This window comes from Rutidosis leptorrhynchoides, chromosome 8 (assembly GCF_046630445.1).
Source record: "Rutidosis leptorrhynchoides isolate AG116_Rl617_1_P2 chromosome 8, CSIRO_AGI_Rlap_v1, whole genome shotgun sequence".
NCBI lineage: Eukaryota > Viridiplantae > Streptophyta > Magnoliopsida > Asterales > Asteraceae > Rutidosis > Rutidosis leptorrhynchoides.
The window spans coordinates 23,113,929-23,258,107 of record NC_092340.1 but is presented as its reverse complement, the minus strand read 5'-3'; the positions used below and the strand labels follow the sequence as shown (position 1 = coordinate 23,258,107).

Here is a 144,179-nt window from a genome sequence, read left to right as displayed (position 1 = left end):
TTGTAAGTATTATTGGATACTTGTTGATTGCTAGGACCTTGTTGGTTGTTGTATGGAATATTTCGGTTATAATTCTGGTTTTGATTGTAAATCGATCTTGGCGGTTGATAATTATTCTGATAATTATTTCCAGGCCTTTGGTTTATGTATGAAATATTCTCTCTTTGTTCCATTGTTAATTCAATACTGAGACAATCTTTTGTCAAATGTGGTCCTCCACACTGCTCACAACTAATTCGTATTGAGTGAATATCTTTAGTCATCTTTTCCATTCGTCTCTCCACAGCATCTATCTTTGCGGAAATGGAATCTAAGTCATGGCTAGAATCGGCTCTAGCTGCTTTAGATGATCTAATGATATCTTTTTCTTGGTGCCACTCATGTGAGTGGGAAGCAGTGTTATCAATAATTTTGTAAGCATCAGTTTCGGTTTTCTTCATAATAGAACCACCAGCTGCTATATCTATGTCTTTCCTTGTAGTGATGTCGCATCCTTGGTAGAATATTTGTACTATTTGACAGGTGTCTAAACCATGTTGCGGACATCCTCTTAACAACTTTCTATATCTTGTCCATGCCTCATATAGAGTTTCATTTGGTTTCTGTGTAAACGTAACAATTTCTGCTTGAAGTCTTACGGCTTTAGATGCAGGAAAGAATTGTTTAAGAAATTTTTCAACTAAAACATCCCATGTATCGATCGCCCCTTCAGGTAACGATTCCAACCAATCTTTGGCTTCTCCCTTTAAAGTCCAGGGAAATAACATGAGATATATCTGTTCATCCTCCACTTCTCGGATTTTAAATAGTGTACAGATCCTATTAAAGGTACGTAGATGTTCATTTGGATCTTCCTTCGGCGCACCACTAAATTGGCATTGATTAGTCACCATGTGTAGAATTTGTCCTTTGATTTCATAATCTGCATTAATGTCTGGATGAGTAATTGCGTGACCTTGCCCAGTGCGTTTAGCTCTCATTCGGTCTTCCATACTTAAAGGTTCCAGATTCTCCATAATTGAATTTGTTATTTCGGAATCACTAGAGGATTCTGATTTAATGGTTCGTTCCTCAACAATCTCTGTTTGAATGATTGGTGGTTCCGGAGGAAAGTTTAATGGTTCAGGATCTACGAACCGTTCATGAATATTCTCCGGATTCTCAATTGTGAGGTCGGGTTCAAAAAATGGATTATCGGAAATTTGAACTGAAGTACTTGGTCGACTGGATGACGATTCTAAAGAAAAATCAACGGCGGTTATATTTGCTAAATGTCTTGATCTAGTTACAGGTGGTGAACGTACAAAAGGTGATGATCGTCTTGCTCGGTGCATTCACTGAATATCCTATTAGTTTTTAAAAGGAAAGAAAAATTATAATAAGTTATCCAACCTATAGACTTTTCTGATTTTGCCCACGTTTTGAATAGCCAAAAGATGCAGCAGAGGGGCAGGATTCGTTTGGTCTCAATATAATTGAGGACTGTTTGGCTCCAATAACCCGGTCCACGTACAAATCCAACTATTACTACGAACCAGAAAATTTTGATGTTTATCAATTTAACCACTTAAAATAAATTTTTGTAATTTTAAGAAATTTAGATAAGAAGTAGAATAAAAATCTATGTCCTAAAAACTAGAATAGCGAGAAATAAGAAAGAAAAAGAGTTCGTCGAAAAAGATCGAAAAAGAAAAATGGTTGAAAAATAAAAGGTGAAGGAAAAATAAAAGAAACTTATAAAACTTAAAAATACTTGACTAACCTAACCTTATTACTACAACTAACTTAAAATTATAATCGCAAATTGAAATTACTAATTGGAATGATAATTGATACATAGGTAAAAGTCGTCTAAAAATATTAAAGCTTACAAGTAAAACTATATCCCAAATGGAAATAACTTAAAAAGAAACTAAAACTTAAAAAGGTGTCGCAAAATTCTAAAGCACCTAAATCTTAGTCTAAATAAAAAGCACTTAAGGGATTTTACGGCAAAGCCTAAAAATCTAGAAGTAAAAATAACTATGGCAAAAACTAAGTTTAAAACTAAATATGAGCTAAAAATACAAATATTACGCTAAAACGATTAAAAAGGGACAAAATATAAAAATATACAAAAAGTTGTAAAAAGTACAATTTTTATAATAATATTATTTTTATATTATTTATTTATTAAAACTACTAATTTTACAAATTAATTAAACTAATTAAACAAAATATTAATAAAAACTAAAATACATATTTAATTAAAACCTAATTAGGGTTTTATATTAATAATTATAATAATAATAATAATTCGTAATTAATGCCTGATTAGGGTTCTGTCGGCGTGTCAGGTTATCTCCACGACTTGCGGTATTCAAAGCATCAAACCCCGCGACTCGCGAGGTTTCAAAATTCAACTGACAGGTTTAAAAATTCGACGCGTTTTTATTATTATTTTTTTTTCTGTTTTTATATTTTTCTGTTTATATATAAAAAAAAATATGTGTATAGTAAAAACTTATATTTAAAACAAAACTAGAATAAAAAAAAAATAGACTACTTTATAATTTTATAAATAAAAATCTTAAAGCTAGATATATATATATATATATTTTTTTCGGTTTTTTTTTAAATATATTTATAAAATAAATTAAATAAAACTTATATTTTTACAAACTAAAGAAACTTTATAAAACTTAAATATTTATCAAAATCTTAAAAATACCCATATTTTTGTTTTTCTTTTTATATTTTCGAATATTTAAAACGTATTTTTATAAAAATGAATTTTAATAAAAGTAAACTAAATTTTTTTTTTATATATTAGCGTTGTGCTTCTGGCTTTTAAGAGTAGTTCCCCGGCAGCGGTGCTAAAAATACTTGATCTGGTAGCGGAGTGGTATAAAATACTATTAAATTTTAGCAGAAAATACTATTAAATACGATACAATTTTACACAAGATATTTATTTATTTATAGAATGGATATACTTAAACCTTGCTACAACACTTATAGGCAGTGTACCTAATCGTATAGTAGTGTAGTTTTTAGTAAGTCCGGTTCGTTCCACAGGGAATCTTTTTAAACAAAGCTTAACGCTATATTAGTTTACTTTTATAAAAATACAAATATAAGTAATATTATTATTATAAAGGGGGGTTTTTACCGTTTAATGACCGGTTTGTCAATTTTTAAACTTTAGTCGCAGTTAAAACCAAATGTAAAATATTAAAAATAAATACAAGACTTAAATTAAAGCATAAAGTAAATAACGATAATGAAATTGCGAATAATAAAAGTGCGATAAAATAAACTTGCGATAATTAAAAAGTACGATAATTAAAAGTGCAATTAAATACAATAACAATAAATAAAAATGCGATAATTAGAAGTGTAATTAAATATAAAATAAAGGAAATTAAATATGAAATAAAAGAATTATGCTTATTTAAACTTCCGTAATCATGATGTTTGACGTGTTGATTTTAGTTTTATGCCCATGGGTTAATTGTCCTTTGTCCTGGATTATTTAATATGTCCGTCTGGTTTTTGTCCATAACAGTCCATCAGTCATAAATATAAAGTGCGAGTGTCCTCGTCAAATTATCCTTATACCCGAAGTTAAATATTCCAACTAATTGGGGACTTAAACTGTAACAAGATTTTAATACTTTGTTTAATAATTACACCAGGATGTCGACTGAGTGTAACCCAAGGTTTTAATATTTTGTTATCAATTATACCAAGTGTCCTTGTACATAATTTCACCCCTGTTTTAATTATTCTAGTGACTATTAATCCATTCCCGTGTCCGGTTGAATGAACGATTATTCGTACATATAAATACCCCGCCCATCGTGTCCGATCGAGTGTATATGGTAATTTATAGGGACGCCCAATTGTAAATCTTTATATTAACATTAACAAACTATCATTTAGTTAAACAAATATAAAGCCCATTAATAGCTCATAGTCTAATTTCCACAAGTGTCGTTCTTTTGTCCAAACCCCAATTATGGTACAAAGCCCAATTACCCAATTTTAGTAATTAGCCCAACATCATGATTACTTCGTTTTAAATAAGCATAATAATAACTTAGCTACGAGACATTAATGTAAAAAGGTTGAACATAACTTACAATGATTAAAAATAGCGTAGCGTTACACGGACAGAATTTCGACTTACACCCTTACAACATTCGCTAACATACCCTTATTATTAGAATTATAATTAAAATTAAAATATAAATTATAAATATATATATATATATATATATATATATATATATATATATATATATATATATATATATTTTACGTATGAATGAGGAGAAGAAAAAGATGATGATTACGATCAGAATGCGCGAGCTTTATAGGGATTTTCTGAAATTGGGGCTCCGCGACTCGCGGCCTTTTTGGCCTTCAAACTCCGCGAGTCGCGGAGTTTACTTTTACAGCTCACCCATGTTTGGAGTCTTTCTTGCCGACGATTTATTTTATATATATAATATATATATAATTAATATAATTAATTATATATTATATTATATTTATATACATAGTTAACTTGTAATTTTTAGTCCGTTGCGTCGAGCGTTAAGAGTTGACTCTGGTCCCGGTTCCGGATTTTCGAACGTCCTTGCGTACAATTTAATATCTTGTACTTTGCGTTTTGAATCTTGTACTCTTGTAATTTCGAGACGTTTCTTATCAATAATTGGAACCTCTTTGATTGTATTTTGTACTTTTGAGCTTTTTGATCGTTTGCGTCTTCAATTCGTCGAATCTGTCTTTTGTCTTCACCTTTTATTATTTAAACGAATATCACTTGTAAATAGAACAATTGCAACTAAAAGCTTGTCTTTCTTGAGGAATAATGCTATGAAATATATGTTCGTTTTTAGCATTATCACTAGATAATTAAGGTTTTCATCAAGTTTTCATAAATTTTCAACATCTACATCAAGGATTGGAGATTAGCTCAAGATCTAGGGCTTGTTCCTCATTATCTTCATCTTCTTCATCTAGCTCAATTTGTAATTTTATAGTTTGGTACAATCTTATCTTTATTATTACATAATGATGTTTGAATCTACTTCTATTACTTGTATTGTGATTGCTCTAGCCATGCTTGGCTAGATTTTATTATGTACACTTGATTATGATGCTTGTAAGTTAAGGATTGTTCTTATTTATGTTTATGATTATGTTTGGATGAATCTATGAGTTGATGATTGTAATTTGTTGTTAGAATTAGCTAAGAAATCCCTTGCTATCTTTGTTTTGAGCTTTACTTTGATTATATGAGTTGTGTAGCTTTTCTTAGGGATTTGATTAGTGAAGCAACTTGTACTTCAACACTTAGGTGATCTAGACAATCAGATTAGAGATTTCAAGGGATTGGGTTCTTGGTTTGGATTGGTTTACAATTAGTCCTTAGTCAAAATAGTGGAGTTTGGTTTTCTTAAGGGATTTTGATTACCAAAGGGTTTTAGGAAACTTTAACCTAAGTTAAGTACTAATGACACTCTCATGATTCAACTTGATCAATTGATATAAGTTTATGGGAATTTGCAAGTGTTTATTTGATCATTTGAACATCTAGTAGGGATACTAGAACATATAAATTCGAACACGATTAGATCTTAAGTAGAACAAAAGAACAATCCGAATGCTTCAAGTGGAATAGTCAAGTGTGCATGCTTTTATTATTGATAATTACTTAATCATTTCTAGTTATTAGTTAATTTTACAATTGTTTTCTTAAAACGTTTCAAAATACAACCCCCCCCCCCCCCACACCAAAAACAAACCTTAGGATGATTATAAGTTTTCATCGATTCAACTAGCAATTACCTCCCTCTTGGGACGAATCTTAAACAGAAAACTTACTAATTACAACTACCGAGTGATTGTTTCTCGAGAGTTTGTTACATAGTCAAGTCCAAGTTTAATTCAATTATAAGTCTAAAATAAAGCAAGTAAGCATGTTTGTGCAAGCTCATCACTCACCTTAACGCCTTGATGAATGCAATTTGCCAAGTCCGCATTCCGTCAATAGAATGTACCTATTCCATTTATCACATAAACAAAAAACACAATTAGGGTGGATTACCAGCAACCCAAATTAACACTTAGTGCAATTATGACCCAATTACACTTTCAAGCACAACCCATGCCAAAACTCACCAATAATCACTAACACTAGTGAAAATGGTTCTAAAATACCCTTCTAAGCCAAATTTCAAGCACCAAGTACTTGTCTTCCCCAAAACTCATACAAACCCTAATTTGACCCATTTCAAAATTAGGCTTCCAAACACCCCCACACGAGTTTCAACACCAACCTAATCACTAATCCTAGTGATTATACCCAACTTACAAGCCCTAACATGGCCAAAACGTTTTCCAACCCAAAACCCACCAACAAAGGGTCAACAACACCAACAACTAGCTTCAATCACCCATTTGTGAGCTAGATGGGTTCTCTCAAGAACATACAAGCTTAAACCCTAACATCAAATTATATGAAATTTGGAGTTAGGACTTACCAGCACTATCAAATCGTAGCTAAGAATGATATGAACGACTTTAATACTTGGACTTTATTGAGAATCGACCTCCTTCCTCAAGTTTACAAGCTTTCTCTCTCTAAACTCTTCTCCTCTCTCTCTCTCTCTAAGTGATGGAGTGTGATATATGTTTTGAATAACTTGGAGAATTTTCCCACACTTGGCTTTTATTTTCCTTTTTATTGTCCTCTATTCCATTTTAAATGAATTTTAACATTTTGGTTTGTTTCTCAATTTATGTCCTTTCCGAGGTAACAATAATTTCGGTGTTAAAACCTAGTTTTATCGTTCATAAATATGTATAAACATGATTTTGAGTTCATTTAATTGAAAATTTTGAAAAATTTTACTAGAATTGGGTAGTCAGTATATAAGACTAGGGCTGTTCTTTATTATCAGAGAGCACTAGATTCTAATACAACTACTGCTTTACTAGTATTTTTAATGGTAACCAAGTGTATAAAGTAAAAAATTTTAAAATCCGAAAGAATTTAACCCCTTCCCACACTTAAGATCTTGCAATGCCCTCATTTGCAAGAAATCAGTAATAATTTAAATTATTGAGGGTGATTTGTGTGAAAATGATTAAATTTTTACCAAAGTTTCCAAATATATTGGCGTTTGTTTGCTGAATGATAAATGGTGCACATCATTTGTTCATTCCGTCTTGTTGTTATTTCACATATATTTTGCATCTTGTCGTCAAAATTAGTTGCTTTTGCTGAACTTAATGCCAGTCTTTGAAAATTCGTTGTTTTACCCTGTTGTGTACATAAGATAAACTGCAAACATATATATATATTTTTGAAGTTTGGTATATTACCCCACATTCAAAAATTATTAAAATCTAAGAATAAAAGTTAGACAATTATAAAACTATTACAATATTAACAAAAGTATTAAACGTATCAATCATTACAAATTACAAAATAAATAAAACTAAGTATACTAGGGATGATACTGGTACCAATAGGGGTTCCAGGCATAACCATAGGTGCTATAGAATGCTTCGGCAGGGTTATATGTAGGATACGGTGGTTGCATCTCTATAGACCAGGGAGGGAAGATGGGTTTCGGTGTAGGAATATAGTTTCTACCTATATGTTGGCAATGAGCTATGATTTGGTTCTGATGAACTTGCCAATCTTCAAATGCTCTTTGTCTAGCATTTTCGTACTCCTGTGAAGCTATAAACCTTTGCATTTCTTGCATCTCATTTCCCCCTCCTACATTACCTTGCTGTTGGTTTCTCTCAACCTGTGGATGTCTACCATGGTATGGTACTGCGGCGTTATTTCGCCTTTTCAAAACTTTCGCACCATGGTATACATTTAAACCTATAGTATCGCGGGGTTCTGGTTCTTCTACTAATAATCCCCCCCGACTTATATCCACACCGAGATATTCACCAATCAAAGTAATAAAAATACCACCTCCTATTATGCTATGCGGTCTCATCCCCCGAACCATAGCTGATAAATAATAACCCACACAATACGGTATACTTACAGCGCTTTGTGGGTCTCGAATACACATATGGTAAAACAAATCCTGTTCATTTACCTTTTCCTTGTTCTTACCCCTTTGTGTAATCGAATTAGCTAAAAACCTATGAATCACTCTTAATTTGGCTCTATCTATATCCAAATAAGAGTAATTTCCCCCTTTGAAACGGTGGTGGCTTGTCATTTGACTCCACACACCGTGTGTATCAAAATTTTCATCTATCTTTCTACCGTTTAGTATCAACCCTCTACAATCGGCAGATGCTAACTCTTCAGGCGTATATATACGTAAAGCCTGAGCCATGTCCAGTAAAGACATGTGGCACATCGAACCGCCTAACAAAAATCTAATAAAAGAACGATCGGTTAAACTAGCTACCCGATCATTCAACTCTATACTACACAACAATTCTTCACACCATACTTTATATACAGGTCTACGCATGGTGAATAAACGTACCCAGTCATTAAAAGTAGAATTACCATACCTCTGTACAAGTAATTCCCTAATTGGCCCGGCCAATTCTACAGCTTCTAAGGGTCCCCATTCTATGACCCTCGGTACCTCAACAACCTTAGAATGAAGAGTATGCAAACCCCTTTGATATTTTGGATAATCTATCCAAAGTCTGTCAAATCTCAGGTTCGGGTGCAACTCTTCTAAGTGCATATCAGAAAATGTCATGACCGGATGAGGTATATCCTGCTTGTAGTAGTTATCCACCTCCTGTTGTTCCGCATTCTCAGCAGGAGCATTGCGAGCTTGGGATGAAGATTCACCCCTTTCAGTCTGCAAAACACATCAAACACAATTTTTGTGCATCCAAATATGCATTAGTGTCAGCAAAATTATCAATCAAAATAATTACAATGACATGATCAATTTATATCAAACTTAAGCTCATTTTCACATTTTTATCAAATCTACACTTTTTCAAATAAGCATATACGAAAATGTTCGCCAAGTTCATAAGCATTCAACTCAAATAACATGTCAAAATAATCATTACTAGCAATTAAACAAGTTTCAAATGGCATTATCTTTCAAAAATCAAGTTCATGAATTTTAGACTTGAAAAAGTCCACTTTAATTCTCAAAATCATGTTTAGGTTCAAAGTTTGGATCATTTAACTACCTAAACATGTTACACTACTTAATTTAGCAACAATTCATGACAAAAATCGGCCATAACCTGTTTATATCAAAAAGCTCCAAATTTGCTCAAGAACACAAACCCTAGATTACTCAAAATTTGAAGTTTAAGGCTTCTAATCATGTTAAATAGCATCAATCTAGGTTATACAAGCATAATACATAAACAATTTAAGCATAATTACATTAAAAATCATCAAAATTAAATTGGGGAAAAATTGCTCAAGAACACAAATTTCGGATTAAATGGTGTTTAGGTGTAGAAATTTACCGTTTTTCTTGAGTAATTCCTAGATAGCATCCTTCTCAACATGATTTTAGTAAAAGATTTGGTGATTAACGGTTAAAAATTGTGATTTTGGGGGTGTTTTTGGTGTATTTTCGCGCAGTATTTCGGGTTTATTTTGCAGGTTTGGTTTTGTGGTGTGTGGACTGATTAATTCGATCAGTTTATATTTTTTTTCTGGATTTCGGTCATCCCGCGACTCGCGGTGAATAACCCTTCAAACTCCGCGAGTCGCGGAGTTTGATATTTTTTTTATATAATCATTAACTTATAAAACAATTAAGTACTTAATTTTAAAATTTTGTTTCCCTTGTTATTTAGGACGAGGTCGTTTCGGATCGATGTCCTAGTCTGTCCCTCGACAAAATTTTAAAATTTGTCTTTTTGTATCGATTGTTTTAAAAGCTAAGATTTTTGGTTTTTTTTTTAATGTTTTTGGCATACTTTAATTCAATAAGATTAAAAAAATAATGATAATAAAAGTTCTCGTCCCTCCCTTGGGTAAAGCAATTTCGGTTCAAAGACCTAGTCTTCAACTTACGACGAATTTTAAAAATCATATTTTTAACTTAATGAGATAAAGTAAATTTTTGTTTTTAAATTCACACAATTTAATTATAAAATTCAAAATTAATATTAAAAATTCACACCAAACTTACAATTTAAAATGCATAAAATTAAAAATTCATATTTTAAAAATTAAAAATTCATATTAAAAATTCACACCAAACTTATTTTAATTTTTCAAATATTTACAATTTTAAAAATATTGATTTTACAAAGTTTACAATATTAATTTAAGATTCAAATATTAATTTTAAAAACATGGTAAAAATAAAATTAAAAATCTTTTTGGCTTTTTATCCCACTTTAATCAATCAAATATTATCAAAAATATGCGCCCCTCTTTTCGGTAAAGTAATTTCGGTTCCAAGACCTAATTTAACTCATGACGAATTTTTGAAATATTTTGGGTTGATTGATTAAAGATATTTATACCTTAAGAATAAACGTTAAATTTCGCAGTGATGTAATAAATTTTTGAATGATATCAATAATTTCGGTCGCCAAAACTAATTTTATTCAATACCAATTTAATACTTTTTAGCGAACAAATTAGCGTTTATTATCAAAAGGTTAAAAATAAAAATAAAAATAAAAACTGTACAGACATACCTGTGAAATAGATTTCTTAGTTATATGATCTATCCCATTCATAAGATAGTCGGTTTAATTGGTTTTCCATAGCTACATAGGCGTAACCTCGAGCATTCAGTGTCTTTTCTTCTAAACATATGAACGGTCCGTCTCTGCATAAAGTAACAAATTCGGTATTTGAATAGGTTTGATTATTTGAACATTTACCTCCATGTGACCATTTTCCGCATTTGTGACATCTTTCTAGGTGTCGTGCTCTTCTTTTCGCTGCGGATTTTGATTTTCCTTTACCAAATTGTAATTTATTATCTTCGCATCTGGATTCTTTTCTAACTCCGTCCATTCTTTCTCTGATTACTGATACTAATTCACTCGGTAGTATGTCATTATTACGTTTAGTGATCAAAGCGTGTAGCATTAGACCATGGTTTAGTTCACAGGCAGTCTTCATTTCGTAAAAACCTAAAAAAATTAAAAATTCAGAATGGGGGGAGAAGACTAGTTCTTTAGGGTCTGCTAGGGAAAGACCATTCGGGTTCCATTTTCGATAACTACACGAAAACAGACAATCTAACTCTAACAGAAATACATATTATCCTTTAAAGACTTGATTCTCCCCACACTTAGTTAGCTGTGGTGTCGAAATTGTGATTAACTTCGTTGTCGACTTCCATCAGACCATGTATGTAATGTTTAACTCTGTGACCATTAACTTTAAATTCAATCCCATTTGAATTTATTAATTCTATCGTTCCGTATGAGAAAACTCTTTTGACTATGAATGGTCCAGACCATCTTGATTTCAATTTTCCAGGAAATAGCTTGAATCGTGAATTGAAAAGAAGAACTCTGTCTCCTTCTTTAAATTCTTTTGAACTTCTGATTCTTTTATCATGCCATTTCTTCATTCTTTCTTTATAGATTAACGAATTATCGTATGCTTCATGTCTTAATTCTTCTAATTCGTTTAGTAGACTTAATCGTAGACGTCCAGCTTCATGTAAATCAAGATTACATGTTTTCAAAGCCCAAAATGCTTTGTGTTCAATTTCTACTGGAAGATGACATGCTTTTCCATAAACAAGTCTAAAAGGTGTGGTTCCAATTGGAGTTTTGTAGGCTGTTATAAAAGCCCAGAGTGCATCCTCCAATTTAATGGACCATTCCTTCGGATTTGATCCTACGATTTTCTCTAGAATACGTTTTAAAGCTCGGTTGGTATTTTCAACTTGTCCACTTGTTTGTGGATGATATGCGGTGGAGATTTTATGAGTTACTCCATATCTTTTAAGAACTTTCTCAAGTTGATTATTACAGAAATGAGTACCCCGATCACTTATCAAAGCTTTCGATGTTCCAAACCTTGCAAAAAGACGTTTTAAAAAGTTGACTACAACTCGTGCATCGTTAGTTGGGAGAGCTTGTGCTTCCGCCCATTTAGATACATAATCAATGGCTACGAGTATATATAGATTATTATGAGATTTTGGAAATGGACCCATAAAGTCAATACCCCAAATGTCAAATACTTCACATACTTGGATGACATTTTGTGGCATTTCATCACGTTGACTTATTTTTCCGGCCCTTTGACATGCATCACAGGATTTGCAAAGAAGGTGTGCGTCTTTGTAAATTGTAGGCCAATAGAATCCAGCATCATAAACTTTTCTTGCTGTTAGTTGAGGCCCATAATGCCCTCCTGTTGGTCCTGTGTGACAATGGTTTAAAATTTTACTAGCTTCATCTCCAAATACACATCGGCGTATTATTCCATCGGGACAACTTTTAAACAGATGTGGATCTTCCCAAAAATAGTGTTTTATATCACTGAAGAATTTCTTTCGTCTTTGGTACGATAATCCTTTTTCAAGGAATCCACATACTAAATAGTTTGCATAGTCTGCAAACCATGGTATTTTTTTATAATCTATCTTCAATAGATATTCGTCAGGAAAGTTGTCTTGTATGGCCGATTCATTTAGAACTACTAATTCGGGATTTTCAAGACGAGAAAGATGATCAGCGGCGAGATTTTCTGCTCCTCTTTTATCTCGGATTTCAATATCAAACTCTTGTAAGAGTAAGATCCAACGGATTAATCTTGGTTTAGCATCTTGTTTTGAAAATAGGTATCTAAGAGCAGAATGGTCGGTATAGACCACCGTTTTTGCTAGAACGAGATATGATCGAAATTTGTCAAAAGCAAAGACAATAGCAAGGAGTTCTTTTTCAGTAGTTGTATAGTTCGTTTGTGCTCCTTGTAACGTCTTACTAGCATAATATATAGGTTGAAATCGTTTTTCAATCCTTTGTCCTAAAACGGCTCCCATTGCAAAATTACTTGCATCGCACATTAGTTCAAATGGTAGATTCCAATTTGGTGTTATCATGATCGGTGCATTAGTGAGTTTCTCTTTAAGAATATTAAAAGATTTGATACACTCATCTGAAAAGATGAAGGGAGCATCCTTTTCTAGGAGTTTATTCATAGGAGTGGCAATTTTAGAAAAATCTTTTATGAAACGTCGGTAAAAACCGGCATGCCCTAGAAAACTCCTAACTCCTCTAACATTGGTGGGATGTGGTAGTTTAGCAATTACATCTACTTTAGCTCTATCCACTTCAATTCCTTCTTTTGAAATTTTATGTCCAAGAACGATGCCTTCTTTAACCATGAAATGGCATTTCTCCCAATTAAGTACTAGATTTGATTGTTCGCATCTAAGTAGCATTCGTTCCAGATTAACTAGACATGATTTAAATGTATCACCGAAGACTGAAAAGTCATCCATGAATACTTGCATGCATTCTTCTATCATGTCATGAAAAATCGCCATCATACACCTTTGAAAGGTTGCAGGGGCGTTGCAAAGTCCAAATGGCATGCGTTTGTAAGCAAAAGTACCATAAGGGCACGTGAATGTGGTTTTCTCTTGGTCCTCGGGTGCTATTGGAATTTGAAAATATCCGGAAAATCCATCTAGAAAACAATAGTAACTATTTCCGGCTAATCTTTCCAACATTTGATCTATGAAAGGTAAGGGAAAGTGATCTTTTCTGGTGGCGTCATTTAATTTTCTATAATCAATACATACACGCCATCCTGTTACAGTCCTAGTAGGAATAAGCTCATTTTTCTCATTTGTAATGACAGTCATGCCACCCTTCTTAGGTACGCATTGAACTGGGCTTACCCATGGACTATCAGAGATTAGATAAATTAGACCTGCATCTAGCAGTTTAATAATCTCTTTCTTAATTACATCTTGCATATTAGGATTTAGTCTTCGTTGGCGTTGCACATACATTTTATGACCTTCTTCCATAAGGATTTTATGTGTGCAATACGAAGGACTTATTCCTTTAATATCATGAATCTTCCATGCAATGGCTGGTTTATGAGCTTTCAACACAGAAATGAGTTGTGATTTCTCATTTTCAGTAAGAGAAGACGATATTATTACAGGTAATTCAGATTCACCATGTAAATAAGCGTATTCCAAATGGTTTGGAAGTGGCTTTAATTCTAATTTCGGAGGTTCTTCTATCGATGATTTATATCGATATCTGTCTTCTTCTTTTAGCATTTGAATTTCTTCTGTTGTTGGTTCATATCCATTAGCTATAAGTGTAGCTAACATTTCAGCTTCATCAATTGGTTCATTACCTTCTCCTAAAGAACATTCTCCTGTTCCTTGTAATTCTGGAAATTCTTCTAATAATTCTGCATGTGCATCTAATGTTTGAATATAATAACATGTATCATCTGCAGATTGTGGTTGTTGCATTGCTCTATCAACTGAAAAGGTAACACTCTCATCCTCTATACTTAGGGTCAATTTCTTACCGAACACGTCTATCATTGCTTTAGCCGTGTTTAAGAATGGTCTTCCTAATATGAGAGGAACTTGAGAATCTCCTTCCATGTCCAGAACAACAAAATCTACTGGAAATACTAAAGTACCAACTTTAACTAGCATGTTCTCCATTATCCCTCTAGGATATTTTATTGATCTATCGGCTAGTTGTATGCTTATTCTAGTTGGTTTCAATTCTCCAAGGCCTAGTTTAGTGTATAGTGAATATGGCATTAGATTTATACTAGCACCTAAATCTGCCAATGCTTCTATTGAACTAAGACTACCCAGATAACATGGAATTGTGAAACTTCCTGGATCAGATAGTTTTTCTGGTATCTTATTCAACAGCACTGCTGAACAATTAGCATTCATAGTAACAGCCGAGAGTTCTTCCATTTTCTTTCTATTTGAGATTAGATCTTTCAAGAATTTAGCATATCTAGGCATTCCTGAAATCACATCAATGAAAGGAAGATTTACATTTATCTGTTTAAACATATCCAAGAATTTAGATTGCTCGGCTTCAAGTTTCTCTTTCTTTATTTTACTCGGGTAAGGAAGTGGTGGTTGGTATGGTTTAACATAAGGTTTAGCCTTAACTGTGTTATCTTCATTAACCTTTTCAACTACCGGTTCTTTTTCCTTATCTTGATCAGGTTGTGGTTCTTGTGGAGTAGGAATAGTTTCATCAGAAGTTACAGGTATTTCAGGTGGTTTAAGTGTTGTACCACTTCTTGTGGTAATGGCTTTAGCTGTTTCATTCTGGGGGTTAGCATTTGTATCACTAGGTAGACTTCCCGGTTTTCTTTCACCTATTAACCTTGCTAGGTTACTTACTTCTTGTTTCAGATTTTGAATAGAAGCTTGTTGATTTCTAAATGCTTGAGCATTTTGTTCATTGGTTTGTTTCTGAGATGTGAAAAACTGCGTTTGAGTTTCAACTAGCTTTGTCATCATATCTTCTAAATTCGGCTTTTTGTCATCGGTTTGTTGTGGTGGTTTGTTTTGAAAATTAGGTCTTTGCTGATTGTAAGTATTATTGGATACTTGTTGATTGCTAGGACCTTGTTGGTTGTTGTATGGAATATTTCGGTTATAATTCTGGTTTTGATTGTAAATCGGTCTTGGCGGTTGATAATTATTCTGATAATTATTTCCAGGCCTTTGGTTTATGTATGAAATATTCTCTCTTTGTTCCATTGTTAATTCAATACTGAGACAATCTTTTGTCAAATGTGGTCCTCCACACTGCTCACAACTAATTCGTATTGAGTGAATATCTTTAGTCATCTTTTCCATTCGTCTCTCCACAGCATCTATCTTTGCGGAAATGGAATCTAAGTCATGGCTAGAATCGGCTCTAGCTGCTTTAGATGATCTAATGATATCTTTTTCTTGGTGCCACTCATGTGAGTGGGAAGCAGTGTTATCAATAATTTTGTAAGCATCAGTTTCGGTTTTCTTCATAATAGAACCACCAGCTGCTATATCTATGTCTTTCCTTGTAGTGATGTCGCATCCTTGGTAGAATATTTGTACTATTTGACAGGTGTCTAAACCATGTTGCGGACATCCTCTTAACAACTTTCCATATCTTGTCCATGCCTCATATAGAGTTTCATTTGGTTTCTGTGTAAACGTAACAATTTCTGCTTGAAGTCTTACGGCTTTAGATGCAGGAAAGAATTGTTTAAGAAATTTTTCAACTAAAACATCCCATGTATCGATCGCCCCTTCAGGTAACGATTCCAACCAATCTTTGACTTCTCCCTTTAAAGTCCAGGGAAATAACATGAGATATATCTGTTCATCCTCCACTTCTCGGATTTTAAATAGTGTGCAGATCCTATTAAAGGTACGTAGATGTTCATTTGGATCTTCCTTCGGCGCACCACTAAATTGGCATTGATTAGTCACCATGTGTAGAATTTGTCCTTTGATTTCATAATCTGGCGCATTAATGTCTGGATGAGTAATTGCGTGACCTTGGCCAGTACGTTTAGCTCTCATTCGGTCTTCCATACTTAAAGGTTCCAGATTCTCCATAATTGAATTTGTTGAATTAGAATCACTAGAGGATTCTGATTTAATGGTTCGTTCCTCAACAATCTCTGTTTGAATGATTGGTGGTTCCGGAGGAAAGTTTAATGGTTCAGGATCTACGAACCGTTCATGAATATTCTCCGGATTCTCAATTGTGAGGTCGGGTTCAAAAAATGGATTATCGGAAATTTGAACTGAAGTACTTGGTCGACTGGATGACGATTCTAAAGAAAAATCAACGGCGGTTATATTTGCTAAATGTCTTGATCTAGTTACAGGTGGTGAACGTACAAAAGGTGATGATCGTCTTGCTCGGTGCATTCACTGAATATCCTATTAGTTTTTAAAAGGAAAGAAAAATTATAATAAGTTATCCAACCAATAGACTTTTCTGATTTTGCCCACGTTTCGAATAGCCAAAAGATGCAGCAGAGGGGCAGGATTCGTTTGGTCTCAATATAATTGAGGACTGTTTGGCTCCAATAACCCGGTCTACGTACAAATCCAACTATTACTACGAACCAGAAAATTTTGATGTTTATCAATTTATCCACTTAAAATAAATTTTCGTAATTTTAAGAAATTTAGATAAGAAGTAGAATAAAAATCTATGTCCTAAAAACTAGAATAGCGAGAAATAAAAAAGAAAAAGAGTTCGTCGAAAAAGATCGAAAAAGAAAAATGGTTGAAAAATAAAAGGTGAAGGAAAAATAAAAGAAACTTATAAAACTTAAAAATACTTGACTAACCTAACCTTATTACTACAACTAACTTAAAATTATAATCGCAAATTGAAATTACTAATTGGAATGATAATTGATATATAGGTAAAAGTCGTCTAAAAATATTAAAGCTTACAAGTAAAACTATATCCCAAATGGAAATAACTTAAAAAGAAACTAAAACTTAAAAAGGTGTCGCAAAATTCTAAAGCACCTAAATCTTTGTCTAAATAAAAAGCACTTAAGGGATTTTACGGCAAAGCCTAAAAATCTAGAAGTAAAAATAACTATGACAAAAACTAAGTTTAAAACTAAATATGAGCTAAAAATACAAATATTACGCTAAAACGATTAAAAAGGGACAAAATATAAAAATATACAAAAAGTTGTAAAAAGTACAATTTTTATAAAAATATTATTTTTATATTATTTATTTATTAAAACTACTAATTTTACAAATTAATTAAACTAATTAAACAAAATATTAATAAAAACTAGAATACATATTTAATTAAAACCTAATTAGGGTTTTATATTAATAATTATAATAATAATTCGTAATTAATGCCTGATTAGGGTTCTGTCGGCGTGTCAGGTTATCTCCGCGACTTGCGGTATTCAAAGCATCAAACCCCGCGACTCGCGGGGTTTCAAAATTCAACTGACAGGTTTAAAAATTCGACGCGTTTTTATTATTATTTTTTTTTTCTGTTTTTATATTTTTCTGTTTATATATAAAAAAAATATGTGTATAGTAAAAACTTATATTTAAAACAAAACTAGAATAAAAAAAATAGACTACTTTATAATTTTATAAATAAAAATCTTAAAGCTAGATATATATATATATATATATATATATTTTCGGTTTTTTTTTTAAATATATTTATAAAATAAATTAAATAAAACTTATATTTTTACAAACTAAAGAAACTTTATAAAACTTAAATATTTATCAAAATCTTAAAAATACACATATTTTTGTTTTTCTTTTTATATTTTCGAATATTTAAAACGTATTTTTATAAAAATGAATTTTAATAAAAGTAAACTAATTTTTTTTTTTATATTAGCGTTGCGCTTCCGGCTTTTAAGAGTAGTTCCCCGGCAGCGGCGCCAAAAATACTTGATCTGGTAGTGGAGTGGTATAAAATACTATTAAATTTTAGCAGAAAATACTATTAAATACGATACAATTTTACACAAGATATTTATTTATTTATAGAATGGATATACTTAAACCTTGCTACAACACTTATAGGCAGTGTACATAATCGTACAGTAGTGTAGTTTTTAGTAAGTCCGGTTCGTTCCACAGGGAATCTTTTTAAACAAAGCTTAACGCTATATTAGTTTACTTTTATAAAAATACAAATATAAGTAATATTATTATTATAAAGGGGGGTTTTTACCGTTTAATGACCGGTTTGTCGATTTTAAAACTTTAGTCGCAGTTAAAACCAAATGTAAAATATTAAAAATAAATACAAGACTTAAATTAAAGCATAAAGTAAATAACGATAATGAAATTGCGAATAATAAAAGTGCGATAAAATAAACTTGCGATAATTAAAAAGTACGATAATTAAAAGTGAAATTAAATACAATAACAATAAATAAAAATGCGATAATTAGAAGTGCAATTAAATATAAAATAAAGGAAATTAAATATGAAATAAAAGAATTATGCTTATTTAAACTTCCGTAATCATGATGTTTGACGTGTTGATTTTAGTTTTATGCCCATGGGTTAATTGTTCTTTGTCCTGGATTATTTAATATGTCCGTCTGGTTTTTGTCCATAACAGTCCATCAGTCATAAATATAAAGTGCGAGTGTCCTCGTCAAATTATCCTTATACCCGAAGTTAAATATTCCAACTAATTGGGGACTTAAACTGTAACAAGATTTTAATACTTTGTTTAATAATTACACCAGGATGTCGACTGAGTGTAACCCAAGGTTTTAATGTTTTGTTATCAATTATACCAAGTGTCCTTGTACATAATTTCACCCCTGTTTTAATTATTCTAGTGACTATTAATCCATTCCCGTGTCCGGTTGAATGAACGATTATTCGTACATATAAATACCCCGCCCATCGTGTCCGATCGAGTGTATATGGTAATTTATAGGGACGCCCAATTGTAAATCTTTATATTAACATTAACAAACTATCATTTAGTTAAACAAATATAAAGCCCATTAATAGCTCATAGTCTAATTTCCACAAGTGTCGTTCTTTTGTCCAAACCCCAATTATGGTACAAAGCCCAATTACCCAATTTTAGTAATTAGTCCAACATCATGATTACTTCGTTTTAAATAAGCATAATAATAACTTAGCTACGAGACATTAATGTAAAAAGGTTGAACATAACTTACAATGATTAAAAATAGCGTAGCGTTACACGGACAGAATTTCGACTTACACCCTTACAACATTCGCTAACATACCCTTATTATTAGAATTATAATTAAAATTAAAATATAAATTATAAATATATATATATATTTTACGTATGAATGAGGAGAAGAAAAAGATGATGATTACGATCAGAATGCGCGAGCTTTATAGGGATTTTCTGAAATTGGGGCTCTTCGACTCGCGGCCTTTTTGGCCTTCAAACTCCGCGAGTCGCGGAGTTTACTTTTACAGCTCACCCATGTTTGGAGTCTTTCTTGCCGACGATTTATTTTATATATATAATATATATATAATTAATATAATTAATTATATATTATATTATATTTATATACATAGTTAACTTGTAATTTTTAGTCCGTTGCGTCGAGCGTTAAGAGTTGACTCTGGTCCCGGTTCCGGATTTTCGAACGTCCTTGCGTACAATTTAATATCTTGTACTTTGCGTTTTGAATCTTGTACTCTTGTAATTTCGAGACGTTTCTTATCAATAATTGGAACCTCTTTGATTGTATTTTGTACTTTTGAGCTTTTTGGTCGTTTGCGTCTTCAATTCGTCGAATCTGTCTTTTGTCTTCACCTTTTATTATTTAAACGAATATCACTTGTAAATAGAACAATTGCAACTAAAAGCTTGTCTTTCTTGAGGAATAATGCTATGAAATATATGTTCGTTTTTAGCATTATCACTAGATAATTAAGGTTTTCATCAAGTTTTCATAAATTTTCAACATCTACATCAAGGATTGGAGATTAGCTCAAGATCTAGGGCTTGTTCCTCATTATCTTCATCTTCTTCATCTAGCTCAATTTGTAATTTTATAGTTTGGTATAATCTTATCTTTATTATTACATAATGATGTTTGAATCTACTTCTATTACTTGTATTGTGATTGCTCTAGCCATGCTTGGCTAGATTTTATTATGTACACTTGATTATGATGCTTGTAAGTTAAGGATTGTTCTTATTTATGTTTATGATTATGTTTGGATGAATCTATGAGTTGATGATTGTAATTTGTTGTTAGAATTAGCTAAGAGATCCCTTGCTATCTTTGTTTTGAGCTTTACTTTGATTATATGAGTTGTGTAGCTTTTCTTAGGGATTTGATTAGTGAAGCAACTTGTACTTCAACACTTAGGTGATCTAGACAATCAGATTAGAGATTTCAAGGGATTGGGTTCTTGGTTTGGATTGGTTTACAATTAGTCCTTAGTCAAAATAGTGGAGTTTGGTTTTCTTAAGGGATTTTGATTACCAAAGGGTTTTAGGAGACTTTAACCTAAGTTAAGTACTAATGACACTCTCATGATTCAACTTGATCAATTGATATAAGTTTATGGGAATTTGCAAGTGTTGATTTGATCATTTGAACATCTAGTAGGGATACTAGAACATATAAATTCGAACACGATTAGATCTTAAGTAGAACAAAAGAACAATCCGAATGCTTCAAGTGGAATAGTCAAGTGTGCATGCTTTTATTATTGATAATTACTTAATCATTTCTAGTTGTTAGTTAATTTTACAATTGTTTTCTTAAAACGTTTCAAAATACCCCCCCCCCCCCCCACACCAAAAACAAACCTTAGGATGATTATAAGTTTTCATCGATTCAACTAGCAATTACCTCCCTCTTGGGACGAATCTTAAACAGAAAACTTACTAATTACAACTACCGAGTGATTGTTTCTCGAGAGTTTGTTACATAGTCAAGTCCAAGTTTAATTCAATTATAAGTCTAAAATAAAGCAAGTAAGCATGTTTGTGCAAGCTCATCACTCACCTTAACGCCTTGATGAATGCAATTTGCCAAGTCCGCATTCCGTCAATAGAATGTACCTATTCCATTTATCACATAAACAAAAAACACAATTAGGGTGGATTACCAGCAACCCAAATTAACACTTAGTGCAATTATGACCCAATTACACTTTCAAGCACAACCCATGCCAAAACTCACCAATAATCACTAACACTAGTGAAAATGGTTCTAAAATACCCTTCTAAGCCAAATTTCAAGCACCAAGTACTTGTCTTCCCCAAAACTCATACAAACCCTAATTTGACCCATTTCAAAATTAGGCTTCCAAACACCCCCACACGAGTTTCAACACTAACCTAATCACTAATCCTAGTGATTATACCCAACTTACAAGCCCTAACATGGCCAAAACGTTTTCCAACCCAAAACCCACCAACAAAGGGTCAACAACACCAACAACTAGCTTCAATCACCCATTTGTGAGCTAGATGGGTTCTCTCAAGAACATACAAGCTTAAACCCTAACATCAAATTATATGAAATTTGGAGTTAGGACTTACCAGCACTATCAAATCGTAGCTAAGAATGATATGAACGACTTTAATACTTGGAATTTATTGAGAATCGACCTCCTTCCTCAAGTTTCCAAGCTTTCTCTCTCTAAACTCTTCTCCTCTCTCTCTCTCTCTCTCTAAGTGATGGAGTGTGAAAATGGTGAAATGAGGATACAAATGAGTAATGAATCAGTCTTGAAGACTAAAATCCAGCACCGACGTAAAAAGACCCATTTGCCCTCTTTATTTTACATGAATAACAAAACAGTGCCTGCCAGCTCACTGTCGCGCCGCGACAGTCCCAGGCCGCGTCGCGACCCTACTGGGATTCAGAATTCGTGGTGTTACACATTTGATTCTATCACTCACCATGGCGTCTTTTTTTATTCAACTTTATAGAGTCTCGGAAATGCATCTTGTAGTAGTTTGGTTCCACGCCATTTTTCATTCCAAAAGCTTGTTTCCATTCCATTCCCTATAACCTTAACAAACTCGTTAGAAATATCATACCCTAATTTCATTAGGGGTTGTTTGATTTCAATGATATTATACCAAGTTCTATCCGAGAATTTTTTTAGTTTATTTTTGGGTATTGATGATGAATATCTCAACCAACCATCTGACCCGTAAATACTTTTAATCACCCGAGTTCGAAAGGAATTCTTATTATTGAGAAATTTTCACCACCATTTTGTTAAAAGTGAAAAGTTTTTTTAATTTTAAAGCCAATATAAAAGGAGGCTGCTTAAAACTTACCTGGTGAGTGTAAATCTACCTCCAAATGATATAGATTTAGCCTTTCAATCGGCTAACCTTTTATTAAATTTCTAAAATACGGGTGACCAATTATGATGTAATTTTAGGTTGGCATCAATTGGAAGGCCAATGTAATTAAAAAGAAATGAACCTTCTTTACATTCGAACCATGAAGTACGATTATTTAGTTCAATATTTGAGGTTCCGATTTCATACACGCAACTTTTGTTTAAATTTATTTTAAGACCCGACAAATTCTCAAAACATTTAAGAATTTTTAAAATATTTCTAACTTCAAATTTGTTCCATTTTCCGAAAATATTAGCGTACTCCGCATATTGTAAGTGAGACACAGTGACTTTATATTTTCCAACCTCGACACCATTAATTATTTTTTATTAACCGAAACCTTTAAAATAATTCATTGTAATGTATTTGTACAACACTTTAGACATTTAGTATGTGTGGCTAAAAAATGGTATAACTCTATTATTTTAGTAACAAGGTCAATAGTCATACAATAATTACAAGACAAATAATCTGAAAAAAATTACATAAGTTACTCAAATTAACAATCTCTACTATGAAGTAGGATTCCAGTGTAGTTAGAACTTGACAAAAGGGGCATAAATATGAACTCAGTTCGATACCCAGTTTGTGATAACGCGTTGGAAACTCTTGAACATATTATTCTAGACTGCAGTTTATCGAGTGATACATGGTTTCGAGTCAGACCATGGTGGGGTTTTTCTTCTAGCACAAAAGAACCTCTATCATTGGCACGGTTTTTAATTTAGATAGTGGTAACCATAAATTGATGGAGGGTCATAAAGTATGGCAAGAGGATAAATGGGTCTGCAGGTATATACTTTGGAAGAACCGGAATCAGAAGCGTTTAGTAAAAAGTACAAAACAAGTGCGGACATCTTCAATAAAATTCAAATTAAAAGTTTCAAGTGGATTTCGAGAATAGCAAAAAGTTGTCAATTGAATGGCACCAATGGCTTCTTAATCCGAGTTTCTATGGTGATATTAGCTTAAGAAAAACTAGAATTGGTTAATTAGTTTTTTAGGCATACTTCACGATTGTTCATAGTCGGTAGCTCTTTGTTTCTTCTGATTACTTTCGTTCGTATGGAAATTGCAATTGTATATGTATCCATCGTTGATTTATATACATACATTTTTGCTTTTTAAAAATGACATTAAAAGTAATATCACTTTTGCTGATGGGCGAAAAGAATTTCATATTTTAATTTTGTTCCAAAAAGGAGTATGATTTCAAAAAGTATGAAAATTGGGTAATATTGTCCACGTGGTAGCGATTACATCGCCACCTAGACTCTACTTAGGATGCCAAATCATTATTATATCCGATCCATAAATCTTCATACACATCAATTTTATCTCTCGAAGGAATAAAATGAAAAAAACTAATATTTGAAATATACGTAATTATCTAACCAAACTCGTCAAATCAAACATTGAAACAAAGATAAAATAATGTTTTTTTTTCCATGCTTAGTGTACAAAAAGAGTAAAAATCTGGACACTAGATCTTCGGAGAAAATTTAATCTCAAAACTAATAATTTGAGCACCAAAATATAAAAAATCCTTCAACCAAACTCATAGCCCAATTCTAAACTAAAATCAAACACCAATCCCATTATTTGATAAACTAAAATGAGGAATTCTAAAAACCTGTTGGTATCATCAATCTTTGTGTAACGCCGTACTTTTTACTTACTTTTTAAAGAAAAAAACATAGAGGAAACATTTGATCAACATGTTAAAATATGTTATATCCAAATCATTACATACTAACACATATTAATATTATACACGCCATAAACTAACTGAGTATTACTATTAAAATGGTTAAACAATTTTATTATAAAACATCAAAATTGTCTAGACTGTGTCAAACATAGCAATCCACAAAACATAGTGTATCAATCCTAGAGCATGCAATTAACTAACCTGCGAAGGAGTATATTTGGGGATTAGCACTATACTAAGTGAATGAGAAATCTATACAGGTATCATGATGTCACTACAAAGATACGGCCGAAATGGATGGTTTAATTCGTGCGGTATCGTTAGGCCGCAGGACGTCCTATTCAGTTGATCAAGGTAGCACACAGTGGTTTTGTTTATTTATATTGTGCGGAGCCTAAATTCACTTTTACTTTCTAAGGTGTAGAAGGTGTAAGTTAACCTAGTGTCATGTTTTTTGTGGATTAAAGAATTGAAGATCAAGTAGATAATTGTCTTTTAGTTAAATTACCTAGATAAAGGATAGTAGTTGGTTTAAGCTAAAAGTTCTAAATGCGAAAAAGTAAATAAGTGGAAGGATATTCGGAGTATGCAGATCAGGGAAATGTTAACCAAGATATTAGTATTGGGTTAGGAAAGGGTAATTATGCTTATGTTAAGACTATGCTTAGAATGATGTAGATCTAGTTGGATGAGCCAATTACACAGACATACTTGTCTCTGAACTCTCGGAGTTCTCTTTGAGCAGTGAGAAGTCTGTCACTTGATTGTATAATTGAAAGGTAGCTATACCTTGGAGGTTATCCTCGGTAAATCACTAGGTTTATTAGCGAGTTAAGCTCTAGTCCTAACCCTCTTTATCAGTTTGGTTAACTGAATAACAACGTGCCGTGTTGATTGAACACTGATCACAAACGGAAGGAGTCCGTCGGTTTAAGTTAGCAAAACCTTAAGTGAAAACTAACGACCATTCCATCATACTAATGAGATCATATCAATTCAAACATTATACAGCATTATAGTTGATATACTGATAGTGAAGCAGATAGAAACCTAATAAATACCTAAACAGTTGATATGACTAAGTCCTAAGGCAACAATCAAACAAGAACATGCAATAGGCTTGGGTCACACAGTGAAGGCACTAACTAGATCTTAACAGCTCCAAAGAAGTCTCTTCGGAATAGTCAATAGGCATACTAGGTCATTCATGTCTCAATTCCTACGTTCCGTGTCCTAAAATCGCATTAATTGCCTCTCGGGAACTCCGGCCATACCGAGTTCATAAAATCTTCAGATACAGTATAACCAGGGGTCTTAATCCTATGAAGTAGCTAATTTCATATAGGTGGACAAGTCCTGATCACAACCTAGGTTGGTCAATCCTTAAGATGCTTGCATACAAATCTATCAGACTTCCTAGTTCAGTGTTACAACAGTAATCGTACTAAATTAACATAATTACGCTAACCCAAACTTCTATCATGGCAACATACAGATTAATTAAGCTATCATGGTAATATCGGAACGCATTATTAAACATAAAAAGTAAGAACACATGTTTAATACGAAAGACAAGCGTTTCGGATAAAAACCTGAAAAGGCCGAAGAAATCTGCCCGAGATCGCTGGGACTCGCCAGGATATCCTCCGAAAAATAAAAGCTAAGCTAACTAATACTAAAAACTAACTAAAAGCTTGAAAATATAAAATGAATTACAAATTGAGTGTGTGTTGAAATGGATGGAGAAAGCCCTTTAAATAGACTTGGATTTTTACCTGCAAACGACTGGCAGGCCGTTTGGCAAGCTGTTTGGCACGCCGTTTGCAGGGGCCATTTGCCAGGCCAGCCCGTTTGCAGGGGCCGTTTGTCTGACCTGTTTGGCAGGCCGTTTTTGAACCAGGCAAGCCGTTTGGTAGGCCTTTTAGCTTGCCTGGTCAGCTGAATTTCCTGGATCGTAACTTGATTTCTTGTCTTTCACCGTTTTCGCTCTAGAATCTTCGTTTTAGCTCCGTTTTACTTGATTCTTTTTGCATCGCCTTCGTAATTACTTAATCTACAAAATCAACCAAAAAGGAGATAATTTTGCCGAAAATTTTTTAATCTTTATTGTTCTAGGGCTTAATGTTCGGGGTAAAAATGTGACTTTTTGGCCGATATCATATCACTAAATAGTCTCAAGCCCAGGTTCTATGAAAATCATATAACACATGCGTAACGTATAACAAGAGGACCGGCAACTTATACGGGGTCTGCAACCACTAACTGATCGGGCTAGGGTTTACTGTTAGTTCCTGCTACTGGCTCACTAGCATAGTCTTCGTGACGCAACATATGCGTCATTTGAACTATACTACTAGATAGTAGCACTCGAACCCAACCTACCCGGTCTAAGGTTGACCTCTTTCACCTACTCGGTCAAAGATGACCACATGTGCACATAACCACTTAAACGTATTCACGGAATATATAGCCACAGTATAACCACTAATGATAATCGGTCTAAATAACTAGTAACTACGCATGTTACTAAATAACAATATTCGTAAGGATAGTCTCACTCACTGATTACCAGCTGAACTCAGTGATCTAATATTACTGAGTCTTCACCTTTGATTTATCACATAAGAATATCATATCCCGAGTTAGTACACTTTTTCAAATCATGTTATGTCATTAAAATTCTATAAAACTATCAAACACATCAAGTTGGTCAAGATTGCACCTTACCCATTCACATAATAGTGTCATTCGCGCTCGTGACATTCGACATGCGCGAGGGACTCGACACGTATATCAAAATAATCATTTATTTATAAACACATGTTATATTAGTTTTTACATTAATAACGAACCAGTAAACGCATGTACGATGCAAACGAGATCTCATTCGCACTTAGTCTCATCCGTGCGGACGAGATCTCATTTGCACGGATGTTGGAGAATTGCAACAGCAAGCCGTCTGATGTCGAGCGAGGTGTATATAAAATAGTTATTATTTTACTAGGAAAAACTATTAAATACGATACAATTTTACACAAGATATTTATTTATTTATAGAATGGATATACTTAAACCTTGCTACAACACTTATAGGCAGTGTACCTAATCGTACAGTAGTGTAGTTTTTAGTAAGTCCGGTTCGTTCCACAGGGAAATCTTTGAACAAAGCTCAACGCTATATTAGTTTACTTTTATAAAAATACAAATATATATATAAGTAATATTATTGTTATAAAGGGGGGTTTTTACCGTTTAATGACCGGTTTGTCGATTTTAAAACTTTAGTCGCAGTTAAAACCTAATGTAAAATATAAAATAAATACAAGACTTAAATTAAAGCGTAAAGTAAATAACGATAATGAAATTGCGAATAATAAAAATGCGATAAAATAAAATTGCGATAATTAAAAAGTACGATAATTAAAAGTGCGATAAAATAAAATAAATAAAAGTGCGATAATTAGAAGTGCAATTAAATATAAAATAAAGGAAATTAAATATGAAATAAAAGAATTATGCTTATTTAAACTTCCGTAATCATGATGTTTGACGTGTTGATTTTAGTTTTATGCCCATGGGTTAATTGTCCTTTGTCCTGAATTATTTAATATGTCCGTCTGGTTTTTGTCCATAACAGTCCATCAGTCATAAATATAAAGTGCGAGTGTCCTCATCAAATTATTATTATACCCGAAGTTAAATATTCCAACTAATTGGGGATTCGAATTGTAACAAGGTTTTAATACTTTGTTTAATGAATACACCAGGTTATCGACTGCGTGTAAACCAAGGTTTTACTACTTTGTTAACAATTACACCAATTACCCTTGAATGTAATTTCACCCCTGTTTTGATTATTCTAGTGGCTATTAATCCATTCCCGTGTCCGGTTAAATGAACGATTATTCGTACATATAAATACCCCGCCCATCGTGTCCGATCGAGTGTATATGGTAATTTATAGGGACGCCCAATTGTAAATCTTTATATTAACATTAACAAACTTTCATTTAGTTAAACAAATATAAAGCCCATTAATAGCCCATAGTCTAATTTCCACAAGTGTCGTTCTTTTGTCCAAACCCCAATTATGGTACAAAGCCCAATTACCCAATTTTAGTAATTAGCCCAACATCATGATTACTTCGTTTTAAATAAGCATAATGATAACTTAGCTACGAGACATTAATGTAAAAAGGTTGAACATAACTTACAATGATTAAAAATAGCGTAGCGTTACACGGACAGAATTTCGACTTACACCCTTACAACATTCGCTAACATACCCTTATTATTAGAATTAAAATTAAAATTAAAATATAAATTATAAATATAAATATAAGTTTTACGTATGAAGAGGAAGAAAAAAGATGATTAAAACTCGGCAGAAAACTGGCTTTATATAGGACCTGACCAGCAATCTCACTCCATGCGACTCGCATGGATTTGTGCCTCTGGCCATGCGAGTCGCATGGCCACCCTGGATCCAGCCAAATTGCTTTGTTTTCTTCTTGCCGACGTAATATAATATATAATTATATATAATTATATATATATTATATTATATTCTTGTGCATAGTAGACTAGATATTTTTGGTCCGTTGCGTCGGGCGTTTCTTCTTGGCTCAGGTCCCGGTTCCGGATTTTCGGACGTCTTCGCGTATTATTTTATATCGTGTACTTTGCGTCTTGTAACTTGTACTCTTGTCATTTTGAGACGTTCCTCATCAATATTTTGAACCTTTTTAATTGTATCTTGTACTTTTTAGCTCTTTGGACCTTTTTGTCTTCAATTTGTCGAATCTGTCTTTTGTCTTCACCTTTTATTATTTAAACGAATATCACTTGTAAATAGAACAATTGCAACTAAAAGCTTGTCTTTCTTGAGAAATAATGCTATGAAATATATGTTCGTTTTTAGCATTATCACCGTCTTCGGGTTTTTAACACTCAAATTCGATTCCATCTTATTTTTGGTCAATCCAATGGTTCAAAAATACCATGTAATATGTATAGAACATATATCTAACATGAAACAAACATCACCAACACTTTTTATGCAAGAATCAAACCAAACCCATATGAACAACACTTTAACAAAAACCCTAAATTAAACACAACATGAATCAAGAAATGAACATGTAATTACCTTGTTAATGTTACATAGATCACAAGGTTTTATCAAGTCTTGATTGCAACAATCCCACAAGAAGTAGAGATTAGGGTTTATAAGATTAAAGTATGTGTTTGTGTCTGTGTTTGATATTTCCCAAAAGTGGAAATAGATAATATTGGAGAGATATATTTCTAGAAGGACAAAATTTCATTCCTCGTCCCTGAACTTTACATCAAATTTGACTTCTCGTCCTTTTTCTATTTTTTTTCATCCCTCGTCCCTAATGTATCACAGTTCTACATCCCTCGTCCTTTTTAGGGACGAGGGATGTAGAATTGACAGAAAGAAAAAGGACAGAGATGTAGAATTATGATACATTAGGGACGAGGGATGCACAAAAAAAGAAAAAGGACGAGGAGTCAAATTTGATGTAAAGTTCAAGGACGAGGAATGAAATTTTATCTTCTAGAAGAGATTATTTCAAGTGAAGGAAATTCATACCACATATCACTTGCGTATTTACCAGTTATCTGAATTATAATATACCTCGTTAAGAAGTCATAACGAGGCTCAACTTAAATAAACAAATATGTTATGTGAACTTTGTCACAAAACACATTCTATCAAACACTCAATCAAACACATAAATAATTATAAACATATAGCTATTAAAATCATTAATATTAATCACAAATATTAAATTCGGGGGGAAAAAGTCATTTCCAACTAGACCCAAATTGAGGTTGTTACACTTTGATTTTATAATCCTCCTAAGCTATTAAAGGTATCTTTCACTACACATATATTCGACCACCACCAGCGCTGTCTTATTCAACCACGAGAACTGCCACTGTCTTCAACCTCCAGAATCACCGTTCGTCTTCAACCTTCATAGTCAACCACCAGAATCGACGTATGTCTTCAACCTTTTGAATTAGCGGGTTTCCAGATCTCATGTTTAAATGTGTAATTACACAAGGAAAGAAGGCATAATTGCTTTTGAATCAAGGAGGGGGTGTTTTGAAGAAATTATGGTACTTAAAAGAATTTTATTTGGAATGATAATGGATCGGATATGGATCAGATTATGCCATATCAACATCCATATCCATTAACAAAAATTTCATCCATATTCATTAACCAAAATTTCATCCATATCCATATCGGTATCCATTTTATTTGAATTCATCCATCCATATCCATATTCGCTTAATCCGTTGACTTAATGAATATCTGTTGAATAATTAATTGTCACATCGTTTTATCAACTTAATACTATTTAATGTCATACTTTAATATATATATATATATATATATATATATATATATATATATATATATATATATATATATATATATATATATATATATATATTACTTATAAATAAGCCGTAACGTATAACTTATATGTTCTAAATAGCATACCTCACTAGTTTGTCATAACTTGTGTATACATACAAATATACAATTCGATGTCAATAAATAAACAACATACATATTACAATATGATCATCGATAAAGGTACATTGATCGAAATATCAGTTATATATGACGAGATATTAAAAATTTAATGAAATAAAAAGGTGAAAGGATTATGTGTAAATTTTATGATATACTATATACAATTGAGAGTAATTATACTAATATATTTATATATGTATACTGATATTATATGTTTATATATCTAAGCATTTCAGGTGAATTCGGATTCATCCATAAATTACAAATTGTCATTCATATCTGATCCAATAAACATCCATATCCATATCCATATCCATATTCAATATTCATCCATTAATATATTCCATACCGCTTTAAGCGGATCAGATCAGATGGATACCCATCGAATTGGATGTTAACTGTCATCCTAGTTGATGATAGGGAGTTTTAGTTTTTGATGTTGTTGTATTTTTAGGAACAATTTCAGAGTTTTAATTGTTGAAGGTCACAAAAATTTGGGTCAGAGATGACAATGACGTGGCATTCAAGTGGAATCCAAACGAGTCTAGCTGGAGATATAATCACTGCCATGTGGACAAGTTATCAATTTCATATTTTTTGAGATCATAATTCTTTTCGTTACAAAATTAAAGTACGCATTTTTTTCGTGAGTAAGTAAAAGTGGTATCTTTTGTTGTCAATTTGGATAAGTTATGTTACGTTTTTCGGGCCATTTGTCCTAATTACAATATTCCAGTTTTATTTTTAATATTTTCATGGTAAATTATAACTAAATAAATTTGAGATTCGTTATTGGATCGAAGACTGGAAGGACAAATTTTACGGAATAGTATACACATGGGCGGGTCTTCATAAAGGCTAGGAGCGATTTTGACCCCACCTTTAGACCGTTTTTTAATGGTGATGGGCAAAAAATGCATGTTGGATGTGCGTTGGGGTGTTTGATGTTAACGTGGCAGATGTGTTGGTAAACTGAAAAATAATTGGGTGACGTGTTTGGTGGGTAGGGGTGGATATTTTTTTTTCTTTTTCATTTTTCATATTGTATAATTTATTATTAAAGTTTTAATTTTGATTAATTAGTTATATTATTATTTTGCAATTATTAAAATAAATTAAACTAATAAAACACATTTAAATTAAAATTAATAAAACGATTACAATAGTTTTAAAGTCCTAAAAATAGAAAATTACATTATTAAAAAAAATCCTAAACTTAATTTATTTTTAAAAAATTCTAAAAAGTGAAAAATACAATAATATAAAGAGTAAAACTACTCGTCGTCCTGATCCGAAAACTGAATTAAGTCGACGTACTCTTCAAGCAAGTTCTTCTTCATCTTCATGCAACGTTTCCTTTTCTTCGGGTTCGATATGTTTGAGATGTCTAAGTTTGCTAAAAAAATTATAGCTTCGAGTGCGGCTTTCATACGTTCCTCCAGAGTGATTGTGTCCATTTGTACAAGATTTTTTTGTACAACTTCGGTCCTGTATGTGTTAACTTCTTCAACTAACTCCTCAAACTTTGAAGAGTTTGTTCAACAAGAACTTGTCGTCGCATCGGAAGATGCGGAACTTATAGATGCTTTCCTTGCTCGACCTTCCCATGGGCATTGGAATCGGATCATCACCTAAAAACGCACCAGCTCGGTCGTCCGTGATATCAATCGTATAGACTGAGTCTTCATCATCCTCATCGTGCAAACCTCTACTGATAACAACTCCACCAACCAGAGTAGACATAAGCCACTTCGGTTTCTCTTTCAAAATTTCCCAAGCTTCTTTAAACGCTCACGTTATCGCCTCATTCATACAATAAGATTTTACCACACCATTGTAAAAGTATCGCTCGTTCACATAACGTCATTTACCCGATAACGCCTCTTCACCTCGAAACCATCTATTATTGTTGTCGTTAAACTTATCTACTATGGTAGCCCACAAAGAACTTTGTTTTTAAGAGTTTCGAATTATCGGATCCTCAGACGAATCTTTCTAACTTTGTGCCAACCAAACTTCTTTTTGTGGTGTCCACAATTTTTTGTTGCACAGTTTGCGTGCTTTTTCTTTGCCTTTTCGTTCGTGACTTCTTTTTCTCCTCATATCACCAGCTTGTTCTGTTTCTTGTTGCGTTTGTTTTTGGATTTGTTGTTGGGTATATAGTTGGCTCATATTGAATGTGTTTTGAGTTTGTTGAGTTGTTGCGGTGTTAACCCAAGTGATTGAAGAATTTGTCGTAGTTTTTGAAGTTATTGTAGATGTTGGAAATGTTGTTAAATTTCTTATTGGCTCATACCGAACGCGCTTTGCGTATAACCGACAAAACCAAGTGAATGTCGTGATGGGGTTGAAGATGATGAGCCGGGAGTTGTCGGTTCGCCACTCAAATAGTTAATATACAACGACGAATCGTTCGACTTTAGATTTTTCAGTTTTAGTGTTGTTAAAATAATGGAAGAATAAAGCGGGAGAAGTATAAAAGTAGGAGAAAAGATGGATGAAGTGTATAAAATTTGTGTTTGAGTTAATTGTTTTTATAGATGAAATTTTATAAATTTTTATTATATATATATATATATATATATATATATATATATATATATATATATATATATATATATATATATATATATATATATATATATATATATATATATATATATATATATATATATATATATATAATCTATTCGTTCGATTTTGAATTTGGAACATATTTTGACTTCAAATGTTTGAGTGGAGGAGTTGGACACGAATCAAACAACGTCATGTAGCCAACACGGGAGTCTTCTTCTCGGTGCCACCATTCATCACGCCGCCACCTCCTAGCGACTAGCACGCTGTGCTAGAGAGGTGCTCAGGCGTGTTGGTTCAAAAATTTAAATGAGCACGCGCGTTAATCTTGGTCTAAAAATCTATGTAAGTAATGAATTTTATAGCATTTTCAGTTTAACAACATTTGTCCTTTATAATTAACTAAATTATAATCTGTACGAGTATTATTATTGCTTAATATGGTGTTGACTTTACATATTTGTATTATCAACAAATTATTTTTTCCCTATCTCTCAAACATAATCACCTGAAATTAATATCAAAGTAAATAACTATTGTAAATTCAAGAAATCACTTTATATGCTCAGTATACTAAACAATTTTGACCTCTCAATAAATTTCGTCGATGTAATCCTAACATATCGGCTGAATACATGCCCTCTTCTCTCAAATACCATCCTTCTAGTTGAGTATTCTAATCACTTTTTGACCACCTTCAATTAGCTTAATCTCAATATGAGTTACAATATTTATGTAGAACCAAATGGCAATTTCTGCAAGTCATACTCGGGCTTTAATTTAATTTTAACAATAAGTTAAGTACGAAAGGGTTTTAGGAAATATCTTTTAGATCATACCTCCCCTAGATATGCCATAACTAGAATTAGATACCTATATATGAAATTCTATTGGATATAACTATTTTATGTTGCAAAAAGAATAAATATAGTCTTAAAAAATTATGGCCGGTATATGTTACGTTTGAATGTGAGACCATTAGACAACGTAATACCGAAAGTGAAAGCGTCATTTTTTTCATAATTGACATGCAAGTTGTATAATAATATATGATAATAATGTTTAAAAATGTTGTCCCTTAAAAAATGTTGTATGACAAAGTGATTCAGACATTTTCTTTGACAACTTCAACTTGTATTCGAGGTCAAAGTCTGTACCATATTTCTATCATATTATAAATCTTAATGATCATGTATTGGTCGGATATAAGGATTATGTCTCAATCTACCTCTAATTAAAGAGGTATTGTCGTGGTTTGACATAAACATAAAAAATTGCATACGCAATCAAGCAAACTAATAAACCGAGTGAGCTTACATTAAGTATCAACATGTTTGTTGCTTATCAAAATGAATTTGCTTTATCGGGTAAATTGCCGAAATCATAAACAAAACTATTAAACGATTAAAATAAAAATTCAAGAAACAAAAAAAAAAAAAAAAAGCGTGTATTTGAAAATTGAAGGATAAAAAATATGTCTGCGAGATACAATCGAGAACCAAGAAAAAGTAGAGAACTGCGAGAACCAATTGTTTAAAGGGTAAAATAGTAAAACTCTAAATTAGTGATTTTTTTTTAATTTCAAACTAACAAAATTGGATCCTTAATTATCGCTCCAATTCAATCGCATACAATAACCGTTCATTCCACATTTAACCATCAGTTTTTTTTATTTCTGGAAATACTTAAATTTCATCTAAAGTCGCCATTATTTCATTAAAATTTTGGGTCGTCAGTTTTAAGTAAATGAGCACTATACATTTCTGCAAATCACAAATTTAGAAACAAATTAGTAACCCTCTATTTTGTTTGGTTCAGTTCCTTCCTTTCCTTTTATTTTATACATGAACACATGTTACTTTTGTAAAGAATATTATATATATTTGAAGTTTCAATTTTGCGTATGAACAAAAGATGTAAATGATTAATATGGCACATGTGAACAAATGATTAATCATATGAACAAATGATAAATATAGCACAAATGAACAAATGATGAAGGCACACATAAAACACTTTCTATATGATGAACATTAACTACGTAACTCATTAATCCAAGCCCTTCATATCATATCATTTTCGATCATCGGTGTTCATATGTGAACAAAATCAGTTTTGTATCATTGTGGGTCACCGGTGAGCATATGAACATGCACAGGTGAACACATAACACATTAATCCAAGCTTTCTATAGAGTTGTGTGATGAACAATCTCTTTCATAGCGATGTCATCTTCTTCATACACAATTTATCGTAGCGTACAATTAAAACAGAAAACGTGGTGGTGGTGTGGCGGTTTATAGTAGTGGGGCGCTTGGTAGCAACGTTGAAGTTTTTAAACCAAGTAGGTTCGTAATTGTTTGCAGTGAAAGAATATTCAGATTGTGGAGTATATATGGTAGAAAATATTCCCTGTAATATTTCTTGTGATGGAGGGTAAGACAAATATGGAGATGGAGAGAGAAAGTGGAGTAGCAATATCAGGTTCTCTCCTTTAAATGTGGTGTCAGTTTTTTTCAATTTTAAGATATGACCAATCTACCCTTTATTTCATATTCAATGTTACGTATTACTTATTAAAATTAGTACCTTCCCATCCCTATGCTCAGCCGTTAGATCAAAACTTTTTATGAATCAAATTAGTTCTTGAAGTTCTTTACCTTTTATTGGTTCTCAATTGAACTTTCATCATTTGAAATATGAGGGAATCAAGAGTAATAAAATTCGCTTATTTAAGAAAAACAAAATTTTATTGTTGGTTCTTCAACTTTGTACCAAATGTCATACGTGATATTAAACTTTTTTTTTTGACTTCGTTGACCTAGAACTATCAACATATCTCACGGATGACCTTGGTGCTAATGAAAGTTAACTTTTGGCCGTTAAGTCATAACACGTGCAGATCACGTGAGGGGTATTTTAGTCCATGTACGGTTAAACATCTCCCAAATTAGAACATGTGCTTATCATGTGACTAACAAAAGCAAACTTTAGAAAAAAAAATCCAAAAGCAAAAGGTGCATAATTTTAATCTTCGCATCAGCTATCCTTATAGCTATATTCCGTCAAAAAATTTCAAATTCACGATGATTTTCGCAGCAGCTATCTTCATAGCTATATTTCGTCAAACCAACGCACTTTCGTCGGAAACACTAGTTAATGCGGCCGACGTGATGAAGGGTGTTAACTAAGGTGTTACAAAAATCTAAATTGGTTAAACGAGCGTTGTAACGAGCTGTTTAATTTCTAATTGACACACATATATGTATCAATCTACTATTTTCACTTTTTTATGATTTGTGATTAATTTTGACTTTCATTAGAGTATAATAAAAACTTAATTTTGAATACGGTAACTTGTCGTTGCTCACTCAAGTTTATCAACTAAATTTCACCAACAAAATTGATTGAAAGAAAAATAAAAAACAAACAAACAAACTGTAAGTTTCATTTAATATACTTGCATATATACTTTCTGCTTCCGCCGATGTGGTGGCCGGAGTCGTTGAAATTTTTACAGATCCACATTTTTTCAAGATTCGATTTCCGACGGTGTGATGAATCGGTATTTTCAATAGAGGAAAATGAACTAGAAGAACTGGATGATTATGATTTAGGAAAATGAGAGGAAGGTATCACTGTAACGACGGTGTAATCTGAGTTTGACTTTTAATTGAATTATTGGATTAATGATGAATTTTAATGGTTAAAGTGGATTTTGCAACGTGTTCTAAGAGTGCTCCCAACGGTGCGTCCAGGAGAGCCGCCCAGCTCCGCCCAGGCTGGGCGCCGATGGCACCACCTCCGCCCAGGGCCCGCCCAGGTCCCGCCCACACCCCTCCGTCTCTCCACTCGTCCATTCTCAGCATATTTGTGGACGGGATTTTGTAAACATTTTCCACTCGTCACTTTCTTTTTCCTTTTTTTTAATTTTATTTGTTTTATTTTTGTATGTAGAAGTGATGAAAATTGAGTTACATGTGCCTTTAGAGTGAAGAAGATGAAGATACGTGGCTATTGTGGTATTTTTAATTTTAATTAATTGTGGGTCTCACATGTTTGTGGTCAAAATGGGTTACATATGCTTTTCATATTTTATTTTACAGCATCTTTTTAATCAATTTGATGGAAGCTCCAATATTTAATCAATTTAATTTTTAAGTTTTAAAATTGATGTAATTTAATAATTAAAATTATAATTATAATTATAATATTAATAATAACAAAAGTATTTTAATTTAGTTAAAATAATAAATGTGGGTCCCAATATTGTGAGGAATGAGTGTCTTTGTTGGGACTGTTTAGTCCTGGGTTTAGTCCTGGGAAGGAAGTGAGATGAAGGTGCTGATGTGGCGTTGAATGGTTGGTTAGTCCTGGAAGACATATTGTCACCATTGGGAGCACTCTAATATGGGATTTGTTAAAACGGACATGGACTAAAATACCCCTTACGTGATGTGCACGTGTTGTAACATAACGGTTAAAAGTTGATTTTCGTTGGCACCGTGGTCATACGTGAAATATGTTGATAGTTCGAGGTCAACGGAGTAAAAAAAAAAACGTTTAAGGTCACTTACGACGTTTGGTACAAAGTTGAAGGACCAACGACACGATTTTGTGTTTAAAAAAAATTGGTAGTTCATTTATAAAAACTTAAATAGGTTGACAGCTAGTAATCTATATTTGAACTTGAGCTTTTTGTTTTTTATAAATTATTAATTAAGGAAAAAAAATACTAAGTAATTATGTCACTTGAAAAATAAATAGTAACCATACAAAATCACGTTATAGTCGAGCTCAGCAGCAAATCACGTTATATTTGAGTTCGGTGTTTACCGTTCTTTGTATGTTTTTTGAAGGAATTTATTTTTTGATGAATTCTTTAAGTTGTTATATAAAATCAGGTTATATTGGCGCTTTTAGCTTTTAATTTTTATGAAAAAACTCATATTTAATAAAAAGCTCCGTTAGATTAGAGGACTTTAAGGATTTTAGACATTGAGAAAAAGCTAAAAGTTACAAAGGTTGTGTTTGGCACACCAACTTATGAAGCTTATGAGAGCATATAGAAGTTCGAGCTTATGATTTTAATATGCTTTAAATCATAAGCTTTGTTTGGTAGACATAAAAAGTAGATCTTATGAAAATCATTACTCCCTCCGTCCCAGATTAATTGTCCCCAGACAAAAAACACACAGTTTTAGGAAATCCCACTAACTTTATTTCTCCACCAATGAAATATCTTCTCTCTCCAGATCCACCAATGAAATATCTCATTTCCTTTCTATTTATGGAAGTAGACAATTAATTTGGGACATCCCAAAATGGAATACTGGACAATAATTTAGGGACGGAGGGAGTAGCTCTTAAAAAATAAGCTACTTTTAATAGTTTATGAAAAAAAATAAAGCTTATGAATTGAAAAATAAGTTCCAGCTAATTTACCAAACCTTATAAAAAATAATAAGCTCCAGCTATTAGCTTCAAAATTAAGCTCCAGTTCCAGCTCTAGGGTGTGTTTGGATGAACTAGCTGGAGCTGGAGTTTATAGATGGAGCTAGAGCTTATGGGCTAGAGCTGGATGTTGAGAAAAAGCGACACCGGATTATAGCAAAGCGCTAGTAATAATTGAAATAGCGACAATAAAGAGACACCGAGATTTAACGTGGAAAACCTCAATAGGGTAAAAACCACGGGTAAGGAAAGAAACGTTTCCCTAATATGAATAATAGGAATTACACTTCTCTCTAATTACAAGGATAAGTACCAAGTTTTATATCTCTTGTAATTAGGAGATTTATCACTTACTAATTCTCTATTAGACTACTAGAACACAAGAATGAAGAATGCGTTGAGATGCATTGAAGAGCTTGAAACCTCCTCTATTTATAGTACAACAAATGACGGTTAGGTGGAGTAAATCAAATGAGAAAGTCTCATTTGTACCTCAAATATTACAGAAAGGAAAATGGTAGGTAGCCTACCATCACCAACCATTGACTTTTCAACAATCTCCCACTTGAAGATTCGATTGAAGCTCAATCAATCTTCACACGATAATCCTTCCTTGCCAATGATGTTGCTTACGTTTCCGCTAGGCCGCACGAGGAACGGCACCAAATAAACTTGTCACGGTTGATTGACTTTGTTAGAAAATCAGCTACATTGTCGTCAGTATGAATTTGCTGCATATCCACGGTTCCTTCTTCCACTTTCTCACGAACGAAGTGATACTGAACTCGTATATGCTTTGTCTTTGAATGAAATGCCGGATTTCTTGCAAGATGCAAGGCACTCTGGTTGTCGCAAAATAGAGTGATATTCGTTTGTTTGTGTCCGAGTTCCTCCAACAACATCTTCAACCATACTGCCTCTTTAGTAGCTTGAGTAGCTGCTACATATTCTGCCTCTGTTGTTGTAACACCCCAGGTAAAACGTTCCCCGTAGCATGATATTGTCCGCTTTGCAGAGATAGGGACGTACCCTTGTCTCCCCCGTAGGTTGCTCACGGATTTTTCTTGGCAACCACACACGACGAGCACTTTCCCAGGAGGTCACCCATCCTGGTAGTGCTCTCGCCTGAGCACGCTTAACTGCAGAGTTCTCATGGGATCTGCTGCGCTTGTGGTCCCAAAACGCGTCATGCTAGGAAAGGTATCCACACCCTTATAAGGCATGCTTCGTTCTCCTCTCCAACCGATGTGGGACGGATGTAACACGGATGTTACAATCCTCCCCCCTAATGGGACACAGCGTCCTCGCTGTGCACGTTTGGTCCGGGACCTGGCTCTGATACCATTCTGTAACACCCCAGGTAAAACGTTCCCCGTAGCATGATATTATCCGCTTTGCAGAGATAGGGACGTACCCTTGTCTCCCCCGTAGGTTGCTCACGGATTTTTCTTGGCAACCACACACGACGAGCACTTTCCCAGGAGGTCACCCATCCTGGTAGTGCTCTCGCCTGAGCACGCTTAACTGCAGAGTTCTCATGGGATCTGCTGCGCTTGTGGTCCCAAAACGCGTCATGCTAGGAAAGGTATCCACACCCTTATAAGGCATGCTTCGTTCTCCTCTCCAACCGATGTGGGACGGATGTAACACGGATGTTACAGTTGTTGACGTCACCACAACTGACTGCAGTTTTGAAACCCAGCTTACTATTCCACCACAAAGTGTGAAAACATATGCAGTGGTAGATTTACTTTTATCGATATCACCTGCATAATCTGAATCAACATACCCTTTGACAATAAATTTCGGTTCCCCATAACATAATGCAACATCTAAGGTTCCCTTGATGTATTTAAGGATCCTCTTTACCGCATTCCAATGCTCTTTACCTGGATTCGCCATGTACCGACTAACTACTCCCACTGCATGTGCAATGTCTGGTCTTGTACATATCATTGCGAATATTAAACTTCCCACTGCTGATGCATACGGTACTCGAGACATCTCCTTCCTCTCGTCTTCACTGCTAGGACACATAACAGAGGATAACTTGAGATTAGTAGGAAGTGGGGTTGAGATTGGCTTACTATCTTGCATATTGAAACGCTCCAAGATTTTCCTCAAATAATTCTTTTGAGAAAGCCAAATCTTTCTATTATCTCTATCTCGGTGAATTTGCATCCCTAGAATCTTATTTGCGGCACCCAAGTCTTTCATTTCAAACTCCCTAGCCAATTGAGCCTTCAGCTTATTAATACGATCTTTGTTAGGGCCTGCAACCAACATGTCGTCTACATATAACAGTAAAATGACAAAATCATTGTCCCCAAACCTCTTAAAATATGCACAAGGGTCTGCATAAAGTCTGTTATATTCAAGGCTCATTATGAAAGAATCAAATCTCTTGTACCAACATCTCGGCGCCTGTTTGAGACCATACAGAGATTTCTTTAACCTGCAAACCAAGTTCTTTTTTCCTTGTAGTTCAAAACCTTCTGGTTGAAGCATATAGATTTCTTCTTCAAGATTTCCATGAAGAAATGCAGTTTTCACATCTAGCTGCTCTAGATGCAAATCAAATGTAGCACACATCGCTAGAACTACTCGATTTTTTGTAAGTCGAACCACAGGAGAAAATATTTCAATAAAGTCCGTACCTTCTTTCTGAGCATATCCTTCAACCACCATTCTTGCACGATACCGCTCCACTTGATCATCGCCATTTCGCTTGATCTTATACACCCATTTATTTCCAATAGGTTTTCTACCTTTCGGTGGCACAAGTTCCCATGTTTTATTTTTATGAAGAGCTTCAATTTCTTCCCGCATAGCCGTCATCCACTGAGATGCATCTGAATGATTCAGTGCCTCGCAAAGAGTTGTTGGCTCTCCTTCCTATGTTAGAAGACAATATGCAACATTAATTTCCATAATATAATCTGAGTGCCACCCTGGACGTTTCCTTTCCCGATTAGAAATACGAGTCGCTGGAGCTTCATCAACGACTACTTGATTTTCATCGTGCTCTGGTACTGCTTCAGAAGAATCTTTATGAAATTCATTACCCACCTGTATTGGTATAGTTTCTTTTGAAGTGCTAACATCTTCAAGATCTTTGTCTTCTGTAAAGACAACATCTCTACTGATGACTACTTTGTGGGCAGTGGGGTCCCACAAGCGATACCCCTTAACTCCATCAGCATACCCCAAGAACAAACACTTTCTGGACTTCGGATCCAACTTTGTAGTTTCTTGAGAATTGTACAGTACGTACACAGGACTTCTGTAGCGACCCTTCCTAATCCATCTGGACGAAATCCATACCGATTATAAACGATTCACAACAGTTGATTACATCGCGAGGTATTTGACCTCTATATGATACATTTTACAAACATTGCATTCGTTTTTAAAAGACAAACTTCCTTTACATTGAAAGTTGGCAGGCATGCATGCTATCTCATAATATATCCAAACTATAAATGACTTAATAATATTCTTAATGAACTCAACGACTCGAATGCAACGTCTTTTGAAATATGTCATGAATGACTCCAAGTAATATCTCTAAAATGAGCAAATGCACAGCGGAAGATTTCTTTAATACCTGAGAATAAACATGCTTTAAAGTGTCAACCAAAAGGTTGGTGAGTTCATTAGTTTAACATAAATAATCATTTTCATCATTTTAATAGACCACAAGATTTTCATTTTCAGTTCTCATAAATAAACGTCCCATGCATAGAGATAAAAATATCATTCATATGGATTGAACACCTGGTAACCGACATTAACAAGATGCATATAAGAATATCCCCTATCATTCCGGGAAATCCTTCGGACATGATATAAAACAACATCGAAGTACTAAAGCATCCGGTACTTTGGATGGGGTTCGTTAGGCGCAATAAATCTATCTTTAGGATTCGCGCCAATTAGTAGATCGGTTTACTAATTCTTAGGTTACCAAGCAAAAAGGGGCATATTCGGCTTCGATCATTTAACCATATAATGTAGTTTCAATTACTTGTGTCTATTTCGTAAAATATTTATAAAAATTGCGCATGTATTCTCAGTCCAAAAATATAAAGGGTAAAAAGGCAAATGAAACTCACAATACTGTATTTTGTAGTAAAAATACATATGACGAATCTTAACAATGCAGGGTTGGCCTCGGATTCACGAACCTATATCATTCGTGTATATATATTAAAAATATATACTCGTAACCGAACAATTCCATATTTTATAACCTTATATATTATATATTTAGTTTGTATAAATATTTGAAAATGATTATTAGTTATATAGTTATATTAAAATATCTATATCTAAAAAAATACCTAATTTGTTGTATATAAGTTTTTATAATAAAATGTTAATATGTTTTATATATAGTTATGGCTTATTAATATAATTGTAGTATATGTAATAAGTATGTTTTATATTCAAAATATTTATTTGTTTAAAAAAAATGGTGGTTTTGATATTAATGTTTTACTAAGAATAATAATAATACTAATAATAACTTTATTAAAAATGATAATTTTAATAATAATAATGATATTGTTAATAATGATATTTTTTTTTATCTAATTGTAAGATTAATAATACTAATAATTGTAAAAGTGATACTAATACTAATATTAATCATAATACTATAGTTATAATACTTATAATAATTATAATACTAGTAATAATTATAATGCTAATATTTAGTAGTAATAACAATTAATAACAACAACAACAACAACAATAACAATAATAATAATAATAATAATAATAATAATAATAATAATAATAATAATAATAATAATAATAATAATAATAATAATAATAATAATAATAATAATAATAATAATATCCTTAAGATTCCTCATACATAACAATAATACTAACAATAATGGTATTACTAACAATAATAAGTATAATACATATAATCATAAGGATAAAAACAATCATAATATTAATATTAATATTAACAAAAAGATTTTAAAATATGAAAACTACCTCAAGATCCTTTCTAAAAAGAAAACGCCTTGAACCGGGCTTGAACCCGCGACCTCTCACTTCCCGACACTAAACCTTAACCATCCAGCTATTTTGATTTATCTGGAATTATATACATCCGTTTATTTATAACCCTTTTATCACTAAATTTCCCTTTTTCCTCCTTCTTCACATAATCAACAACCCATGAACCAATTCAGCTTAGGGACTAAATTAGGTATTTGATCTAAACTTGTATTTAAACAGAATCGTTCCAAGTAAATTCTTGAATCAGTAGCAACCAAAAAAAAAATAAAGAAAAAAAAAAAAACCCTGCTGCAGTTCGCGAAGAGGAGGATGACTCAAACTTGAACTTTGAAATTTGGACGTATAATTGAATCAGAATCGAGTAGAATACTGATGAATCAACCAAAACAGAAAAGAATTTAAAATTACCATCAAAAGCTTCGTTTTTGTAAAATAAGAACTCAAATGGTGATTTTAAAATTTGGACACTTTCAGGATGTAATCTCAACATGAAGTAGCTCATAAATCATTCCTATAAACTTCTGAAATTGTCAGTTGAACTCAAATCTTAACAGGTAACCCGAATTCATTCAAGGATAGATTGTTTGACTTTGAATACCGAAACTTTGACTTCAAGAATTCGAAATCAATCAATGAAATTGAAAATTGAGAACTTGCAGATAGATTAACTAGATGATTCCTGATACAATAGCATTTATATATTTTTCTATTTGGTTCGAATTTGCATTATGAAAGAAAAATGGAACGTACAGAGGAAAACGAAGGAGAAAAAAAAATAAAAAAAAACTGTTCTTCATCTCTAACTCTAATTGCAGTGATAAATAACATTACATAATCGATCTCAATAATGAAAAAGGATGGATTGCTTGTTTTATTTTGATGATTGAAAATCGATTCCCTCACGGGTTATAATGGAAGAGAAGACAAATAAGGATAACGATATATAATGATATCTGATTTGTTTTATTTTATACATAATATAATAAGTGGTAATATTAATTATAATTACATTAATAATTATAATACTATTAGTATTCTCATTAATAATAAACATATACTACTAATAATACTAATAGAAATAATAATAATATTATTAGTAGTAATAGAGTTAAAAAAAAATATACTAGTGATAATAATAATAATTCTAAATAATAATAAATATATTAATAATACTGAATAACAATGATAAAAATAATATAAATGATGATATTAATAATAACAATGATGGTTTCAATAAATTTAATAACAATCCATAATAATAATAATAAAAATGATATTATTAATATTATTAATAATACTACTAAAAATAATGATTTTAATAGTACTAATATTATTAATAATACAATAATATTAGTAATAATAATACTATAACTATAACTATATATATATATATATATATATATATATATATATATATATATATATATATATATATATATATATATATATATATATATATATATATATATCATATTCTATTTTTAACATAATAATATTAATAATATCTAATAATAGTAATGATAAACATAATAATAAAATCATAATTCTAAAGATAATAATAACTAACAATTTATTTAAATCATAACTATTTTGTAATTTCAATCTTTCTCACAATAATATTTATAATACAAATTTTTATTATGATAGCCTAAAATTTATTAGAATTTATTAATTACAATTAAAACAATAATAATAATATTATGATACTATATCCTTAACTTGTAATTATGTCTAATATATTAATTTTCATATTATTAATTAGGTAATATTGAATAATTATATAATATTCATAACTTATATATATATATATATATATATATATATATATATATATATATATATATATATATATATATATATATATATATATATATATATATATATATATATATATATATATATATATATATATATATATTATGTATAGTATTCATATATATATCTATACATAGATTTATTTTAATAATAACTTCCGTATCTTGTATTTTATTTTACATAATGAGTTCTAATGATTATTTTGTATTTTGTTAGTCCCAGTTAATACATATACACTTATATTTATATTTATATATATTTATATATTTATTTTCTACAATTGTTCGTGAATCGACGGGATTAGTCAAAGGTCAAATGTATACATGAACACATTTCAAAGTTTTTGAGACTTCAACATTACAATGTCGGAAACATATAAAGATTAAGTTTAAATTTGGTCGGAAACTCCCGGGTCGTCACAGTACCTACCCGTTAAAGAAATTTCGTCTCGAAATTTGAAGGTGGTCGTCATGGTTAATAATAGAAATGTTTTCATGACGAATATGAGTTGATAAATAGAATTTTATCATTATTGAGTAATACAGATAAAATAATTTGATTATTCGAAGAGTACGAATGAAGCTATCACCAATTAGTGAAATAGGAAAGTAAAGATTCATCTTAACTTTTGATAGAGTCAGAGTTGAATTTGAATAATAAGGTGCGTCTTAACTTTTGACGTTGTCTTGGTTGAATTTCGGAATTCAAGGGATTTAAAGAAAATCTTCGAAATCTAAAAGATTTCATTCTTCGGCGAGTAAGGAAATTAAGATCTCTATAATTAAATACGGTGATCTACCTCGATTACTCTATATGATATTTCTATTATAAATTAAACTCTTCCGTTCCATTAATCTCACCATTCTTTTACTTTCTTTCTTAATTCGTACACCCAAAAGATTATGAAAATGCTTAATCCAGTTCTAATCCTTCCCCTTATCCTTACTATCGCAACAATCATTTTCTTTTTCTAACTTCCACCAGAGGAATCTGCTTACTTCTACTTTGCCCTTGGGGTTCTAGTGCTTTTAATTCTCCCGTGTCTTTATGTGGCGATAAGCATTGATATACACGGTTTATAATTTATGTGTTGTTATCGGGCTTTATATCTCCCCTTATATTTCAATGTCCCTATTTCTGTTTCCTATAATCATTGTCATCCATAGTTAATACTCCCTCTTATTTGCTGCGATTTATACTCCAATTTCTATTTCGGAGCTTTGTCCCTTCGTTTCTTCTTCTTGCGATTGGGCATATCTTGTAATGGTCCAGAATTCACATATATAAATTTCGGAATGAACACAGTTAATGTTCTAGGAAAGAAATGGTAATAGTACAATCTGACTTGTCAAATTATCAGAATTCAAGGAAAGATAGGACTATCAAGAAAAATATTTTCTTGATATGTTTATAGATTAGACAGAACGTAAGAGTCCTGTAACATGGCACATGATGACGTTATGATCTGTGAATCATCACGTTCCATTAGAAACTCAGCATGAATTACTGTAATATAATCACGTTGATCAAGTGTCATTATATTATACTAACTCATGCTTCAGTTCCCAACATTACTTCAATAACATTCATATTTTAAGCTCGAAAGTTTACAAAATATAGAAACTAACAGTTTCTATATGATGTAACACTGATAGCATGAAGAGATTAATGATTTCAGATAAGAATAGTTATGAAAATATCTTCAGAAATATGGAAGATATTTATAATGAAAGATACGATGATATCTTGGAATTTCTAATATCGAAGAATGGGGAAGAAAATTTGTCCGCAAGAGTTTGGAGTCAGAAGCAAGGTATTCGCAAAAGATTTCATCCGAAACAGAATCACCCAGATTCTTAATGTACAAGTTTTGTCTTTGTGATTTGTCCACGGTTTCCTTCCTGGTTAGCTCAATCCGTTTTCCAGTTTCACTTTTCTGAGCTTTTCCAACATACTATTCTTTATCATCAAACTTTCGACGATTAAAGTCATTTACGATTGTCTACAGCTTCTGCTGCTTCATTCAGCTTCCTCAAAATTTGGAGTATTGATTCGTAGACTGGGTGCTTTTCAGAATTTCAGAATAAAAGATCATAATTCTAAGATATAAATGTTATATGTATACATATATCCGTTAATGTAGATATGCTGTGAGTTTTCAAAGTACTGATTGCTGATTCTCGGTAATTGGTATGGCAGTTCTCGTTAGAAGATGCGGATGAGTATATGATAGGGTTTCTATGAATAAATATAATGATTTAACAGAGAGATTTAAGCCAAGAAGCAACGAGGTTGCTGGTACGTCTGCTGGTAATATGGTGGAATATAAAAGGTTCCCTGGTAACAATAAAAGAGCACGCATATATATCAAGGTTATAATAAGGTTGTTTCGAACGAAAAGTCGAAGTTGACTTGCTGGAGCTGTGACAAAATTTGCTACTTTGAAAGGGATTAACAAGTTATTTTCGGTAATAACAAAGCCAAAGGAGTTAGCACAGATAAGTGTTAGACGTTTACTCAGGTTCCGAGTGTTTTCAGGTGCATTACTATATGCATCAATCTTTTCTTCCGTAGATAAAGTGCGGTTGGTTCATCCTTTCGATTGAGGTGTTTTCAAGAATCATGAAAGGTTTGAATGCAGATTGTAATCTTCAAGATACAGTTGAGGTTTAAGATGAGATCAAGTGGCAAACTTGAAGAATTGTTTAGTTTCATATGTTATAATCAGTATTTTAATTCATTTTAATTGTCCAATATTATTAGTCCTCAGTCGATAGTCCACAGTTAGCAATATATAATATTCGAATTAATTAATACGTGTCGTGACCCGTGTACATGTCTCAGACTCAATCACAACTCAAAGTATATATATTATTGTAGAATCAACCTCAACCCTGTATAGCGAACTCGATCATTACAGCATATAGAGTGTCTATGGTTATTCCAAATAATATATATATATGCGTCGATATGATATGTCAAAACCTTGTATACGTGTCTCGATATTTAAAATGCGTAAAATAAATAACAGAAATTAAATGACGATAAATAAAGTGCGTAAAGTAAATGACAGAAATTAAATGACAATAAATAAAATTGCGAGAATTTAAATTGCGATAAAAAAAATTGCGATAAATAAAATGTAATACGGAATTAACAGTTAGCTAGGAATAGTTAGCTAGGATTTTGTTAGCGTGAATTCTTAACAAAATTCCTCATAGTAAATTTGTCTGTTTCTAACAAATTTTATTTTGTCAAATGTTTTCTTCATTATGCCACTTGTTGGATTCTGATAAGTCAAAATCCAAATATGAAATTGAATGAAAATGGTTATTCTGCGGTGAACAGATACGTATATCTGTGGATGTAAGTAGGATGGTAAATGACTGTTGAATCAGATTCGAAGAACGTACAATGTAACTCATTAATGTGAAATCTAAATATTCCTCGGGTATTACCTACCCGTTAAAATATTTTCACCATTAACAGTTTGTACAAAAGAATTTTTAATTACAATCTTTATGAAAACATATATACACATATATTTTCTTCAGTTGTAATCATAGATTTAATGAGTTAACATAATATTAAACTCATTTAGTTTTCGGTTGGAACTAGAATAAATAATCTCTAAAACTTTAGAGATTACATATTCGCCATGTCGAACGAAGATAAATGAGGTAGAACGATACGTAGAATGAAGATCATACTCGAAGTACAGATGATGATATTGAGGCATGGATTATTGATGGTACTGGTGCTGTTATTGATGGTACTGTTGGTGCCGGTGATGTTGCTGAAGCTGGTAGATTTTTGCACCATATTCTCCAAATTGATTACTCGAGCGCGAAGTTCGCTAACTTCTTCTATTATTTCGGGGTGATTGTCGGTCGGAACGAGAGGATGAATAAGGTTTAGAATTGTGGATAGAATATAATCGTGTCGAACTACTCTGGAAATGAGGCTGAAAATGGTGTTTCGGATAGATTCGCCGGTAGGTGCTTCAGGTTCTTCACCAGGAGGTGAATTCGGTTGATGGAAAGGATCGCCTTCTTCGTGTCTTCATTGATTAAGTCGAATACGAATCCATCAGATGAATTGGTTGATTCATTCTAGTGACGCTGCTTCCGGAGCTTAGGTGAATATCCATGTCGGAATAGCTGTCGGAATAACTATCGAAATAGCTATCGGAATCTGAGGGACTCGAACTGGTTGAGGGATTCATCTCGTACGATCAGATGAAGGATTTTCGATAAGAAATAGATTATAGGATGTAGATTAGTACCCTGCAATACATAGTTTACATATGCATATATAATACTAAAATCCCATAAGTTATGGAGGAATCTACGGAATCTGTCAGGCAAAGGTAACAATAACAGATACGCTAAGATATGAATTAGCAGATACACTAAGATATGAATTTTGTCTATACACTATACATGCAATTAATGCAGTAAGATGTGTCTAGACTAAGAATGATAAGCAGATAATTTTCGACACTAAATGATAAGCAAAACTTTTGACATGCAGATACGGTCGAAGTTCAGACTCACTAATGCATCTAAACAACTATCAGTTAGACACACTAATGCAAGACCTGGTTCGCTAAGACCACCGCTCTGATACCAACTGTAGCGACCCGTCCTAATCCATCTGGACGAAATCCATACCAATTATAAACGATTCACAACAGTTGATTACATCGCGAGGTATTTGACCTCTATATGATACATTTTACAAACATTGCATTCGTTTTTAAAAGACAAACTTCCTTTACATTGAAAGTTGGCAGGCATGCATGCTATCTCATAATATATCCAAACTATAAATGACTTAATAATATTCTTGATGAACTCAACGACTCGAATGCAATGTCTTTTGAAATATGTCATGAATGACTCCAAGTAATATCTCTAAAATGAGCAAATGCACAGCGGAAAATTTCTTTAATACCTGAGAATAAACATGCTTTAAAGTGTCAACCAAAAGGTTGGTGAGTTCATTAGTTTAATATAAATAATCATTTCCATCATTTTAATAGACCACAAGATTTTCATTTTCAGTTCTCATAAATAAACGTCCCATGCATAGAGACAAAAATATCATTCATATGGATTGAACACCTGGTAACCGACATTAACAAGATGCATATAAGAATATCCCCTATCATTCCGGGAAATCCTTCGGACATGATATAAAACAACATCGAAGTACTAAAGCATCCGGTACTTTGGATGGGGTTCGTTAGGCCCAATAGATCTATCTTTAGGATTCGCGTCAATTAGTAGATCGGTTTACTAATTCTTAGGTTACCAAGCAAAAAGGGGCATATTCGGCTTCGATCATTCAACCATATAATGTAGTTTCGATTACTTGTGTCTATTTCGTTAAAACATTTATAAAAATTGTGCATGTATTCTCAGCCCAAAAATATAAAGGGTAAAAAGGCAAATGAAACTCACAATACTGTATTTTGTAGTAAAAATACATATGACGAATCTGAACAATGCAGGGTTGGCCTCGGATTCACGAACCTATATCATTCGTATATATATATTAAAAATATATACTCGTAACCGAACAATTCCATATCTTATAACCTTATATATTTTATATTTAGTTTGTATAAATATTTGAAAATGATTATTAGTTATATAGTTATATTAAAATATCTATATCTAAAAAAACACCTAATTTGTTGTATATAAGTTTTTATAATAAAATGTTAATATACTTTTTATATAGTAATATGGCTTATTAATATAATTGTAGTATATGTAATAAGTATGTTTTATATTCAAAATATTTATTTGTTTAAAAAAAATGATGGTTTTGATATTAATGTTTTACTAAGAATAATAATAATACTAATAATAACTTTATTAAAAATGATAATTTTAATAATAATAATGATATTGTTAATAATGATATTTTTTTTATCTAATTGTAAGATTAATAATACTAATAATTACAAAAGTGATACTAATACTAATATTAATCATAATACTATAGTTATAATACTTATAATAATTATAATACTAGTAATAATTATAATGCTAATATTTAGTAGTAATAACAATTAATAATAACAACAATAACAATAATAATAATAATAATAATAATAATAATAATAATAATAATAATAATAATAATAATAATAATAATAATAATAATAATAATAATAATAATAATAATAATAATAATAATAATAATAATAATAATAATAATAATAATAATAATAATAATAATAATAATAATATTTTTAAGATTCCTCATACATAACAATAATACTAACAATAATAGTATTACTAACAATAATAAGTATAATACATATAATCATAAGGATAAAAACAATCATAATATTAATATTAATAATAACAGAAAGATTTTAAAATATGAAAACTACCTCAAGATCCTTTCTAAAAAGAAAACGCCTTGAACCGGGCTTGAACCCGCGACCTCTCGCTTCCCGACACTAAACCTTAACCATCCAGCTATTTTGATTTATCTGGAATTATATACATCCGTTTATTTATAACCCTTTTATCACTAAATTTCCCTTTTTCCTCCTGCTTCACAAAATCGAACAACCCATGAACCAATTCAGCTTAGGGACTAAATTAGGTATTTGATCTAAACTTGTATTTAAACAGAATCGTTCCAAGTAAATTCTTGAATCAGTAGCAACCGAAAAAAAAATAAAGAAAAGAAAAAAAAAACCTGTTGCAGTTCGCGAAGAGGAGGATGGCTCAAAATTGAACTTTGAAATTTGGACGTATAATTGAATCAGAATCGAGTAGAATACTGATGAATCAACCAAAACAGAAAAGAATTTAAAATTACCATCAAATGCTTCGTTTTTGTAAAATAAGAACTCAAATGGTGATTTTAAAATTTGGACACTTTTAGGATGTAATCTCAACATGAAGTAGCTCATAAATCATTCCTATAAACTTCTAAAATTGTCAATTGAACTCAAATCTTAACAGGTAACCCGAATTCATTCAAGGATAAATTGTTTGACTTTGAATACCGAAACTTTGACTTCAAGAATTCGAAATCAATCAATGAAATTGAAAATTGAGAACTTGCAGATAGATTAACTAGATGATTCCTGATACAATAGCATTTATAGATTTTTCTATTTGGTTCGAATTTGCATTATGAAAGAAAAATGGAACGTACAGAGGAAAACGAAGGAGAAAAAAAAACAAAAAAAAACTGTTCTTCATCTCTAACTCTAATTGCAGTGATAAATAACATTACATAATCGATCTCAATAATGAAAAAGGATGGATTGCTTGTTTTATTTTGATGATTGAAAATCGATTCCCTCACGGGTTATAATGGAAGAGAAGACAAATAAGGATAACGATATATAATGATATCTGATTTGTTTTATTTTATATATAATATAATAAGTGGTAATACTAATTATAATTACATTAATAATTATAATACTGTAACAACCTGACTTCATAAACTCAAAACGCGTACAAAAAAAAAATTTCTGGGACTGACCATCTGGACGGCGTCTAGATTTTGGGACGGCGTCCAGCCCTTAAGAATGGGACGGCGTCCAAGAAATTGGGACGGCGTCCCAATGAACTGCCAGGGACTGATCACGGGTCCAACTCACGTGAGCGGAAAACCCGCTTCCCGACACTTTTACACGAAAACCTTTTCACAACATAACACGATATGATAAACTAAGAGGCTTTCATCATCAAATCAAGTTTTACAACATCGGGCCCACATCGCCCATTTTACGAGTTTCGTTCCAAAAATAAAAGTTTCGGCCAAATACAAGTTTAATTCCCAAACGACCCTAGAGCATGGTGTTTGGGGTTAAACTACCCAAAGCTTGACCGAACTTCTAAAAGCTAACCCAAAAGCATCCCCTAACAAATCAAGCGGGAGAACTATTCCAACCGAATACCTTTTCCTTTGTCCGCACCCGAGCCTAAAAAGGTAGACAACGAGAGGGTAAGCTAACGCTTAGTGAATGCAATAATTATACATACATATATATAACCCATCTATTTGCAATCACAATTTCCGAATACCTCGTACGAACTTGAAACTCAAAATAGCATAACATCATACCCGAAATACTCAACAAGTCGCACATTATCACAAAACCGCATTAGCATATACTCAACACAATATATTTAAACAATATGCTAAATAATCAACAATCTCAATATGGTTAACCATAACGCTATGGTGCTACCGGCTCGTGGTTCACACCATACTCAATTGAGTCATACTCTTTTATAGTGCTACCGGCTCGTGGTTCACACTTTGTTTTATAGTGCTACCGGCTCGTGGTTCACACTCGATGCTACCGGCTCGTGGTTCACATCTTAGTTTATAGTGCTACCGGCTCATGGTTCACACTTGATCACACACATGTTATGGCACTACCGGCTCGATGGTTCATACCATAACACCCACAAATAAATACGTCATATACACATACGTATAATTACTCCACTCACCTTAATATCTTCGTGAAAGTTAACCGAACTTGCAAACCTTCAAAGTAACGTACCTATTACATTAGGCACATAATCAATCACACAATCGAATTTGTCAACTAACTCACTCAACATACTAGAGTCGTTTGACTCAAAGTGCAATTCCAACCCAATTGCACCCTTAACCCTAATAATGGGTCAACTTTACCAAAAACCCTAACTCTAGCCATTTATGGTCTTAATATGCATTTAATCACCCGGTTATCACATTACCCTACTAACAAGTCAAACTTAGGTCATCAAAGACCCGTTTTACCCATTCGAGGTTTCCATACCCATTCGGGTCACCTCATACCCAAATAACACCCATTTACATATCATTAAAGTGTGCTAGTAGTTAATTAACTAAATTAAGACCCAAGAGCTCAATTATCATATTCAAACCCTAGGTTAGTCATCTATGAGCCTTCATGACCCATATTCACCCAAAACCCCAAAACACTCACAAATGGGTTTTAAAGTTCATCACTTACACAAACCCTAACTCTTAAACAATTAAAACAAGGAAATTAGATTTAGGGCTTACCACAACTATCAAAACGTAGCTAGTGAGGAGATGAACAACTTTAATTCTCGATCTCTAACCCGAAAAGAGCTTCTTCTTCCTTAAATGGAGCTTTCTCACTCTTGAAACACTCTCTCTCTCTAGAATTGAATGGAGGAGGTTTGGTGGTTGAAAGATGGAGTAAATGATACTCCTAAAACTGATCTTGAGCCTTTAAGTCGTCCACAAAGTGAAATTACAAAATTGTCCAACTAAATATCTAAAAAAAATGAAGTTGAGTCTGCCAGCTATTCTGGACGGCGTCCAGTCCATTGATCTGGGACGGCGTCCCGCCCTTTGGACGGCGTCCCACCTGTCTGAGAAAACCGGATCTTACAACTCTCCCCCACTTGAACCGGATTGCGACCTCGCAATCCACGCCGCATGACAAGCAGGAAGATACACCAAAACAAACTCTTCGGGCTCCCAAGTAAACTCGGAACCTATATTTCGACGCCATTGGACTTTAAAATTCCTCACCTCCTTATTTCTCAATTTCTTAACCTTTTCATCAAGTATAGCAACCGGCTCCTCAACATACTCCAATTTGTTATTCAGCTAAATCTCGTCTAATGACACCCACGAAGAATCATCCGCAAGACACTTACGGAGATGAGAAACATGAAATGTATTATGGATCCCCGCAAGTTCTTCGGGTAATTCCAAACGATATGCAACTTCGCCAACACGAGCTAAACTTTAAATGGCCCAATAAACCGAGGAGCTAACTTTCCCCGTTTTCGAAACCGAATAATACCCTTCCATGGCGAAACCTTAAGCATCACCATATCGCCTTCTTGAAACTCGATCGTTCGTCTACGTTTATCAGCATACGACTTTTGTCTATCTTGCGCCTTTTTCAAATGTTCCCGAATCATATCAATCTTGTTATTCATCTCCAAAACCAAATCGGTACTCCCGATTTCCCTTTGACCCACTTCTCCCCAACAAATGGGAGTTCGACACCTTCGCCCATATAGCATCTCATAAGGTGGCATCCCGATACTAGTGTAGTAACTATTATTGTACGAGAATTCCACCAAAGGTAAATGCTCATCCCAACTACCACCGAAATCAATAATGCACGCCCGTAACATATCTTCCAAAGTTTGATTTGTACGTTCGGTTTGGCCGTCCGTTTGAGGATGATACGCCGTGCTCAACTTTAATTGCGTACCCATATCTTCATGAAACTTTTCCCAAAACCGAGACGTAAAACGGGTATCTCGATCCGAAATAATAGATATAGGAACCCCATGTCGCGAGACCACTTCCTTGATAAATAATTTAGCCAAGGCCTCCGACGATATTACTTCTTTAATGGGAATAAACAAGGCACTTTTCGTCAACCTATCAACTATTACCCAAATCGAGTCAAATTGGGTTCTCGCCGTCTTAGGTAACTTTGTGATAAAATCTATGGTAATGTGCTCCCATTTCCATTTCAGAATTTCTAACGGTTGCAGCTTACCATACGGCTTTTGGTGCTCAGCCTTTACTTGCAAACAAGTAACACATTGTTCAACATATTTTACAACATCACGCTTCATGCCCGGCCACCAATAATCTTTCTTCAAGTCAAGATACATTTTCGTCGCTCCCGGGTGAATGGAATATTTTGACTTATGTGCTTCATCAAGTAGCACCCGTCGGTAATCACCCATCTTAGGCACCCACACCCTTCCTTGAAAAGACAACAACCCACGCGAACCCATAGTAATAAACTCTGATTGGCCCACGATTCGCTCCGTATGCTTGTTGTGAACGTACGCCTCTATTTGAATCTCACCAAGATTCTCGAGAAAATTGTTGGTAATAATCAAACGTAACGATCCTACCTTTATTGCCGGATGTTGACTCTTTCGACTCAACGCATCCGTGACAACGTTCGCCTTACCCGGATGATAAAGTATCTCACAATCATAGTCATTCACCACATCCATCCATCTACGTTGACGATAATTCAAATCTCGTTGAGTGAAAAGATGTTTCAAGTTCTTATGATCCGAATAAATCGTACACTTGACACCATACAAGTAATGGCGCCAACTTTTCAGCGCATGTACCACCGCCGCCATCTCAAGATCATGAGTCGGGTATCTCGTCTCGTGTTCTTTTAATTGTCGAGAGGCATAAGCGATGACTTTACCCCTTTGCATAAGAACACACCCGAGCCCATTTATAGAAGCATCACAATAAACCGTCATGTCTTCTACCCCTTCCGGCAACACTAACACCGGAGCTTGACACAACTTCTCTTTTAACAATTGAAAACCAATTTCTTGCTCGTTCTCCCAATTAAACCTAGCATTCTTTCTCGTCAACTTCGTCAATGGAGAATCAATCTTAGAAAAGTCTTGGATAAACCGACGATAATAACCGGCCAATCCTAGAAAACTTCGGATTTCCGTAGGCGTAGTCGGTCGTCCCCAACTCTTCACCGTCTCGATCTTCCCCGGATCTACTTGAATACCGTTTTCGTTCACAATATGACCAAGGAATTGAACTTCCCTTAGCCAAAATTCACATTTGGAGAACTTTGCATACAACTTCTCCTTTCGTAGCGTCTTCAATACTTCACGCAAATGACGTTCATGTTCGTTCATACTTTTCGAGTAGACTAGTATGTCGTCAATGAACACTATTACCGACTTGTCCAACATAGGTTGGCACACTCGGTTCATAAGATCCATGAATGCCGCCGGTGCATTCGTAAGACCAAAAGGCATAACTACGAACTCAAAATGCCCATAACGCGTTCGAAAAGCCGTTTTCTCAATGTCTTCCTCACGGACCCGCATTTGGTGATAGCCGGACCGTAGGTCGATTTTAGAGAAATACGTTGCACCTTGAAGATGATCAAACAAATCGTCAATACTAGGTAATGGATAACGATTCTTGATCGTCACTTTATTCAACTCACGGTAATCAATGCACATATGCATACTACCATCTTTCTTCTTCACAAATAACACCGGAGCACCCCATGGCGAAGCACTCGGTCGAATAAAACCCTTTTCGAGCAACTCTTGGATTTGATTCAACAACTCTTGCATTTCCGTTGGCGCTAAACGAATGGGGGTAGCCCCCGGAACCAACTCAATGCAAAATTCATCTTGTCTTTCCGCCGGAACACCCGGTAACTCATCCTGAAAAACGTCTTCAAATTCATTAACCACCGGAATTTCACGAATGGGTGGTGGCTCATAGTATCAACAACATGAGTAAGGAAAGCCATGCCACTGATAACAACGAGACGACGTGCCCGTGCAAAAGTGCATATCGGCACCGGTCTCCATCGCTTATCACCATGAATAATAAACTCTCCCCCACTTGGGGTCTTCACACGAATAAACTTATCATGGCATGCAATATCGGCTCTATAACGATCGAGCCAATCCATACCAACGACAATATCAAAATCACCCAAGGTCATTGGAATGAGATCAATTTTAAAGGTTTCGGCACCGAAAACAACATCATAATTTTCACACACATCAACCACTAGCACCGTCTTGCCGTCCGCTATTTCGACTTCTACCGGACGACTTAACTTAGCTAACGGTCTATCAAGTTTAGGCACAAATTTAGGAGACACAAACGACAAATTTGCACCGCTATCAAATAGAATTCTCGCCGGGTTAGAATTAACCATGAAAGTACCTGAGACAACTTGGTTCGATTGCTTGGCTTCATCATTCGTCATCAAGTAGTTGCGACCCCTAGCCGTACCCGCCGCTTTCTCTAACCGTTTAACATTATCATTATTCAAATCGGGACATTCCGGCCTCTTATGCCCCTCTTTACCACAATTAAAGCAAGTGATTTTGGTCGACGCCTTGGTGCAATCACGGGCCATGTGTCCTTTTTGATTACAATTATAACACGTGGGCCTGAAACCTCCGGAAGCACCCTTCTTCACACTATTAACGCTTTCGGAGCCTTTCTTGGACTTCTTGTTTGAAAAGTTCGAATGACTTGAACCCTCAAACTTCCTCTTTGAAAAAGTAAAATCGCTCTTTCTTGGCACCTCCGGCTCAAAACCCCGAGCCAATTCAAATAACTCGTCAAAAGACTTAGCCATACTCCGACTAATCTTACCCTTGTACTCATCATTTAAAGTGCGGTAGAAATCCTTCATTAGCTTGTGATCATCACCAACATACTCCGGGAAAAACGAGTCTTTGCCAAGAAGGTAGACTTAAGAGTAACTAAGTCCATTGAACCTTGTTGCAAATGGTGCAACTCGTCCCGGATTCTATCGAGATAGGAAGAAGTTCGGTATTCCTTGAAAAACTCCTTCTTAAACTCTTCCCCACGTCAAGCCCATACATTGTTCCTCACCATACAAGTTGATTTTATCATGCCACCATAACTTAGCCTCTTCTCGTAGCATGCTAGAACCATACCTCGCCTTCTTCTCGGAAGGACATTCCGAGGTACGGAAAGCTCCCTCAATATCGGAGATCCAACATGTACTTTTTAAAGGATCTCGCACCCCATTAAACATCGGGGGTTGAGCGTCCTTGAAATTCTTGTAGTGGAAGTCCCGCCTTCCATCACCTCCTTCACCACGAGGATAAATGTTTTTAGCATCAAGTGCCTGTTCGATAGTGGCCTTCATTCGTTCATTAATTAGATTTGCTATTTGCTCATCAACCGAATCTTGGAAGACCTTTCAAACGTCCGCAAGAAAATCCTCTTTTAACTTTTTAAAGATGGCCTCAACCTTGGCCGAAAACTCGGCGTCCTCGCTCATACTTCCATTATCATTATCGGGACCGTTTCTCGTCTTCATTCTATAAAACGAAATAGGTTAAACCACAAAATGAAAGGACAAATTACATATGTATATACATATATGCCACACTACTCCATCTCGCTCAACAATCGTCGTACAACGCTTGTTTAACACGACTTGCACCCATAATAATGGTAGCTAGTCATTACTATGCGAGCACGTCGCATTAACTTGCTAGTACAACGTCTATCTCGCTTGATGCTTGCTAAAAACAACACAAACAAATAGCGCATGATTAGTTCACATAATCCTATGCACCAACCAATCCCGACCCGTCCCAAAGTCCTTCTAGTCCCGCATAACGCGCACACAAAAGTCTAAGTCTAGGCACCTATCTCAAGTCACCTAAATCCCTTAGACCATGATCTGATACCACTTGTAACAACCCAACTTCATAAACTCAAAACGCGTATAATTTTTTTTTCTGGGACTGACCATCTGGACGGCGTCCAGATTTTGGGACGGCGTCCAGCCCTTAAGAATGGGACGGCGTCCAAGCAATTGGGACGGCGTCCCAATGAACTGCCAGGGACTGATCACGGTTCCAACTCACGTGAGCAGAAAACCCGCTTCCCGACACTTTTACACGAAAACCTTTTCACAACATAACACAATATGATAAACTAAGAGGCTTTCATCATCAAATCAAGTTTTACAACATCGGGCCCACATCGCCCATTTTACGAGTTTCGTTCCAAAAATAAAAGTTTCGACCAAATACAAGTTTAATTCCTAAACGACCCTAGAGCATGGTGTTTGGGGTTAAACTACCCAAAGCTTGACCAAACTTCCAAAAGCTAACCCAAAAGCATCCCCTATCAAATCAAGCGGGAGAACTATTCCAACCGAATACCTTTTCCTTTGTCCGTACCCGAGGCTAAAAAGGTAGACAACGAGAGGGTAAGCTAACGCTTAGTGAATGCAATAATTATACATACATATATATAACCAATCTATTTGCAATCACAATTTCCGAATACCTCGTACGAACTTGAAACTCAAAATAGCATAACATCATACCCGAAATACTCAACAAGTCGCACATTATCACAAAACCGCATTAGCATATACTCAACACAATATATTTAAACAATATGCTAAACAATCAACAATCTCAATATGGTTAACCATAACGCTATGGTGCTACCGGCTCGTGGTTCACACCATACTCAATTGAGTCATACTCTTTTATAGTGCTACCGGCTTGTGGTTCACACTTTGTTTTATAGTGCTACCGGCTAGTGGTTCACACTCGATGCTACCGGCTCGTGGTTCACATCTTAGTTTATAGTGCTACCGGCTCATGGTTCACACTTGATCACACACATGTTATGGCACTACCGGCTCGATGGTTCATACCATAACACCCACAAATAAATACGTCATATACACATACGTATAATTACTCCACTCACCTTAATGTCTTCGTGAAAGTTAACCGAACTTGCAAACCTTCAAAGTAACGTACCTATTACATTAGGCACATAATCAATCACACAATCGAATTTGTCAACTAACTCACTCAACATACTAGAGTCGTTTGACTCAAAGTGCAATTCCAACCCAATTGCACCCTTAACCCTAATAATAGGTCAACTTTACCAAAAACCCTAACTCTAGCCATTTATGGTCTTAATATGCATTTAATCACCCGGTTATCACATTTCCCTACTAACAAGTCAAACTTAGGTCATCAAAGACCCGTTTTACCCATTCGAGGTTTCCATACCCATTCGGGTCACCTCATACCCAAATAACACCCATTTACATATCATTAAAGTGTGCTAGTAGTTAATTAACTAAATTAAGACCCAAGAGCTCAATTATCACATTCAAACCCTAGGTTAGTCATCTATGAGCCTTCATGACCCATATTCACCCAAAACCCCCAAAACACTCACAAATGGGTTTTAAAGTTCATCACTTACACAAACCCTAACTCTTAAACAATTAAAACAAGGAAATTAGATTTAGGGCTTACAACAACTATCAAAACGTAGCTAGTGAGGAGATGAACAACTTTAATACTCGAGCTATAACCCGAAAAGAGCTTCTTCTTCCTTAAATGGAGCTTTCTCACTCTTGAAACACTCTCTCTCTCTCTCTAGAATTGAATGGAGGAGGTTTGGTGGTTGAAAGATGGAGTAAATGATACTCCTAAAACTGATCTTGAGCCTTTAAGTCGTCCACAAAGTGAAATTACAAAATTGCCCAACTAAATATCTAAAAAAACGAAGTTGAGTCTGCCAGCTATTCTGGACAGTGTCCAGGAAGTTGGACGGCGTCCAGTCCATTGATCTGGGACGGCGTCCCTCCCTTTGGACGGCGTCCCACCTGTCTGAGAAAACCGGATCTTACAAATACTTTTAGTATTCTCATTAATAATAAACATATACTACTAATAATAATAATAATAGAAATAATAATAATATTATTAGTAATAATAGAGTTAAAAAAAATATACTAGTGATAATAATAATACTAAATAATAATAAATATATTAATAATACTGAATAACAATGATAAAAATAATATAAATGATGATATTAATAATAACAATGATGGTTTTAATAAATTTAATAACAATCCATAATAATAATAATAAAAATGATATTAAAAATATTATTAAAAATACTACTAAAAATAATGATTTTAATAGTACTAATATTATTAATAATACAATAATATTAGTAATAATAATACTATAACTATAAATATATATATATCATATTCTATTTTTAACATAATAATTTTAATAATATCTAATAATAGTAATGATAAACATAATAATAAAATCATAATTCTAAAGATAATAATAACTAATAATTTATTTAAATCATAACTAATTTGTAATTTCAATCTTTCTCACAATAATATTTATAATACAAATCTTTATTATGATAACCTAAAATTTATTAGAATTTATTAATTACAATTAAAACAATAATAATAATATTATGATACTATATCCTTAACTTGTAATTATGTCTAATATATTAATTTTCATATTATTAATTAGGTAATATTGAATAATTATATAATATCTATAACTTTTATATATATATATATATATATATATATATATATATATATATATATATATATATATATATATATATATATATATATATATATATATATATATATATCCCAATTTACATCTAATAATTATGTATAGAATTCATATATATCTATACATAGATTTATTTTAATAACAACTTCCGTATCTTGTATTTTATTTTACATAATGAGTTCTAATGATTATTTTGTATTTTGTTAGTCCCAGTTAATACATATACACTTATATTTATATTTATATATATTAATATATATTTATTTTCTACAATTGTTCATGAATCGTCGGGATTAGTCAAAGGTCAAATGTATACATGAACACAGTTCAAAGTTTTTGAGACTTCAACATTACAAACTTTGCTTATCATGTCGGAAACATATAAAGATTAAGTTTAAATTTGGTCGGAAACTCCCGGGTCGTCACAACTTCCAAATACATGAAGGTCAGAATAATTAACTGGTTTTCCAGTCCACATTTCCATCGGCAATTTCAACTCAATTGCAGTTGATGGTGACCGATTTATCACGTAACAGGCAGTACTTACTGCTTCTGCCCAGAATGATTTTCCCAAGCTTGCAGTTGCCAACATCGCCCTTGTTCTATCTAACAAGGTTCTGTTCATCCGCTCTGCCACTCCGTTTTGTTGAGGAGTGTATGCCGTCGTAAACTGTCTTTTGATACCTTCTTGTTTGCAGAACTTATCAAATTCATGACCAGTGTACTCTCCTCCATTATCTGTCCTCAAACACTTGATCTTTTTACCAGATTCAAGTTCAACCCGCGCTTTGTAAACTTTGAAAGCTTCAAACACATATGCTTTCCTCTTGATGGGGTACACCCAACATCTCCTAGTGTAATCATCAATAAATGATACAAAATACTTTGCTCCTCCTAGGGATTGAACTGGTGCTTGACACACATCAGAGTGAACCAATTCCAGAACCAATTTACTTCTAGAATTTGATGTGTTAAACTTCAGGCGATGCTGCTTGCTGATTACACAATGCTCACAGAAAGGTAGCGATACCTTTGTAAGACCAGGAATAAGATTTCTTTCAACAAGAATCTTCATACCTTGTTCAGACATGTAGCGACCCGACCAAATCATATTTGACGGCGCCGTCTACTTAGGTCCCGTTACGTGGTCATAAGTCTTTAAAACAACGTTTGACCAAAAGATATGTCGCATTCATTTCAAATGTAAAGATTGTTCAAAGTTTACAAGAATAGTTCCACCACAAGTTACGATACAAAGTTTTAAGTACAAATGAAACTTATGCGACACAATTTGAAAGTAGCCAAAAGACGCTCCATGTATGCATATATACTCGACATCCAATGCAAGTATCAAAATAATGAGCGGAAGCATGTAACACATATCGTTCAAAGACCTGAGAAAAACATAGAAATCTGTCAACGAAAACGTTGGTGAAATCATAGGTTTAAGTAAGTAAGTACAAGTGAACCACAAGATTTGCATCAATGAAATAATAGTAATACATTCCAAAAGTTTGTTTCACGAGCACCCAATTATCAATGCTTAACATTTCTCCCATTGAACCCCATCACTTAGTGCTAGAACATACACTGTTTCTCGAAAATATATTTCATTCGTAAACGGTAGCGAACCGTTTGAATGAGGGTTTGTCAAACCCATATGGATCCATACAACATAAGTTCTCGCTTACACCCGGCAAGTGTAACTAATGATAATCGAATTGAGGATTTTGTTCTAAACTCGTATGTAGAATGTTTGTTTTCCTGTACTTGTGTTCACTTAGTAAAGAAATGTTTATGTTTTCTCATCCCAAATGTAAGTTCAAAAAGAGTAAAAGTGGGACTATGATCTCACCTTGAGTGCACGAGTAGTAAAGTACTTCAACAAGTAAACGTGTGCAAAGAACAATGCTAGTCTTGACCTAAACAATAGGTTGTATCAATAACGGTAAGCACGATAGGTCAAAGATGTTCAATTAGTCCTATGGCTCGTTAAGACTCGATCATAATAGCATGTGAATCAAATTGTCATGTTTCATGCAAGGTACAAGTATAAAAACATGTTAGAACGATTGCACAATTATTTGGTTAAGTTTGATTAAAAGTCAACTTGGTCGGGTCAAAGTCAACGGAAAAGTCAACGGGGTCGGGTTGGGTATCCGACAATTTTTCTAAGTTATATAATCATATATGAGCATGTTGGCCAAGTTTCATGTTAATTGGAGGTCCGTAGCATAGCAAACATTTTTATGTCAAATGACCAAAGCAAACAGCCAGTTTTAGTACAATGGGACGGCGTCCCAAATGGCTAGACGGCGTCCCACAATGAAGGGTGGGACGGCGTCCTGATATCCTAGACGGCGTCTAGGTTCAAAAGGTGGGACGGCGTCCCCAGTATCTGGACGGCGTCCTGATCGGTTTCCAGGCCCTGATTGCTGTATTCCTCAAATGGACGAACCAAAACACAAACAATCACATTTTATGATCCGCAAACAATTAGAACATGTATTTTATATCATCGGAAAGCTCTTTCGACAAGGAACGCAACTAAGCACCTTTCATCAAACAAAAACATCATATACTATAACCGAAATCCCGGCAAGTGATCAATAGAGGTTTATTTTCAAGTTTCAAGCTTATCAATTGCAAATTTAAGTTTCGGGAATCCAATTTATACATATGATATGCCGTTTTGAAGGTAATGAAACATGTAATACAACTAAACACTTATCAATAACATTAACAAGCATTCAACGCATCAAAAGTTCGTTTTAAGAGTTGTCAACCCTAACCAAAAGTTCACAAAATCAATAATCGCGTTTATGAAGTTTCTTTAATCAATCTATACATCAAGATGAAGCTAATGATACTAGTAACACTTTTAAAACATGCACATTAACAATCTAATAACATTTGATCATCCAAAATCAAGGATTTAGCAAGTAATTTTCATAATGAACTAGTTACACCAAAAACAACAAATCGAGCATACAAATTACATACACGACATCACAATGAGCCATAGACACTAATTAACATACTTTTAAGTCAAGAACACAAATTTAAAGAAAACTAGTGTTTTAGAAATGTTACCCAAACGAGATGAAGTTGGTACCAAAATGAAGAGGATGAAGAGAGGATCACGAATATGTAATTTATTTTGTTGTAAGCCTCCTAGATCGAATTTAGATGATGATTGAATGAGTTTGGAAATTGGGTGTGTTCTTGCTAGAGAGAAAGAGAGATAGAGAGATGGTTGAATGGTGGTGATTGGGGTGGACTAGGTGACCTAGTCAACTAGTTTGCCCCGTGTCAATTTTAGTCCCTCGAGTTTGTAGTCGGGTGCGGAAAATACCTAAACGGAATATTTTAAAACGCGTATTAACGGGAGATGTTATAAACATATAACGGAGTTTAAATTAGTATAACGGAAAAGAAAACGGAAAAAGGCGGGATGTTACATTACCTACTCCTTAAAAGAAATTTCGTCCCGAAATTTAAGTAGGCGTAGTAGTCGTTGTTTCTTCCTCGAGATCTTGCGTTTCCGAATTCACGAATAGATGAGGATACTTCCTTTGCATTTGATCTTGTCTTTCCCAAGTAAACTCGGGTCCCCTTTTGGCGTTCCAATGGACTTTAACAATCGGGATTCGGCTTTGTTTCAATGTCTTGACGGAGGTGTCCACAATTTCAACCGGTTCCTCCACGAAATGAAGTTTGTCATCAATGGTAAGCTCCTCGAGAGGAATGACGATATCGGGTTCGGCAAGACACTTTTTCAAGTTGGATACATGGAAAGTAGGATGAACGGAGCTCAATTGAGGCGGAAGATCTAAACGATAAGCAACGGTTCCAATACGCTCCAAGATTTCGAAAGGACCAATATACCGCGGATTTAGCTTCCCGCGTTTCCCAAAACGGATTACACCCTTCCAAGGTGCGACTTTTAACATTACTCGGTCACCGACTTGAAATTCAAGATCGTTGCGTCGTTTGTCGGTATAGCTCTTTTGACGACTTCGGGCCGTCCTAAGCCTACCTCGGATTTGAATGATTTTCTCGGTGGTTTCGTGAATGAGTTTAGGTCCGGTGATTTGCACGTCGCCTACCTCGGCCCAACAAAGAGGTGAACGACATTTGCGGCCATATAGCGCTTCAAAAGGTGCGGCTTTAATACTCGCGTGATAACTATTGTTATAAGAGAACTCGGCGAGAGGTAAGTGCTTGTCCCAAGCTTTTCCGAAATCAACCACGCAAGCTCGTAACATGTCTTCTAAGGTTTGAATTGTACGTTCGCTTTGTCCATCGGTTTGAGGATGATATGCGGTGCTCATGTCTAAACGCGTTCCCAACGCTTCTTGCAATGTACGCCAAAATCTAGAAACGAAACGGCCATCTCGGTCGGAGATAATCGATAAAGGTACACCGTGTCGGGCTACGATCTCCTTAATGTAAAGTTGTGCAAGTTTCTCCATTTTGTCCGTTTCTTTCATGGCAAGGAAGTGTGCGGATTTGGTGAGGCGGTCAACAATAACCCAAATGGTATCATAACCGCCCGTCGTTTTTGGTAGCTTGGTGATAAAATCCATCGTTATCCTTTCCCACTTCCATTGCGGGATCTCGGGTTGTTGAAGTAATCCGGACGGTCTTTGGTGTTCGGCTTTGACTTTGGAACATGTCAAACACTTGGAAACATAAGTAGGTACGTCCCTTTTGATGTTCGGCCACCAATATAGTTGTTTAAGGTCGTGGTACATCTTATTGGCACCGGGGTGAATCGAGTATCGTGACTTATGGGCTTCATCTAAAATAAGGCTTCGTAGGTCCCCATAACTAAGCACCCAAATCCTTCCGGCGTAATATCGGAGTCCGGTCTCCCTAATTTCGAATCGAGAGACGAGAATGTTTAAGAGCTCGTGTGAAAGGTTTTCATCCTTGAGAGCCTCATCTTGGGCTACCCGAATTTGGCTATTAAGGTTGGTGTGAATGGTGATGTTTAAAGCTCGGACACGAAGAGGCACCGCTCTTTCTTTTCGACTTAAGGCATCGGCTACTACGTTTGCCTTCCCGGGATGGTAACGAAGCTCGCAATCGTAATCGTTCAAAGTTTCAATCCACCGTCGTTGTCTCATGTTTAGTTGCTTTTGATCGAAAATGTGTTGGAGGCTTTTGTGGTCGGTAAAGATAGTACTCTTGGTTCCATAAAGATAGTGTCTCCACATTTTAAGTGCAAAGACGACGGCTCCGAGTTCGAGATCATGCGTCGTGTAGTTTCGTTCATGAATTTTGAGTTGTCGAGAAGCATAAGCAATGACTTTCGTTCGTTGCATCAATACACACCCAAAACCATGTTTCGAGGCATCGCAATGTACAACAAAGTCATCATTGCCTTCGGGAAGTGACAAGATAGGAGCGGTGGTTAGCTTCGTTTTCAAGATTTGAAACGCGGATTCTTGCTCGGTCGCCCAAATGAATTTCTTTCCTTTGTGAGTTAATGCGGTTAGAGGACGTGCAACCAAAGAGAAATTTTCGATGAATCTACGATAGTACCCGGCGAGACCCAAGAATTGACGAATGTGAGTAGGAGTAGTAGGAGTCTCCCATTTACTAATGGCTTCGATCTTCGTGGGATCGACTTTAATACCTTGATCACTTACAACATGACCAAGAAATTGAACTTCCTTCAACCAAAATTCACACTTGGAGAATTTGGCATAAAGTCGTTCTTGTCTCAAGAGTTCAAGCACAAGTCGGAGATGTTGTTCGTGCTCTTCTTCATTTTTAGAATAGATCAATATATCATCGATGAACACAATAACGAATTTATCGAGATACGGTTTGCACACGCGGTTCATAAGATCCATGAACACCGTCGGTGCGTTAGTGAGACCAAATGGCATGACAAGGAATTCATAACTACCGTAACGAGTCCGGAAAGCGGTTTTGGAGACATCTTCCCCCTTAACCCTTAATTGATGATAACCCGAGCGGAGATCGATTTTCGAATATACACAAGACCCTTGTAGTTGATCAAAGAGGTCATCGATGCGAGGAAGAGGATATCGGTTCTTAACCGTCAATTTATTTAGTTCACGATAATCAATTCACATTCGTAGGGATCCGTCTTTCTTTTTAACAAACAAAATCGGAGCGCCCCAAGGTGAATGGCTAGGTTGGATAAAACCACGATCAAGTAGTTCTTGGATTTGACTTTGCAATTCTTGCATTTCGGATGGGGCGAGTCTATATGGTGCACGTGCTACGGGTGCGGCTCCCGGAATAAGATCGATTTGGAATTCAACCGGTCGATGAGGTGGAAGACCCGGCAATTCATCGGGAAATACATCGGAATAGTCACTAACAATTGGCACATCATCGATATGCTTATCATCGGACTCGACTTTCTTAACGTGGGCAAGGATCGCAAAACAACCCTTACGGAGCAGTTTTCTAACTTTAAGACACGAAACGAGGTTGAGTCTGGTGCAACTCTTATCGCCATAAACAATCAAAGGTTCACCATTCTCGATAGGAATTCGGATTGCGTTAAGATCACAAAGGATGTGAGATTTCGTTTTGACTAACCAATTCATACCGATTATTACATCAAAGCTTCCTAGTTCCATGGGTATCAAGTCAATTTCAAATTCCTTACCCAAAATGTTTAACGTACACCCCCGGTAATATGTGTCGGCACTTAATAGTTTCCCGTTAGCCACTTCAATGGTATAAGTGGTATCTAATGGAAGAGGTGGAGTGCTAAAAGAATGAGTCAAAGTCTTGGATACAAAGCATTTATCGGCACCCGAATCGAATAAGCAAGAGACATAAGAATTGTTGAGAAGAAACGTACCCGTGACTAGTTCAGTGTCATCCCGGGCTTCCTCGGTGTTGATGTTGAAAGCTCGGCCGCGCGTATTGGTGTTATCTTTCCTTTTCGGGCATGCATTTCTATAATGACCCGTTTGGCCACATTCGTAACAAGTGCCCGTCTTTGGTGCATTGGGCCACTTTCGAGCGACGGGAGTGGCACTTTTACAATCGTTGGCCTTATGACCAATTCCTTGGCACCGATGGCAAATTAGCTTACTACATTCGCCAAAGTGATGTTTGTTGCATTTGTTGCAAAAAGGTAGATTCCCGGCATAACCCTTCTTGCCGTCGGAAGTGAAAGATTTCTTGGCAAAGTTGTTGTTGCTTGATTGGGGAGCTTCCCATTTTCTTTTGTTGCCGCCCGATTTATCCTCGGTCTTAGGTGCCGGAACTACGATTTCGTCAACCGTTTCTATCAATTTGCGGGCCATGTTCAAGGCCTCTTGATGATTAGTGGGTTTGGATGACATTACTCCGTGTTTGATACTCTTTGGAAGACCATCCATGTAAAGTTCAACCCTTAAAGCTTCGGGGTTCACAAGATTTGGGCACATCAAGGCTAGTTCGGAAAATCGTTGATTATAAGCCTTGAGATCATTTCCGATCGCCTTTAAAGTTCTTAGCTCTTGTTCGAGCCTTCGGGTTTCTTCACGAGGGAAATATTCGACAATCATCTTTTCCCTCAAGTCGGCCCAAGAGAGGGCGTGAGCTTCATCGGTACCCACCGATTGTACATAAGTATTCCACCATGTAAGAGCGACACCGGCGAAGGTGTGAGTGGAGTATTTGACCTTGTCTTGGTCCCGACAACCGCTTATGCTAAAGACGGCTTCCATTTGCTCAAACCATCGGGTGAGCACGACCGGTCCCCCGGTTCCATCAAAAGTGTGAGGTTTGCACCCCATGAAAGCTTTATAGGAGCATCCCTCGTTTGAGTTTCCGGCTCCATTGTTGTTGTTGTTGTTGTTGTTGTTGTGGTTGTTATTATTATTGTTGTTGGATGAGTGACCGGCCATGGCCGCATCTACGGCGGTGGCTATCATCCGTTCGAGAGCTTGTTCGGGAGTTTCATTGCGGCGTACACGACGAGGAGCCATTGTTCCTTCAAGACACAAGAATATCATTGATTAGCATTCTCAATAATACTAACCGTGATATAGAATAAAGATAAAGAGAAGTTTTTCCTCGACTCGCCTTAAATTCTTTATGTCATAATGTCGGAACGTTCATATGAGTCACCGTAATATAATCCCGGAAATTATATTACCCTGATTCATATGTGCATTCGACATCATTTCATATAGTCAAGGTGGCGTGTCAATCAAATTAAACAACGTGAGATCAAGATGAACTAAGAGTAGATATGAGTAGAAGCGTTCGAGTATAAATGCACAAGTAGTCAAGTAATTCCTACTTCAAGTCTATATGCCGGTTGTAGTCTAGACTCACCAATGTACCCTATGACTCGGGGTTGACACTAATGAACTCTAAATCCCTACAACCAACGCTCTGATACCATCTGTAGCGACCCGACCAAATCATATTTGACGGCGCCGTCTACTTAGGTCCCGTTACGTGGTCATAAGTCTTTAAAACAACGTTTGACCAAAAGATATGTCGCATTCATTTCAAATGTAAAGATTGTTCAAAGTTTACAAGAATAGTTCCACCACAAGTTACGATACAAAGTTTTAAGTACAAATGAAACTTATGCGACACAATTTGAAAGTAGCCAAAAGACGCTCCATGTATGCATATATACTTGACATCCAATGCAAGTATCAAAATAATGAGCGGAAGCATGTAACACATATCGTTCAAAGACCGGAGAAAAACATAGAAATCTGTCAACGAAAACGTTGGTGAAATCATAGGTTTAAGTAAGTAAGTACAAGTGAACCACAAGATTTGCATCAATGAAATAATAGTAATACATTCCAAAAGTTTGTTTCACGAGCACCCAATTATCAATGCTTAACATTTCTCCCATTGAACCCCATCACTTAGTGCTAGAACATACACTGTTTCTCGAAAATATATTTCATTCGTAAACGGTAGCGAACCGTTTGAATGAGGGTTTGTCAAACCCATATGGATCCATACAACATAAGTTCTCGCTTACACCCGGCAAGTGTAACTAATGATAATCGAATTGAGGATTTTGTTCTAAACTCGTATGTAGAATGTTTGTTTTCCTGTACTTGTGTTCACTTAGTAAAGAAATGTTTATGTTTTCTCATCCCAAATGTAAGTTCAAAAAGAGTAAAAGTGGGAATATGATCTCACCTTGAGTGCACGAGTAGTAAAGTACTTCAACAAGTAAACGTGTGCAAAGAACAATGCTAGTCTTGACCTAAACAATAGGTTGTATCAATAACGGTAAGCACGATAGGTCAAAGATGTTCAATTAGTCCTATGGCTCGTTAAGACTCGATCATAATAGCATGTGAATCAAATTGTCATGTTTCATGCAAGGTACAAGTATAAAAACATGTTAGAACGATTGCACAATTATTTGGTTAAGTTTGATTAAAAGTCAACTTGGTCGGGTCAAAGTCAACGGAAAAGTCAACGGGGTCGGGTTGGGTATCCGACAATTTTTCTAAGTTATATAATCATATATGAGCATGTTGGCCAAGTTTCATGTTAATCGGAGGTCCGTAGCATAGCAAACATTTTTATGTCAAATGACCAAAGCAAACAGCCAGTTTTAGTACAATGGGACGGCGTCCCAAATGGCTAGACGGCGTCCCACAATGAAGGGTGGGACGGCGTCCTGATATCCTAGACGGCGTCTAGGTTCAAAAGGTGGGACGGCGTCCCCAGTATCTGGACGGCGTCCTGATCGGTTTCCAGGCCCTGTTTGCTGTATTCCTCAAATGGACGAACCAAAACACAAACAATCACATTTTATGATCCGCAAACAATTAGAACATGTATTTTATATCATCGGAAAGCTCTTTCGACAAGGAACGCAACTAAGCACCTTTCATCAAACAAAAACATCATATACTATAACCGAAATCCTGCCAAGTGATCAATAGAGGTTTATTTTCAAGTTTCAAGTTTATCAATTGCAAATTTAAGTTTCGGGAATCCAATTTATACATATGATATGCCGTTTTGAAGGTAATGAAACATGTAATACAACTAAACACTTATCAATAACATTAACAAGCATTCAACGCATCAAAAGTTCGTTTTAAGAGTTGTCAACCCTAACCAAAAGTTCACAAAATCAATAATCGCGTTTATGAAGTTTCTTTAATCAATCTATACATCAAGATGAAGCTAATGATACTAGTAACACTTTTAAAACATGCACATTAACAATCTAATAACATTTGATCATCCAAAATCAAGGATTTAGCAAGTAATTTTTATAATGAACTAGTTACACCAAAAACAACAAATCGAGCATACAAATTACATACACGACATCACAATGAGCCATAGACACTAATTAACATACTTTTAAGTCAAGAACACAAATTTAAAGAAAACTAGTGTTTTAGAAATGTTACCCAAACGAGATGAAGTTGGTACCAAAATGAAGAGGATGAAGAGAGGATCACGAATATGTAATTTATTTTGTTGTAAGCCTCCTAGATCGAATTTAGATGATGATTGAATGAGTTTGGAAATTGGGTGTGTTCTTGCTAGAGAGAAAGAGAGAGAGAGAGATGGTTGAATGGTGGTGATTGGGGTGGACTAGGTGACCTAGTCAACTAGTTTGCCCCGTGTCAATTTTAGTCCCTCGAGTTTGTAGTCGGGTGCGGAAAATACCTAAACGGAATATTTTAAAACGCGTATTAACGGGAGATGTTATAAACATATAACGGAGTTTAAATTAGTATAACGGAAAAGAAAACGGAAAAAGGCGGGATGTTACAAGACATGTGTCCAAGCTTTTGATGCCATGTTATAGCATCTTTATCACTTGAACTATTCGAACCAACGGATGCTTCCGATTCCTGTACCGTCTCGCCTTTCAGAATGTATAAATTAGCACCCACCTTTTCTCCTTTCATAAGTACAACCGCGCCTTTCTTGATTATCATGATCTTCTCATGTATCACCATCTTACAACCAAGATCATCCAATTGTCCTAAAGACAATAAGTTCTTCTTCAAACCCTCCACGTGTCGTACACCTTGAAAAGTACACACTGTACCATCGTGCATCTTCAGAATGATATCTCCAATTCCAATGATCTTTAGTTCATGATCATTGCAACTATATACATATCCTCCTGAGATGCATTCATATTGTTTGAACCATTCTCTTCTAGGGGTCATGTGAAAAGTAGCTCCCGAGTCAAATAACGAGACATCAACAAATGTCTTTATGCCTTCATTTGCTACCACTGCCTCACTAACCAAAGCAGTCCCATCATCTGAAGTGCTTGCAATATTTCCTTGAGGATTTGAGTTATTTAAACTCCGACAATCCTTCTTCAGGTGACCTTTCTTGCCACAATTGTAGCATGTATAGGTCTTCTTTTTTTTAGACTTCGGTTTACCATGATTGTGACTCCTACTTGGGCCACGTTCCGTTGATCCCCCTCCTGACACCACCAAGGCCTCCACTTGTCGTGAACCGGCCTGTTTGTCCTCCTTGTTATTGCGCTGATTTTCTTCTTCTAGAATAGCAGCTGCAACTTCATCATAGACTAGATACTCAGAGAGAACATTATTGGTTAAGTTAATAATGAGTTGATCATAAGAGTCAGGTAGACTCTGAAGTAAAAGTTCAGCACGTTCATTTGGCTCTATATTGCAACTTAATGAAGCGAGTTGAGAAAATAGAGTATTCAAAGAATTAATGTGCTCATTAACTGAAGTAGATTCATTCATGCGTAGCGCATAAAGTTTCCTCTTAAGGAATATCTTATTGTGGAGTGATTTGGTCTCGTACAATTTTACGAGGTGATCCCAAATCTCTTTCGTCATCTTCTTTTCTTCTATGCTAGACAAAACGCCATCTGCTAATGCCAGATGAAGAGTTGCGATAGCCTGGCCGTCTATCTCTTCCCATTTTTCATCAGTGACTTCGGCGGACCGTCCACTGATGGCCGCCAAACACTTATCCTTTCTCAGGATAGCTTTCATCTTTAGTTTCCATAACGAGAAGTTACTCCCGTTGAACTTTTCAATTTCAAATTTTGTAGACATTGCTATAATTACAATCTTCTTTTCGACAATACTATTTTTACGAGAAATAGTACCCGAGAATTTTTATCGAGTGAAAATAATCTTACTTATTTTCTGATGTGGACGATCCACTCCCGTGGCAACCACAGAGCATACGATAAGTAGATTAATACACACTAGATATTAGACCTTAGCTCTTGATACCACTTGTTGAGAAAAGCGACACCGAATTATAGCAAACCGCTAGTAATAATTGAAATAGCGACAATAAAGAGACACCTAGATTTAACGTGGAAAACCTCAATAGGGTAAAAACCACGGGTAAGAAAAGAAACGTTTCACTAATATGAATAATAGGAATTACACTTCTCTCTAATTACAAGGATAAGTACCAAGTTTTATATCTCTTGTAATTAGGAGATTTATCACTTACTAATTCTCTATTAGACAACTAGAACACAAGAAGGAAGAATGTGTTGGGATGCATTGAAGAGCTTGAAACCTCCTCTATTTATAGTACAACAAATGAAGGTTAGGTGGAGTAAATCAAATGAGAAAGTCTCATTTGTACCTCAAATATTACGGAAAGAAAAATGGTAGGTAGCCTACCATCACCAACCATTGACTTTTCAACACTGGAGCTGGAGCTTATTTTTATTTTTTTTGGGTAAGCGAGGAAACCCTCCTATAAACTTATTTATAAAGCTGGTAGCTAGAGCTTATTTTTTTTAAGTGTTTGGTAAACTAGCTGAAGCTTATTTTTCAGTTCATAAGCTCTACTTTTTTTCATAAACTACTAGAAGTAGCTTAGTTTTTAAGAGCTTATGATTTTCATAAGCTCAACATTTTATGTCTACTAAACAAAGCTTATGACTTGAAGCTTATTAAAATCATAAGCTCAAGCTCCAGTAAGCTCTCATAAGCTCCAAGAAGCTTGTGTGCCAAACACACCCCCCGTCCATAAGCTCTGATTTCAACTAAAAGCTCCAGCTCAAGCTAGTTCATCCAAACAAACCCTAGAAGTAACTTTTAACTTCTAGCTTATTGTCATTTTACTCTTTATTTAACAGATTCAGTTACTCTGTCAAGCACTAAAATATATTTAAAAAGCTAAAAGCTACCAGCTATCAGCTAAAAGCTAAAAGCTAACAGCTACAAACTAAAAGATATCAGCTAGTTTTGCCAAACATACTCTAAGTATTGTGGTGTTGTAGAGAGAAATTTAGCTGATGACTTGATGTGTCAGTATTGTGAAAAATGGAGTTCCTTTGGTAGTGGTGTGAGGGAGTATTGAATTAATCATATCAAAAAATCAATGAGTATCAAAAAATAATATTTTACAAGTTATTTTTAAAAAACATAAATTGAAAAAATAACGGGCGATACGTGACAGAATTTAATTAGGAACTTACACGTAAGCTAACTACACATGTTTTATACTCGTAAATATAGGTAAAATATATGTAGATAGATAGATAGTTTTATTATAAAGAAAATACGTATTATTTGTTTCTCTATTGTGATAACTGATAAGTGATAACTTGGAACTGACTAAATGGCTGACGGGTCCAGTATTGCTACAAAATGGTGAGGTTGTATGGAAACATAGTGGGCTTCATATATGGACCATCAAATATGAACCTCAAGTACTGGGCTTTGCCTACACAGGATTTTAACTCTCCGTACTAACCCACAGGCAACAGCCCATTGGACAATTCTTCATCATAGAAGCAGTATTTTGCGGGTTTGTTCAAGTTTTAATATTTAGTTTTTATACTGATGATTTTCTCATAACTAGTAAATACAACTAGTAAATGCTTTTGCTAACATATCTCTCAGCTATGTCGTTTTATGTTGGTGATTTTAGCATGATCCAACGTCATTTTAGTTGATTGGATTGTTAAGTTGAAAGTGCTCGAACCATTGAAATGCTACACGGATTTGGAGAGTATGGAGTACACGTTCGTAAAGTGTAAAATGGTTTGAGGTTATAATAGTGAGCTTGGAAATAATGTTTGGAACATTAGAAATGCGAAACGGGACTTGCAAGACCAAACTTACCGAACCACATCGCGAAAAACTGCAGCAGCTAGGCAGCAGCATTAAGCCGCGACGCGGCTGGGAGGGGCGCGGCGCGCCTTAAGGCGATGTGTCCAGTTCGAGGGTATTGTTTGCTGTTGGTGCTTGTGTATTTGTTAAGTCGCGGCGCAGGTCCCTAGCCGCGGCGTGGCTTAACGCATGGACGATGAAAATGTGACATTTTTACCTAAAAGGTGCATTTGAACCCCAAACGTTATGGGGTTGTTCCAGGACATTTATGAACGGTTTTTACATGTATTTGGACCTATTTAAGCACAAATACATGGATATAAACTTCCAAGCTATGTATGGGATATCATGAAAGGTTGTGACTTTTGGTAAACACATTTTGATCCATTATAAATATATGGATTCATTTCCATATGAAAAGTTAGACATTTTACACAATGTTCCAGATTTTGAACATGTCTAACACACTTTCAACACAAAACTTCCAGATTTATACAATCTACAATTGCAACGAACAATTATCTTTTGGTCTAAGACGATTGTTCATACTAGTCTTATCCTAATAGTGATTTCGTGTAACCCGTGACCAAGTGGGTCGAAATACTCTATTAAGAAAGTGTTCACACGATTCTAGTATCAATCCGGTTGTTGATTCTTTACCCACTAATCCATATTTTCCAACATTTTATTCGGTAATGATTGTTAGATACGAAATAACGAAAAATAACTAAGTCGGTAGCTCATATGCACAAATTATTGAGTATACTCTGTGCTCTTTGTATTCTTCGTGCTTTACATTATTACATTTTCTAAACTACGCGAGGTTATTGCATATTATGAATTGCACTTGTAGATCGAAGTTGTAGTTTTTGTAGGTATTTGAAAATTTAATATTGACATACGATGTGAGATGAATCTCTGATAGTTCGAATGTATATGATTGGTTAATTCACTTTCCAATATTATAGCAGAGATTGTTAAGTTATCTTGGCTTTGAAGTGGAAAAAATAGATGACGTGGACTGTCACGTTAGCGTTTAACAGAGAAAGTTAATAAGACTCCTCTTTTTGATTAACTTTGGAAAACTGACTTTTTTTTTTTTTTTGTAGAAAAATGAAATAGATTACCTAAAATAGGAAAATTGGTAAAATATTTTACCTTTTTTTTTTTTTTTTGTAATTTGCCCTAAAATAAAAAGGATTGTATTTGCCTTTCCTTTGACTTTACTTTTCTCACCCATGATATAAAAATATCAAAAATTCAATTGACACCTAACCTCAAACATCATTTTTTTCAACCTTAAATTCGTCAACTAGTTAAAGACGCATCAAACATTAGTTAGTAGCAAAAAATTAAAACATACTCCGTACAAGGATTTTTTTAGATTACTTGTACAACGTAACTTTAAGTATTTTGTTAGCGATCGCCCCACATGAATGCCCTCCAACAAAATGAATGCCCTCCACCAATATATGTATGATTTATGATAGTTTGATATAATGGACTATTTGATCCGTATATTAAAGTACATGTTTCTTCTAAAGAGTTATTCAACGTTTCTTTGTTTTTGTCAAAATGTCGATTGTGAGTTTCATCGGGTGTTTTTGTCAAAATGTCGATTCGAGTTTAATCAGGTTTTTTTGGTTGTCTTGTGTTTTTTATTCTTAGATGGTTTTTAATCTTTCTTTACGATTTAAATCGGTTACTCTCTTGTCATGTTTGTAAGGTCAGTTCGTCTCTTGTTTGATTCGTCTTTAATGTAGAATTTACGTTAGTTGTGAGCTCCCCTTTAAGTTGTTTTTTTTATTTTTTATTTTTTGAGTTCGGTAGTTTCGGTTTATATGTTGTATTCTTTATAAAATTATTATCGTTTTTTCAGAAAAAAAAAGAGTTATTCAATACATGTTTGAGTAATTAAACATACAGAGTTATTTTGATGAAAAGATGATACTCCATCAATTTTCAAATGAAACCATTTAGATCAAGTAAAATTGTTGCTTCTATACAATGCAAGTTTCTGTTAAATTGATGTGGTTGAACGCTCGAATGTGGGGTTTTCATCAACTCATCAAGTACCTACAGATCTATATATTGGTCCATCACCAAGACACCATTATAGATTTAGCCATTTAGTTTATTAATGAAGTTCATAGATGCTACCCCTTTAACAAAATATTCAAATAAATTTCAGCAACTCTAAACTAAAGTTTAAAAAATTAAAAAGTACGTACTCCGTAACATATTTATACATCACCATTATAAGTCACTGACATACAAAATAAGTGTTCTAATGAACCCGTTTACTTTTGTCTTTTGCCCCTTCTTTGGACACGTTTGTCAATTAAAATGCATCACGTTTAGCCTTAGCCTTAGAGCACCAGGAGTCGAGAACATTTTTCGCCGTTAACCCATTTTAACGGTGGGGACGGTGGTGCCACCCACTCCCCGCCGGCGTTAAACCACCGTTAAAGGTGTTTAACGTTGGCCAACGTTAGCTGGACAACGGTGCACTTTTGATCCGTTGTAATTTTTTTTTTCTTTTTACTTCTTTTACTCCTTATTATTTGAATTTGCAGGTTTAATGGAGGAGTTTTGCAGGTTTAATGGTGGAGAAGAGAAGTAGATGAAAAGAAGAAGAAGCAGATGAAAAAAAGGCGTATCTTTTTTAGGGTAATCAATTTGTGAACTTGGGCCAAATTAGTGGGCTTACATTTATTTTTATAGTTGGGCTAAATTCTTTTTAAATATTTATAATTTATAATTATAAATATTACTAACTAAAAGTATTATTTATTTTTATAGTTTATTATTATGAATCATATTAAATGAATAATAGATAAAAGTATAAAAAAAATAAGTTAAATAATATTATTAAAAGTATTAAAAAAATAATTAAATAATGATTTAACACTGAGATTTAACACTGAACCATTTCCCCTGTTTTGGCCTCAGTGTTAAATCCGGTGTTAAATTTAACACTGAGATTTAACACCGAACGACTCCCCGTGCTCTTAGTACAAAAGAGAGTTAATTATGTGAAAATGTAACGTACTTTATCGAATGTTCCCACCTGCATATAGAGACGGAGTCAGAATATAAACTTAGGAGAAGAAGTCATGATTGTACTAGTTACATATCTAGAAAAATGTTTATTTTTTAATCATATCACTCACAGTGATCTCTAAAAACTGAAACTTGCATCGTAAAACATTTAATCATCTCGACGGTAGTTTTAAGTCGAAGAGACGAAGCCTATTATAAATGATCTTGTGAGTTACTTAAAAAAAAATAAAAAAATAAAATCTATTGAGTTGTTTGATAATAGAGATTTAAATCTCGATAACATCTCACGGAATATCATCATTTGTTTTCTCTTGAAATTCTAATCACCAAAATTTATCAAATTTCTTGAAAAGCTATACATGATCAATTTGTTACATATTCAAGTTGTACAGAAATGTTCTTTAAAGAGAAAAACAGCTAGAATTGGTCATTGTAAAAAAGCAACACCATCCCAATTTTACACACTCACCCCCTCGACCCACACCTCTCACTACTGGACTTGAAAAGGAGCCAAGCCACCCAACTTCTACTAAAACTTTATTCTCACTCTTTTAAGAAAACAATGTTTCTAAGCAAAAAGGTTGAAGAAATTAGTTACAAAACAGAGTATACAATTAACAAAAAAAAATTATGTAGAAGATGACCATCTACCAAAAGAAAGCACTTACTTGAAGACAATCCCATTTCACCAAATCATCTACTTAAACAAATCCAAAATTTTCAATGTCTCTATGTACTTCTTATCATTATATCCTTACCAGGTATCATAATCACCACCTCATCCACTTCACTCTTCTATCTTTCGTATCCGAATGATCATGAATCCCCCAGGCCGAAAAACCTCACTCTTTTCAACTTACACCACAGCCATGAAACAAAGAAAAAATAATAATCTTTCTATTTTAATCGTTATTCTCTCGATTTTTCTATTCGGGTTCTTTTTATACAACGAAGATATTAAGTCCATAGCCGAATTCCCATTCTCAAGTCCCAAAAGTGTAACACATGGCAAGTCTTTAAAGAAAGTAAGTGTTGGAAATGAAATGGTTGAGATAAATACTAGGACAACTTTATTGGTGGAGGCTAATGGCGAAAAGGATCAAGTGATTGAATTGCCCGTTCCTGCGGTTGAGGAAGAAGTAGAAGACGATGAAGAGATCGAATTGCCACCAGAAGAATGTGATTTGTACGATGGGAGTTGGGTTTATGATGATGTAACACATCCGTTGTATAAAGAAGACGAATGTGAATTTCTTACGGCTCAAGTAACATGTATGAGAAATGGGAGAAAAGATTCTAGGTATCAAAATTGGAGGTGGCAACCTAAGGGTTGTAACTTACCCAAGTAAGATCCTTTGCTACTCATATCAATAGAAAATTGAATTTTTTGTGTGACGATATAAAATGATATAAAAATTTTAAATTTGTATATGACCGATTCTTGTAATAGACATTTGGCATATATAATGTGCCAAGCATCTATATAAAGAATCGGTGCAAAAACATTTAGAAGGGTGTATAGTTAGTATTGAATGACTAAGTTAAATTGATATTGAATTGTAATTTTTGGTAAAAAAAAAAAAAAAAAAAAAAAAAAAAATGAAAGGTTTAGGGCAAAATTGTTGCTTGAGAAACTAAGGAACAAGAGGCTTATGTTTGTTGGAGATTCATTGAACAGAAATCAATGGGAATCAATGGTGTGTTTGGCTCAATCCATTATTCCTCCGGGAAGAAAGAGCTTGAATAAAACCGGTTCACTTTCCATTTTTAGAATTGAGGTTTCTCTCTTTGATATACTTTTATTATTTATAGAGTTTTTATTGCTTTACCAAGTTAGATTTGCAGTCTGTAAAGACTAAAGATTGTTCCATATATAATATATTGTAAAATATTATCATCAAATGACATACAAGTTTCAGCTAAAATTACTTTACTATATGAGTAAAAATCTAACTGGAATATTAGGCATTTGATAAGAGTTATTGAATGTGGTTGTGTCCGTTTTAATGCTTCGGATATGAAGAAATTGGTGGCATTAATATGATTCATGGAAATCAAATAAAAATAGAAAAATACGAGTAATTTTTTTTCGAACGGCGATTTTTTGACATCAGTAGATCATTTATTTCAACGATCCTCATCATTTGCACGTATCACACACGTTCGGTCGGAAACCCGAACCCGATCGACGGTACCCGGGAACACATCCATTCGGGCAATGTTCCTGGGTAGAGGTTCGTGAACGAATCCGGTAAAACCTCCTTATAGGGTCAATATATACCACCATTATTGTTGTTAAATTGTTTTAAAGAAAATCATGTCATCCATAAGGATCGAACTCATGACCTCTCTCTATCCCATGACACAAAGTACATGGGGAAAACCGTTGAGTAATTCATTATCATTGTAAGTAAATGGCTTCTCGTCTAGCGATATCAAGAAAATTTAAGATTTTGAGTTCGAGTCCCGTCGTGAACAAAAAGAGTATATGTTTAATTTAAAACAAGTAAATAAATAAATTCACTATAATCGTAAATATATAGCCTTTATGAGAACATTGTGATCATTTATTAGTTCTATTATTTGCATCTGGTTAGAACACAAGTTGAGCATTAAAACAAAGAATTTTTTTTTAATGTAATTTAACATATATAAAAATATTGTATATAGCTGTTACTGTATTTATTTATTGTAAAGTGATGTTTATGTAACTATAAGTTTAAACTCTAAAATTAATTATGTTTGTGATTTGTAATTTGTATTTGTAATTTTGTTTATAAAGAGACTTGAGCGCATGACCAAATAGGCAAATACCATCTTTAGTAAAGCCCTTGCATTTGTAACGTTTTAATTTACAAAACCAGAAGTTTGATGTAAATATTTGCAGGATTATAATGCCACGGTGGAATTTTACTGGGCCCCATTTTTGGTGGAATCAAATTCAGATGACCCAACCATGCATAGTATATTAAACAGGATCATAATGCCTGGATCCATTAAAAAGCATGGTCAACATTGGAAAAATGTGGACTATGTGGACTATTTGGTGGATGAATACTTTCACCATGAAAGTCCTGTAAGTTTCATATTTATATATATATATATATATTAATTATCAATATATTAATCATTAATTATTAATTTAATACGTAGTATAATTTAATATAATATATGATACATTCTGATTAAAATCAACCAACAATACAGGAGGGGTTCTTTCGACAAAGGAGCAACCGAATACGATGAGGTAGATAGGCCCGTGGCGTATGCAAGAGTTCTCAGGACATGGGCTAAATGGGTCGATAACTATATCGACCCAAACCGCACCACAGTTTTTTTCAGCAGCATGTCTCCTCTGCATATCAAGTAAACATTCTATCCTACATTCCTACCTCATTTTCTTTCAAAGGCAACAATTTTGTTAAAAAAAAAAAAAAAAAAGAAAAGAACTAGCAAAAACTCAGTAATTACAACAATTCTAAATCAATACCGCATCGCGACTAAGACCTCAATTCATAAAAGACATTACAACACCTCAAAAAAAAAAAAAAAAATACAACAAATATGATACAATCACTACTAGAAAATCCGGAATTAGCTACGGATTTGCGACGGCGTATAATTCCGTCCCTAAATACTGACGGATTCCCGACGACTTTCCAACGAACTCATAAAACATAAATTTGCGACGGTTTAGCGACGAATTAACTACGATAACACGTCCGTCGGTAATCTGTCCCTAAATATAACTTTTGCGACAGATTACCGATGGATTACCAACGAATAGATGTTCGTCCATAATTCGTCCCTAAATATAATGTTTTGCGACGGATCTACGACGGCAATGCGTTTTCGTCTAACTCGTAATTTTAAAAATATATATAACCATAAGATCGTCCCTAATCCGTCGGTAAATCAGAGTATTTGGAACGGATTTGGGACGAATGTTTTTTATAATTAATATTTGTTCGAGTTTACGAGCACAAATGAACACGTATAACTACCAAAATGTCTTAGAATACACTTATACTATCAAATTTAAGATATATACAACAATTTGTTGCACGTGTGTTAGATGTATACCTTCGATCTGGTGTTTTTATATATAATTAAGTTCCATAATCGTTGATAGTGAATATATGCACCTTAATGTGTTTGCATTTATACGCTACTTACTATTCTTAAAATGTTTGTAAACTAATATAAATGCATTTAGCAATGAGTGTCTATGCGCTTTCGTCTAAATCATAATTTAAAAAAATATATAAATATATGATCGTCCCTAATCCGTCGGTAAATCTGAGTATTAGGGACGGATTTGGGACGGATGTTTTTTATAATTGAGAATTTTTCGAGTTTACGTGCACGAATGAACATGTATAAGTACCAAAATGTCTTAGAATACACTTATACTATCAAATATAACATATATACTTTAATATATTACGCATGTGTCTAATGTATACCTTCGATCTAGTGTTTTTATATATAAGTTCCATTAACGTTGTTAGTGAATATATTCGTACTCGTACATGTGTTTGCATTTATTTGCTACTTAAGTATTTTTAAAATGTTTCTTAACTAATATATATGCATTTAGAAATGAGTGTCTATGCATTTTCGTCTAAATTATTATTTAAAATATATATATAAATATATGGCCGTCTCTATTCCGTCGGTAAAGCATAGTATTAGGGATGGATTAGGGACGAATGTTTTTTCATAATTGTTACTTTTTCGTGTTTACGAGCACGAATGAACACATATAAGTACCAAAAGTCTTAGAATACACTTATACTATCAAATATAACATATACACATCAATATATTACACATTTGTCTAATGTATCTCTTCGATCTAGTGTGTTTATATATAAGTTTCATTATCGTTGTTAGTGAATATATGCAGAGTCGTACATGTGTTTATATTTATACGCTACTTAGTATTTTTAAAATGTTTGTTAACTAATATAGATGCATTTAGGAATGAGCGTCTAAGCGTTTTCGTCTAAATCATAATTTTAAAATATATATAAATATGTGGTCGTCCCGAATATATCGGTAAATGCGAGTATTAGGGACGGATTTGGGACGGTTGTCTTTTATAATTAAGAACTTTTCGAGTTTAAGAACATGAATGAACACGTGAATACATATATATTATCAAATATAACATGCATCATCAATATATTATATGTTTGACGGATATATACCTTCGATTCGATCTTATTACTAATTTCTAGGAAAAAACTATTTTTATTTCAAAATTCATGTCACTAAATTTTTCTTTTTAAATACTCCATATGTCCCATATCTATTTCCATTATTCATTTTTGGAAAGTCTCAAATTATTTGTCAATTTTTATAAATGGAAAAAAAATAATGTGATAAAGTTTTTTTTCTCAATATATAGGACAAATTGATATGTAAGACGTAAGAGATAAGACTGAAAAGTTAACAAAAAATACATATAAATTATGTGTTTTTTGTCTCGAACTATAGATTTGGGACGGATGGAGTATTTACTTTCCTCTTGTAATTAGGCGGGCTTTTTCCCACCATTTCCCCAAATTTTTATACGGAGTACGATTAATATATTTGTTGAAAATTTGAGACCAAACCCATTTCCCCAAATATCATTTTCTACTAAACCCATTTCTCCTCACTCACAGAATCACACTCGCACGAACTACTCACCCGATCCCGATCGTCTGTATCTTCAATTAAGGTTTGTATTCGATTCTTTTTCGTTCTTGAAATATATAGATGTATGTATATAACTATCATTTCTTTTGTTAATTTGTGTATGGTATGAAAATTGTAAAATTAGGGTTTTTTTAATTATTTATCGAGATAATTTTCTTTGAGTATTGTTTTTGTTCTAATTAGTTTGAGAAATTGGATCTGTAATAATTTTGATTAGTCGTTTGAAGTTTAGTATTCCTCGTGATATTTTTACAGATATCATTTTTCACACTGATATTAATTGTTATAGTCTAATTTGTACACGAACAATGAATTCGTGTTTGATTAAGTACAGGGAAGATTGAAGCGGCTATGTATATGAATAATAAGAATAGTGAAGATGAATTTAGAATGCTTACATCACAAGTTTCTTTAATTAGTTTAAAAATTAGAATTCACAGTATGTTCGTGAAAGCTTTTTGGCTATGGAGGTTGAGAGGCTTGAGATAAACATGCATGTCTACTCAAGGTGAATTGGTGGATGTATTCATTGTGATAATTAGTTTAATCACAAATTTCTATAATTCTATAACAGTAGCTTTGCTTTAGTGGTATAAATTTGATGTGGTCAAGTTTTCTTTATTATGTTAACTGAGTATGCATAAATTGCTATGGTACTGTTTATTGTGAGTATGTATGTATAAAATGCTATGGTATCCATTATTTTCTTTTTCGTTACTAGAGTAGTTATTCAAACATTCTCTTATTGTGAATTTTAAGTGCAAGTTTCTGTATATGTAGTGAAAGTTTATGTATTTGCAACAATTTAGATTGTTTGAAACTGACTTTTGATTATTATTTTATTTTTAGTTTCCTGGTATTTAAAACATGGTTGGACGCAGCTCAGCTGGGCGAAGTGGTAGCCAAACAAGTCGAGTTAGAGGTGTTCGTGGGCGTGGGCGCGGGCTCAGCTCTAGAGGTAGAGGTAATGTATCCCGATATATATCTTATGATGATGATATCGAAGATGAGCATATTATCCCGATATATATCTTATGATGATGATATCGAAGATGAGCATATGGACCAGAATGATGGCATCAATGGAATTAATGTTCCGGAGATTGGATCACCTTCATCTCAAGCACGACCATATTTAGATGCACCTTCTTCTCAAGCAGAACTAGGTTCAAATGCACCTGACAATAATATAAACAATCAAAATAAGCTGTGGATTTCGGTTACCCTCGACAAGTCACGAATAATGTAAACCTAAATTTCTATCAACAACTTTATGTTGTATTTATTTCTACGTGTTACTATCTTGTAGGTTGAAAGAATGAAGCAAGTGATGGTGCAAATGTGTGAAATCCATGAAAAAACAAAAAGGGATATGGAAGAGAGTCAGACAAAGATGCTTGAAGCTCACGAAATTTCAAAAAGATAGATGGAAGCCCGTGAGGTGCGTCTTCAAAATCAAGTCGAGGATAGTAAAGGTGCGGCTGATGAAGTTAGGAGAGAAATGCTTGAACTGTTTTCAAACCATCTACCAAACTTTCGTAAATGAACTTTTCATGGTTAGCAAGCTCCTAGATTTGTTTTGATTTTTGTTGGTGAACAATACATTGTTTTAGGATTAGAGGATAGTACTTAGTTTTGAACAATTGATGTGGATGTTGTATGGATATTTAAGATGTTTAATATAATTTTGTGCTTTTATGAATTTATGTTTTGATTTGTGGATGAAATTTAAAAGCTGGAAAAATTTGGGGAAAACGATTTAAACAAATTAATCTCCAGAAAAAATATCATTAGCGACGGATCTGTATAAGGTAAGAATCTATCGCTAAATCTGTCCCTAGCGTGCCGTCGCTAATATGTCCGTAAGATGTCCGTCGCTAATCCGTCTGTAAGATACACGTCGCTAATCCGTCCCTAAGATATCCGTCGCTAATCCGTCTCTAAGAGGTCCGTCGCTAATCCGTCGCTAATTTCAGTGTCGTCGCTAAATCCGTCCCTAATTTTTCCCGAGGGCGATATTAGGGTCGGCTTCAATCTGTCGTAAATTCGTCGCTAAACACGTTTAGGGACAGATTAGGGAGAGATTTTGCCGTCGCTAATGTCATATTTTCTAGTAGTGAATCCAACAATCAACCAAATCAACACCAGACCACTTAGGGGAAATTAACGGGTAAAAAGTATGTAAATGTTTTCAATGTTAAAAGTAATGATTTTGATCTTGTATTGAATATGAATAATGTTTGATACAATTGAATTGAATTCTAACTCATTACAAAGTGTGCTTATATGCACCAAGATACTAACATCTATTTCTATTAAGATTTAGACTCCATATTTGTTTTTGGAACCACTTTTATGTAAAGGGAAATATGCAGTAGCTGGTATCCGTTTTCATGTCTTGACTTGGCTGACATTTCTGATATTGTGACATCTTGTGAGAACCTTTAATAGGAAAGGATGAGAATACCTCTCTCTGATCCTAATGTCAACTTACCTCAAAAGGTAATACTCCAAGTGCAGGTAAGTAGCTGTATTCTTTAACACTCCTCCTCAAGCTGAATAGTGGGGTTTCCAATATTCAGCTTGCCAAGGACTTCACTGAATAATCTCCCGTTGACCGACTTAGTCAGGATATCAGCTAGTTGTGTGATGACCCGGGAATTTCCGACCAAATTTAAACATAATCTTATATGATTCGACTCGATAAGCAAAGTCTATTAAACCGAGTCTCATTATGTTTGAACTATTTCATGATAACATTTGACCTTTAACTATTTCCGACGATTCACGAACCTTTAATTGTAACTAAGAATGTAAATATAAATAATTATATATAAAACTAATTATATTAGTATTAATGAACTATTAAGTAATTTTGTTATTATAAAAGATAACATTTAATAACTAAAGATTTTCATTTTGAATATATATAGTATATTGTATATAAATGATTCAAACATATTTTACCAACGTTATCAAAATATTAAATGTACAATGTTATACTTTGTAGTTAATTGTTTAATATACATAATTAATCATCTACTCAACATTTAAAACATGATTTTATATATATGGTAGTATACATATATACATAAATATAACTATATATATATGATTTTATACATAATTATTATATTATGTATATGTAGAAATTTATAATATATCTATGATAAAATAATGTACTATTTTAATAAATATATATAATACTTACATATATAAAACATTTATATTTTTCATAATTACATACATAAGTATAATATAATTAGTATGTAAATAAATATTATAATATATTTATATTAAAATGCATAAATATATAATATTCAGTATATGTTACAATACATATTACATAATTATTAAATATTACATAATAATAGATGATATTAATAAATTAAATTTAAATACAAATATAGTTGTTGTAGTAATGTTATTTGTATCGTCAAATATCAATATTTGTATTCATAATATCACTTTATATCATATAAAGATGAAATTGGATGTATAAATTAGATTATTATTACTAATATTATTATTATCGATAAAATATTAATATTATCATAATTAGTATGGTATTATTATTATTATTATTATTATTATTATTATTATTATTATTATTATTATTATTATTATCATTTTTACAATTATTATTATCATTAATATTATATTTATCATTATTATTAATTTTATTAATATTATTAGATATTAATAGTATTGTTATTATATATTATTATTATTAATTAAAAAAAACAGTAGGGATCTATATTATACGCTTGACCTCTGTATCCTTTATCTCTATTATTATTATTATTTTTTTTGTTTCTTTCCTGCTCCAAACTCGTGAACCTGTGTTGACATTTTCTCCATTTTTTATCAACCGATCTCTATTATTACAAAATGATTATGTATAATTGCAAATCAAATAAAAAGGAAATCCAATGGGATTAAAGAGCACAGCGATATTTTTTTTTTTCTTCTTCTCTGCACGCTCCAATTTTTTTTTCTCTTAATTCAATTTCGAATAAAGTTTCAAAATCTAAAAATGCAGAAAGGTTAGAAATCTTTCTTTGAATCTATCTGCAAAATCTCAACTCTCAAATCTTTATATCGATCTTGAATTTTGAAGTCAAAGTTTAGTTTAAAAAAAGTCAACAATTGTTCTTGAGACAAATTCGCGTTCGTGTATATGTTTCTGATCAAATTGACGATTCCAGTAGTTTTTATACATGTTTAGAAAACTATTTCGTGTTATAAACATTATCTATAATGTTATCTATTACGAAATCAATTTTTTTTGTTTTGTTCCAAGAACCGACGCTGCAGTAGGCCTTTAGTGTTTTTTTTTTTATTTTAGAACCCAAATTATTTTTTTTCTGTAATGTTTTGAAGCTTTAAAAGGAACCCTGATTTTTTTTTTTTTTTTTTTTGGTTATTGATGTTTTGTTGAATCCGTGAGACTTGTGGAGAAGAAGAGGAATAGAAGAAAAACAGTTTATATATAAAATTTAAATTCGATATTAGTACAGAGAATCAGAATTGGTGGGATGGTCGAGAGTGTTTGCGTGTGAGCATGTGGTCACGAGATCGAGTCCAGAGGACGGTAGTTTCTTTTTTTTTTTGAAACTCTTTTCATGTGAGGTAGTTTTCTTTTCTAATTTTATTATTGTTATTATATATTAATTATTATTAGTATTATTATTATTATTGTGATTGTTTTGATTGTTATTGTTATTGTTATTATTAGTATCATACTTGTTATCATATTTGAAAGTATTATAGACATTACTATTATTATTATGATAGGTATTAATAATATTATTATTAGTAATAAACTTATCATTTTAGTATTTTATCATCATTAGGATTATGATTATGATTATCATTATTATTATTATTGTGAAGGAAATAAAAATATATTATTATCATCAATATTAGAATTTGTACCGGTTTATAAATAATAGTATCATCAGTACATTTACAATTAATAATATCATATTTATCAGTATCATCATTAATATTTACTAGTATTATTATGATTATCATTTATCATTTTATAAATATTAGAATCCTTATTATTAACATAAGTATGGTATTAGTATTAATATTATTTTAGAGTTATTATTATTAGTATCATTAACAGTTATCATTTTCATTTTTTTTGCTATTAGTATTATCATTATTAATAAAATTATTATTATTATTAGTAAATCATTATTATCTAAATTATTATTTTAACAAATAAATCTTTTGTACACTATATATATACTTATGGTATATACTATGATTGTATTAATAATTCACATAACAAACTAATAAAATTTCATAAATACAATACTAACCACAAATATATGTATATAAATATATTAATGTCACTATTTATATAAACGTAAATCATTATAGATATATATACATAAAATCGATATATATATAAAATATAACTTAAAATATAATATAAGTATACGTTTTAAAATAAAGGTTAGAATAAATTCTACAAAACTATAATATATAAATAATACATATTAATAAATGAAATTTTGTAACTTACATTATACGTATTAATATATACACAATTGATATAGGTTCGTGAATCCGAGGCCAACCCTGCATTGTTCAATGACGTCATATGTATTTTTACTACAAAATACAGTATCGTGAGTTTCATTTGCCTTTTTACCCTTTATATTTTTGGGCTGAGAATACATGCGCAACTTTTATAACTGTTTTACGAAATTGACACAAGTACGTGAAACTACATTCTATGGTTGGATTATCGAAGTCGAATATGCCCCTTTTTATTAAGTCTGGTAATCTAAGAATTAGGGAACAGACACCCTAATTGACGCGAATCCTAAAGATAGATCTATCGGGCCCAACAAGCCCCATCCAAAGTACCGGATGTTTTAGTACTTCGAAATTTATATCATGTCCGAAGGAGGATCCCGGAATGATGGGGATATTCTTATATATGAATATTGTTAATGTCGGTTACCAGGTGTTCAATCCATATGAATGATATTTTTGTCTCTATGCATGGGACGTATGTTTATGAGAAATGGAAATCTGAAATCTTGTGGTCTATTAAAATGATGGAAACGATTGTTTAAGTTAAACTAATGAACTCACCAACCTTTTGGTTGACACTTTAAAGCATGTTTATTCTCAGGTACGAAAGAAATCTTCCGCTGTGTATTTGCTCATTTTATAGATATTACTTGGAGTCATTCATGGCATATTTCAAAAGACGTTGCATTCGAGTCGTCGAGTTCATCAAGATTATTATCAAGTCAATTATAGTTGGATATATTATGAAATGGTATGCATGCCTGTCAACTTTCGATGTAATGAAAGTTTGTCTTTTCAAAAACGAATGCAATGTTTGTAAAATGTATCATATAGAGGTCAAGTATCTCGCGATGTAATCAACTGTTGTGAATCGTTTATAATCGATATGGACTTCGTCCGGATGGATTAGGACGGGTCTTCACAGTTGGTATCAGAGCGGTGGTCTTAGCGAACCAGGTCTTGCATTAGTGAGTCTAACTGATAGTCGTTAGAATGCATTAATGAGTCTGGACTTCGACCGTGTTTGCATGTCAAAAGTTTTGCTTATCATTTAGTGTCGAAAAATTATTTGCTTACCATCCTTAAAGTCTAAGACACGTCTTACTGCCTTTATTGCATAGACAGTGTATAGTTAAATTCATATCTTAGCGTATCTGTTATTGTTACCTTTGCCTGACAGCTTCCGTAGATTCCTCCGTAGCTTATGGGATTTTAGTATTATATATGCATATGTAAATTATGTATTGCAGGGTACTAATCTACATCCTATAATCTTCTTCTTATCGAAAATCCTTCATCTGATCGTACGAGATGAATCCCTCAACCAGTTCGAGTCCATCTGATTTCGATAGCTATTTCGATAGTTATTCCGACAGCTATTTCGATATGGATTTCCACTCGAGCTCCGAAAGCAGAGTAACCGGAATGAATCGATCAATTAGCCATCATCTATTCTGAATGAATTGGAGATGGGTTCGTAGTCGACTTAATCAATGGAAACGCGAAGAAGGCGATCATTTCCACTAACCAAATTCACCTCTTGACAATGGACCTAAAACGTTTACCGGCGAACCTGTTCGAGACACCATTTTCTCTCTCATTTCCAAAGTATCTCATCACGATCATATACTATCTCAGATTCTAAACCTCATTCATCCGCTCGTCCGAACCGACAATCATCCCGGTGTAATAGAAGAAGTTAACGAACTTCGCGCATAAGTTGTAGTCTTGGAAAATATGGTGCAAAACGTACCAGCTTCATCCAAATCACCGGCACCAACGGTACCACCAACAACCCAAATTTCAATATCACATGCCTCAACATCTCAATCTATACCTCGAGTATAATCATCATTCTACATGACATTCTACATCAGTTATCTTCGTTCGACATGGTGATTATGTAATCTCTAATGTTTTAGAGATTATTTATTCTAGTTCCAACTGAAAACTAAATGAGTTTAATATCATGTTAACTCATTAAATTCATGATTACATCTGAAGAAAATATATATGTATATATGTTTTCATAAAGATTGTAATTAAAAATTCTTTTGTACAAACTGTTAATAATAAAAATATTTTAACGGGTAGGTAATACCCGAGGAATATTTAAATTTCACATTAATAAGTTACACTGTATATTCTTCGAATCTGATTCAACAGTTATTCACTATCCTATTTACAACCACCGGGATACTTATCCGTTCACCAAAGAATAACTATTTTCATTCAAATTCAATTTCATATTTGAATTTTGACCTATCAGAATCCAACAAGTGGCATAATGAAGAAATAATGGACACAATAAAAATTGATTAGAAACAGACTAATTAACAATATTAAATTTTATTAAGAAACCACGCTAACAAAATCCTAGCTAACTGTTCCTAGCTAACTGTTAATTCCGTATTACATTTTATTTATCGCAATTTATATTCTCGCAATTTTATTTATTGTCATTTAATTTCTGTTATTTACTTTACGCACTTTATTTATCGTCATTTAATTTCTGTTATTTATTTTGCGCACTTTAAATATCGGGACACGTATACAAGGTTTTGACATATCATATCGACACATCTATATATATTATTTGGAATCACCATAGACACTCTATATGCAGTAATGATCGAGTTCTCTATACAGGGTTGAGGTTGATTCTATAATAATATATATACTTTGAGTTGTGATCGAGTCTGAGACATGTACACGGGTCACGATACGTATTAATTAATTCAAATATTATATATTAAACTATATATGAATGATTGCACTGTCAACTGTGGACTATCGACTGTGGACTAATAACATTGGACAATTAAAATGAATTAAAATATTGAATATAACATATGAAACTAAACAATTCTTCAAGTTTGCCACTTGATTTCGTCTTAAACCTCATTTGTATCTTCACGATTACATTCTGCGTTCAAACCTTTCATGATTCTTGAAAACACCTCAATCGATAGGATGAATCAACCGCACTTCATCTACGGAAGGAAAGATTTATGCATATAGTTATGCACCTGAGAAACTCTCGGCAATTGAGTAAAAGTTCAACACGTAGCCGCGTCAGATCCTTTGGCATTTATTAACAAAAACAACTTTGCGATCCCTTTTCAAAATTAGCCAATTTTGTCACAACTCCAACAAGTCAACTTCGACTTTTCGTACGAAACAACCTTATTATAACGTTTATATATACGCGTGCTCTTTTATTGTTACCAGGTAACCTTTCATATTCCATCATATTACCATCAGCGTTTAATCATCTAAAAACACAATTCTCCTGAAACCACCTCGGATTAATAACCGATGATTCAGATATCATAGCATTAAATGCAGAGGAAACAGAAAAATGGTAGATGGTCTAAACGGACAAAAGTTTGATGATAAAGAAAGGAGTGTTAGGAACGCTCGATAGAAAATTGGGTATTGAAAAACAGATTGAGTTACCCATGAAGGAGACCAAGGACAAATACAAGGACCAAATCCTATATTCAAAGGATTCAGGTAATTCTGGATCCGTTGAAATCTTTAGAGAATATCTTGCTCCGAAGTCATGTTAAAATCTTGCGGAAAATCTTTCTCCATCAACCGTTGAACTTAGAAATTCCAAAATATCATCATCAATATCTTTGATATTTCTGAGGATATTTTCATAAATATTCTCGTCCGAAATTATATACCTCTTCGTGCTTCCTGTGTATCAATATATTGGAAACATTCAATAGAAAATATAGTACCGAAAAGCAGATTATGCGAAACTATGAAGAAAGCCGTGGATAAATCACAAAGAATAAGTTTGACTTCAAAGAATCCAAATAATTCAATGTCTGCTAAAGTCTATAGTGAATAACTTGCTCCTTACTCTAAACCCTTGCAGACAATAGTTTCTATCATCCTCGGATCTTAGATATTCTGAGATATTATCGTACCTTTCATTATAAATATCCTCCATATTTCTGGAGATATTTTTATAACTATTCTTATCTGAAATCATTAATCTTTTCGTGCTATCAGTATTACATCATATAGAAACTGTTAGTTTCTATATTCTGTAAATTTTCAAGCTTAAAATATGAATGTTATTGTAGTAATGATGGGAACTGATGCATGAGTTAGTATAATATAATGACACTTGATCAACGTGATTATATTACAGTAAGTCATGCTGAGTTTCTAAATGAAACGTGATGATTCACAGATCATAACGTCATCATGTGCCATGTTACATAACTCTTTCATGCTACTTAACTCCGTAACAAATCAAGAAAATGTATTCTTGATGGTTCTATCTTCCGTGATGTTGATAAATTTGAAAATCAAATCGTGCTATCACGTTCCTTCATGCTTAGAACATTATAATCATTCGAAACTCTATATCTATAAATTCTGGACCATTATTCGCTTGACTTGAAGTCGGGAAGAGAAAACAAAAGCATAGAGCTTTGAAATATAAGGGAGAATATAAAGTCCGATAACAACACATAAATTACAAACCGTGTATATCAATGTTTATCGCAACATAAAGACACGGGAGAATTAAAAACATTATAATCCCGAGGGCGAAGTAGAAGAAAGCAGATTCCTCTGGTGGAAGTTGGAAAAGGAGAATGATTGTTGCGATAGTAAGGATGAGGACAAGGATCAGAACTGGATTAATCATTTTCAGAATCTTTTGGATGTATGAACTAAGAAAGAAAGTATAAGAATGGTGAGAATAATGGAAAGGAAGAGCTTAATTTATACTGGAAATATCAGACGTAGTAATCGGGGCAGATCACCGTATTTAATTAAAGAGATCTTAATTTCCATAAATCCCGAAGAATCAGATTTTATAGATCTTCAAGATTTTCTTTAAATCCCTTAAATTCCGGAATTCAACCAAGGCAATGTCAAAAGTTAAGACGCGCCTTATTTTCTAAATTCAAACCTGACTACGTCAAAAGTTAAAAACAAATCTTTGTTTCTCATTTCATCCTTTTGTGAATAGCTTCATTCGCACTCTTCGAATAATTGAATTATTTTTATCCATATTACTCAATGATGATAAAACTCAAGTTATCAACTCATATTCGTCAGGAAAACATATTTATTGTTAGCTATGACGACCTCACTCAAATTTCGGGACGAAATTTCTTTAACGGGTAGGTACTGTGATGACCCGGGAATTTCCGACCAAATTTAAACATAATCTTATATGATTCGACTCGATAAGCAAAGTCTATTAAACCGAGTCTCATTATGTTTGAACTATTTCATGATAACATTTGACCTTTAACTATTTCCGACGATTCACGAACCTTTAATTGTAACTAAGAATGTAAATATAAATAATTATATATAAAACTAATTATATTAGTATTAATGAACTATTAAGTAATTTTGTTATTATAAAAGATAACATTTAATAACTAAAGATTTTCATTTTGAATATATATAGTATATTGTATATAAATGATTCAAACATATTTTACCAACGTTATCAAAATATTAAATGTACAATGTTATACTTTGTAGTTAATTGTTTAATATACATAATTAATCATCTACTCAACATTTAAAACATGATTTTATATATATGGTAGTATACATATATACATAAATATAACTATATATATATGATTTTATACATAATTATTATATTATGTATATGTAGAAATTTATAATATATCTATGATAAAATAATGTACTATTTTAATAAATATATATAATACTTACATATATAAAACATTTATATTTTTCATAATTACATACATAAGTATAATATAATTAGTATGTAAATAAATATTATAATATATTTATATTAAAATGCATAAATATATAATATTCAGTATATGTTACAATACATATTACATAATTATTAAATATTACATAATAATAGATGATATTAATAAATTAAATTTAAATACAAATATAGTTGTTGTAGTAATGTTATTTGTATCGTCAAATATCAATATTTGTATTCATAATATCACTTTATATCATATAAAGATGAAATTGGATGTATAAATTAGATTATTATTACTAATATTATTATTATCGATAAAATATTAATATTATCATAATTAGTATGGTATTATTATTATTATTATTATTATTATTATTATTATTATTATTATTATTATTATTATTATTATTATCATTTTTACAATTATTATTATCATTAATATTATATTTATCATTATTATTAATTTTATTAATATTATTAGATATTAATAGTATTGTTATTATATATTATTATTATTAATTAAAAAAAACAGTAGGGATCTATATTATACGCTTGACCTCTGTATCCTTTATCTCTATTATTATTATTATTTTTTTTGTTTCTTTCCTGCTCCAAACTCGTGAACCTGTGTTGACATTTTCTCCATTTTTTATCAACCGATCTCTATTATTACAAAATGATTATGTATAATTGCAAATCAAATAAAAAGGAAATCCAATGGGATTAAAGAGCACAGCGATATTTTTTTTTTTTCTTCTTCTCTGCACGCTCCAATTTTTTTTTCTCTTAATTCAATTTCGAATAAAGTTTCAAAATCTAAAAATGCAGAAAGGTTAGAAATCTTTCTTTGAATCTATCTGCAAAATCTCAACTCTCAAATCTTTATATCGATCTTGAATTTTGAAGTCAAAGTTTAGTTTAAAAAAAGTCAACAATTGTTCTTGAGACAAATTCGCGTTCGTGTATATGTTTCTGATCAAATTGACGATTCCAGTAGTTTTTATACATGTTTAGAAAACTATTTCGTGTTATAAACATTATCTATAATGTTATCTATTACGAAATCAATTTTTTTTGTTTTGTTCCAAGAACCGACGCTGCAGTAGGCCTTTAGTGTTTTTTTTTTTATTTTAGAACCCAAATTATTTTTTTTCTGTAATGTTTTGAAGCTTTAAAAGGAACCCTGATTTTTTTTTTTTTTTTTTTTTGGTTATTGATGTTTTGTTGAATCCGTGAGACTTGTGGAGAAGAAGAGGAATAGAAGAAAAACAGTTTATATATAAAATTTAAATTCGATATTAGTACAGAGAATCAGAATTGGTGGGATGGTCGAGAGTGTTTGCGTGTGAGCATGTGGTCACGAGATCGAGTCCAGAGGACGGTAGTTTCTTTTTTTTTTTGAAACTCTTTTCATGTGAGGTAGTTTTCTTTTCTAATTTTATTATTGTTATTATATATTAATTATTATTAGTATTATTATTATTATTGTGATTGTTTTGATTGTTATTGTTATTGTTATTATTAGTATCATACTTGTTATCATATTTGAAAGTATTATAGACATTACTATTATTATTATGATAGGTATTAATAATATTATTATTAGTAATAAACTTATCATTTTAGTATTTTATCATCATTAGGATTATGATTATGATTATCATTATTATTATTATTATGAAGGAAATAAAAATATATTATTATCATCAATATTAGAATTTGTACCGGTTTATAAATAATAGTATCATCAGTACATTTACAATTAATAATATCATATTTATCAGTATCATCATTAATATTTACTAGTATTATTATGATTATCATTTATCATTTTATAAATATTAGAATCCTTATTATTAACATAAGTATGGTATTAGTATTAATATTATTTTAGAGTTATTATTATTAGTATCATTAACAGTTATCATTTTCATTTTTTTTGCTATTAGTATTATCATTATTAATAAAATTATTATTATTATTAGTAAATCATTATTATCTAAATTATTATTTTAACAAATAAATCTTTTGTACACTATATATATACTTATGGTATATACTATGATTGTATTAATAATTCACATAACAAACTAATAAAATTTCATAAATACAATACTAACCACAAATATATGTATATAAATATATTAATGTCACTATTTATATAAACGTAAATCATTATAGATATATATACATAAAATCGATATATATATAAAATATAACTTAAAATATAATATAAGTATACGTTTTAAAATAAAGGTTAGAATAAATTCTACAAAACTATAATATATAAATAATACATATTAATAAATGAAATTTTGTAACTTACATTATACGTATTAATATATACACAATTGATATAGGTTCGTGAATCCGAGGCCAACCCTGCATTGTTCAATGACGTCATATGTATTTTTACTACAAAATACAGTATCGTGAGTTTCATTTGCCTTTTTACCCTTTATATTTTTGGGCTGAGAATACATGCGCAACTTTTATAACTGTTTTACGAAATTGACACAAGTACGTGAAACTACATTCTATGGTTGGATTATCGAAGTCGAATATGCCCCTTTTTATTAAGTCTGGTAATCTAAGAATTAGGGAACAGACACCCTAATTGACGCGAATCCTAAAGATAGATCTATCGGGCCCAACAAGCCCCATCCAAAGTACCGGATGTTTTAGTACTTCGAAATTTATATCATGTCCGAAGGAGGATCCCGGAATGATGGGGATATTCTTATATATGAATATTGTTAATGTCGGTTACCAGGTGTTCAATCCATATGAATGATATTTTTGTCTCTATGCATGGGACGTATGTTTATGAGAAATGGAAATCTGAAATCTTGTGGTCTATTAAAATGATGGAAACGATTGTTTAAGTTAAACTAATGAACTCACCAACCTTTTGGTTGACACTTTAAAGCATGTTTATTCTCAGGTACGAAAGAAATCTTCCGCTGTGTATTTGCTCATTTTATAGATATTACTTGGAGTCATTCATGGCATATTTCAAAAGACGTTGCATTCGAGTCGTCGAGTTCATCAAGATTATTATCAAGTCAATTATAGTTGGATATATTATGAAATGGTATGCATGCCTGTCAACTTTCGATGTAATGAAAGTTTGTCTTTTCAAAAACGAATGCAATGTTTGTAAAATGTATCATATAGAGGTCAAGTATCTCGCGATGTAATCAACTGTTGTGAATCGTTTATAATCGATATGGACTTCGTCCGGATGGATTAGGACGGGTCTTCACAAGTTGGTCTTCAGATCTGATAGATGGAAGGGAAATGATTTCATCATCTAACTTTTCTCTAATAAAATGTCGATCGATTTCAACATGTTTGGTGCGGTCATGTTGAACTGGGTTCTCTGAAATGGCAATGGCTGCTTCATTGTCACTTAAGATTTGAATAGCTTCTTTTGGAGGAAAACCAATCTCTGTTAGAAGCTTCTTGATCCATAAGGCCTCGACTACTCCTTTGGCTAGTCCACTGAATTCTGATTCGGCACTTGAAAGGGATACAACCTTTTGTTTCTTACTTCTCCATGCAACTAAATTACCTCCGACAAGTGTGAAGAATTCGGATGTAGATTTTCTATCCCCTTTTTTCTTCGGCCTAGCTTGCATCTGTATATATTTGATTCTTTAGGTGTCCATGTCTTTTAAACACAAATCCATGATCCGTTATTTTCTTCAAATATCTGATGATTCTCATTACAGCTTCCATATAGTGAACTTGTGGTTGATGCATGAATTGACTCACAACTCCAACTGCATGAGCTATATCTGGTCGAGTGTGAGCAAGATAAATGAGTTTTTCCACCATCCTTTTGTATTGTCCTTTATCAGCAAGATCAGCCTCATCTTCCATATATAGCTTTTGGTTTGGAATCATCGGAGTATCAGCTGGTTCACAGTCAATCATACCTGTTTCTGCAAGAAAATCAAGAATATACTTCTTTTGACAGATAAATATTCCCTGTTGAGATCGTAATACCTCAATCCCCAAAAAATATTTAAGTCTGCCCAAGTCTTTCATTTCAAATTCTTTAAATAAGTTCATTTTTAAGTTAGAAATCTTCGCTTTATCATTTCCTGTTGTTATCATATCATCAACATAAATGATTAAGCATGTAATTAAATTTTTCTTTCGTTTAAAAAAGAGTGTATGATTCGAGTTACTTTGTTTAAAATCATATTTCTTCATAAATAGTGTGAACCTCCAAAACCAAGCCCGTGGGGATTGTTTTAACCCATATAAAGCTTTCTTAAGACGACATGCTTCCCTATTTTTGAAGTTTTCGGAGAATTCTGGAGGGGCTTCCATATAGACTTCTTCCTTTAGTTCGCCATGTAGAAAGGCATTCTTCACATCAAATTGGTGAAGTGGACATTCTTCATTTGCAGCAACTAAGAAAAGAACCTTGATGGTATCAATCTTCGCAACTGGTGAGAAAGTCTCGGAATAATCTATTCCATATGTTTGAGTATATCCCTTGGCAACTAGCTGGGCTATGTATCTTCAATGGTACCATCTGGTTTGTATTTTATCGTAAACACCCATCGATTTCCTACTGGTTTTTTTTCTTGAGGAATGATACATTTTTCCCATGTGTCACTTTTCTTGAGTGCTTCCATTTCTTCTTCCATGGCCTTTCTCCATTTGTCAAATTTCATTGCTTGATCAACTGTGGCTGGAATTTCTTCAGAGTATAACACAGAATTGAATTTCCGTGCTTCACTTGATAGGTTCCCATGTGCAATATTCGCAACAGGGTATCTTGATCTTTGAGCTTCTTGGTGAGTATCTCTTTGGTGGTACTCCTCTGTTGGTTCTTTGTGGTAGAACATATCTTTCTGTGGTTTCAGCGGAAGTGGAATTGTTGTCAAGTGGTATATCGTGAATTTGATTGTTTTGTTCCTCTTGAACTTCGTCACTTGAGGAGATTTCATTTGGTTCAATGTTAGGTGAGTCAGGACTAGGATTTGGTGATTCGGGATCAGGATTTGATGATTCGGGATCAGGATTTGATGATTCGGGATCATGATCTGATGTTGGTGGATTTGGTGATTCGGGATCAGGACTTGATGTCCGTGTTTGAATGTTATCAGGTTTAGGTATCCAGGTTATCCAACTAAGAGTGTCATTATCCTCTTTCTCCCCTTCACTCGTGAGTTGGGTATCATAAAATTATTCGGGATCAGGACTTGATTTTTGGACTATAGCACCAATATCCTTTTTGGTTTATTCTATAGCCAACCATGACACATTTTTCCGCACAAGGATCAAGTTTGGTACGTTCATGTTTTGGGATATGGACAAAGACCGAGCACTCAAATATTCGAGGTTCAATGCTAAATGAAGTCGGGAGGTTATGGAATTGGGAAAGAGTATCTTTAGGGGTTTTTGTGCCCAAAATTTTAGTGGGTAAACGGTTGATAAGATAGGTAGCGGAAGCAAGAGCTTCGGGCCACTTCGGGGCCTTGGATTCAATTAATAAAGCTCTTGTCATTTCTAAGAGTAGTCGATTTTTCCGTTCGGCTACTCCGTTTTGTTCGGGAGTATGAACACACGATGTTTGGTGAATAATCCCTTTATCTTCACAAAACTGTTTCATTGAAGTATTGACAAACTCACCCCATTATCAGATCTTAAAATTTGTATATTTTTATTGAATTGAGTTTGTACCATTTTATAAAAGTGGGAAAATTTTTCAAACACTTCTGAATTGTTCTGAATTGTGGGTTAGAAAATAAATCCGGGTCATGCATGAATAGTCATCAATAAATAAGACAAAGTACCGAAAATTTATCCCCCCAACAACTGGTGCTGGACCCCACACATCAGAATGGATTAAAGCAAAAGTTACTTCTTTTCTAGTATTACTAGGTTTAAATGTACTTCGGTGGCTTTTAGCCAAAATACAAGTTTCACAATTTAAGTTTACATTAGACGAAAAAAGACTAGGAAATAACGCGTGTAAATATCCGACTGATGGGTGACCCAACCTCCTATGCCATAACCAATCTTCCCTCATAGGTTTTCTGTGAGCAAGCATCACGGTACCTTGTTGGGTTACTTCGTCCACATAGTACAACCCACCCCGTTCGGTACTACGCCCAATAATTACCCCAGTCTTAATATCTTGTAGGATACAAAAGGTAGGGTGTAATAGCACAGAACAATTAAGTTCTTTTGTAACGTGGCTGACCGATAACAATTTATGAGACAGGGCAGGAATATACAAACAATTGGATAATTTCACAGTTGGAGTGACTTCAATTTTCCCACCCCCTTCTACTTGTACAACCCCTCCATGGGCAGTTTGAATTTTGTTAACTCGAGGGTTCGATTCAGAATAAAAGTCGGTTTTTTCAAAAGTCATGGTGTGAGTAGCACCACAGTCAAAGATCCATTGGTTATTTTTGGTGTTATTTGAAACAATACTAGCTTTTTCGATAAAACGAGAGTTGTTCGAACATTTATTTTTACAAAAAATAGAGTGTTGGGCCTTATCAGTTTGTTTATTTGTAATATGATGTTGAATCTGGGCCTTGTCTAAGTTAATCAAGGAATCATGGTCCAATACACTAAACTGATTATGGATTTGGACTTCCTCTACATGGGCCTTTAATCTTGGCAGCCCATTTTTAAGACTAGTACTAGTCCATCTTTTTATTAGGGTTGGTATAGCAACCGGTCAATACCCCCTCCCCTTTTATTCTATTCGATTGAGAGAAAGAGGTAGAAAGAGAAACAGCCTTTCTCTCTTTCTTTGTCTCGATGCAACTTTCTGTGTTAACACTGTTCCCTTTTTCTTTTTTGTTGACTAAGAAAGCAATGGTGTTGGTTGGTACACTAGTACTCCTTCCATCCCTTTCGTTTGGTTTATTCAAAGAAATGAAACACCTAGGTTTTTCAGCCGTTGTTTGAACGGATCGATTGGGATTGAAGTCAATCGACTTTCCCTTCATGTTATGTTTCTTCGATTTTTCTGAAAACTTAGGGTTTGAGGATTTTACCCTCACCCAATTTATTTTCGTTTCTGGTTTACACTCAGTTAATATTGATTTATTATAATCAGGAAGAAAGGTAGAGTTAGGGTTTGTGATTTTCATCTCAAACCCTTTACCTCCGTAAACGGAAGCTGCGAATCCAGTATTGGTGGTTTGTTGGTGTCCATCGCTGTTGGTGAGCTCTTGATTGCTGTCGACCGTTGTTATTGTATCTCTTACTGCCACTGTTGTCGTCATCCCCAACTTTTCAGCCACTCTAATATTCGAGCACTTTTTCCGAATTCCATCTCCTTGGAATGGCTTGGTTTTGTTGGTGGTGACCGGTGAGGTTTGGCAAAGAGCATTTAGGTAACTTTTATCATTTGTATAATGAACTTTTATTTGAGTTTGATTTGAGCTACCGTCTTCGGACATGGCGGCTCAAATTGTGGTAAATGATTGAAGCTTTGAAGTTGTTTGTATGATCCAGAATCAGCAAACCTTCAGCTCTGATACCATGTTTTCAATGTTAAAAGTAATGATTTTGATCTTGTATTGAATATGAATAATGTTTGATACAATTGAATTCTAACTCATTACAAAGTGTGGTTATTGTTAGGAATTTATGGACCCAACAACGACCACCAATCGAAAGATTGTGATCCCACAAACGACAAACGGACAGAATAACAACAAGAAAAGTAAACGACACAAGATATTACGTGGTTATATGCAATCGATGTGATTGCTTTAGTCCACGGCCAACTAGAGAGCTTTTTTATTGATTTTTCGTGCTTAGGGTTTGTAACAACCCGACTTTTTCCGTTTACTAACGTTACTTGTCCGTTAAATATTTAACGGTGATTACTTAGAACCTTATGTGTTTAACAGAATTAAATGCATATTTGATCCTAGTGAATTACTTGAATTAATATGTTATATTAATTTAAGAACTTATTTCGGATAGCGAAATAACTAGAAAAAGTTACGATTAAGTTAATCGCCTAGAAAGCTTTTCAGTTTACGGAACCTAGAGAAACGAGAAAATAATTATTTTTAATAATTATTGACTTTAAGTAAAACAAATTTAATTTATTATTTATTTAATAAATTAAATCCGGTGATTTCGTTTCAACGACTAGCTAATGTTAAAGAGACCCGGTACGGTTAACGGTACTCGAAACGGACCACGCGCACATGAGTATTTAACAAAGACCGAGCCCGAGACCACCCTAGTGGGCCATTCGGCCGAATCCCCCTCCCCATCCCTTTGTTGGACTTGTTTTGGTCCATTACTTGGCAATTGGGTCCATTTAGCTAATTAGGCCCTAACTCGAACTATATAAGGCATGAAATTAGACCACAACCCTTATTCTTTTTCTTTCTTGAACGAAAATTTGCTCTCCCCCACCCCCTTTGAGGCCGTCGGCCATCACCACCACCATACCACCTTCAAAAGTTAAAATTAGAAGAAACCCCGTCACGATCGTTGTTCTACGCGTCATTCTCTAAACGATAGTACTTGCAAATTGTGATTCTAAGGTATAATTGGAAACCCTAATCTATTTAGATCTGATTTCAATCAATTACATAGTGCAATCAAGTCTAGTTCTCTATTAATGGTGTCTTGTGTTATCGTTTATCGTTTAATTGCTCGATTGATGTTGTTTGCATGAAAAACGAATAAGTATTTTAATGATCTGATAAAATTGATTGAGGACTGATCATATAATGTATCTAGATGGATAGATCTCAAAAAATTAATAAATTTGGACTTTGGATTTGCATGATTTCGTTACCGGATGCTTAAGTTATGATTAATCGAAGTTTCGTTAGGGTTTCACATGTAATCCGAATTTTCTGAGTTGTGTGATTTATGATTTGGCTAATGATAAGTGTACTAATGTAATCCTTGTGAAAGATCATGCATGTTAGACTTAAGATTTACGTTTACGTTAAACGCTTTTGTAATGCTTCCGTTAAGTCAAAACGAAGATTTGGTTCTTAAAGTGAGCTGAATCAGTTTTCAAAGTTACATAAAAATTTCTAGAGTGAACTAGGAGCCGATTGAGACTTTTATCTTATGGAATATGCTATTTTATATGTTTCTTGACATATTTCATTTGTATGCGAGCTTGCGAAAACGTGAATTACCATGAGATATATGCTCGTCTATGTGATATGTCTGTTTGATGAACAAAACTGGAATGTATATAAAGATTGATTAAACTGTACAAATTGGCTAAATATATGTCTTTGATTATTTTTCCTATAATATTTTGGAATGTTTTGAGATGATCCCAATTGTCCGTTCATCAAAATCTATTTTCTATATTTTCTGAGAAATAATTCAAAACTGATGCGCGTGCTGAAACAGATTTAGTAAACCGTAACTAGACCCCTTCTAACTTCTGACTTTTATATATCGTATGAGGCTTTAGCCAGACTTTTTGGAATCGATTTTAAGTGTTTTTATGATCTGGAGTTGTTCATAATTTAATGATTTGTGTAGTATGAGCTATAGTTGAATCTTTCTACGATGTACGTATTTCAAAGGCATGCTTTAAACTGCGAATGTGCAATTTGCTTAACTATAAGTTGTAAAGTGATACTTGACCTAGGTTTGACATGTTGACCATGTTTGAATGACCTACTGATATGTTTGACTTTAATTGACCACTTTGACCGAGTTGACTTTTGGTTTGACTTTAGTTGACTTGCTTAGATTAGTTGACTTTTACTTGTTCGTTGAGTCAGTCTGAGCACTAGGACTTTGCGTACACTATGGATTGACATAGTATGACCTATATGTGTATACTTAAGATGACTTATATGATTAGGTTGCGTTGTTTAGTTGAGATTGTTCGACTACAGTACGTTTTGCTAAGATATTTCAGGTGCTTTTGCTAAGGTGAGTCTACAGTCCCATTTTCTTTAACATTTTTGGGATGAGATACATGCTGCTTTTGAAACTATTTCTTAAACTGTTTTTACAAACATATTACATATTAGGCACGAGTAACTTACCAAGAATATACATATGAGTTCAGATCAAAAATCCCTTAGCTTGATTGTATTGGTTACTTTGTAAGCTCGACTTATAAGGACGGTACCGTTAGGTTTGACAAACCTCACCGCAACATAAACAGGTGCTTATGTAGTTGTTACTCGTACACTTGATCAGTGTATCACCAGGATAGGGTAAACTGAATACGTGGGCTCGGCCTACGCACAGGTTAAAGCTTTATAATCAAGTGCTCATGATAAGTGTATATTATTACGAAGCTTTTCAGAAATCTCGTGGCCTAATTTACGAAGAATGTTACTTAAACATGATGTTTACAAACTTGAACTAGACATGGTAATGTCTACAAGCAGATGGAACAAAAAGAACTTTTTGATGTCACTCACAGTTGAAACTTGACATCTTACAAACAGTTTATTACTTAGCATTTGCTATATGCAAACTTTTGAGATTAAACCTTAGCGGTTTATTCAGATAAATGATTTTGAGAAATAATTTTCGACAAACGATTTATGGAAACTGTTTTATGAACATACGAGAACTATTTACTCAAACCTGTAGATTCACTCAACTTTATGTTGATCCGTTTTGCATGTTTTATCTCAGGTATTAGTTGCTTCCGCTGTAGAACATTGTTGTTATGTAGAAGTCAAGCCAAGCAATGGGACCAGAGTTAATACGCCGTTAGTGGATTCTGACGGGGTATTACATTTGGTATCAGAGCTTTGACTATAGGGAACTAGGATACATTAGTGTGCTAACCGTAGGGTGCATTAGTGGGTCTAGTCTATAGCCGTGTACTTAGAATGACTGTTATACGTCATGCTTGCACTGTTTGCTCTACTATGCTACCCGTAGGGCTACATATTAGATATCACATGCATATACGCATCTATACCCATAAGGATATGGACTTGGACTAGATGTATGATATCACGAATCACATACGTACACACGACGTGACACTTAAGAGCATTAAGTTAACTACGCTATCTTGAACTTATGGAGTGATGTCAAATGGATATGTGAGATAGCGTAATGTAATGACCGGGATTACATTACGGTAACTCATATAGAAGTTCCGACATCGTAAAATAAGGAATTGGGAGCAAGTCAAGTAGGTCACTAGGATAAACACCGTTTAGAACATGAACTGTATAATCTCAAAAAATGAGTAGCAATTTGCACTGTGCGAATTAATTGTTATTATAAGTTATAAGAAACGTATAATCACGTCACAACTCGTCACTATTCGACACTGTCTGTCACCACCGATCATTACTTGGCACTACGAAGACACTACCTAGAACATACTCGTCACCTCATACCACTATTCCTTACTACACATCGTTACTAACTACTACTCGACGCCGCCTCACACTGCTAGACACGACTGATCGCTACTTTCTCACTGCTGTCATTACTAGTTACTACTACCTCCATCTCATTCCAATAGTCCACAGACAAAAAACACGCAGTTTTAGGAAATCCCACTAACTTCATTTCTCCACCAATGAAATATCTTCTCTCTCCAAATCCACCAATGAAATATCATCTTTCCTTTCTATTTATGGAAGTGGACTATCAGAATGGGACAACCCAAAATGGAATACTAGCCTATTGGAATGAGACGGAGGTAGTACTTAATGCTACTCGTTGCTACATAAGACTGTTGAGTAGTACTCATTACTACCAGCACCTCTACGATTTGCTACTAGCCACTATGCATCACGACTCATTTGTGATATATCTTTAGAGGATGAATTCCTTGTAACAATCTGCACAATCCGTAGTAGATATTGTCTACTTGGCGTCCAACTTTCCTATCATTCAGCCACCCGCGGCTTCACGATTTTAATTTCCAATACTAGTCTACCAGAAGAGGTATTCACACCTTCCCTCATAAAGGGTATTCCGTTCTTCTTCCCCACCAATGTGGAACAAGTCTGATAACTCACCCTGCTTTCAACATCAACTTCAATGAAGTCATCAAGAATACGTTCTTACTCAACAAACATAATGCTTATGTCCTACTGATATCGGTGCCGAAAGAAACTTTTTCGTTAGAGAATTCTGTCACAACATTTGGAATCCAATATCGACCTTAGACAACGTGAACCCTATGGAACTATCAAATGGGAATAAATTGCATCATGATTAATGTCATTTCAGTTTAAGGAGGTTCTGCTTTAAGAAGTTTGATCGTACACTCCCATCGTAAACATCTCTCACCTGATCTCATCCTAAACTTTAATCGATGATTTCTCCTAATCTTTTACAAATTATAAGCTAAGACCCATACTGTTAAGCTCATAACAATCTTCCATACCGAACAATATTTTTTTTGACGATTGGCGAGCCATTACAATAGAAATTTACTTGAGTGATGTTTGGGGATAAATTATTTTACTTGGACTACCATATTTCTTTATTTGACCTTGTGATTTAAATGGACTGGTTGTCTGAAGACACAACCGAGGTTGTTGCGACCAAAAGGCCATTCGAATTCCTTTTACCGAAGATGAATCAATGATGGTGTACGGAGAGAAGATCAGTACACCGTTGCGTTATATTAATTTCTCGAAGGTTCAGAAGTACATGAGATAAGGATGTCTCACAATTCTAGCACATGTGAGCAAAGTTGAATCAGCAGTTAAGAGACTCGAAGATGTCCTAACCGTTAGAAATTTTCCTTAAGGTCCTTCCGAAAGAATTACCATATCTTCCACCGCATAGAGATGTATAATTTCAGATTGACTTAATGCCGGGAGTGGCACCTGTAGCGTGCACCATATAGACTTGCACCTTCAGAATTGCAAGAGATGTTTTGTCAGTTACAAGAGCTTTTAGAAAAGGGATTCATTCGACCGAGCTCTTCAACATGGAGAGCACCTGTGCCCTTTGTTAAGAAAAAAGATGGATCTATGAAACCTTGTATCAAGAATAGATACCCGCTACCAAGAATCAATGATTTGTTAGATCAGTTGCAAGGATCTGGAGGTTACTCTAAGATGATCTGAGGTCAGGTTACCATCAGATGAGAGTAAAAGAGATAGATATACCGAAGACAGCATTTAGAACACGTTATAGACATCATGAATTTACCGTAATGCCATTTGGATTGACGAACGCACTAGCAGTGTTCATGGATTTCATGAACCGTGTGTGTAAGTCATATCCGGACAAGTTTGTTATTGTGTATCGACGATATTCTGGTATATTCAAAGAATGAGGAAGAACATGAACAACATCTTCGGTTAATGGTAGAGATGCCCAGGAAGGAGCAGTTGTACGCTAAATTTTCAAAGTGTGACCCTTGGTTACAAGAAGTTCAATTTTTGGGTCATATCGTAGGTGTCAATGGTATTCACGTCGATACTGCGAAGATAGAAATGGTCAAGAAATGGGAGACTCCTAAGTCACCAATGCAGATACGACAATTCTTAGGTCTTGCCGGTTATTATAGAAGATTCATGGAGGAATTTTCTACTATTGCCCGACTGTTAACAGTATTGACTCACAAGGGTAAGAAGTATTAATGGACAGAGTTGCATGAAGCTGCATTTCAGTTGTTAAAAGAGAAGTTAACGACTGCACCGATTTTGTCTTTACCAGAAGGAACCGAGGATTTCGTGATTTCCTGTGACGTTTCACGACAGGGTTTTGGTTGCGTGTTGATGCAACGTACGAAAGTGATTGTGTATGGATCACGACAATTGAAGATACATGAGTTGAATTACACGACTCACGATTTAGAACTTGGTGCTGTAGTCTTTGCGTTGAAGATGTGGAGACACTATTTGTATGGTACTAAGTTTACTGTTTTCACGGATCACAAGAGTTTGCAGCATACTTTCGATCAGAAACAGCTTAATATGAGACAGAGATGTTGGATCGAACTATTGAACGACTACGACTGCGACATTAGCTACCATCCTGGAAAGGCTAATGTAGTTTCAGATGCATTTAGTAGGAAGGAAAAGGTTAAGCCTATTCGAGTTAGAGCATTGAATATGACTATTCGAAGGAACCTTACTTCTCAGATACACGATGCACAACTAGAGGCGTTGAAAGAAGAGAATGTTACTACCGAATCGCTTCGAGGAATCGATAAGAAGTTTATTACTCGAGAAGATGGAACCCGATATTTCATCGACGGAATATGGGTACCAAAGTTTGGCGGATTAAGGGAACTAGTGCTAGATGAGGCACACAAGACAAGGTATTCTATTCACCATGGATCCGACAAGATGTACCAAGAACTTAAGGCACTGTATTGGTGGCCTAACATGAAAGAAGATATGGAAACTTATGTTGGTAAGTGCCCAACGTGTGCTAAGGTAAAAGCAGAGCACCAGAGATCGTCAGGACTACTAACACAGCCAGAGATTTCCCAGTGGAAGTGGGAAAATATTGCTATGGATTTTATTACTAAGTTGCCCAAGACTGTGGAAGGTTATGATACGATTTGGGTTATCATTGATCGTCTCACAAAGTCTGCTCATTTCCTACCGATTAAGGAAACGGATAAGATGAAGAAGTTGGCATAGATCTATATAAAGGAGGTGGTTTCCCGACATGAAGTGCCGATATCCATTATTTTCGACAGAGGCAGCAGATTTACATCTAGATTCTAGCAAGCATTGCATGAGGCAATGGGAACTCGTTTAGATATGAGTACAGCATAGCACCCTCAAATAGATGGTCGAAGTGAGAGAACCATTCAAACACTAGAAGACATGTTAACAGCATGTGTTATCGATTTTGGAATCGGAGGGGATAGACATCTCCCGTTAGTAGAGTTTTCCCTATAACAATAGTTATCACGCAGGTATAAAGGCTGCGCCTTTCAAAGCACTGTATGGCAGAAAGTGCAGATCACCCGTATGTTGGACTGAGTTAGGAGATAGTCAATTGACTGGTCCTTAGATCATACATGAAACAACCGAGAAGATCGCGCAGATATAAGAGAAACTTAAAACGGCGCGAAGTCTTCAAAAGAGTTACGCTGACGTTAGAAGGCGAGATTTAGAATTTCAGGTTGGAGATAAGGTTATACTCAAAGTATCACCCTGGAAGGGTGTAGTGCATTTTGGTAAAAGAGGAAAGCTAAGTCCGAGATATTGGACCGTTTGAAATTACCGAGAGAATTGGACCATTAGCGTATAGGCTGAAACTACCGCAGGAACTCAGCGAGATTCACGACACTTTTCACGTTTCTAACTTGAAGAAATGCTTATCAGGCGAAAGTTTGGTAATTCCTTTAGACGAGATACAAGTCGATCCTAAGCTTAATTTAGTTGAAGAACCTGTAGAGATTATGGATCGCGAGGTTAAACAACTAAAGCAAAGCAGAATTCCAATCGTTAAAGTTAGATGGAACGCCCGTAGAGGACTAGAATTCACGAGGGAGCGTGAAGATCAGATAAGGCTGAAGTATCTGCAACTGTTTCCCTAGGAGACGGCTACGGCGGACGTGCACTAAAATTTCGGGACGAAATTTTTCATAACAGGTGGGTAATGTAACAACCCGACTTTTTCCGTTTACTAACGTTACTTGTCCATTAAATATTTAACGGTGATTACTTAGAACCTTATGTGTTTAACAGAATTAAATGCATATTTGATCCTAGTGGATTACTTGAATTAATATGTTATATTAATTTAAGAACTTATTTCGGATAGCGAAATAACTAGAAAATGTTACGATTAAGTTAATCACCTAGAAAGCTTTTCAGTTTACAGAACCTAGAGAAACGAGAAAATAATTATTTTTAATAATTATTGACTTTAAGTAAAACAAATTTAATTTATTATTTATTTAATGAATTAAATCCGGTGATTTCGTTTCAACGACTAGTTAACGTTCCGGAGACCCGGTACGGTTAACGGCACTCGAAACGGACCACGCGCACATGAGTATTTAACAAAGACCGAGCCCGAGACCACCCTAGTGGGCCATTCGGCCGAATCCCCCTCCCCATCCCTTTGTTGGACTTGTTTTGGTCCATTACTTGGCAATTGGGTCCATTTAGCTAATTAGGCCCTAACCCGAACTATATAAGGCATGAAATTAGACCACAACCCTCACTCTTTTTCTTTCTTGAACGAAAATTTGCTCTCCCCCACCCCCTTTGAGGCCGTCGGCCATCACCACCACCATACCACCTTCAAAAGTTAAAATTAGAAGAAACCTCGTGCACGAACGTTGTTCTACGCGTCATTCTCTACGTGATAGTACTTGCAATTTGTGATTCTAAGGTATAATTGGAAACCCTAATCTATTTAGATCTGATTTCAATTAATTACATAGTGTAATCAAGTCTAGTGCTCAATTAATGGTGTCTTGTGTTATCGTTTATCGTTTAATTGCTCGATTGAAAAAACGAATTTGTATTTTAATGATCTGATAAAATTGACTTGTGGACTGATCATATAATGTATCTAGATGGATAGATCTCGAAAAATTAATAAATTTGGACTTTGGATTTGCATGATTTCGTTACCGGATGCTTAAGTTATGATTAATCGAAGTTTCGTTAGGGTTTCACATGTAATCCGAATTTTCTGAATTGTGTGATTTATGATTTGGCTAATGATAAGTGTACTATTGTAATCCTTGTGAAAAATCATGCATGTTAGACTTAATATTTACGTTAAACGCTTTTGTAATGCTTCCGTTATGTCAAAACGAAGATTTGGTTCTTAAAGTGAGCTGAATCAGTTTTCAAAGTTACATAAAAATTTCTAGAGTGAACTAGGAGTGGATTTAGACTTTTATCTTATGGAATATTTTAGTTTATATGTTACTTGACATATTTCATTTGTATGCGAGCTTGCTAAAACGTGAATTGCCATGAGATATATGCTCGTCTATGTGATATGTCTGTTTGATGAACAAAACTGGAAGGTCTGTAAAGATTGATTAAACTGGACGAATTTTCTAAAGAGATGTCTTTGATTATTTTTATACTAATATTTTGGAATGTTTTGAGATGACTCCAATTTTCCGTTCGTCAAAATCTATTTTCTATATTTTCTGAGAAATAATTCAAAACTGATGCGCGTGCTGAAACTGATTTAGTAAACCGTAACTAGACCCCTTCTGACTTCTGACTTTTATATATCGTATGAGGCTTTGGCTAGACTTTTTGGAATCTATTTTAAGTGTATTTATGATCTGGAGTTGTTCATAATTTAATGATTTGTGTGCTATGAGCTATAGTTGAATCTTTCTACGATGTACGTATTTCGAAGGCATGCTTTAAATTGAGAATGTGCAATTTGCTTAACTATAAGTTGTAAAGTGATACTTGACCTAGGTTTGACATGTTGACCATATTTGAATGACCTACTGAGATGTTTGACTTTAATTGATCACTTTGACCGAGTTGACTTTTGGTTTGACTTTGGTTGATTTTTGTTGACTTGCTTGGATTAATTGACTTTTACTTGTTCGTTGAGTCAGTCTGAGCACTAAGACTTTGCGTACACTATGGGTTGACATAGTATGACCTATATGTGTATACTTAAGATGACTTATACGATTAGGTTGCGTTGTTTGGTTGAGATTGTTCGACTACATTACGTTTTACTAAGATATTTCAGGTGCTTTTGCTAAGGTGAGTCTAAAGTCCCATTTTCTTTAACATTTTTGGGATGAGATACATGCTGCTTTTGAAACTATTTCTTAAACTGTTTTTACAAACATATTGCATATTAGGCACGAGTAACTTACCAAGAATATACATATGAGTTCAGATCAAAAATCCCTTAGCTTGATTGTATTAGTTACTTTGTAAGCTCGACTTATAGGTACGGTACCGTTAGGTTTGACAAACCTCACCGCAACATAAACAGGTGCTTATGTAGTTGTTACTCTTACACTTGATCGGTGTATCTCCAGGATAGTGTAAACTGAAGACGTGGGCTCGGCCTACGCACAGGTTAAAGCTTTATAATCAAGTGCTCATGATAAGTGTATATTATTACGAAGCTTTTCAAAAAGCTCGTGGCCTAACATACGAAGAATGTTACTTAAACATGATGTTTACAAACTTGAACTAGACATGGTAATGTCTACAAGCAGATGGAACAAAAAGAACTTTTTGATGTCACTCACAGTTGAAACTTGACATCTTACAAACAGTTTATTACTTAGCATTTGCTATATGCAAACTTTTAAGATTAAACCTTAGCGGTTTATTCAGATAAATGATTTTGAGAAATGATTTTCGACAAACGATTTATGGAAACTGTTTTATGAACATACGAGAACTATTTACTCAAACCTGTAGATTCACTCAACTTTATGTTGATCCGTTTTGCATGTTTTATCTCAGGTATTAATTGCTTTCGCTGTAGAACATTGCTGTTATGTAGAAGTCAAGCCAAGCAATGGGACCAGAGTTAATACGTCGTTACTGGATTCTGATGGGGTATTACAGGGTTACAGATTACAATAGGTATATTTATACTGCTAATCAAAATTAGGAAACAAATCGAATAACTTGCTGGCTACGCATACTGTCGTGTTTTGCGAAACTTTGTCGCGTTCTGCGACAAACTGCATCAGAACGTGACAAAGTGGTTCAGAACGCGACAACTTCTGACACCCACTTCTGCCACTTTTGTCTCGTTTCAGTGCACTTTATCACTTTGTAGTCGTGTCGCGTTTTGCGACAAACCTCACTCAAACCCGATATCAGAACTCGACAATTTCTTGTTTTGATCTTCTTTGCAACTATCCAACAATCTCCCACTCAAATGAGAGCAAAACCCAAAATCTCGTCAACCCCAAAACTAACCATTTCAACTAAGAATGTCAAACCACCTCTCGTACTGCCAATCAAACATGGGACACGCAAACTCAACATCGCTGGAAGAGCAGAGTTTCGATACAAGGTCTTCAACACTACTTGTCGAAATTAATACTAATAACCCTTAGAACTCTCTAGTTGACATCTTCTTTCATCAAGTAACAAGAAGACCAGTTGAAGCTATGCAAAGCTTCAACTTCCCGATCGTAACCACCTTAGTACACATATGAGCAGGATTCTTCGTACCAGGAATTTTCTTAACAACTAAAGTACCATCTTCAATAAGTTCACGAATTTTATGATACCTTAGATTTATGTGTTTCGTATGACCATGAAACACCGAGTTCTTCACCAAATGAATAGCACTTTGATTATCACAGTGCAAGACATGATCTTGTTGAACTCGTCCCAACTCAAACATAAAATTCTTCAGCCATACAAGTTCTTTGCAAGCTTCTGCTGCTACCATATACTCAGCCTCCGTTATTGACAGCGCAACACAACTTTGAAGTTTGGACATCCAACTGACCGCCGTCTTACCAACCGTGAAAACATATCCCGTAGTGCTTCTACCCGAATCGTCACAACCACCCAAATCAGCATCAACGTACCCTCTCAAAATGGAATCACCTTTTGTGAATCGCAACCCCATTTTAGAAATACCTTTCAAGTAGCGCAAAAGCCACTTTATACCTTCCAAAAGCTCTTTACCCGGATTCGACATAAATCGACTCACAACTCCCACTGCATAAGCTATGTCGGGTCTTGAACAAATCATTGCGTACATAATACTACCCACTGCTGACGCATACGGAATTTGAGCCATCTCCTCTTTGTCTACTTCCGTTGTAGGTGCTTGACTTTTCATTAACTTTAAGGTACCGCCTAAAGGCACGGATCTTGCCTTTGAATCACCCATGTTGAACCGCTCTAAAACTATCTCAATATACTTGGTTTGAGAAAGTTAAAGTACTTTCAACCCGATTCCTTTCAATACTCATTCCGAGTATCCGTTTAGCAGCCCCTAAGTCTTTCATCTCGAATGCGTGAGACAACTTTCTCTTCAATCTGTTGATCTCTGACATATCCGATCCTGCAATCAACATGTCATCAACATAAAGTAACTATATAACATAGGAGGACTGGAATTTCTTCAAGTTTCAACAATGATCTGACTCGCTTCTTGTAAAGCCACTCCTTGTCATAAATTTATCAAACTTCAAGTACCATTGCCGTGGTGCTTGTTTTAACCCATACAGACTCTTCTTCAATTTGAAAACTCATCTCCCTTTACCAACTACCTCGAAGCCCTTTGGTTGCACCATATAAATCTCCTCTTTAAGATCCCCATGTAAAAATGCGGTCTTTACATCTAACTGTTCTAGATGTAAGTCATCAGCAGCAACAATACTCAAAACCAAGCGAATAGTAGTCATCTTCACAATCGGAGAAAAGATCTCATTATAATCAACTCCTTCCCTTTGTTGAAACCCCTTAACTACCAACCGAGGTTTGTATCGCTTTTTCCCGTTCAACTCATCTTTGACCCGAAAGACCCATTTACTGTGCAACGCCTTTTTCGTTGGAGGTAATTTCACTAAAGACCTTGTCTTATTCTTGATAAGTGACCCCATCTCTTCTTTCATAGCAAGCTCCCACTGTATGGATTCTTTAGATTGTCTTGCTTCAAAATAACTCTCGGGTTCACCATTCTCGGTATAGAGCAAATAATTTGCTGATGGAAAAACCTAACAGTAGGTTTGGGCGTTTTACTAGAGCGTCTCAATGGTGTAGTAACGGGTGATGGTGATCGAGTTAAGTCACCGTCATCCCCACCAATAGATCTCTCATCATTTTCGGAGCTAGCACCACTCTCCGAATCATCTCCATCACTTTGATCCTCACCGTTAATTGGCAATTCAATAGTTCCCGAACTCCCACTAGAACCTGTATTCATATCAAAAAACTTATCAAGCATAACCAGACTATGATTAGAATTAACCGTTACCTTAGTGCCATACAACGAGCTTTCATCAAAAGTAACATCTCTACTACGAATCACCTTCCTTGCCTCATTGTCCCAACACCTATAACCCATGTCATCTAACCCATACCCGATAAAAGTACACTTTCTTGATTTAGCTTTAAGCTTGTCTTTGTCAATGTCTTTGGTTTTCACATACACATTACAACCGAAAACCCTTAAGTGAGCCAAACTCACCTTTTTACCGGTCCATTCTTCTTCTGGAATTCAAAACTCTAACGGTGTTGAGGGTCCCCTGTTAATCAAATAAGCTGTCATATTCATAGCATCTGCCCAAAACATCTTTGGTAGACCCGCATGTAACCGCATACTCCTAGCACGCTCATTGAGCGTCCGGTTCATGCGTTCGGCAACCCCATTGTGTTGTGGTGTTTCTGGAACAGTTTTCAACATACGAATATCATGTTCCGCACAATAGTCTTTAAATTCTTGACTGATGTATTATCCTCCATTGTCAGATTTCAAGCACTTAACTCTCAAGTTAGTCTCGTTTTCAACAGCAGCTCTCCACATTTTAAAAGTAGAAAACACATCAGATTTAACTTTGAGAAAGTAAACCCATACCTTTCTAGTGGAATCATCAATGAAAGTGACATAGTAGCGGGAACCACCATGCGACTCAACCGTTGTAGGTCCATAGACATCGGAATGAACAAGTTCAAGCTTCTCATTCTTTGGCGCAATTCCCGTTTTCCCGAATGATACCTTCTTTTGTTTCCCCATAGTACATGGCTCACAAAACTCGATATCCACCTTCTTCAAACCCGGAATCTTCCCATTAGAAACTAGCAATTTCATCCCCTTCTCACTCATATGCCCAAATCTTCAGTGCCATAGAGTAGAATCGGCCCCTACATTACTCGTGACATTAACCTCATCATCATCGAATACCTCGACCATGTATAAAGTTCCCCTTTTATGTCCCGAAGCCACGACTTGACCATCCTTTTGAACATGCCATTTGCGATCACCGAAGGTAGTATGATTACCTTCTTCATCCAATTGACCTATAGAGATAAGCTTCCTTTTCAAATCCGGAATGTACCTCACATCTTTCAAAGTCCAATTGGAACCATTGGATGTCTTCAATGTCACATCTCCAATGCCTCTTATGTCTAAGCGTTTGTCATCTGCCAATCTCACCTTCCCCCGATACGCCTTTAAATTCTTCATCATCTCCTTACTAGGATTAGCATGGAATGATGCACCCGAATCCATGATCTAAGCTTCAACCGAATTTTCAACATAACACACCAAAGCGTCATCCGTATCCTCGGAAGTGAAGTTCACCCTAGCTTTATCCACCTTTGGATTCTTACATTGAGTGCTAAAGTGACCCTTTTGATTGCAATTCCAACAAACCGCAGATTCTCGGTCCTTAGAGTTATATCTCTTTTTGAATTTCTTACCCTTCTTCGTACCCTTATCGTTTTTCCTGCCCCTGTCGGTATTTAAGAGCGACCCCGATGATTCCCCGGAATTTCTCCTACGAGTTTCTTCCCCTAGAATCAAATCCTTGATCCCCTCAAGCTTGAGCTTAGTGGTTCATGTGGAACTACTAACTGCAGTAACTGTACCCGACCAACTTTCAGGCAAAGACGAAAGCAAAATCAGTGCCTGAAGTTCATCATCAAACATAATCTCCACCGAGGCCAATCTTGTAATGAGATTGTTAAAATCATTGATATGATCTGCAGCACACGCACCTTCTTTCATCTTTTGGTTGAACAATTGACGCATGAGAAAAACCTTACTAGCAGCGTTAGGTTTTTCATACATGTTTGTAAGTGCCTTTAAGCACCCCAAACGTAGTCTTCTCGTTAATAACGTTGTATGCAACGTTTTTTTGCAAGAGACATCCTAACCGCCCCTAAAGCTTAGCGATCTTGGAGATCCCGATCTTCTTGTTTAACACTATCAGGCTTCTTCTCTTCAAGTGGTAAGTGTAATTTTTTCTGGTACAAATAGTCTTCTATTTGCATCTTCCAGAAACCAAAATCTTTCTCATCGAACCGATCAATCCTAAACTTTCCTTCGTTCGCCATCGTGCCCAATACGAATCTTGTGCTCTGATACCAGTTGTTAGGAATTTATGGACCCAACAACGAAAACCAATCGAAAGATTGTGATCCCACAAACGACAAACGGACGGAATAACAACAAGAAAAGTAAACGACACAAGATATTACATGGTTATATGCAATCGGTGTGATTGCTTTAGTCCACGGCCAACTAGAGAGCTTTTTTATTGATTTTTCGTGCTTAGGGTTACAGATTACAATAGGTATATTTATAGTGCTAATCAAAATTAGGAAACAAATCGAATAACTTGCTGACTACGCACACTGTCGTGTTTCGTGACATTTTGTCGCGTTTCGCGACAAACTGCATCAGAACGTGACAAAGTGGTTCAAAATGCGAAAACTTCTGACACCCACTTCTGCCACATTTGTCTCGTTTCAGTGCACTTTATCACTTTCTAGTTGTGTCGCGTTTTGCGACAAACCTCACTCAAACCCGATACCAGAACTCGACAATTTCTTGTTTTGATCTTCTTTGCAATTATCCAACAGTTATATGCACCAAGATACTAATAGCTATTTCTATTAAGAGTTAGGCTCCATATTTGTTTTTGGAACCACTTTTATGTAAAGGGAAATATGCAGTAGCTGGTATCCGTTTTCTTGTCTTGATTTGGCTGACATTTCTAATATTGTGACATGTTGTGAGAACCTTTAATAAGAAAGGATGAGAATACCTTTCTCTGATCCTAAGGTCAACTTACCTCAAAAGGTAATCCTCCAAGTGCAGTTAAGTAGATATATTCTTTAACAGTAAACTAGTGAAAAATTGATCATGACAATAATTGAGACAAAACCCGCCAAATCTTAACCAAATAGTTTCAATGACACAATCCAACTAAATCTTACCAAATGTTGGTATCGTGAAATATAGAAATGAAAGCTGAGAAACAAACCAACTTGGACTACCTGAAATCCACCACGCGAAAACTTGAATATCCACTCGAAATCCCCTCCTTTCACAACCCTAAAACTACCCATCGAGAATAAAAAGATACATTAGAACAAAGAAGATTTTGTACGAAGGTCAATGTCAATAACATCTGCATTATTAGGTGTAGTTGATACATGTCAACCAACCTAAGGATATTAGTTGCAAACAAAGGTGACTTTTTAACTAAACCTATATATTTTAAATCAAGAACAATAACAAATATATGTAGTAGTGCTTGAATCGATCTTTTATTGCTTATTTACTAAATGAACTTTTATGTAGGAGTTTGGATTGGAACAATCCCGATGGCAGAAGATGTGCAAAAGAGACTAGTCCAATCACTAATATGTCAATGCCAATAAACGTTGGTACAGATTGGCGTCTCTTTACGGCTGCAACAAATGTGATTCAATCAATGAAGGTTCCGATCCATTTTCTTAATATAACTTCTCTTTCGGAATATCGTAAAGATGCACATACTTCAGTTTACACAATTCGTCAAGGAAAAATGTTAACGGACGAACAAAAATCTGATCAAAACACATATGCAGATTGTATACATTGGTGTCTTCCAGGGTTGCCTGATACATGGAATGAGTTTCTTTACACACGTATTATTTCTCGAAGTTGAGCGGCCATTGCAAGTCAAGAGTGATCGATTTCTTATAGGAACTATTAACTGATATTTCCGTTAGCATACCTTGTACATAGGACAAAGCGATTTTACATTTTCTTGTGTTTTATTTTATCTTCTTTTTTTTTTTCAAATTTTGTTGTGGAAATTTGATTACAAATGCAAATTTTAATTGTCCCGTATGTACATTGAAATGTTGAAAGGAGAAATAATTGAATACAGAAATTGTAAGTGTGCTTGTCATTTCGGTTTCGAGAGCCCAATAACGCGTCAAGTGAGCCAAATAACATGTTATGTATGGGTAGAGATCAACAAAAATCGGTTTCGATTTCGGTTTTACAGAGTTGATTTTTTCCGGTTTAAATGTTCGGAATCATTGTTTTTGGTTTTCAACCGGTTTTTACCGGTTTGGTTTTTCAGCATTCGACTTCAGTATAAATGTATAACTGAAATATTCGATAAAAATGCAAGTAAAAATTAAAATTAATCAAATACAATAAATTCAAAAACGACACAACTTTTATTGAAATAGTAATATAAAATACAAATACTCATTACAACCTATATCATAACTTTTATTTAGATAATACAATTATGCAATGTAGGGACTGTTGGATGTGAAGGATATCAAAACAAAAGGATTCGGACGAACAGGGAAGGCGCGACGCAGCCTAGTATATGAAACAGAGCATCAGATTTGGAAAACGACTGTCCGGAGAATTGAATTGGAGGCGCGGTGCGGCACGGCTTCGTCTGGCGAGAAGTTTCCAAATTTATGTTTTTCTTGTTCTCCAAGGTGTTTTAGGCCTATATAAGCATCCTAATGTAACCCTCAGTTGTATCTACGAAGTATATCAATAAAATCTCTCTAGTTGGTCCGTGGATTAAAGTAATCGACATTCGATTACATATAACCACGTTAAATCTCGCATTTTTAATTCTTTTATTTATTGTTCTTTCGTTTGTCGATTGTGGAAGAGTAATTCTCTGGAATTACTCTATTGTTTAGGTCCTATAATACTTACAATTGGTATCTAGAGCTCAAGGTTCGAGTTGGGAACGATGGCGGAAGACGGTAAATTAAAGATCGAACAGTTTGATGGTAAAGACTTCGCCTTTTGGAAGATGCAAATAGAAGACTACTTGTATCAAAAGAAACTTCACCAACCTTTGTTGGAGACCAAACCCGAAGGCATGAACGATGTCGATTGGATGCTCTTGGATCGTCAAGCTTTGGGTGCGGTTCATCTTGCACTCGCTAAGAACGTTGTTGGTAATATCATGAATGACAAGACAACGTTTAATTGTTTGAAGGCACTCTTCAACATGTATGAGAAACCTACGGCGGCGAATAAGGTTTTTCTCATGCGACAATTGTTCAACACGAAGATGAAGGAAGGTATGAGTGCAACGGATCATATCAACGAATTCAACAATCTTGTTTCAAGATTAGAGTCGGTTGAAATCAAATTTTATGATGAACTAAAAGCACTAATCTTGCTTTCATCATTACTAGAAAGTTGGTCGGGTACGGTTACCGCGGTTAGTAGCTCTACCGGTACTACTAAGCTTGCGTATGAAGGAATTAGGGATTTAATTCTGGGAGAAGACACTCGTAGGAGAAGTTCGGGGGAATTGTTATCCGGTTCTTTGTTAAGTACCGACAACCGTGGTAGGAAAGTTGATCGCGGTGTGAAGAAGAGTAAAGGGAAGTTCAAGAAGAGGTATCCATCGAAAGACCGAAGTGACGTTATTTGTTGGGGTTGCAATCAAAAGGGGCATTATCAAAGATATTGTAAGAATGCTCCGGTTAAAGATGTTAACTTGACCGCGGAAGATACGGAGGATGCACTATTATGTAGTATTGAAAGTTCGGTGGAGTCTTGGGTCTTGGATTCGGGAGCTTCGTTTCACGCTACACCCACTAAGAGCGTGATGAGGAATTTTCGGGTGTATCAAGGTAAAGTTAGATTGGCAAATAACAAAAGTCTCGAGATTAAAGGTATAGAAGATGTTGTAGTGAAGACTACTCTTGGTTCTAATTGGACTTTGAAGAACGTGAGGTTTATTCCTAAGTTAAAGAGGAAGTTAATCTCGATTGGTCAATTAGATGAAGAAGGTAATGAGGTTACTTTCAAGAATCGCCAATAGGAGGAGATTAAGGGTAGTAATATCGTAGCTCGTGGACATAAAAGGAGAACTCTTTATATGGTTGAGGTGTTTGAAGAAGACACGGTGATTGCTACGGTTGACGTTGGGGCTAGTTCTACTCTATGGCATCGAAGACTCGGGCATATGGGTGAGAACGGTACGAAGGTTCTTAGTTCGAGTAGGAGGATTCCGGATTTGAAAAAGATAGAGCTTGGGTTTTGCGAACCATGTACTTATGGGAAGCAAAAGAAGGTAACTTTTGTTAAATCAGGGAATTCACCAAAGTTGAAGAAATTGGAGCTAGTTCATACGGACATTTTTTGGCCAAAGAATGTAGAATCACATGGAGGTTCTCATTATTATGTCACCTTCATTGACGACGCCACTCGAAAGGTATGGGTTTACTTTCTTAAAACTAAATCCGAAGTTTTGGGTACTTTTGTGAAGTGGAAAGCTATGGTTGAGAATGAGACAAATTTAAAGGTCAAGTGCTTAAGGTCGGACAATGGAGGAGAATATGGTAGTCTTGAGTTTGAAGACCATTGTGCAAAGTTCGGTATTAGAATGTTGAAAACGGTATCGAAAATACCGCAACACAATGGGGTCGCCGAACGTATGAATCGTACGTTGAACGAAAGGGCTAGGAGTATGAGACTGCATGCCGGTTTGCCTAAAATGTTTTGGGCAGATGCGGTTAATACGGCGGCTTATTTGATTAATAGGGGACCCTCAACACCATTGGGTTTCTGAATTCTTGAAGAAGAATGGCTAGGTAAAAAGGTTAGTTATGATCATCTTAGAATCTTTGGGTGTAATGTTTATGTGAAGACCAAAGACATTGATAAAGATAAACTTGAATCTAAGTCAAAGAAGTGTACGTTCATTGGTTACGGTTCGGATGAGATGGGCTATCGTTCTTGGGATAATGAAGCTAGAAAGGTTATTCGATCGCGTGATGTTACCTTTGATGAAGATTCAGTCTATGGCAAACCGGAAACGGGGAGTCAAAACCGGATCATGTTATTCTTGATGATGTTTCTCTTGATGATCTTGCGGGTTCTAGTGGGAGTTCGGGGAATAATGAATTGCCGATTAATGATGATGGGTCTGATCTTGACAATGATGGGGATGGTTCGGATAGCGGTGATAATTCCAAACATAGAGCGAGTTCTAGTGATGAGGAGGCTAATGAAACCGGTCTAACCATACCGGTTGCTCCTATACTTAGACGCTCGACTAGAGTGCCCAAACCTAATCCTAGGTATTCTCCATCAACAAACTACTTGCTTTATACCGAGAATGGTGAACCCGAAAGTTACTTTGAAGCAAGAAAGTCCAAAGAATCCATACAATGGGAGCTAGCTATGAAAGAAGAGATGGGGTCACTTGAGAAGAACAAGACTTGATCACTAGTGAAATTACCTCATGATATAGAATAAAGAATGAGGTGGATGGTAAGAAGAGGTACAAAGCACGGTTAGTGGTTAAAGGGTTTCAACAAAGGAAAGGGGTTGATTACCAAGAGATATTTTCACCGGTGGTGAAGATGACTACTATTCGTTTGGTGCTTGCGTTGGTCGCATCCGAGGACTTACATCTACAACAACGTAGATGTGAAGACCGCATTCTTATACGGGGATCTTGATGAGGAGATCTACATGAGGCAACCCAAGGGCTTTGAGGTAAAAGGTAAAGAGAAGTGGGTTTGTATGTTAAAGAAAAGTTTGTATGGATTGAAGCAAGCACCTCGGTAATGGAACTTGAGATTTGATGAGTTTATGAAGAAGGTTGGTTTTGTAAAATGTGAAGCGGACCATTGTTGTTACTTGAAGAAATTTAAGTCTTCTTACATAATCTTATTGTTATACGTTGATGACATGTTGCTTACGGGTTCGGACATGTTCGAGATCAATAAGTTGAAATGTATGTTTTCAAAAGAGTTCGAGATGAAGGATCTTGGTAGTGCTAAGCAAATACTTAGAATGAGTATTGTGCGTGATCGTGCTAAATGTGTTCTATACATGTCTCAATCCAAGTATATTGATAAAGTAGTAGAAAAGTTTAATGTTGATAAAGAAAAGGCTCGTACTATTCCTTTAGGTAGCGCGATAAAGTTATCGAAGAATCAATCACCTAAAACGGAAGAAGACAAAACAGAGATGGAAATGTTCTGTATAGATCGGCCGTGGGAAGTATTATGTATGCCATGGTTTGTACGAGACCGGATATAGCTCATACATTGGGAGTTGTAAGTCTTTATATGTCTAATCCGGGGAAGGAGCATTGGGAAGCGGTCAAATGGTTGCTTCGTTATTTGAAAGGTACTTCTAGAATGGGATTGTGTTTTACTAAGGGCAATGTTATACTTAGAGGTTATGCGGATGCAAATTTGGGTGGATTTGGTGATTCGGGTAAGAGTACTACGGGATATTAGTTCATGGTTGGTAAGACGGCAGTTAGTTGGATGTCTAGACTACAAAGGAGTGTTGCTTTGTCAACCACCGAGGCCGAGTATATGGCTATTGCGGAAGCTTCTAAAGAGATTGTTTGGTTGAAGAACTTCTTGTGTGAGTTGGGTAAAAGACAGGACAATTGCGTCTTATATTGTGACAACCAAAGTGCAATCAATCTCGCGAAGAATCTGGTGTTTCATAATCGTACGAAACACATTGATTTGAGGTATCATTTTATTCGAGAACGTATTGAATATGGTACTTTGACATTGGAGAAAGTCCTTAGTATGAAGAATCCCGCGGATATGTTTACTAAGGTGGTGTCAATGGACAAGTTGAGGTTTTGCATAGCCTCAACAGGTCTTCTCATGAACTAATGAGAAGGTGGTGACCAACTAGGGAGATAGAGTGATGATGATTCGATTCTAACAAGAAGTGTTGAACACCTTGTATCGAAAGTTTGCTTATCCGGCGTATGTGATAAGAGTGTGCGTGTCCCAAATGGAGTTTGGCGGTAAAGAGTGCTTTGGCAATCTTGGTTAGTTTGGTATGATGGGTTGACAAAATGTGAGTCATAGTTTTGACTATCTTCAAGTGGGAGATTGTTGGATGTGAAGGATATCAAAACAAAGGAGGAGGAGGCGCGCCGCAGCCTTGGAAGGCGCGACGCGGCCTAGAACATGAAACACAGCATCAGATTGGGAAATCGTCTGTCCAGAGAATTGTCTTGGAGGCGCGGCACGGGCTCAAATGGCACGACGCGGCTTCGTCTGGCGAGAAGTTTCCAAATTTATGTTTTTCTTGTTCTCCAAGGTGTTTTTGGCCTATATAAGCATCCTAATGTAACCCTCAGTTGTATCTACGAATTAATCAATAAAATCTCTCTAGCTGGTCCGTGGATTAAAGTAATCGACATTCGATTACATATAACCACGCTAAATCTCGCATCTTTAATTCTTTAATTATTGTTCTTTCATGTGTCGATTGTAGAAGGGTAACTCTCTGGAATTACTCTATTGTTTGGGTCCTATAATCCTTACAACCCTAGCTCTCATTGTACCTTTTTTGAGTTCTCAAGGATGATATGTTCATTCGAGTATTGTACAAACTTCGTGATTAAAAAAAATTTGTTGCTTTTCATAAAAAAAAAGAAATAAAGTGCTTCTAAATGATAATTTTGATCAACAACGGTTAACGTATAAAAATCGGTTTTCCGAAAAGACGATTTTTTAACCGGGAATAAATCTGAGGTTTTAAACAAATCAAAGTGGTTATAAAAAATTTGGTTACGATATATTCGACCAGTTTTTTTAAACCGGTTTGGTTTGTGAATCTCTATGTATGGGTAACGTTACAGAAAAGTACATTTCTGCTAAGATGTCATGTGATCCCAATAAGATGTAACTTTTTTGGGGTTTATATATATCGTGGGCTACAAATTTCGTTTTGAAATTTTTATATAATTATAATTATTTATATTTAAATTAAACTTATACTTTGTTTACATTAGTTAGCTTTCTGCTAGGCTAAAACCCATTAAACATATCATTTAGTTAGGGAGATAATATATATTTTACTGGTAAGAACAGATAAAACGAATAAGGTTCTCATTTTATTATACCACTCCCCCTCCCCCCCCCCCCCCCCCCAAATTAACTAAAAAAGCAAATATTCCTTCTCATGCAACCCTTGATATAATATGGTCCAATTATTATAAAATCATATCATCATTTGAATTTAAAATTTCAATCAAAAAAATATGTTAATAAACCTTAAAGTGTTAGTGTATTGGTGATGACCTGACTTTCCATAAAGAAGGTTAGAGGTTCGCTTCACTTGAGCTTCGGAGGTTGCGAACGTGTTCAAGACTTCAAACCTCACCCAGGGGGTTTTATCACATGTGATGCCCGTATAGATTCGTTGTGAAGGTTTCCTCATGATAAACGGTAGGATTGCAATGTACGTCCTAGGAAATGATCAGATGGGTGGTTCCGCATCGCGTCCGGATCCCCGTCAGACTCCTAACCGCCGTAGAAAAAAAATGTAATTAATTTTTTTTGTAAACCAATATTTTTAAGAGCGACCCCTGATGTTGTTTGTGATACGTGCGTAGCAATACATCATTTACCCTCTAAATTTATACAAGATTCAAACACTACAAATAAGCACACACAACTAACGAGCAATTAGAACCCAGTTATTATAACACTTTAATGTAAGTATTCATATCAAGTTCGTCCCAAGAGAGTGGTGTAAGTAGAATAATTGAAACTATTAATTGTCCTAGGGTTTGTTTGATTGGGGGGTGTTGATTGATTGTAATTAACAACTAAAACGTGCACAAGTAAACAAACTTAAACTTAATAATTAAAACTACTAGCAAGTAACGAGTAACAAAATATTTAGAACTTAAATCAATTAACTAAGTAGTGTTCACTTACCTAATCCTTTCTATGCTTGGATTGCCCCGTTTTACCCAAATAGTTATCGCACTAGTTGTTGAACTATTAAATGTTTAGCATCACTACCAAACCTCAATCAAATCATACTTTGCGAACTCATATAAGCATTACATTCTAAGATCAAGTTAAGCATGAATGGTCATTGAGATTATGCTTGGGTTGAAATCACTTAGAACCCTTCAACTATCGAAATCACTTAAGATAATCGAACACCACTATGTTGACTAAAGGCCAATTGAAAACCAACTCAAATCAAGAACACAATCACTTGAAATCCTTAATCTAGTTGTCTAGATCACTAAAAGTGTTGAAGCACAAATTGATTCACTTCTCAAATCACTAAGAGAGCTACACAATCTATGTAATCAAAGTAAAGCCTAAAACAAATGCATAGCAATGGATCTATAGCTAACACAATAACACTTGTTCATGTATTTCATTCAAACAACCTCATTCAATTGATTATGGGGCAAATCTTTGCATTAGAGATTCATAGATAAGCAAACACAATATATTTAGCCAATCATGGCTAAGATTACACTAATCATAAGCATAAAAACACAAATAAACATCATCTTAAGTTATTATAAGTAATTGATTCAAAATAGATAAAGAAAGGTAGAGATTACAACCCGAATACAAAGAGATGAAGATCTAGAGCTAAAACTATGATGGAACTTGACCTAGCTTCCTTCAATTCACCTTCAAACCCCACGAGATGATGAAATTAGGGTTTTGGAAGTGAAAATCGGACTTAGAATTGCAGCTCTTCTCAAAAATGACCATATCTCTTTCTTTTTATAGTGCTGAAAATTCTGGGCTGAACAGCGACAGAAGCGCCGCTTTTGGTTCAGGAGCGGCGCTTTTGATGTGAGGAGCGAAGCTTTTCATGTGAGGAGCGGCGCTTTTGGCAATGAGGAATGGCGCTCTTGGCTACTGGTGAAAAATGGTGCCAAAACATGCACAAGAACGTCGCTTTTGATTAAGATGCGGCGCTTTTGGCTATGAGCGGCGCTCTTATCTTAGGTGCGGCGCTTTTGGCGCTGATTTCCACACTTGTCATTTTCTTAGTCACTTTTGATAAAGACTTGGTCAATTTTACACCAAATCAAGCTTTTAGCCTTGAACCGACACTTTAGTGCAAATAACCAACTTTCGGCCCCAATGATCTCAAAACCGAATGAAATGAGGGAAATATTGCGAGATAAAATATGTATAATTAGAGCAATATCAATCCCCGTTGGCTACATATTAAAAACACAATTTCATCCCTGCCATGAAGTATCTACCCATGGCACCTTTCCCATATCGTTTGGGGGATAAAGGGGAGGGGGTTTTACTTGGCCGTGCCCTAGGATCGGTTTCAAGGTTTCAAGATGATCGCTACGTGTGGTTTAGTCCCTCTCGGGTGATCTCAATCGCTGTCAAAAAAAAAAATGAAAACAAATAGATATCTAAAAAATACACACTTTATAAAAAAAAATTGGTGCATAAATATGAGCTACAGATAAAAAATTATAGCAATCTGAAAATTTTTGTTCGTGGCCCACAACTCCAAGTCGCAAGGTCGCAAGAGCACCTTGCGACCCTGAGTTTGCATTGTCATCCAGTCGCAAGTCGTAAAGTATCTTGCGGCTTGCGAGTTATTTTGGCAATTTTCTTATTTTGATGACGAATTGCTATAGTTCGTTTGATAAATGAGCGTTTTGATTAATAGCTTTTTAATTAATACTCCTTAGATAATGTTAACCTTAATCCAACGAGCGATAGTTATACATTAATTACAAAAGTGTTAAATTTCAATATTATAATGCATTTTTAATACTTAAATTTATGTGTTAATTAATTCATGACAATATAAAGTTTTATGCTAGAAATATTTCTAAATTTGGAAGGCTTGACCATTTCACTAAGAGTTATGATTAGCATTTTTCACAATATATCTTTATATTAAATATGATGTGATATTCCGGAAATTTCTGACCAAATTTAAACTTAATCTTTAACGTTTCCGACACGATAAGCAAAGTCTATGAATTTGAATCTCAAAATTTTAAACTATTCAAATTCCCTTCGATTTTTCTCAACGATTCGCGAACAATTATATGTAAATAGATACATATATATACTATAACTTGAAAACGTAACAAAGTGTTATGAAAATGATACTGTGCATTAACCTTATTGGTTTGATTATCTGATTGATATTTAGATAAGTTAACTAAAACGTTTAAGATGAACCAGTAAAACACTAATTTGCTACAGTATTTTCGAATTGCTACAGTACCCGAAAAGCTACAGTGTTTTCGAAAATCACTATTTGCTACAGTAAAAAAACTTTGCTACAGTAACTTTGCTACAGTTAACACTACATACATATACATATAAACTTTGCTACAGTAACTTTACATACATATATTTTCATAAAGACTGTAATGAAAAATTCTTTGGTACAAAATATTACTTGTGAAATTTTTAATGGGTAGGTAATACCCGGAAAATATTTAAGTTAACAATTAATATGCTACACTGTACAACTTTGATTCAAAAATTTTTAACAAACCTCACAACGATATACAATCTTTTTCATACAAATTCAATTACATATTCTGATATTGACGGATTAGAATCCAAGTCATAACTCTGAACCGGTGACATCATTCTTAGATCCTTACATCTTTCGAAGCAATACCTTGACTTCAAAACTGTGCAAGATCCTTCAACATTGTTTTTAAAGAAAATAATCTTGCAATCCCTTTTCAAAGTATCCAGTTTTATCACACTTCCAACCAGTTAACTTCGACTTTTCAAGATTAACCTTATTGTAACTTTGACATATACGTTTTTGTTACTGGGGAACCTTTTATGTTCCACCACATTAGCAGTAAATTTACCAACAACTTCATTGATCCTTGACCCTCCAAAAATCATTATAATAATTGAAACCCTATCATATACTCGTCTACATATTCTAACGATAATTGTCATACCAAATACCGGAAATTAGCAATCAGTATTTCGAATTTCGTAGCAATTCTACGCCAACAGTTATATATATACATATAATGTCTATCTTCTAGACTTACATACTTCGAATGTGAAGTTTCTGAAAAACATCCCAAACTATGAACTAGTTCTCTGAAATTGGAACAATGCTGATGAAGCAGCAAAAACTGTAAACGACCTTAACAGTCAAAAGTTTGATAATAAAGAATAGTATGGTGGTAAAGCTGAGAAAAAGAGAAGGTATGGAACTGGAAAACGGATTGAGCAAAGTATGAAGGAGGTTGTGGATAAATCACAAAGACTGAACCTGCCTTCAAAGAATCCAAATGATTCAGTGTCTGCTGAAGTCATTAACGAATACCTTGCTCCTTACTCTAAAACCTTTGCGGACAATATTCTTCATCATTATCTTATCTTAAATATTCTAAGATATTATCGTATCTTCCATTATAAATATCCTCCATATTTCTGAAGATATTTTTTCTAAACCATTCTTATCTGAAATCATTACCTTTTCGTGCTATCTGTATTAGATCATAAAAGAAACTATTTTAGTTTCTAAATTCTGAAACCTTCAAGTTTAAAATATGAATGTTTTGAAGTAGTGTTAGGAACTGAAGCATGAATTAGTATAATATAATGACACTTGATCAACGTGATTATATTACAGTAAGTCATGCTGAGTTTCTAATGGAACGTGATAAAGGTTCACAGATCCCACCCTCATCATGAAACATGTTACATAGCTCTTTCATTCTATATAATCTCTAAATATATCAAGAAAATATATTTCTTGATGATTCGGCCTTTTCCAGATATTCTAGTAATTTGACAAATCAAGATCGTGTCATTACAATTCCCTTCTTAGAACATTAACTATGTTCATTTTAAAATCCATACCTACGAATTCTGAACCATTATTCGCTTGACTTGAAGGCGGGAAGAGAGAACGAAAGCATGAAGCTTTGAAATATAACGGAGAATAAAAAGTCTGATAAAAACACATAAATTTACAAACCGTGTATATCAATGCGTATAGCAATATAAAGACACGGGAGAATGAAAAACACTATAACCCCAAGGTAGTAATAGAAGAAAATAACTTCCTCTGGTGGTAGATGAAAAAGAAGAATGACAGATATGAAAGTTAGGAGTATATCAAGAATCAGAACTGGATGAAGCATTTCACAATCTTTTGAAAGTATAAAATAAGGGAAAAGATAATAGGAGTGGTGAAAATAAATGAAACGGAAGAGGTCAATTTATAGCGAAATATCAGACATAGCAATCGAGGCAGATTACACATTTAATCAAAGAAAATCCTAATTTCCACAAATTCCGAAGAATCAAATCTTATTTAGATAATGAAGATTCTCTATTCCTTAAATTCCGGAAATCAATCGTTACTACGTCAAGAGATAAGACGCATCTCTATTCTCCATTTCACTCTATTACGATAACTTCCCTCATAACCTATGAAGTTGAATCTCAAAATTTTAAACTATTCAAATACCCTTCGATTTTTCTCAACGATTCGTGAACAATTATATGTAAATAGATACATATATATACTATAACTTGAAAACGTAACAAAGTGTTATGAAAATGATACTGTGCATTAACCTTATTGGTTTGATTATCTGATTGATATTTAGATAAGTTAACTAAAACGTTTAAGATGAACTAGTAAAACACTAATTTGCTACAGTATTTTCGAATTGCTACAGTACCCGAAAAGCTACAGTGTTTTCGAAAATCACTATTTGCTACAGTAAAAAATAACTTTGCTACAGTAACTTTGCTACAGTAAAACACTATTTTAAAATAAAAATGTATATATGTATATGTATATAACGAGACGATGATTTATAGAAGTAAATGACCAAAATACTCGAAAGTTTAAGATATACTTTGAGTGGTATAGTTTATGGATAATTTAAGACTATATATTGACAAGAGTAGGAGTCACGAAACGTAAAATGCAAGTTTTCTAAGTGTACGAAAGGACATTCGAAAAATCAGAACCGGGACATAAGTCGCGTGATGACGTACGACTTATCTGAACAAAAATTATAAATCAACTATGCACGGGAATAAAATATAATATATAATTAATTAATTTAAATTATATATTATATATATATTATTTAATTATGTCGACAAGCATTAGGACAAAACATTGTGAGCTGGAATCCCTAGCCATGCGATCGCATGGTCACAAAGGGTTAACCCCATGCGATCGCATGGGGTACTGTTTCAGGCCAAAGTACTATAAAAGCTCTATCCGGTTCTTTGTTTCCTCAATCATTTTACTCCGTATATATTTAAATTATATACTATTATTATTATTATTATTATTATTATTATTATTATTATTATTATTATTATTATTATTATTATTATTATTATTATTATTATTATTATTAATATTATTATTAATCTTATCATTATTATTAATATTATTATTAATCTTATCATTATTAGTAGTATAAGTATTATTGTTATTTATACATAAAATACTACGACGAGGTCATGAGCGTGTCACTTTCAAAATGGGTTTTCAAATGGGATAGAGCTAAGGAAATTATGGGTTATAACTATGGAAGTTATGGGTAATATTCATGGGTATTGTTTGCAAATCAAACCTAGTGTTTATCATCTCTGTTGCGTCTACGTACTTTCCTGCAATATTGAATCACAATATTTGATACGTGAGTATTCATATCTTATCTTTTATATATTAATTATGTATCCATGTCTAGTGCTCGAGTATTTATATTTATGCATGCTTGTATGCTAAATTTCATCGTTAAACAGTTTATAATGAATCTCGAATTAAATACATATATTACTGGTAAAAGGTATATGATATACATGTTTTCGGAAAGCTGGCGAAAAATCAATGACTTTTCATTTAGATATCGAATAGTTTCGATGAACGGATTAAAATATATGATCAACTGAATTATGATTGACGTTAATTGAAATTGCTTTTGAATCTGCAATTAAGATTTAAACAACTTGTTTACGAGATTGATAAATTGAATTTTTGAATATTACCAACCGAGTAAATGAATCCTTATATAAGGTACGTTCTGTTTTGTTAAACAACTGTCAAAAATGACTTTTTAAAACAACTTTGGATAACTTATGTATGTCGATCTCGAGCATTAGGATTGTGATACACTATGACCTGACCTAGCTTGATAGACATTTATTGACCAACATATGCTCTCTAGGTTGAGATCTACGATTATTTGGTAATCCGAGTTTCGGTCACATTACGATGAACAACTTTATGTGCTGCTAAGGTGAGTTTCATCTGCTCCCTTTTTAATTGCTTTTGCAATCTATATTTTTAGGCTGAGAATACATGCACTTTATTTTAAACATAATGGATACAAGTACATACTAAATTCTACACCGAGTTTGAACCGAAAATCCCTTATCTTTGGTAACTAGTAACTGCCGGTTATAAGAACTGGTGGGCGCGAGTAGTTGTATATGGATCCATAGGGCTTGATATCCCCGTCCGAGCTAGAGCGCTAGCCTTTTAACGGACGTATGCTATTTGAGAAGCGTACACGTTGGTTTGCGTGTATTATTAAGATAATTATACAAAGTGTACAAATTATATATACGTTAAGTTTAGTTACCAGGGTGCTCAATTTCGTAGAATATTTTGATAAACGTTTCTGGATAAAACAACTGAAATCTTGTGATCCATCTTTACATACAGATTATACGAAACAATAAAACTATGAATTCACCAACCTTTGTGTTGACACTTGTTAGCATGTTTATTCTCAGGTTTCCTAGAAGTCTTCCGCTATTTGCTTATATGTTAGACAAGATATGTGCATGGAGTCTTACATGACATATTTTTCAAGGAAACGTTGCTTTCACCAAATCATCACCATGTATCTTATTTTGACTACATTGTCAACGGAAGTATCATTGTAAACTATTATATTACGGTGATTGTCTATATGTAGAAATCATCAGATGTCGAAAACCTTTGATTTAAATATTCATTTATGGTGTGCCTTTTCAAAAGAATGCAATGTTTACAAAACATATCATATAGAGGTCAAATACCTCGCAATGAAATCGATGAATGACGTGTTCGTCCATATGGATTTGGAGCGATCGTCACAGTTGGTATCAGAGCGTTGGTCCTAGTGAACCAGGTCTTGCATTAGTGTGTCTAACTGATAGTTGTTATGATACATTCGTAAGTTTGGACTTCGACCGTGTCTGCATGTCAAAAGTTTTGCTTATCATTTCTTGTCGGAAATTACCTGTCTATCATCTTAAGTCTAAACGCGTCTTATTGCATTGATTGATAGATAGTATAGACAAAATTCATATCTTGGCAAATCTATTACAGTAAACTTTGCCTGACATCTTCCGTAAAATCCTCCATAACTTATGGGATTCTGGTATTATAAATACATATGTAAACTATGTATTGAGGAGTACCAAATTAGTCCTATAATCTATTTCATTCCAAAAATCTTTTCTTTGATTACACAAAATGAATCATGTATCTAGTTCAAATTCCTTAGATTCCAACAGCTATTCCGATATGGATTTCCATTCGAGCTCCGAAAGCAGCGTAACCGGAATGGATCAACCAATTAGCCATCATGTATTCTGGATGAATTGGGGATAGGTTCGTAATCTACTTAATCATTGGTGACAAGAAGAAGGCGATCCCTTCCATCCACCACATTCACCTCTTGGCAAAGAACCTGAAGCACTTACCGGCGAACCCGTTCGTAACACCATTTTCACCCTCATTTCCAGAACAGCTCGTAACGACTACGTAATATCCAATATTCTAAATCTTATTCATCCGCTTGTCCGAACCGCCAATCATCCCAGTATAATAGAAGAAGTCAACGAGTTTCGCACTCGGGTAGTGGCTTTGGAGAATATGGTGCAAGGATTACAAACACCAGCAGCAGCACCAACAGCATAACCAGTACCACCATCATCAATACCAACAGTATCATTACCACCACCAACAACCACATCCGCATCCCACACCTCAATATCACATCTAAAAAAAAAAAAACTGTACTTCGGATATCAACATCATACTCACCATAGGTACCAAGGAGTACCAACAACAATAAATGATGAAGTATTGATTCATAACTTCATCGGAGAAATATCCTACGGCGATTATATAATCTATAATCTTAGAGATTATCTATTCTAGACCTAACCATAAATCAGATGAGTGAACCAAAATGATAGAAGGAAGAGTAGAAACCCTGACAAGAATGGTGCGTAAGGTACAAGCTAGACTTGTTTTACCAACAACATCAACAGTATCCTTAGCCTCTCCAGCACAGTCAGTGATGTCAACATCGCCTCTCACATCACAAGCTCTGCCAATTCAAGAAAGTACCGTGGACATCAATACGAGTCAACAACGAGTATATTGTATCAATGAGTTATGAAGTATTAACTCAATTCCTCTAAAGAATTTATATGTATATCTTATATACATTAAATTTAAAACTATCATAAATTATTTCGTACTAAGTTATTATGTATGAATTAAAAAAAGGGTAAATATTACTCGGTTAAATTCATATTACTAATATGCTATGATGTACATCCTTTGTTAACAACTTAACCTTCGTTAACTACAATCTCTATTTCAACTTAATGAATTCCATTTCATAATAAACCAAGTGTATTATTCAATTACATAATTAATTTTACATTTCATTTTCGATGTACTCGAAACTTTTCAGAAAACGTCATCTGTGCCTTGTAAGGTTCACAAAAAATTCCACGAGTACCAACATCCTTCACCGAGGAATATCAATAAGAATAAATAATGAAGTATTGATTACATTAGCGAAATACTCCGCAAAGATTATGTAATCTCTAATATTTTAGAGATTATTTATTTCTAAGTCAAGCCGAAAATCAAATGAGCTTAATATGATATTAACTCATTAAATCTGTATTACAACTAAAGAAAATATACATACATATATTTTCATAAAGACTGTAATGAAAAATTCTTTGGTACAAAATATTACTTGTGAAATTTTTAATGGGTAGGTAATACCCGGAAAATATTTAAGTTCGCAATTAATATGCTACACTGTACAACTTTGATTCAAAATTTTTTTAACAAAGCTCACAACGATATACAATCTTTTTCATACAAATTCAATTACATATTCTGATATTGACGGATTAGAATCCAAGTCATAACTCTGAACCGGTGACATCATTCTTAGATCCTTACATCTTTCGAAGAAATACTTTGACTTCAAAACTGTGCAAGATCCTTCAACATTGTTTTTAAAGAAAATAATCTTGCAATCCCTTTTCAAAGTATCCAGTTTTATCACACTTCCAACCAGTTAACTACGACTTTTCAAGATTAACCTTATTGTAACTTTGACATATACGTTTTTGTTACTGGGGAACCTTTTATGTTCCACCACATTAGCAGTAAATTTACCAACAACTTCATTGATCCTTGACCCTCTGAAAAATCATTATAATCATTGAAACCCTATCATATACTCGTCTACATCTTCTAACAATAATTGCCATACCAACTACCAGAAATTAGCAATCAGTATTTCGAATTTCGCAACAATTCTACGCCAACAGTTGTATATATTCATATAATGTCTATCTTCTAGACTTACATACTTCGAATGTGAAGTTTCTGAAAAACATCCCAAACTATGAACTAGTTCTTTGAAATTGGAACAATGCTGATGAAGCAGCAAAAACTGTAAACGACTTTAACAGTCAAAAGTTTGATGATAAAGAATAGTATGGTGGTAAAGCTGAGAAAAAGAGAAGGTATGGAACTGGAAAACGGATTGAGCAAAGTATGAAGGAGGTTGTGGATAAATCACAAAGACTGAACCTGCCTTCAAAGAATCCAAATGATTCAGTGTCTGCTGAAGTCATTAACGAATACCTTGCTCCTTACTCTAAAACCTTTGCGGACAATATTCTTCATCATCATCTTATCTTAAATATTCTAAGATATTATCGTATCTTCCATTATAAATATCCTCCATATTTCTGAAGATATTTTTTCTAAACCATTCTTATCTGAAATCATTACCTTTTCGTGCTATCTGTATTACATCATAAAAGAAACTATTTTAGTTTCTAAATTCTGAAACCTTCAAGTTTAAAATATGAATGTTTTGAAGTAGTGTTGGGAACTGAAGCATGAATTAGTATAATATAATGACACTTGATCAACGTGATTATATTACAGTAAGTCATGCTGAGTTTCTAATGGAACGTGATAAAAGTTCACAGATCCCACCCTCATCATGAACCATGTTACATAGCACTTTCATTCTATATAATCTCTAAATATATCAAGAAAATATATTTCTTGATGATTCGGTCTTTTCCGGATATTCTAGTAATTTGACAAATCAAGATCGTGCCATTACAATTCCCTTCTTAGAACATTAAATATGTTCATTTCAAAATCCATACCTACGAATTCTGGACCATTATTCGCTTGACTTGAAGGCGGGAAGAGAGAACGAAAGCATGAAGCTTCGAAATATAACGGAGAATAAAGAGCCTGATAAAAACACATAAATTTACAAACCGTGTATATCAATGCGTATAGCAATATAAAGACACGGGAGAATGAAAAACACTATAACCCCAAGGTAGTGATAGAAGAAAATAACTTCCTTTGGTGGTAGATGAAAAAGAAGAATGACAGATATGAAAGTTATGAGTATATCAAGAATCAGAACTGGATGAAGCATTTCACAATCTTTTGAAAGTATAAAATAAGGGAAAAGATAATAGGAGTGGTGAAAATAAATGAAACGGAAGAGGTCAATTTATAGCGAAATATCAGACATAGCAATCGAGGCAGATTACACATTTAATCAAATAAAATTCTAATTTCCGCAAATTCCGAAGAATCAAATCTTATTTAGATAATGAAGATTCTCTATTCCTTAAATTTCGGAAATCAATCGTTACTACGTCAAGAGATAAGACGCATCTCTATTCTCCATTTCACTCTATTACGATAACTTCCCTCATACCCTATGAAGTTGAATCTCAAAATTTTAAACTATTCAAATACCCTTCGATTTTTCTCAATGATTCGCGAACAATTATATGTAAATAGATACATATATATACTATAACTATGCACGGGAATAAAATATAATATGTAATTAATTAATTTAAATTATATATTATATATATATTATTTAATTATGTCGACAAGCATTAGGACAAAACATTGTGAGCTGGAATCCCTAGCCATGCGATCGCATGACCACAAAGGGTTAACCCCATGCGATCGCATGGGGTACTGTTTCAGGCCAAAGTACTATAAAAGCTCGATCTGGTTCTTTGTTTCCTCAATCATTTTACTCCGTATATATTTAAATTATATACTATTATTATTATTATTATTATTATTATTATTATTATTATTATTATTATTATTATTATTATTATTATTATTATTATTATTATTATTATTATATTATTATTAATCTTATCATTATTAGTAGTATTAGTATTATTATTATTTATACATAAAATACTACAACGAGGTCATGAGCGTGTCACTTTCAAAATGAATTTTCAAACGGGATAGAGCTAAGGAAATTATGGGTTATAACTATGGAAGTTATAGGTAATATTCATGGGTATTGTTTGCAAATCAAACCTAGTGTTTATCATCTCTGTTGCGTCTACGTACTTTCCTGCAATATTGAATCACAATATTGATACGTGAGTATTCATATCTTATCTTTTATATATTAATTGTGTATCCATGTCTAGTGCTCGAGTATTTATATTTATGCATGCTTGTATGCTAAATTTCGTCGTTAAACAGTTTATAATGAATCTCGAATTAAATACATATATTACTGGTAAAAGGTATATGATATACATGTTTTCGGAAAGCTGGCGAAAAATCAATGACTTTTCATTTAGATATCGAATAGTTTCGATGAACGGATTAAAATATATGATCAACTGAATTATGATTGACGTTAATTGAAATTGCTTTTGAATCTGCAATTAAGATTTAAACATCTTGTTTACGAGATTGATAAATTGAATTTTTTAATATAACCAATCGAGTAAATGAATCCTTATATAAGGTACGTCTTGTTTTGTTAAACAACTGTCAAAATTGACTTTTTAAAACGACTTTGGATAACTTTTGTATGTCGATCTCGAGCATTAGGATTGTGATACACTATGACCTGACCTAGCTTGATAGACATTTATTGACCAACATATGTTCTCTAGGTTGAGATCTACGATTATTTGGTAATCCGAGTTTCGGTCACATTACGATAAACAACTTTATGTGCTGCTAAGGTGAGTTTCATTTGCTCCCTTTTTAATTGCTTTTGCAATCTATATTTTTAGGCTGAGAATACATGCACTTTATTTTAAACATAATGGATACAAGTACATACTAAATTCTACACCGAGTTTGAACCGAAAATCCCTTAGCTTTGGTAACTAGTAACTGCCGGTTATAAGAACTGGTGGGCGCGAGTAGTTGTATATGGATCCATAGTGCTTGATATCCTCGTCCGAGCTAGAGCGCTAGCCTTTTAATGGACGTATGCTATTTGAGAAGCGTACACGTTGGTTTGCGTGTATTATTAAGATGATTATACAAAGGGTACAAATTATATATACGTTAAGTTTAGTTACCATGGTGCTCAATTTCGTAGAATATTTTGATAAACGTTTCTGGATAAAACAACTGAAATCTTGTGATCCACCTTTACATAGAGATTATACGAAACAATAAAACTATGAACTCACCAACCTTTGTGTTGACACTTGATAGCATGTTTATTCTCAGGTTTCCTAGAAGTCTTCCGCTGTTTGCTTATATGTTAGACAAGATATGTGCATGGAGTCTTACATGACATATTTTTTAAGAAAACGTTGCATTCACCAAATCATCACCATGTATTTTATTTTGACTGCATTGTCAACGGAAGTATTATTGTAAACTATTATATTACGGTGATTGTCTATATGTAGAAATCATCAGATGTCGAAAACCTTTGATTTAAATATTCATTTATGGTGTGCCTTTCAAAAGAATGCAATGTTTACAAAACATATCATATAGAGGTCAAATACCTCGCAATGAAATCGATGAATGACGTGTTCGTCCATATGGATTTGGAGCGATCGTCACATATGAGTACTTGTTTAGAAGTGTTGTTATTGTTCTGAAAGATTTGTATACAGTATATGTTTTGCCGTTTTGGATGATGAGCAGCAAAAAGATAAGCAGTAGTGCATTTAGCTCCTAGTAGGAGAATTATCTTAGGTATTGTGATAATACAATGTTTAATTTATATATATATATATATATATATATATATATATATATATATATATATATATATGTATGTATGTATATAATCGAAGTCCTTTTTTGGAGGAATTGGGAAGTAATTTTTTTAAATGTCTTTTTACAAACATTAAAATCACGTGAAAATATAAAAATTTAAAAAAGATACTTCGTGATAAATGTTACGGAGTATTATTTTGATCAGAATACGCTCGAAGAAATAACATTCATCGATAAATCTTATTCCCAATAACATTCATCGTGATACATGTTATTCTTCGAGTATTTTTTTAGGGTTTAGAAATTATGGTTTAGGGTTTAAATTTAGGGTTTATATCGAGTTTTCAACCCGAACGGTTTAGAGTTTAGAGGCAGCGCCCCGAAACCTCAACAGAAATGACACTATACGTTCTGTCGAATAGGTGTCTTCCAAGAGTTTTCTGTCAAAAGTTACACCTTTTCGTGTAACAACTTTTCCCGCCAAAATAAAGGGTTGCACCCTTTCATTTGTAACTAACAAAATCATCAAAATATCTGATTACGTTTTGGCATTTTTGCTAACACAACACAACACACAAAATTCTCCTTTTTCTAATAATCTGATTTGTGATTTCATTGCCAAAAACTCAAATTGCGTTCTTGTTTTATTCCTGTAAAGATTTCGCGAAATCAATGCAATTATTGGATCGAAATATTTTATAGAGAATGTGAATACACAATTCAAGAGTCAATCCGGATATTCAAATCATACCTATTTCTAACATCTTCATTGCTACAAGTCAACGCTACCTTCATATTCTTATCTATACTTTTGATAGTATACAATTAATTTGGAACAACTTAAATAAAATATTGTACAATAAATTAGTACAAAGGAAGTGTGTTTATCAAATGTATCTATTATATCAAACGCAATCTTATACTGAAAATATTTTATTTATTTATTTAATTTTTTTATTTTTTATTTTTTTAGATTCAGAAATGGGGTCTACGTTGACATTCTAAAGTTGGACCTATTTTGACTTTTTATGTTCAGTCATCACCGGCTTTCTAGTTTAGTCGCAGTTGACATTACAAGTTGGTCAAAGCTCTAATTGGCTTTCAGGTTTCAATGATAACCGTTGGTCCCCAATTTGGGTGTCTAAACTTGAACGAAGCAAACTGCTTGTTTATTTGCAAAAATATATTTGTAGGACCGTTCAGTTGAATAAATAGAACTAGGAGGTTGAGGATACTTTAGTGCCTTAAAACCGTGATTCATACATATATAGATTTGGAATTGGGATTCAGGCATATTATTATTTTCGTCGAACTAAAATTAATATTTGCCACTTGGTATGAATTGAATGGCTTACAACTGTTGTTTGAAAACATTGAATTGCTATCTATTTGATTGCCCATTTCTCAATTGAATTATTTTGGCGAAAAAAAATTAAGTCAATTAAAGAAATAATTTCGATGGAGCAAGACGGCTGATTTACTTGAAATCTACACTACTAAACTAGCATACTCGATAAATTTATATTAGTTAATTACCAATAAAAAACCTGTTTAGGTAATCAATACAAGATACAAACAAGTATTGATAATCAATACAAGATACAAGACTGAATCAATGTTAAAAACATACGTCGCTCACAACAAAGAATAAAATCAAATATATAAATACATTAGAATAAGTAACCACTCTCATAATATATAATTAATAATTACTCCGTACTTTGTAATTAGCGGAAGTATTTTCTTTGAGAATAAAAATTAATATTATTTTTCTTTGATTTATTTATCTCCTTTTTAATTTTTTAAATAGGTTTATACACTTTTAACTAATAGAGCATAGTTGAGCATTAAAGAGAAGATCGTCAAATCGATTTTGATTTTCCCTTATGGATTATAACGATCGTCTGTTCTAGTATTTTTTGTGATCTTGATTGTGTTTCTTGTTATATATATATATATATATATATATATATATATATATATATATATATATATATATATATATATATATATATATATATATATATATATATATATCTTAAGATAATGT

The 144,179-nt window shown here is 34.0% G+C and overlaps 1 protein-coding gene across 1 annotated transcript; it reads left to right on the top strand.

Moving 5' to 3' along the window:
* Positions 1–80,993: 80,993 nt before the first annotated feature.
* LOC139862517 (xylan O-acetyltransferase 1-like) lies at positions 80,994–121,667 on the top strand. Its single transcript, XM_071851137.1, is given in 7 exon segments — positions 80,994–81,120; positions 81,271–81,469; positions 81,731–81,902; positions 83,012–83,160; positions 83,162–83,200; positions 83,332–83,490; positions 121,319–121,667. Coding segments are annotated over 7 exon segments (1,194 nt in total).
* The last annotated feature ends 22,512 nt before the right edge of the window (positions 121,668–144,179 follow it).